Source organism: Rhamphochromis longiceps, linkage group LG18, assembly GCF_057381845.1.
Source record: "Rhamphochromis longiceps isolate RC_006_pf linkage group LG18, R_longiceps_female_GT1.1, whole genome shotgun sequence".
In the NCBI taxonomy this organism is placed as follows: Eukaryota; Metazoa; Chordata; class Actinopteri; order Cichliformes; family Cichlidae; genus Rhamphochromis; species Rhamphochromis longiceps.
In genome coordinates this window covers 4,689,840-4,831,282 of record NC_140574.1, presented here as the reverse complement: position 1 = coordinate 4,831,282, position 141,443 = coordinate 4,689,840, and the positions used below count along the sequence as shown (strand labels likewise).

General features: G+C 41.9%; 14 protein-coding genes and 1 pseudogene across 27 annotated transcripts in view; 3 read left to right on the top strand and 12 right to left on the bottom strand.

Moving 5' to 3' along the window:
• LOC146647530 (uncharacterized) overlaps positions 1-2,493 on the bottom strand; it is a 3,701-nt gene extending 1,208 nt beyond the window's left edge. Inside the window, exons 1-3 of the mRNA XM_085389578.1 lie at positions 2,293-2,493; positions 1,001-1,262; positions 1-298 (exon numbers count right to left, since the gene is read on the bottom strand). The exon at positions 1-298 is cut by the window's left edge and continues 1,208 nt beyond it. Of these exons, the coding sequence (XP_085245704.1) occupies positions 1-298; positions 1,001-1,250 (548 nt within the window). The 5' untranslated portion in view covers positions 1,251-1,262; positions 2,293-2,493. The remainder of the gene's footprint in view (positions 299-1,000; positions 1,263-2,292) is intronic.
• A 1,534-nt stretch (positions 2,494-4,027) lies between these two features.
• On the bottom strand, positions 4,028-25,947 carry LOC146647528 (tripartite motif-containing protein 16-like). Its single transcript, XM_085389565.1, has 2 exons — positions 25,562-25,947; positions 4,028-5,859 (listed from the first exon to the last, which is right to left on the bottom strand). Exon 2 carries the CDS (start codon positions 5,714-5,716, stop codon positions 4,046-4,048), a length of 1,671 nt encoding a protein of 556 aa, XP_085245691.1. The 5' UTR covers positions 5,717-5,859; positions 25,562-25,947; the 3' UTR covers positions 4,028-4,045.
• LOC146647529 (uncharacterized) lies at positions 8,256-9,215 on the top strand (annotated as a pseudogene).
• On the bottom strand, positions 19,182-28,220 carry LOC146647527 (uncharacterized). The gene is made up of 3 exons (XM_085389614.1): positions 28,019-28,220; positions 26,727-26,988; positions 19,182-20,277 (listed from the first exon to the last, which is right to left on the bottom strand). Exons 2-3 carry the CDS (start codon positions 26,974-26,976, stop codon positions 19,433-19,435), a joined length of 1,095 nt encoding a protein of 364 aa, XP_085245740.1. The 5' UTR covers positions 26,977-26,988; positions 28,019-28,220; the 3' UTR covers positions 19,182-19,432.
• A 1,535-nt stretch (positions 28,221-29,755) lies between these two features.
• LOC146647526 (tripartite motif-containing protein 16-like) lies at positions 29,756-32,737 on the bottom strand. Its single transcript, XM_085389560.1, has 2 exons — positions 31,907-32,737; positions 29,756-31,585 (listed from the first exon to the last, which is right to left on the bottom strand). Exon 2 carries the CDS (start codon positions 31,440-31,442, stop codon positions 29,772-29,774), a length of 1,671 nt encoding a protein of 556 aa, XP_085245686.1. The 5' UTR covers positions 31,443-31,585; positions 31,907-32,737; the 3' UTR covers positions 29,756-29,771.
• A 21,005-nt stretch (positions 32,738-53,742) lies between these two features.
• LOC146647525 (uncharacterized) lies at positions 53,743-55,035 on the bottom strand. The gene is made up of 2 exons (XM_085389619.1): positions 54,774-55,035; positions 53,743-54,287 (listed from the first exon to the last, which is right to left on the bottom strand). The coding sequence occupies exons 1-2, from the start codon at positions 55,018-55,020 to the stop codon at positions 53,743-53,745; spliced, it is 792 nt and encodes a 263-aa protein (XP_085245745.1). The 5' UTR covers positions 55,021-55,035.
• A 2,961-nt stretch (positions 55,036-57,996) lies between these two features.
• LOC146647524 (tripartite motif-containing protein 16-like) lies at positions 57,997-60,494 on the bottom strand. 8 transcript variants are annotated; one of them, XM_085389554.1, is made up of 2 exons: positions 59,022-60,494; positions 57,997-58,847 (listed from the first exon to the last, which is right to left on the bottom strand). In XM_085389554.1, exons 1-2 carry the CDS (start codon positions 59,691-59,693, stop codon positions 58,020-58,022), a joined length of 1,500 nt encoding a protein of 499 aa, XP_085245680.1. In that variant the 5' UTR covers positions 59,694-60,494; the 3' UTR covers positions 57,997-58,019. The 8 variants fall into 8 exon arrangements, with proteins under 8 accessions (XP_085245680.1, XP_085245681.1, XP_085245675.1 ...); XM_085389555.1 differs by having other exon boundaries at positions 57,997-58,612; positions 59,147-60,494; XM_085389549.1 differs by having other exon boundaries at positions 57,997-59,119; positions 59,183-60,494.
• A 10,503-nt stretch (positions 60,495-70,997) lies between these two features.
• LOC146647523 (uncharacterized) lies at positions 70,998-76,927 on the bottom strand. The gene is made up of 3 exons (XM_085389618.1): positions 76,806-76,927; positions 75,261-75,535; positions 70,998-74,774 (listed from the first exon to the last, which is right to left on the bottom strand). Exons 2-3 carry the CDS (start codon positions 75,505-75,507, stop codon positions 74,230-74,232), a joined length of 792 nt encoding a protein of 263 aa, XP_085245744.1. The 5' UTR covers positions 75,508-75,535; positions 76,806-76,927; the 3' UTR covers positions 70,998-74,229.
• A 2,591-nt stretch (positions 76,928-79,518) lies between these two features.
• LOC146647522 (tripartite motif-containing protein 16-like) lies at positions 79,519-87,277 on the bottom strand. Its single transcript, XM_085389517.1, has 3 exons — positions 87,037-87,277; positions 81,430-85,017; positions 79,519-80,399 (listed from the first exon to the last, which is right to left on the bottom strand). The coding sequence occupies exons 1-2, from the start codon at positions 87,275-87,277 to the stop codon at positions 83,183-83,185; spliced, it is 2,076 nt and encodes a 691-aa protein (XP_085245643.1). The 3' UTR covers positions 79,519-80,399; positions 81,430-83,182.
• A 3,279-nt stretch (positions 87,278-90,556) lies between these two features.
• Positions 90,557-94,177, bottom strand: LOC146647521 (uncharacterized). Its single transcript, XM_085389613.1, has 3 exons — positions 93,973-94,177; positions 92,681-92,942; positions 90,557-91,978 (listed from the first exon to the last, which is right to left on the bottom strand). The coding sequence occupies exons 2-3, from the start codon at positions 92,928-92,930 to the stop codon at positions 91,134-91,136; spliced, it is 1,095 nt and encodes a 364-aa protein (XP_085245739.1). The 5' UTR covers positions 92,931-92,942; positions 93,973-94,177; the 3' UTR covers positions 90,557-91,133.
• Positions 94,178-95,342: 1,165 nt separating this feature from the next.
• LOC146647520 (tripartite motif-containing protein 16-like) lies at positions 95,343-98,203 on the bottom strand. 2 transcript variants are annotated; one of them, XM_085389545.1, is made up of 2 exons: positions 97,062-98,203; positions 95,343-96,890 (listed from the first exon to the last, which is right to left on the bottom strand). In XM_085389545.1, exons 1-2 carry the CDS (start codon positions 97,400-97,402, stop codon positions 95,726-95,728), a joined length of 1,506 nt encoding a protein of 501 aa, XP_085245671.1. In that variant the 5' UTR covers positions 97,403-98,203; the 3' UTR covers positions 95,343-95,725. The 2 variants fall into 2 exon arrangements, with proteins under 2 accessions (XP_085245671.1, XP_085245670.1); XM_085389544.1 differs by having other exon boundaries at positions 95,343-98,203.
• Positions 98,204-100,982: 2,779 nt separating this feature from the next.
• Positions 100,983-108,407, bottom strand: LOC146647519 (uncharacterized). Its single transcript, XM_085389628.1, has 3 exons — positions 108,201-108,407; positions 106,917-107,170; positions 100,983-104,783 (listed from the first exon to the last, which is right to left on the bottom strand). The coding sequence occupies exons 2-3, from the start codon at positions 107,156-107,158 to the stop codon at positions 104,216-104,218; spliced, it is 810 nt and encodes a 269-aa protein (XP_085245754.1). The 5' UTR covers positions 107,159-107,170; positions 108,201-108,407; the 3' UTR covers positions 100,983-104,215.
• A 466-nt stretch (positions 108,408-108,873) lies between these two features.
• LOC146647518 (tripartite motif-containing protein 16-like) lies at positions 108,874-112,121 on the bottom strand. Of its 6 annotated transcripts, none has more exons than XM_085389540.1 (2): positions 111,166-112,121; positions 108,874-111,084 (listed from the first exon to the last, which is right to left on the bottom strand). In XM_085389540.1, exons 1-2 carry the CDS (start codon positions 111,629-111,631, stop codon positions 109,955-109,957), a joined length of 1,596 nt encoding a protein of 531 aa, XP_085245666.1. In that variant the 5' UTR covers positions 111,632-112,121; the 3' UTR covers positions 108,874-109,954. The 6 variants fall into 6 exon arrangements, with proteins under 6 accessions (XP_085245666.1, XP_085245665.1, XP_085245668.1 ...); XM_085389539.1 differs by having other exon boundaries at positions 108,874-111,119; positions 111,189-112,121; XM_085389542.1 differs by having other exon boundaries at positions 108,874-111,119; positions 111,291-112,121.
• Positions 112,122-114,209: 2,088 nt separating this feature from the next.
• Positions 114,210-117,507, top strand: LOC146647517 (uncharacterized). Its single transcript, XM_085389516.1, has one exon. The coding sequence runs from the start codon at positions 115,232-115,234 to the stop codon at positions 117,437-117,439; it is 2,208 nt and encodes a 735-aa protein (XP_085245642.1). The 5' UTR covers positions 114,210-115,231; the 3' UTR covers positions 117,440-117,507.
• A 4,599-nt stretch (positions 117,508-122,106) lies between these two features.
• Positions 122,107-124,204, top strand: LOC146647516 (uncharacterized). Its single transcript, XM_085389520.1, has one exon. The coding sequence runs from the start codon at positions 122,184-122,186 to the stop codon at positions 123,999-124,001; it is 1,818 nt and encodes a 605-aa protein (XP_085245646.1). The 5' UTR covers positions 122,107-122,183; the 3' UTR covers positions 124,002-124,204.
• Positions 124,205-141,443: the final 17,239 nt, after the last annotated feature.

The window sequence follows — 141,443 nt, the reverse complement described above, 5'->3', positions numbered from 1 at the left end:
TCCACATGCTGGTTTTCTTCCTGTTCCTCAAGCTCTGGTTCAGGAAAGTTAAGAGCAAGGAGCTGGTCATCGTTTGGTTCTGATTCACTGAGGTCACTTTCCTCAAAACTAGAAGTCACCATAAAACTATTGATCTCCTGCTTCAGTACAATCTCCTCCAGCTCCTGACTGGTGCAGAGTTCCTCCTGTTCCTCTTTAATCTGTGGAGGATCTGGGTCCTCCTGGTCCAGACTTGAGTTCCTCTCCTGCTGATTGGCGACAAACTCCTCCTCCTTACAGGCAGTTTGCTGGTGGAGGTCTAAACGAACAATAAAAAAAATGTAATTATAGAAAAACACTTCTGAGAAGATAAAGTTTTAGTTAAAGTCTGTAATGAGGGCATGTTGCTCACATTTGCAGGTGAAATTAAAAGTGTGTAAAAATGAAGTTATTTGTGCACTCTGATGCAAATGAGAACTTGAGTTCTGACATTTTTCAGCAACATTAAGAGTAAAAAAAACCTTTCAAACAAAAAAGAACTCACTTATTACTGACTGACTGATGATCTATTTTGGAGTTGATCTCGAAACTGATCTACATCTTGATATTTTTCAAAATAATCTTCACTATTGGGGGTGGCTGTAGCTCAGGCGGTAGAGCAGATCATCTACTGATCGGTTCGATTCCCGGCTTCACCTAGTCTGCATTTCAAATATCCTTGGGCAAGATACTAACTCCAAGTTGCCTCAAGTTGCTCTTTGATCTGTGGAATGTGTGTCTGAATGTTGGTAGAAAGCACTAAGAAAAATGTGCTTGTGCGAATGGGAGTGAGTGGGTGAATGCACAAGTTTTGTAAAGCGCTTTGAGTGCTCAAGATTGAGTAGAAAAGCGCTATATAAGAACCAGTCCATTTAAAACTCCCTGTCATGTTTTCACGAATACACATTAAATAGATCTGACTGATACAAACTGTAGGTTTAATATTAATGTTAACACTTCAGAAAAGCGATTACAGTTTTACCGCTGGTCTGTAAATCTTTCTCAGGTTTCCAGATGTTATGCAGCTGTCTGAGCCGCTCTTCCCCGCTCCAGACGACGATGCCTTCATCCTCGTGTTTCACTACAAGCTGTTCTCCCTCTTGACTGATGCAGAGTTCCTCCTGTTCCTCTTTGATCTGTGGGGGATCTGTGTCCTCCTGGTCCAGATTGAAGTTCCTCTCCTGCTTCCAGACCTGCTGGCCAGCCAGATCTTCCTCCTCCTTACACTTCATGTTGATGTGGGACTTGAGGAACAAAGTAAAAAGAAAAAGATTAGACAGGTAAAGGTGCAGCCTCAGTCAGCAGGGCTGTACACTGTGAGCATGTTGCTCACATATGTGAGAGAGGTTTGTACAAATGTTTCAGAAGCACCATGTGACTCCCTCTCTTTGTTGGAAAGTCTTATTAATTCACTTTATAACTATTACTTTGAAGATAAATTTCTACCATCACAAAAATATTATGACCTCTTTAAAAACAAACAACGGCAACTACATGACTTAAATTCCATGTTTAGATGAAGGTAATGGTCAATGCCTTTTGACAGGGGAAAAACCTCCACACAGAAGAATCTTACTTGGCTGAATCATAAATTATTCACCATGATTAAAACTGCAGATGAGCAATAATCTGCATTTTATTTTAGCCAAAGAGGAATGTTTCTGTTTGTCTGTGATCTGACTTTTTCTGCTGGGTCCAAATTTCATTTTATCCTGTGTAAGTTTGTTTCTCTTCCTGTTAACTAGCAAAGTCAAAATCACCTTGATTCATTTAACTTTAATTCAATTATAAATGTAATCATTTTATTGAACAATTAATTTCATTTCAATGAAAAACAATTACTTAAAAGAAAGAGATTAAGTTGGAGAGAGACATGTGGCCATCTTTTAGTGAGTTAGACCCTGATTAAGGGCTATTTTTAAAAGTAAAGCCCATCTCTCAAAGTCCCTGCCGGCCTGCCTCCACCTCGGGAAGTCTGTGGGTGCAGACGGAGGTGAGGAGCACCACAGGCGGCAGAGAACTGTCTGTAGCCCCGGAGTGAGGCGTCGTGAACCGAAGCAGACAGCGAACTGTGGCACAGTGCAGAAAACCGAAGCTTTCCCTCCCTGTTTGGTTTTGATGTGTCTCATGAAAGTCTATTGTTAAAAGTTGACCTTTAAAAAAAACGGACGCACTTGTTTGATTAGCTGCTCTCTGATTTTAGCCTGTTAGCTTACAGACTGAGCTCAGATCGTTCCTGTGTTAGTTCATTGAGAACATCACAGTTTTACATACCTGCTGCGTGACTTCATCTCGGGTCTCCGGCTGATATACAGCAGTCTGAGCCAGTGGCGGATCTCATCATCCTGGACGACTGTTTTTAATGTTTTTAACCACGGAGATTTCTTCTGCATCATCAGTCTCTCATTGTTAAACTCTCCCAGAAACTGAAGACAGTTGTGCCATTTCCGCGCTTCTTCTTCTTCTATTGAGTAGACGGCAGACTACACATGTCCAAGGGTAATACTGTCCTCCTCAGGCCATTGGCATCAAGTCAAAGCCTTAAAGTCTGGTACTTTGCGCATGGTCATTTTTTACGAACAGCAGAATCACAAGACAAAGCGTGCCAATGTTTATACTTTTCACTGTGACTGCCAAATAGATGAAAAAGTAGATGTTAAAAAACAACTTATAGTTTTGTCATTGGGCTGGTAGAAAGCTATGAGTTTCTGTCCCTTTGTCTGACCTTAGAGACTTATTTTAAAAGGAAACATTACAATCCTTTAAAGCAAGTATTTTCACCTCTGTTCCCCCCTCTGTACTTAGCTTTTTTGTTGTCATGTCAGTAATTGTCCAGTTGATGGCTCCCTTGGATCACAAGCCTGTCTCATGAGTCCAAGTGAATATATTCTTAATAAACAGCTTTGAAGAATTTGTGACCAACTTTGTTTAATTCGGAACATCATCATCATGAGTCAAACTCACTCTTGGATCTACAAAATATTTAACAAAAACAAACATCACTGAATCATAAGGTATTTGCTCCAACTCTTAGTCCAGAAACACATGAGTGAACTAGATCAGCTGCTCCTCCAGTTCAGCTGTGGATTTATATCATTATTTATATTTGTAAAGTGGATATGCAGTTTTTCAGTACTAATATAAGCATTTTATATCATTGCTTTATTGACAGATGTTTGGTGTTCAAGGTCAGGCATCAGTTTGAAAAAAACAAACAAACACACTGAGTTGAACTTGAACTTCCTACTGACAAAAACTAAAATTGGTGCAAAAATAACCAGAAACATATAAGAAGCATCCTGGAGGTGCTGCAGACAAGATAGGACCAATAACATGTCAACAGGAAATCCTTTTTACTAATTTGTTTATTTCTTTTTAGATTTTTACTCTCCATTTTAAGCCATGATGTTTGCTGATACTGTGTTCCTACTGTTTGTTCTCATTAATAGTTCTGTTTTTAACATTCTGTGCTGAAGCTGGAGGAAATGTTTCTACAGTGTCAGATGATACAGCTCCAAACTAAATAAGTGACTAACTAACGATGCTTTAATACACTTTACTATAAATTATGATATAGTGCACTTTCTTAAAATTTCTTATTGCTCTGTAATTAATTGTTTTCTTTATAAATGTACAAATGAGAATAAAATCTGTGTGATAAAGGAAGGTCTGTAGACTTCTCTGTTAAGATCAGTGAAGAGAAACAACAACATACAAATACCTAAGAAAAATATTCAGTAAACATTTAGAAGATAGAGAAGTTTATGTTGTCATGTGGAGAAATTTTTCAAATAAAAATATCCATAAGCATTGATAGTCTCCATGGCTGAACAGACACAGGAAAGAGCTCCACCTATAAAACGTAAAAACATCAAGACAACATGTTGAAGATGTCGAGGTACTGCCCATAATGTTTGACTGACATCTGATTTATGTGCAGCACATAAATACCACAATAATGATGGAGAGAAACTAAAAGGGAACTAAAATACAGATTTAAACTTACAACAATATGAAAGACTTCAGTCTATTTCACTTTAATCAACTCAGCTGTGTTTCCATAATTATAGTAAACCAACAGTCCAGCATAGAGCGGCTGAGTGAATGTGGTCTGGACTCTGTGGAGGAGAGTCATGGTTTCAGAGACGCTGTAGAAGGACAAAATACCTGCTCTGTGATCCAGGTACACTCCTACTCTGGAGGAACGAGGACCTGAGACACGAGTTTGGATGTTGTTGTACCGAAATGTAAAACTGTTGTTGTCACAATCTAATGACCAAGATTTGTCATTACGTCCAAATTTACATTTAATCCCTTTTCTGCTGATATTCTTGTATGCGACTGCTACATAAACTCCTCCCCCTCTCCACTCCACCTCCCAGTAACAACGTCCAGTCAGACTCTCTCTACTCAGGACCTGAGACCATACAGTGAATCTGTCTGGATGATCAGAATAAGACTGTTGTTGATTCATTAATGTTGCTTTTCTGTTCCCCTCTGATAATAACAGCAGTTTGTACGCTGTGTTTGGATCCAGTGTGATTTCACATGAATATTTTAAGAATCCAGCTCTGGTCTTTGGCTCTGGTCGTGACAGTAAAACATCCACTTCAGTGACTGTCAGTGAGATGTTTGTCCGTTCCTCTCTCAGAATGTCCTGTAGTTTATCTCTGACCTCTGACACAGCTGCTGTCACATCCTCAAAGTAGCTCAGAGGACGGATATTGATGCTGGATGAGTCTGTAGACTCACTGAGTGCTGACAGTGAGGGGTAGTTGTGTAGAAACTGGATGTGATCCTCTGTGTGTGAGAGCTGCTTCAGCTCAGCATCTTTCCTCTTCAGCTCAGTGATCTCCTGCTCCAGCTTCTCCTGAAGCTCTTTGACTCGACTCACTTCAGTTTCCTGCTGGGATCTGATCTGCTGCTTCACATCAGAGCTTCTTTTCTGGATGAGATGGATCAGCTCAGTGAAGATCTTCTCACTGTGCTCCACTGTTTGATCAGCAGACTGATTGATGGCCTCCACCTCCTGTTGAAGCAGCTTCACATCTTTCTCTCTGTCCTGGATTCTCTGCTGGATGTTTTGTCGACTCACCTCCAGCTCTCTCTGCCTCTCAGTCCTTTCTGCTGCAGCTGAGACTGTGTCGTGGCCTTTATGTTCATCCACAGGGCAGAGATAACAGATACTCTGCTGATCAGTACGGCAGAACATCTTCATCACCTCATCATGACGAGAGCAGATGTTCTCCTGGAGCTTCTTGGAGGGCTCCACCAGCTTGTGTTTCTTTAATGGAGCCACATCATAATGAGGCTGAAGGTGTTTCTCACAGTAAGATGCCAGACAGACTAAACAGGACTTGAAGGCTTTCATTTTTCTTCCAGTGCAGACATCACAGGCCACATCTTCAGGTCCAGCATAGCAGTGATCAGCAGGAGCAGCTTGGAGTCCAGTCTTCTTCAGCTGCTCCACTAAAACTGCTAACATGGTGTTTTTCACCAGGACAGGCCTCGCTGTGAAAGTCTGTCTGCACTGAGGGCAGCTGTAGATTTTCTTCTTTTCCTCTTCATCCCAGAAGCTTTCAATACAGTTCATGCAGTAGCTGTGTCCACAGGGAAGAGCCACCGGATTCTTCAGTAGATCCAAACAGATCGAACAAGAGAAGGTTTCTCGGTCCAGCTGAACACTTTTCTGCGCCATTTCACCCAACAGTGTCAGTGACTGTGTGAGTTTCACTTCCTCAGAACTGAAACTGCTCTGATCTAAACAACATAGGTTTCTGTAGCGAATGGGATCTGTCAGCTCTTATACGTCACCACATGTTGGTTGCACCCATCTTCAAACTGCAGATCAGAAGGGGAGGGAACAAGGGAACATGTGGACAGAGAGGAGGTGCTGAGTTAGAGAGCAGGAAGAGGGAGGGTTATCAGACACTAATTCAATCCTGGAACATGTGAGCCTGTGAGTTTTTCATTTAAAAATAGCACTGCTCAGCCTTTAAAGTTGTTAAATAAACTTAACATTTAAAAGACAATCTTTTTATGTAAATTTGTTTAAATTATCATTTTAGTCATTACAGGATATCAAATACTGCAGCTGAACTAAGAAATTGTTGTAGAAAAAAGCAATAAAAGGTCGTTCCCCCTCTGTCCCCTCCTGGTCACCTGTGCCTCAATTTTATGAGATGAGATGGATCAGCTCAGTGAAGATCTTCTCACTGTGCTCACTGTTTTATCAGCAGACTGATTTTATTCCACAACCTAGACATCCACATTACTCACACTCTCATAACACATACATATAGGGCCTTGGGATCGGCCATGTTATACGGTGTCCAGAGGACGGTCTTTGTATTCAACCTCACCTCTGGCGCCGGTGCCCACCTCTCAGTTTTAAATGCATGTAGACATTGAGGGTTCTCAGGAGGGGCCGTGCTGTACAGTACATGTACAGTGTCCATTTGTGTCTGTATCCAGGTTGGATGAGCGCCGAGTATTTGTATATGTGTGCATGAGGGTGGGAATGCATGTTTGGGTCTGTGTGTGCCTATTCGTCTGTGTCTATATGTCAGCTCGGGTCTTACACTCCACCCCCTTGGAACATCTCAGGCCCTCCAAGGTATGGAGGCCTATTTCCCCTCACCACACTCCCTGGTTGATGAACTCAGACATCGGTGCGTTCTTGGTGTCCAGGGCTGGGCGCATAGGTCTGTACCAGCTCACTCCCCGGTACGGCTGCTTGGTGGGGCCTGGTGCCTGTGGCTCGGTCGGGCCCCTTGCGGGGGCGATTCACTCTGGCACAGCTGACTGCCGGCAGAGCCCGCGTGTACGTCACTGCAGCCCCCTCTGGCTTCTGCTCTGTGGCTGTTGGGTGACCCCTCATCTGGGGTTCTCCTCAGCTCTTCCCAGGAAGGTGGCACGGTTGCCCCTCCGGTGGTCCTCTTTGGGCGCTCGCACTCTGGGGGCCTCTGGATGTCTGGGGCCTGGATCTCCTCCATGCCTGCTTCATGCCCTGGGGGACGAGGCTGTGGCTCCCCACACCTTCTAGCAGATCGTTACATGGAGAAGCCTTTTGAATAGACGAGCACTCATCCACACAGGTGTTCACACACACAAGCTACACCTTTCTTGGCTGCTACCTCAAACCACATTATGCGATGTCAATCTTGCGTGCTGCACAATCACATTCAGTATTTAATATTTACTGTTATTTACACTTAGCTAGATTATTGCAATGGTGTTGTGTTATTATGTTGCTCTCTTTTTTGCTTGTTTTCTCTTATTTTCTTCTCTCAACAGGTGACCTGAGAGATATTTTTTAAGTGCCCTTTCTCACTGTCCCTCTTCCCCTTTTCTTTCTTTCTTTCTTTCTTTCTTTCTTTCTTTCTTATCCCCCAGTCATGTCTGTCCTATCTGTAACAGCTGAAAATAAATTAAAATAAATAAATAATAACAAAGGTTGATCAAATAGACCAATATGGCAAGGCCGTGATGGTCCATTTGGTAAATTAAGTTAGTTGGGCATCTTTTTTGGCCTTCAGACAATAATTCTGATGGCTAAAAAACAAGAAAGAAAGAAAGAAAGAAAGAAAGAAAGAAAGAAAGAGAAAAAAGTAATAAAAATGTCTCTAAAACATCTTTTAAGATGAATCTTTTTATGATTGAGTAAAAAAAAAAATGCTAAAATTCGAGTGCAGTGTTGAGTAAAATGGTTTTATTAAAATTTAATTGACCCTTTGAAATTATTTGTTGGAAGTCTTAAATCCCACTGAACAGGGGAAGAGAAAGAGACAGAGACACAAAGATAGCAACACAGAGGTAAATAAACATGGAGACAAGACACTGAGAATAAGACAGAAGGGGAAATGCCCAAAGTCCCATATCTCTGACAAGTTAAGTCACTTTTATTCATAAAAAAAACCCAGAACTTAAATATAATTATAAACCCCACATAAACATAATCATACACTCAACAAAAATATAAACGCAACACCTTTGTTTCTGCTCCGATTTGACATGGGATGGACATAAAGACCTAAAAGTCACTCCAGATACACAATATTACCATCCCTCCCAAACATTGTTCACAAATCAGTCTAAATGTGTGATAGTGAGCACTTCTGCTTTGCTGAGATAATCCATCCCACCTCACAGGTGTGCCACATCAAGATGCTGATCTGACATCATGAGTAGTGCACAGGTGTACCTCAGACTGCCCACAACAAAAGGCCACCCTGGAATGTGCAGTTTTTTGCTTTATTGGGGGTCTGGGGACTCAGAACCGGTCAGTATCTGGTGTGACCACCATTTGCCTCATGCAGTGCAACACATCGTCTTCGCATGGAGTCTATCAGATTGTCAATTGTGGCCTGTGGAATGTTGGTCCACTCCTCTTCAATGGCTGTGCGAGGTTGTTGGATATTAGTGGGAACTGGTACACGCTGTCGTATACGCCGGTCAAGCACATCCAGAACATGCTCAATGGGTGACATGTCCGGTGAGTATGCTGGCCATGCAAGAACTGGGACATTCTCAGCTTCCAAGAACTGTGTACAGATCCTTGCAACATGGGGCCGTGCATTATCTTGCTGGAACATGAGGTGATGTTCATGGATGTATGGCACAACAATGGGCCTCAGGATCTCATCACGGTATCTCTGTACTTTCAGAATGCCATCAATGAAATGCACCCGTGTTCTTCGTCCATAACAGATGCCTGCCCATACCATAACCCCACCACCACCATGGGCCACTCGATCCACAACATTGACATCAGCAAAGCGCTCACCCACACGACGCCACACACGCTGTCTGCCATCTGCCCTGAACAATGTGAACCGAGATTCATCCGTGAAGAGAACACCTCTCCAACGTGCCAGACGCCATCGAATGTGAGCATTTGCCCACACAAGTCTGTTGCGGCGACGAGCTGGAGTCAGGTCAAGACCCCGATGAGGACGGCGAGCATGCAGTTGAGCCTCCCTGAGACGGTTTCTGTCAGTTTGTGCAGAAATTGTTTGGTTATGCACACCAATTGTTCCAGCAGCTGTCTGAGTGGCTGGTCTCAGACGATCTTGGAGGTGAACCTGCTGGATGTGGAGGTCCTGGGCTGGTGTGGTTACACGTGGTCTGCGGTTGTGAGGCCGGTTGGATGTGCTGCCATATTCTCTGAAACGCCTGTGGAGACGGCTTATGGTTGAGGGATGAACATTCAATGCACGGGCGACAGATCTGGTTGACATTCCTGCTGTCAGCATGCCAATTGCACGCTCCCTCAATGCATGTGGCATCTGTGGCATTTTGCTGTGAGATAAAACTGCACATTCCAGGGTGGCCTTTTGTTGTGGGCAGTCTGAGGTACACCTGTGCACTACTCATGATGTCAGATCAGCATCTTGATGTGGCACACCTGTGAGGTGGGATGGATTATCTCAGCAAAGCAGAAGTGCTCACTATCACACATTTAGACTGATTTGTGAACAATGTTTGGGAGGGATGGTAATATTGTGTATCTGGAGTGACTTTTAGGTCTTTATGTCCATCCCATGTCAAATCGGAGCAGGAACAAAGGTGTTGCGTTTATATTTTTGTTGAGTGTAGAACAATTAAAAGTAAAACATACCAAAAACACATCAAATGGAGAGTGAAGCAAATATTATTAGTAATATTAGATTATTCTGTTATTATATGTTACCTTATATATGTAATCAAAGTAGTTGAATTAGAATACTGCTGTAGATCACATTATACCCTTTAATATAGAGTGTGTGAGCTGTATGTAGTTTAGTTCTCATTATACTTTTGAGTTAACAGAACATATTCACATATTAGTTCATTAGATAAATGTGCATCACTCTGTATCCTTGATCTGCTGGGAATGTGTTACACTGTTTTCTTGACATGCTTAATTGTTGAATCATGAAGAGAAGGTTGTAAGCAGGAGACTCTGTGTCTAAAGACAGGGGAGATAGATAGACCACATTCCACACCCCCACCTTACAGAAAGCAGAGAAACAACTGCCGAGGTCATAACTTAGGCGCTGTAACAGAGAAAAAATGTGATGTTTTGGCTTTTACGACTAGCTGGGGGCCACTAGAGACTATAAAAAGCTGAGCAACCCGTCACCATTTTGAGACATGTGCCTGACCCTCTGGTAGCATCTTTCCCGTCCGGACGTTGTAATGCTCTGACTGTTGAATTGTATGGAAATAAATGATTGTTGATTGAGCATTTATACACCGAGTATTGTCCCTCCTTCAGCCCAAAGATTCAAAGAATTGGGAGATTTCAACAACTTGGTGCCGTGTGACCCGGATCTTTGGTGTGCTGAGGAAGTGGGGCGAGGCGAACGGAAGACCGGTCTAACAACAAAAAGGTAAGCACAGCCTGTTGTATTATAAATACCAAATGTGCATATTGGGCTTTCCAAATTAATCTGTTCGCTGAGTCACATGTATTTTCACAGTAAATTTGTCGGTGTCTGGTTTTTGGCGCAAGATACTAACAACATAAGTTGAGGCTGAATTCCAGTGTGTTAAATAAACTGCTTCTACCGAGAAACTAATAAGATACTACGTTGAGCTAGTTGCAGCCACTTTACCTTCCACATTTAATTTAGTCTAATACTGGCTTCTGTAGCAATAATACGTTAGAATTTCTTCTGAAGACGCGGCCATTAGTCCAGTACATTGAAGTCGAGGTTTGTTTATTTTGTTTATGGTGTCAGTGACGTCCTGGCTTTTGCCGGCTATGAAATAGAAGTTGATTTAAGGAAAAGCAGATGCTGGCTTCACGGTGCAGTTGAACGCTGGCAACGCGAGAGCGAAACACGTCCGTAGGTTTGGTTTATGATACGGCCGTGTTCCGGTGGTGCGGCCGTGAAGTGCAGTAGTGGTTGGTGCTAGTTTTAGTACATTGGATAGAGGTTTTGACGGTGGTTTGTGGCGTCAGTCGAGTTTTAAGGGCTGCGGTCATAATACAAAGTAAAAATTTAAGTACATAGCAACACCTGGTTTATGATGTCAGGTATAACTTCGGGGATGCAAGCATCACTTTTATGATGCGACTTTGCCCCGTGGTGGCGGTCATAAGCGCAGAGAAAGGGGTATTTTGGTCTATGGTGCAGTGTGCTTTAAGAAGATCTAATAGTTGAGCTCAGAGGTTTCTGTGTAAAATTCCCGCTGAGGAAAAGTGTTGTGTGTGTGTGTGAAGGCGCGCTCTGAGTGAGAGTGTGTGTGTGAAGCTGCGAGGCGCGCTCTGGGTGCTGTCTTGTGTGTAAAGCGCGCTCTAGGTGTTGTTTTGAGTGTGAGTGAGGCGCGCTCTGAGTGTGTTTTTTGTGTGGAGTGTGAAGCGTGAACACAGTGACAGTGACGGTTGATGTGTTTGATTAGGAGGACATTAGAGCAAATACACATTTTAGGATCAAAGGTTGATGCCTAGTGTACCTGTGGAACATTTGCCCTAGGAGTGGCGACCCTCCTGTTCGTGGACGCGCGGCCAGGACCGGCGGCGTCCGGGTGCCGAGGTGGTGACTTGGGGAGGTGAGGGCCCCCGCATAGCTACGGAAATAACACTGGAACGGCCGTGTAATCACGGGTTCACATTTATTCCGGACTAGAACAAGACACATTTTGCGAACAAACGTTGAGTCTAGATTAGTAAAGAAATATAAAAAGGTTGAATTCCTCGTGTCAGTGGTTGAAATTGTTGTGTGCCTGTCCCCTGACGAGTGTGAAATTAAAATAAAGAGGGAATTTGGAGCCACATAGAGATAGACGGGCATAATTGGGTGTATTACTCTGTGGTGTAATAAAAATAAAAAGGAGAGATAGTAAGAGGTGTGCAGTGGAGAATTATGGAGGAGTAGAGAGAGGAATGTGTTGGGAGACTGGCGTACAGTTTACGCTGTCAAGGTAGGCGGGTTGCCTGCTTATCTGTTTAACAGTGATGAAAATGAAATTAAATAAATCTCTTAGTGTGTTAATACAGGAAGCTGCGGACCTGGACCAACTGCCCCCACAAGCACAGCGGCCGAAGCAAAATTATAGGTAATGGGAACCACACCCAGCACGAATCAGCAGCTGTGAAAAAGACAGCAGCGAGGAGAGAATTAGAGGAGAAATTAAGAGAAGTTTTAACACATAAAATTGGGGCCAACGGACTTGTGGAGGTTGGGAAGGCGTCCGGAGCATCACAACAAAAAGGTGAAACAAAAACACACAAGCAGAGAAATCTGAGAGAAAGGCTCCTTTTAAGGTAACGCCTAGTTTGAGAAAAGATAAAATTAACCTGCTTTTATACAAATGCACATACACGCAATGAAGAAACAGCTTACACTCATGAACACGTGAAGATTTTCCAGCAAGGTTAAAGAAAAATTAACATACTTAAATGATGAAGTCTATACATTACTGACAAAGAAACCCTCTGGGTTGCAGGACAACAATTTAACCAAAAAAAAAAAAAAAAAAGGAACACTGGTCTAACCAACCAGGGAAGACGCAACAAATTTAGTGGTAAAAAGAGTCAAATTGTGACATGTTTTCTGTTGATTGATTAATAAAAGTGATTACTGAATGAAAGAAAGTTCCTTTTTTGGGCTTTTAAACATGATCTTAAGAATTTTAACATATACCGGTGTTGTCCTGTCAACTTGGTGGGTTAGGAGTTGATTATATCGGGAGACAAAAAACAAAAAAAGGGGGAGAGAAGGCTGACACAGGGCCTGGCCCCATTGTCTCCCCTCTGAATAACACAGCCAACACAACAACATTTTCCTGTTCGTTTGTTTTTGTTTTTTGTTTTTTGTTTGTTTTTGTTTTGTTTTGTTTTTGTTTTTTCTATACATATTTAATTACAGGCTGCTTTGCCGGCCCTGAAAGCCGAGGCTGACTGGACTCCTGCTCTCCCCCATACGTGACACTGACCAAATGCTGCAACAGCTGGACCCACAACAACGACCTGAGAATGTCAACAGACCTGCAGGAATGTGATCTCATGCAGCCGAGACGGAGAGCACTAAACCTAAGGCCCGTTTCACTACACGGGGGAAAATTCCCAGACTGCGTCAGCTGACAGAGCTGTGACGAGACGCCCGCCAAGCCCGAATGAAAAGTAAGGCCGAGCGAAAGAATGCTGACCTTGATAACTTTGCATTCACACTGTGCAGGACAGTGATGGACCAACACGGATGATCGGGCGGCAAAAAGGGCGTGACCAAGACAAGAGGAGTAACTGAGGACAGAAGGCACCTCAGAATGGACAAAAACACAGAAGAAGATGCAGGTTTCACCCGCGGTGAACATCGACACTGGAGAAAGGACTGCCCCAATTGGGGTCAGAACCAGGACGGACTGAATTTTGAGCAGCAGCAGCAGCAATGGTCGCAAACAAACTGAAAAGGAGGGGGGCAGGACCCCAGGGCACGCTTCAGGCAGTGGTTTACCCAGAACACCAGAACAGGAAAGTGATGAACACAAACACACACATCTACATGCACTGACTCAGAATGAAGAGAAACAAACACACACACACACACACACACACACACACACACACACACACACACACACACGTCTCCAAACACACAGATTCAGAATGAAGTGAAATACACACATGAACACGTGCACTCGTTGAGTGAGTGAGAAATGACACACACACACATATACACACACACACACACACATTGGAATGCTGATTCACTGAGAAGTGATCCACATACACACACACACACACACACACACACGCTGATGCAATGAAGAATGCTTTGCTTATGCTGATATGCAAAATGCTGCACACAAACATCCCAATGCATAATTTTTATGAGGAGCCATTGATTACTTAGAATGTGTTATATGTCACCTAGAAGGCATTTATGTAGATTTTAGGAATAAGGTCTAAAAAAGTTTGGTTATGAAAACAATGTCTGTGCGTGATGTCTGTTTATGGCTCAAGGCCTTGACTGAATTCTTTGCTGTGCTTCACACAGCCCTGATGAGGAACAGTGGCACAGAGTGAAAATGATGAATTAATAGTGTAAGTTTAGGTCGGAGTACGGCATTTTCTGTGATTGAGTTTTAATTCAAGGAGGAACAAAAGGTGTTACGGCACCTGAGGTTCTCATTCCCACACAATATTGTCCCGGCAGGAAGCAAAATGTTCCTGTGAATTTCTGGTTGATTGTTTGGTTTTGTTTAGCGCTAGCTTGATTTTATCAGTGAGCTTTGGCTTGTGTTCTTTCTCGTAAGCGAGAGAGGGATAGTTTTATGCTTGGACATGTCTGCAACGGGCCCTAGTTTGTGTTATTTTAGTAGTATTTTGTTGGTTATGTCTGTTTTCGTTTTTGTTACAGTGCACTGGAGAAAAAACATCTGAGAGGTGTGATCCACCGGTGGAGATATGGAGATATGGTGATATGTTGATATTTTGTGAGTTTATGATTTAACAATCAGCTCTTTAAACCAGGCCTGAAAGATTGAAATTTAAAGCACTATAAAATATTATTACTGTAAACAGTTGCAAAGTGTGCTTCTCCATGATTGTAATTGGCTTGGGAGAAATTCACTTATAGGGAACACTGAGAAGTTCTGAGTCTAAAAGGATTGCACCGAGTCAATCCGGCCCAAAAAACAACAAGGAATTGTTTTCCTTTAAAATGATGACGTCATCTTGCTGGTGATGGACGCTCGAATAGGTTGCGCGTGAGACTCCATTATCAGCAACATCTGGTATGAATGTGTATGGAGGTATGCATGTGAATGGACTGTGATGGACTGACGACTAAAAGTTTTGACTGACTTGATACTGAGACAATGACTGCACCAACTTTAGGATTAGTAAATGCCAATAAACAATTCACCCAGCCGACAAGAGAAGGGTGGATGCTTCGCTTTGTTTTGTTTTGTTTTTTCAGGAGCAGGAGGATAAGAGAGACTGGAGGAGGAGACTCTAGCTTCACATAAGTATGAACTGCAGACTTAACACTGTGGTTGCTGATTTTGAGTTACCGATGTTTGCATTAAGAAAACTGTGCTATATTAACTGTGTTTTGAGTAAGGTATCATGTTATATTATTGGGAATGCCAAATGCTACAGTGGAGAAGACTTTTGATACCACTCATGACTGGAATATGTTATTATTAACCATAGCAGGCCACTGTAAAAAAGTCAATTAAATTTTATAGAGGAAAATCGCCAAAATTGAACAATACCTATGAATGACTGGCCACATTCAGAATAGAGATATGCAATAATAAACATTGGTCCACGTGATTTAGGTTCTCACTTGAAATAGTAAGTTATTAAATGTAGAATATAATCGACAGGGACATTTGATAGGATGTGGTACTGCAAAAGAACAAGAGCAAAGTAAATAAAGAAAATATTGTGTTTAGTTTGGATAAATTCAAATTAAAATGTACCATTACACTCAGAGGATCAATATGAAATAAAACATATGCAAAATTTGTAGGAAGTACATGACTGATAACTGTTCTGTCCTGAGCGTTTGTTTCTAGAGCACCCACTTGACCACACCAACAGTTTCTCGCCACCGAGGAGGGGTACTTGCAAAAAGAATAAAATAAAAATCTGAGTTTAACAAAACATTTTAAATGTAAATATCAAGATTACCTTTCTTTTTCCATGAAATGTGCTTGTGGGCACGCCAGCCATTTTGAAAAGGTGGGCAAAACAATTGGCAAGGCCACACCCCCACACATGTGATATAATTTTAAAGGTACTGTTGCCCTCTCTAAGAAACATCAGGACTTAGAGGAGTGGCAAGTAGAGTATGCGAGCTACAAGCAAAAACTAAAATGTGTACTACAGTGTGCAAAAATGAAATACTGGGTCATCAGGGGGACATGAGGGACATTTATAAAACTAAAAGTCCCACTAACCTTAAAGTGCACTTGAAAAGCCCACACAAGAAGGTTAACCTAGCTTACCTAGAAGACCTCATCAGGGGGAGCACACTCCCCCTCCTCGAAGAGCTCACCCACTCAACCCGCATCCCCAGAAAACAGCTAACCCCAGATAAGGCAGCGTGATGTATCCCGAGATAACAGGACTGGGACATCCAAATAAAGGTGTGAAACAATCGCCTTCAAAAGGTTATCAATTCACTTCAACCAAAATTAGGACCACTCGGTGCGGCAAGAGTTAATAGTTATTAGTCTCAACACCCAAGGATAACCAGAAGAGCATGACTGATATGATGGAACTGGGATTTTGTTACACTTAATTTTTTGCAAAACACAAATAAAACTAAATTGAAACTAAGGATTTTCAGAAAATAAAAACTAAACTAAACTAGCAAACAATTGGTAAAAACTGATTAAAACTGATGAAAATTGCAAAACTATTACAACCCTGGTCCAGACTAAGATGGTGTTGGACATCTTCGGGGCAGAAAAGGGTTGGTGTGACCAAGGTGTGGTTTGGCTTGTTGTATGTACATTTCAAAATGTTACAGCTCTGGATGGACCAGTTACCAGGGCATGGAAGGATGACAGACTTTATTACATGAGGAGAAGGGACATTTTCGGGATCGAAGATCCTCAGGGATGACAAGGCTGGAGCAACGGTACTCGAGAGAAGAATTTCTGATACTTTCTGAGATATGATGTCACCAACCTTCTCTTTTAATTGTCTAGCTCCAATGAATTGACACATGGGAGTGTGTCAAAAAGGGGGAAGTTGAGTCCGAACATCAAACAATGGTTTTATGAACATCTTATGACGTTATTTCTGTGTTTAATAATTTAGCTATGGTAAAACTTAAGCTTATAATGTGTTAGACTTAGAAAGGGTTCACTAATTTTTGATTTCTTTTACACACACATAGATTATGATTAGAATAAGTCCTGAACATAATATTTTAAACCAAATTTGAATCATTAGAAGAACAATGGATAACAATATTAGATTATCAAGGCTAGGGAGAGAGGTGTTTTGGTTTTCTGTCTCTTGCAGAGAAAGGAAGAGACACCAGACGGGGACCCGGAGATGTGAGGACCCTTCACAGCAGAGACAGATGTAGGGACAGCCGAGACAGCAACTGGGGTCAAGTGTCATGGCGTTTGAGCTCCTTGAGAAGATGGATCCCATAAACACAGCAATAATCATGAAGGGGTTGGTGAAAACCAGGAACACCAGACCAACGAGGTTCAAGAGGCTCTTGGCAAAAAGGGGGACACGGCGGTGACCCCAAAATACACAGATCTTTGTTTGAAATCGGGGCAGAATAATCCCCAGAACTGTGCAATGACTAAAGGGTGGTCTAACCCCGGAGGTCGAAGAAAGAAGCTGAGAATCACCCAACTGGAAGACACTGGTAGCTGCAGCAATAAAAATAAAGGTTAAAAGCTCCTTAGACAGAGGTTCTAGTCTAAGTACATTTGAAAGGTATAAGGTGGCATTAAAATGGGAGTGGAAAACTGGAGCACCAAAATAAAGCTGTGGGAGAATTGGGGAGTGATGGGAGAGTCATCTGTAACTGCTGTTATGGTTGTAAATCTAACTTTGCTTGCATCTGAACTGCGTGAACACAGAGGTCATCCCACATATGGTCCACCCGTTAAAGGGGGACAGAGGGCCTCAGGATCAAGAAGAACTGGACCTTGCGACCCTGGAGTGCATGTTGTAAGTGATCTCTTTCAGACATCAAAAGGGGGAATTATTAGATTATTCTGTTATTATATGTTACCTTATATATGTAATCAAAGTAGTTGAATTAGAATACTGCTGTAGATCACATTATACCCTTTAATATAGAGTGTGTGAGCTGTATGTAGTTTAGTTCTCATTATACTTTTGAGTTAACAGAACATATTCACATATTAGTTCATTAGATAAATGTGCATCACTCTGTATCCTTGATCTGCTGGGAATGTGTTACACTGTTTTCTTGACATGCTTAATTGTTGAATCATGAAGAGAAGGTTGTAAGCAGGAGACTCTGTGTCTAAAGACAGGGGAGATAGATAGACCACATTCCACACCCCCACCTTACAGAAAGCAGAGAAACAACTGCCGAGGTCATAACTTAGGCGCTGTAACAGAGAAAAAATGTGATGTTTTGGCTTTTACGACTAGCTGGGGGCCACCAGAGACTATAAAAAGCTGAGCAACCCGTCACCATTTTGAGACATGTGCCTGACCCTCTGGTAGCATCTCTCCCGTCCGGACGTTGTAATGCTCTGACTGTTGAATTGTATGGAAATAAATGATTGTTGATTGAGCATTGATACACCGAGTATTGTCCTTCCTTCAGCCCAAAGATTCAAAGAATTGGGAGATTTCAACAACATTCTTTACCTTACAATATAAAGCACCTTGAGGCAACTGTTGTTTTTTTGGCACTATATATAAATATAAATGAATTGAACTGGTAGCAACTTTATGAATGAGAAAATGAAAACAAGTGTCAGTCAGCTGGTTCATGTCCAGCAGGTGGGGAGGAATCAGTGAGTCTGTTACTCCAGTTACTTACTGAGAGGTAAAGTTAAAGAAAACGAGTTTCCTTCATCGCACTAAACCTGCCCACTAAACATGACCCTGAATGAACCCATATGTAAAGGACTGTAGGTTTTAAGCAGGCTCAGGTAATGGCAACACAATAGATGAGGAAAGTGGGGGAACTCTGACGACATCTAGTGGACATCTTGAAGATGACGGGTCTGAACAGAGAGCAATGCAGGTCTGTGGAGAAGATTGCAGCACACTGTGAAATATGAACTATGAATAATATCTACATCTGTAATGATGTAATCAAAATAGGCTCCATGTAGTTTAAGTTCTGTTACTGTACTTATGAAGCAAACTGCACACACAGAGTTGGCAAACATTGAGTTTACTTGCATTTAGGCAAAATGATATAAACACTTATCATGAGCCAATATAGCACATTTAACTGCTTTTATTTAGCAGGGATTACACAATACACAAAATAAGTCACAAACATTTTTAATCAAATCTTGCAACATGTTGCTAAGAAGAACCAGGACAACCAGGTCAAAGCCATACTGAAGTATAACCTTCATTAACATAAATCACAAAGAAAACATATTTAAATAAAAATTGTATACTTGTCTTGAACTTTTTTAAAATCTTTATTCCTGTGTATTAAAACTTATTTATTGGCTGATAAAAAGGAATCACATCATGGTTGTTACAAGGAACAAGTGATGAAAAACTCATTTTCATGTTTGTTTTCTTCTATACTGAAGAAGAAATACAAGTTTCTGTGGTAAATATTAAAAGAGCATCCATGTTCAATAAATATTTGTGTCACCTTTAAAGACCAATAAAAAAAATATCAAACTTAGAGAAACATAAAGTCAGGGCTGGAACAAACAACATAGAGTGCCCTTCACTGCTGTGGACAGGAAATGTACCGTGACTTGGAGCATGAGGTCATTTTCTACCTCGGGTGCTGCAGTGATTTGGTTTGTCACTCAGGTGGATCCTTAGATGAAAATTCAGTCCTGATTTCCAACTGAATCTTTCCCCACAGGAGCTACAAATATATGGTTTCTCACCTGTGTGGATCCTTCTGTGACTTTTCATAGTCGACAAGTCTCTAAACTCTTTCCTACAGACGTTGCAAGAATACGCTTTCTCACCGGTGTGGATTCTCAAATGAGTTTCTAGTCCTGATTTCTTACCAAATCTTTTCCCACAGGTGATGCAAAAATATGGCTTCTCGCCTGTGTGGATCCTTACGTGAGTTTCCAATCCTGATTTCCAAATGAATCTTTTCCCACAGGTGCTACAAGAATGTGGCTTCTCACTTGTGTGAACTCTCATGTGTCTCGTCAGGTTGGATTTACACTGAAAAGTTTTTCCACAAGTGTCACAGCTTACAGATTTTTTACTTGTATCAGTTTCACTCCGAGACTTATCTGTTCGGTTTTTGTGACGTCTCCTTTTCTTCAGCTCCGCATTTCTAGTTGATCCCGAGTCCACATGCTGGTTTTCTTCCTGTTCCTCAAGCTCTGGTTCAGGAAAGTTAAGAGCAAGGAGCTGGTCATCGTTTGGTTCTGATTCACTGAGGTCACTTTCCTCAAAACTAGAAGTCACCATAAAACTATTGATCTCCTGCTTCAGTACAATCTCCTCCAGCTCCTGACTGGTGCAGAGTTCCTCCTGTTCCTCTTTAATCTGTGGAGGATCTGGGTCCTCCTGGTCCAGACTTGAGTTCCTCTCCTGCTGATTGGCGACAAACTCCTCCTCCTTACAGGCAGTTTGCTGGTGGAGGTCTAAACGAACAATAAAAAAATGTAATTATAGAAAAACACTTCTGAGAAGATAAAGTTTTAGTTAAAGTCTGTAATGAGGGCATGTTGCTCACATTTGCAGGTGAAATTAAAAGTGTGTAAAAATGAAGTTATTTGTGCACTCTGATGCAAATGAGAACTTGAGTTCTGACATTTTTCAGCAACATTAAGAGTAAAAAAAACCTTTCAAACAAAAAAGAACTCACTTATTACTGACTGACTGATGATCTATTTTGGAGTTGATCTCGAAACTGATCTACATCTTGATATTTTTCAAAATAATCTTCACTATTGGGGGTGGCTGTAGCTCAGGCGGTAGAGCAGATCATCTACTGATCGGTTCGATTCCCGGCTTCACCTAGTCTGCATTTCAAATATCCTTGGGCAAGATACTAACTCCAAGTTGCCTCAAGTTGCTCTTTGATCTGTGGAATGTGTGTCTGAATGTTGGTAGAAAGCACTAAGAAAAATGTGCTTGTGCGAATGGGAGTGAGTGGGTGAATGCACAAGTTTTGTAAAGCGCTTTGAGTGCTCAAGATTGAGTAGAAAAGCGCTATATAAGAACCAGTCCATTTAAAACTCCCTGTCATGTTTTCACGAATACACATTAAATAGATCTGACTTTTTTAAAAATTTTATTCTTTATTACTTTTCCATCAACCAAAAAAAAAAAAAAAAACTGAGTATATAATAATGATTTATGTACATCGTAAATGATTAATGTTAGGAGGACACAGAGATATATTATATATACTCTCCCATGAAAATCATTCATATATTATTTCAGAAAAATATATGCAACCCAAAATAACCCCCCAACAACAAAAGAAAAAAAAAAAAAAGAAAAAAAAAAAGACCCTGAAGCAAAGGTTTACAGATAGTGCTCCAGAGAGAAAAAAAATCAAGCAAGTATAACATTCCAGGGTTTCGGGCTGAAGTTTAATCCAAGGATATCATGTTAGTTAGAGAGGCATCCAGATTAGTGGTTGCAATGATAAGCTGCGTCCTCTTCCGTTTCCAATCCATTTAATTTCACGTCCCTTCTCCTGTCCTTCTATTTAGCAGACCAGCAATCGCAGGTTCCCCAGGTTTTCTTTAGCAGCTGTGACGTTACTTCTCCATACAGGTTAAATAGATAGAATCATTTCTGTACATTATCGATCATTTCCTCACCTTCCAAAAATAACAAAAAATTTCCCCACATTTTTTTGAAGGAAGCATGTTTACCCTTTATCATAGACGTAAGTTTCTCCAGAGCAAGGGTTTTTGACAATGTCGATAACCAAATTCTCACGTGTGGTCTACTAGTGGATCTCCATGATTTGGCTATACTGTATTTCGCCTGTAGCAGGCAGAAGGTTGTGGTTTTTTGGTTAGCTTTGCTCAGCTGGATTTCAGCGGGGAAAATTCCTAGGATGCATAATTTAGGACATGGATCCAATTTGACACTTGTAATATGTGCAATTATTTCTAAAACTTCCTTCCAAAACTTTTGAATTTCTGAGCATTCCCATAGGCAGTGCATCAGTGTGCCCTTTTCCCCACATTTAACACATATGTCCGGAGTTTTGGGGTCAAATTTATTTAATAATGTTGGGGTAATATATGTTCTCATTAACCATTTGTACTGGATTAGTTTAAATTGAGTGTTTATAGATTGTGTTTGAGCTTTCAAGCAAGCTTTTTGCCATTCCTCTGTAGTTATACTACACTCTAAGTCTTGACACCATGCGCGTCTTTCTTTTTCTGAGGATATTTGAGAGCCGTCTCTAAGGTTATTGTAGAAGCGAGAAATTAAACCCTTCTTCAGCTGATGGTTTATTGCTATATCCTCTAATGAGTTTAGGGTGGGCGGTGTTAGGGATTGAGTTTTTGAAATGAAGCTTCTGATTTGAAGAAATTTAAAGAAATGTTTGGTTGGAATGTCAAATTTCTGAGTCAAGCCATTGAAACATATTAAGGTGTCCTTGTCAAATAGATCTGCAACTTTGCACAGGCCTCTGTCGGCCCATATTTTAAAGCCCAAATCTTTCCAACCGGGTTTAAAGGCCTTATTGCCCCAGATAGGTGAGAATTGGGATAGTGCTGGCATTTCATTTTTAAACTCGAGTGCCTCGAACCGCACACGAATAGTATTTTTAACAAAGAGGTTTGATGTATCTTTCATCAGATCTTTATATTTTGCAGAGTACAGATAAGTGCTGAGTGGTAAGGGGGTAGTACTTGACCTTTCTAAATTTACCCAGGGTAGGGTAGTTGTTGAGAACCAGCATGAGGCCGCAGAGAGTTGGGCAGCCCAGTAGTACCATTTGAGGTTTGGAACACAGAGACCTCCTCTGTCATACGGAAGATATAGTAGCGAAAGACGCAGTCTAGCTCGTCTGTTATTCCAAATGAATTTACTGAATATTGTTTTTGTCTTTGTGAAGAAGTCATCTGGAGGGTTGAGAGGAATGACTCGGAAGAGATATAGAAATTTTGGAAGGATGTTCATTTTGAGAATATTTACACGTCCAATCATCGAGATTGGTAGCATAGACCATCTATTGATTAAGCCAACAACAGAGTTGATAGTAGGAGAATAATTTGCGTTAATTTTTGGAGTGATTTTTATACCTAGATAAGTGAGACTGTCTCTGGCAATTTGAAACGTTGTTTGAATAGGTGGTTTAGTTCTTTCAGAATGATTAAAAAAGAGGATGGCCGATTTGGATTCATTAATTTTATAACCGGAGATATTGCCAAAGAAGTTAATTGTTTTAAGTAGCTGAGGAATTGAACTCTTTAATTTAGACAGCATTAAAATAATATCATCTGCAAATAATCCAATTTTAGACTCAATATTATTTGTTCTAATGCCAGAGATGTTTTGGTTGTTCCTTATCGCAATAGCCAGTGGTTCTATTGCTAGGACGAAAAGAAGAGGTGAGAGGGGACAGCCTTGACGTGTACCTCTACCTAGATAGAATGGTCTAGATATAATATTGTTGGTTCTAACTGAGGCTATAGGTTTATTATATAATATTTTAACCCAGGTCATGAAGTAATTGCCAAAGCCGAATTGAGATAGTACCTTATAGAGATAATTATGTTCGACCCTATCGAAAGCTTTTTCTGCGTCTAAGGAAAGCAGAGCCATGTCTAGTTGTTCTGAGTTTGTGTAAAGTACATTCAGTACTCTGCGAATCCCATGCTGCGTTTGTCGGCCTTTTACAAACCCATTTTGGTCATTATCAACAAGAAGATGAAGGTACCGTTCAAGTCTGTTTGCCAGTACTTTGCTTATTATCTTGGCATCAGAGTTTATTAGTGAAATTGGTCTATAAGATTCACATTTTGTAGGCGGTTTCCCAGGCTTAGGGAATACCGTTATAAGTGCATTTCGCAAGGAGGGGGGAAGCTCTTTTGAATCATAGCTTTCCACCAGCATGTCGTACAGAGGGAATATTAATTTATCTTTAAATATTTTGAAAAGGTCTAGTGGAATTCCATCTGGGCCGGGAGTTTTTCCCATTTTTAATTTATCGATTGCATTGGAGAGTTCATTCATCGATAACTGAGAGTCTAATTCGCATCGGGCTTCTTCAGAAAGTAAAGGGGTACTTATTGAGTCAAAGAAGGATTCTAGTGATTCTCGAGTCGTATCTCCTGTTGAAGTATATAGTTGTGAATAGTAGTGTTCAAAGAGTTCACTTATTCTATGAGGATCTGTGATATTTTCGTCTGCAGTTCTAATTTCATTTATTGTTTGTTCGTTCAGTAGCGTTTTTATACGCCATGCCAAAAGTTTTCCTGCCTTTTCCCCTTGGTCATAGTAGGTCTGTCTCAGTCTAAATAGTCCGGCTGAGGCTTTCTCAGTAGTTAATTTATCGTATTTTGCTCTTAATCTTAAAAGTTTTTGTTGGTTTTCTTTAGAGTCATTCAGGTTTATCTCAAGTTCCACTTCTTTTATTTGACCTTCGAGGTCCAACATCTCAGTATAGTTTTTATTTGCTTTGTTTTTGGTGTAGCCTATCATCTGTCCACGAATAAAGACCTTAAAAGCTTCCCATCTTACTGAGGCTGTAGTTTCGGATTTGTTGAAGTAGAAATAGTCATCAATATTTTTGCCTACATATTCCAAAATATTTTGATTGTGCAGCCAGTGTGGTCTTAAACGCCAAATAGGGTTACGTCTAAAAGCTGCTGTGACTGAGAAGTTAAGCGTGGTTATTGAGTGGTCAGATATAAGCACACTTTTATATGAGCAGCTGTTAATTCTGGAGATAAGAAAGTTTGAGATAAGAAAATAATCTATGCGACTGCGGCTATTATGACTGGCTGAGTAGCAAGAATATTCTCTCCCTGTTGGATTTTTTAATCTCCATATATCTTTAAGATTCAATTCAAACATAAAGTGTTGTATGACTTGTCTAGATTTTGGATGGGAAGAGTCTAAGCCTGATGATCTATCAAGCCTGGGCTCTAGGGTACAATTAAAGTCCCCCCCAACAATTATCTCACCGTGAAGGTCTGTAATAGAGAGAAATAGATTATTATAAAAGTTGGAGTCGTCAATATTGGGGCCATATACATTAACTAATATTAAATCTTGATTCAGCACGGAGCATTGTAGAATAATGAATCTCCCTGCGGGGTCCAATATGGTTTTTTTTAATACACATGGGTACTGATTTATGAATGAGTGTTGCCACTCCTCTAGCATGTGTTGAGAAGTGGCTAAAGAAAACCTGACCTGGCCATCTCCTCCTTATCCGGTCAGTTTCATTCACGAGTAAGTGTGTTTCTTGAATGAAGACTATCTTTGGGTGATATTGTTTTATTCTATCCATTACTCTTTTCAGTTTAATATATTTTCTAAGGCCTCTTACATTCCAGGAAATTAGATCAATATTTGAATAACTACTCATACAGTTTGTACCTTTAGTAATCTGGGTTTGACTACATCTCGTCTCTCCTGTCGAGACTCACAAGTTGTTATTTCAAGAGCACTGCACTTTAAAAACAATCTCTTATAAACCAGAAAACAAAAGAAAAAAAAAAAAACAACCCAGAGATCTTCCATCGGTGTAGATCTCAAAACCTTCCCCCCCAAAGTCATAGCGGATTGGTTATGCATCAGATCCGTGTGAAGGAGCTGATAGAGCGTCCTCATGATTGAAGTTACAAACTTAGGTCCGACCGTATTAACTAAAGAAGTGGCCATACAAATGTAACTGAATGAAAAGATTTAGACATAGCATACCTAAGGCCATCTATATCATACCTGTACACCAGCAGCCGTTATATGTCCGGTTTGGAGTTGTTCATCAGAGTTGCATATATTTGATGTAGCGTTTCTGAGTGGGCGTGAAGTTTATCCCTCGTTTTGTTGCCGGACTTTTCGCATGAAATCTTCCACCTCCGCTGGTGTGTGGAAGAGGAGCCTGTTGTCATGGTGGAGAATCCTCATTTTTGCTGGAAAGATCAGTCCGAAGTTTATATGCATTTCACGGAGTTGTTGTTTTACCTGGTTGTATTGTTTCCGTTGTTTCTGGACTTCCGTTGACAGATCAGGAAAAAACATAATGTGATGTCCGTTGTGCGTTATTTTTCCCTTCAGACGTGCCGCTCTCATCACCCTCATCTTGTCTTGATAATTCAAAAATTACATGATGATCACACGGGGTGGGCCATTTGGAGTATTTCGCCCTTGTAGTCTGTGTGCTCGTTCAATGATAGGTGGGGATGGGAGCGCGTCTCGTCCCAAAACATCAATTAAGAAAGTTTGCAAGAATATTGTAATTTCTCCTTGTTCAGTATTCTCAGTCAATCCGACGAGTCTCAGATTAGATCTCCGGCTTCTATTTTCGAGGTCGTCCACCTTTAACTGTAGTTCCTGAATTTTCTTATGAAGGGAAGTCTCTTTACTTACGAGGGAAGAGACGTCGTCTTCAACTTTACTGATGCGAGTTTCTGCGGAGGTGAGCCTCTCCGAAAACACTCCAATCGCCTCTTTTATTTCTTGGTTTGATATTTTAACTTCTTGCAGTTGAGCAGTGAAATGTACTTTCAACGACTGAATTGCGGCCAAAACACTCGCCTCGGTCTGTTGAGCACTAGCACTAGCGCCTTCCATTTTCTCGGTTTCAGGTTCGTTGTTAGGGTCATCGTCTGATCCATCCTTTCCGGCTGTTTTAGGCTTGGACCTATGTTTGGTCGGCATCTTGGTTGTTTAGATCAGAACAGAAGCTTAAGTCGGTGAGGCAGCCGCTAAAAGATTGGATTTTAACCGCTGTTGGGCGTAGGCAAAGGACGTTGAGGTCGGAGCTCGAAGTCTCACTGCCACTCAGGTGGACGCCATAACCAATCTCCCTTAAATAGATCTGACTGATACAAACTGTAGGTTTAATATTAATGTTAACACTTCAGAAAAGCGATTACAGTTTTACCGCTGGTCTGTAAATCTTTCTCAGGTTTCCAGATGTTACGCAGCTGTCTGAGCCGCTCTTCCCCGCTCCAGACGACGATGCCTTCATCCTCGTGTTTCACTACAAGCTGTTCTCCCTCTTGACTGATGCAGAGTTCCTCCTGTTCCTCTTTGATCTGTGGGGGATCTGTGTCCTCCTGGTCCAGATTGAAGTTCCTCTCCTGCTTCCAGACCTGCTGGCCAGCCAGATCTTCCTCCTCCTTACACTTCATGTTGATGTGGGACTTGAGGAACAAAGTAAAAAGAAAAAGATTAGACAGGTAAAGGTGCAGCCTCAGTCAGCAGGGCTGTACACTGTGAGCATGTTGCTCACATATGTGAGAGAGGTTTGTACAAATGTTTCAGAAGCACCATGTGACTCCCTCTCTTTGTTGGAAAGTCTTATTAATTCACTTTATAACTATTACTTTGAAGATAAATTTCTACCATCACAAAAATATTATGACCTCTTTAAAAACAAACAACGGCAACTACATGACTTAAATTCCATGTTTAGATGAAGGTAATGGTCAATGCCTTTTGACAGGGGAAAAACCTCCACACAGAAGAATCTTACTTGGCTGAATCATAAATTATTCACCATGATTAAAACTGCAGATGAGCAATAATCTGCATTTTATTTTAGCCAAAGAGGAATGTTTCTGTTTGTCTGTGATCTGACTTTTTCTGCTGGGTCCAAATTTCATTTTATCCTGTGTAAGTTTGTTTCTCTTCCTGTTAACTAGCAAAGTCAAAATCACCTTGATTCATTTAACTTTAATTCAATTATAAATGTAATCATTTTATTGAACAATTAATTTCATTTCAATGAAAAACAATTACTTAAAAGAAAGAGATTAAGTTGGAGAGAGACATGTGGCCATCTTTTAGTGAGTTAGACCCTGATTAAGGGGTATTTTTAAAAGTAAAGCCCATCTCTCAAAGTCCCTGCCGGCCTGCCTCCACCTCGGGAAGTCTGTGGGTGCAGACGGAGGTGAGGAGCACCACAGGCGGCAGAGAACTGTCTGTAGCCCCGGAGTGAGGCGTCGTGAACCGAAGCAGACAGCGAACTGTGGCACAGTGCAGAAAACCGAAGCTTTCCCTCCCTGTTTGGTTTTGATGTGTCTCATGAAAGTCTATTGTTAAAAGTTTACCTTTAAAAAAAACGGACGCACTTGTTTGATTAGCTGCTCTCTGATTTTAGCCTGTTAGCTTACAGACTGAGCTCAGATCGTTCCTGTGTTAGTTCATTGAGAACATCACAGTTTTACATACCTGCTGCGTGACTTCATCTCGGGTCTCCGGCTGATATACAGCAGTCTGAGCCAGTGGCGGATCTCATCATCCTGGACGACTGTTTTTAATGTTTTTAACCACGGAGATTTCTTCTGCATCATCAGTCTCTCATTGTTAAACTCTCCCAGAAACTGAAGACAGTTGTGCCATTTCCGCGCTTCTTGTTCTTCTATTGAGTAGACGGCAGACTACACATGTCCAAGGGTAATACTGTCCTCCTCAGGCCATTGGCATCAAGTCAAAGCCTTAAAGTCTGGTACTTTGCGCATGGTCATTTTTTACGAACAGCAGAATCACAAGACAAAGCGTGCCAATGTTTATACTTTTCACTGTGACTGCCAAATAGATGAAAAAGTAGATGTTAAAAAACAACTTATAGTTTTGTCATTGGGCTGGTAGAAAGCTATGAGTTTCTGTCCCTTTGTCTGACCTTAGAGACTTATTTTAAAAGGAAACATTACAATCCTTTAAAGCAAGTATTTTCACCTCTGTTCCCCCCTCTGTACTTAGCTTTTTTGTTGTCATGTCAGTAATTGTCCAGTTGATGGCTCCCTTGGATCACAAGCCTGTCTCATGAGTCCAAGTGAATATATTCTTAATAAACAGCTTTGAAGAATTTGTGACCAACTTTGTTTAATTCGGAACATCATCATCATGAGTCAAACTCACTCTTGGATCTACAAAATATTTAACAAAAACAAACATCACTGAATCATAAGGTATTTGCTCCAACTCTTAGTCCAGAAACACATGAGTGAACTAGATCAGCTGCTCCTCCAGTTCAGCTGTGGATTTATATCATTATTTATATTTGTAAAGTGGATATGCAGTTTTTCAGTACTAATATAAGCATTTTATATCATTGCTTTATTGACAGATGTTTGGTGTTCAAGGTCAGGTATCAGTTTGAAAAAAACAAACAAACACACTGAGTTGAACTTGAACTTCCTACTGACAAAAACTAAAATTGGTGCAAAAATAACCAGAAACATATAAGAAGCATCCTGGAGGTGCTGCAGACAAGATAGGACCAATAACATGTCAACAGGAAATCCTTTTTACTAATTTGTTTATTTCTTTTTAGATTTTTACTCTCCATTTTAAGCCATGATGTTTGCTGATACTGTGTTCCTACTGTTTGTTCTCATTAATAGTTCTGTTTTTAACATTCTGTGCTGAAGCTGGAGGAAATGTTTCTACAGTGTCAGATGATACAGCTCCAAACTAAATAAGTGACTAACTAACGATGCTTTAATACACTTTACTATAAATTATGATATAGTGCACTTTCTTAAAATTTCTTATTGCTCTGTAATTAATTGTTTTCTTTATAAATGTACAAATGAGAATAAAATCTGTGTGATAAAGGAAGGTCTGTAGACTTCTCTGTTAAGATCAGTGAAGAGAAACAACAACATACAAATACCTAAGAAAAATATTCAGTAAACATTTAGAAGATAGAGAAGTTTATGTTGTCATGTGGAGAAATTTTTCAAATAAAAATATCCATAAGCATTGATAGTCTCCATGGCTGAACAGACACAGGAAAGAGCTCCACCTATAAAACGTAAAAACATCAAGACAACATGTTGAAGATGTCGAGGTACTGCCCATAATGTTTGACTGACATCTGATTTATGTGCAGCACATAAATACCACAATAATGATGGAGAGAAACTAAAAGGGAACTAAAATACAGATTTAAACTTACAACAATATGAAAGACTTCAGTCTATTTCACTTTAATCAACTCAGCAGTGGCTCCATAATAAAGACTCAGTCCAGCATAGAGCGGCTGAGTGAATGTGGTCTGGACTCTGTGGAGGAGAGTCATGGTTTCAGAGACGCTGTAGAAGGACAAAATACCTGCTCTGTGATCCAGGTACACTCCTACTCTGGAGGAACGAGGACCTGAGACACGAGTTTCAATGTTGTTGTACCAAAATGTAAAACTGTTGTTGATACAATCTAATGACCAAGATTTGTCATTACATCCAAATCCACATTCATCATCTCCTTTTCTGCTGATATTCTTGTATGCGACTGCTACATAAACTCCTCCCCCTCTCCTCTCCACCTCCCAGTAACAACGTCCAGTCAGACTCTCTCTACTCAGGACCTGATACCATACAGTGAATCTGTCTGGATGATCAGAATAAGACTGTTGTTGTTTCATAAATGTTGCTTTTCTGTTCCCCTCTGATAATAACAGCTTTTTGTACGCTGTGTTTGGATCCAGTGTGATTTCACATGAATATTTTAAGAATCCAGCTCTGGTCTTTGGCTCTGGTGGATCTGACAGTAAAACATCCACTTCAGTGACTGTCAGTGAGATGTTTGTCCATTGCTCTCTCAGAATGTCCTGTAGTTTATCTCTGACCTCTGACACAGCTGCTGTCACATCCTCAAAGTAGCTCAGAGGACGGATATTGATGCTGGATGAGTCTGTAGACTCACTGAGTGCTGACAGTGAGGGGTAGTTGTGTAGAAACTGGATGTGATCCTCTGTGTGTGAGAGCTGCTTCAGCTCAGCATCTTTCCTCTTCAGCTCAGTGATCTCCTGCTCCAGCTTCTCCTGAAGCTCTTTGACTCGACTCACTTCAGTTTCCTGCTGGGATCTGATCTGCTGCTTCACATCAGAGCTTCTTTTCTGGATGAGATGGATCAGCTCAGTGAAGATCTTCTCACTGTGCTCCACTGTTTGATCAGCAGACTGATTGATGGCCTCCACCTCCTGTTGAAGCAGCTTCACATCTTTCTCTCTGTCCTGGATTCTCTGCTGGATGTTTTGTCGACTCACCTCCAGCTCTCTCTGCCTCTCAGTCCTTTCTGCTGCAGCTGAGACTGTGTCGTGGCCTTTATGTTCATCCACAGAGCAGAGATAACAGATACTCTGCTGATCAGTACGGCAGAACATCTTCATCACCTCATCATGACGAGAGCAGATCTTCTCCTGGAGCTTCTTGGAGGGCTCCACCAGCTTGTGTTTCTTGAATGTAGGTGAATCATAATGAGGCTGAAGGTGTTTCTCACAGTAAGATGCTAGACAGAATAAACAGGACTTGAAGGCTTTCATTTTTCTTCCAGTGCAGAAATCACAGGCCACATCTTCAGGTCCAGCATAGCAGTGATCAGCAGGAGCAGCTTGGAGTCCAGTCTTCTTCAGCTGCTCCACTAAAACTGCTAACATGGTGTTTTTCACCAGGACAGGCCTCGCTGTGAAAGTCTGTCTGCACTGAGGGCAGCTGTAGATTTTCTTCTTTTCCTCTTCATCCCAGAAGCTTTCAATACAGTTCATGCAGTAGCTGTGTCCACAGGGAAGAGCCACCGGATTCTTCAGTAGATCCAAACAGATCGAACAAGAGAAGGTTTCTCGGTCCAGCTGAACACTTTTCTGCGCCATTTCACCCAACAGTGTCAGTGACTGTGTGAGTTTCACTTCCTCAGAACTGAAACTGCTCTGATCTAAACAACATAGGTTTCTGTAGCGAATGGGATCTGTCAGCTCTTATACGTCACCACATGTTGGTTGCACCCATCTTCAAACTGCAGATCAGAAGGGGAGGGAACAAGGGAACATGTGGACAGAGAGGAGGTGCTGAGTTAGAGAGCAGGAAGAGGGAGGGTTATCAGACACTAATTCAATCCTGGAACATGTGAGCCTGTGAGTTTTTCATTTAAAAATAGCACTGCTCAGCCTTTAAAGTTGTTAAATAAACGTAACATTTAAAAGACAATCTTTTTATGTAAATTTGTTTAAATTATCATTTTAGTCATTACAGGATATCAAATACTGCAGCTGAACTAAGAAATTGTTGTAGAAAAAAGCAATAAAAGGTCGTTCCCCCTCTGTCCCCTCCTGGTCACCTGTGCCTCAATTTTATGAGATGAGATGGATCAGCTCAGTGAAGATCTTCTCACTGTGCTCACTGTTTTATCAGCAGACTGATTTTATTCCACAACCTAGACATCCACATTACTCACACTCTCATAACACATACATATAGGGCCTTGGGATCGGGCATGTTATACGGTGTCCAGAGGACAGTCTTTGTATTCAACCTCACCTCTGGCGCCGGTGCCCACCTCTCAGTTTTAAATGCATGTAGACATTGAGGGTTCTCAGGAGGGGCCGTGCTGTACAGTACATGTACAGTGTCCATTTGTGTCTGTATCCAGGTTGGATGAGCGCCGAGTATTTGTATATGTGTGCATGAGGGTGGGAATGCATGTTTAGGTCTGTGTGCGCCTATTCGTCTGTGTCTATATGTCAGCTCGGGTCTTACACTCCACCCCCTTGGAACATCTCAGGCCCTCCAAGGTATGGAGGCTTATTTCCCCTCACCACACTCCCTGCTGGTGGCTGATGCCCTCAGACATCGGTGCGTTCTTGGTGTCCAGGGCTGGACGCTCAGGTCTGTACCAGCTCACTCCCCGGTACGGCTGCTTGGTGGGGCCTGGTGCCTGTGGCTCGGTCGGGCCCCTTGCGGGGGCTCGATTCACTCTGGCACAGCTGACTGCCGGCAGAGCCCGCGTGTACGTCACTGCCGCCCCCTCTGGCTTCTGCTCTGTGGCTGTTGGGTGACCCCTCATCTGGGGTTCTCCTCAGCTCTTCCCAGGAAGGTGGCACGGTTGCCCCTCCGGTGGTCCTCTTTGGGCGCTCGCACTCTGGGGGCCTCTGGATGTCTGGGGCCTGGATCTCCTCCATGCCTGCTTCATGCCCTGGGGGACGAGGCTGTGGCTCCCCACACCTTCTAGCAGATCGTTACATGGAGAAGCCTTTTGAATAGACGAGCACTCATCCACACAGGTGTTCACACACACAAGCTACACCTTTCTTGGCTGCTACCTCAAACCACATTATGCGATGTCAATCTTGCGTGCTGCACAATCACATTCAGTATTTAATATTTACTGTTATTTACACTTAGCTAGATTATTGCAATGGTGTTGTGTTTAGAGATGGACCGATCCGATATTACGTATCGGTATCGGTCCGATACTGACCTAAATTACTGGATCGGATATCGGAGAAAAATAAAAAATGTAATCCGATCCATTAAATATCACGAAAGCACCTCGCAAAACTTGCAACACGCCGTAACTCACCTCAGAACGTTAGCACGTCGGAGCAGTATGCATCACGTGATAGAGCGGCTGTGGCATGCGGGACCTGTCGGTGGTCTGGATAGCATTTGGAGCTTCGCTAGCAACCCGGCATTTCATCTCCCATAAAGTTATCCCCGAGAGAAGTAAAGCAAGTGTGTAAGTCCATCTCTGAATGTTTGTAAAGCATTCCTGCGTTAAGCTTAACAAGCGACTGCCTCTTCTTGCTGTTACTTCAATCATGAAACTGCTTAATGATCAGCTGATCGGCTTTTCTGTCGCGAGTCCGTCTCTCTTGTTTGTTTTTGGCCCACTTTGCACCAGAAAGAGGAAACCAGCGGCTGAACAACAGCAGAACGTTTAAGCTTGATAAGCTGTTGTTAGAATTTATTTAATATTACTTTCTACTCGAGGATCTTTTTCTACGTAGCTGACGCTGGTAACTGTGCAGGGGCGGATCTTGCAAAGTTTAGCCAGGGGGGCCGATAGGGCATGAACAGGGAAAAGGGGGCACAAAGACATACTTTTCTTTCTTATTCTCATTTAAAATGTCGAGCTTTTAATAAATAATTATCTGACACCCAAAGTTTTAATTTGATGTAAAATGAATAGAAGTCAATTACTGTATATAGTGACTATTACGTCTAATATATATACCCTAGTAAACTATAGTACTTTTTCCTTTGGGAAGGTACCATCTGTGCAGTCTGCAATTTTGTTGAAGAAAGATGTTGAATCTATTTAATATTTCTTGAAAAATAATTGATTTCTGTGCATTTTTTTTCACACTGCATCAAATTAAGGTTGATTACGTCGATTAAGCATCATGAGGTGGAGCGTGAGGGGTGGTTCCCTATTTTTTATTTATTTATTTTTGTTGTTGCTGGGAGTTGGAACCCTATTAGTTAGGTTGCTTAATATTTACGCTAAGTACTCTTTAAAATACCAGAATAGGGAGGATGGTGTAGGTTTAAGTTTATTAGATTTATCAGTATTGCTGAACTATGAAATATTTTTTTTTTGCATACAGGTATAACAGAATAGCTTTAGTGCAGGGCTCTAGAGTGCGACCAATTTGGTCGCAAATGCGACCAAATTTTTCAGTGGTGCGACTAAAAATAAATATTTGGTCGCACAGGTGCGACCAACTGTTCCGGTAACAAAAAAAAAATCTCTGTAACTCTCCGTGTGGTCAACAACAGACACACATTATGCCCCTATCGTGGACTAAACCAATCAGAGATAGTCAGGGGCGGGACCTCTCTGATTGGCCGTGGTCCAGTTGAAAGTGCAGGTGGAAGAGAGAGGTGAGTAGCTTGAATAAAGCGATATCAATTCATTAACGGATTCCACACAAAGACCTAAACACGGAGCGGACCCAACACATCAGAATCAGCTTCGTCTTTCTCGGCTTTCTCACCCGACGGCCTGAACACGGACACGCTGTCGGAGCTTAGCGATTCTTCGGGTCCGCGCTGTGTTTACGTCTTTTTGCGCTGATTCTGAGCTGCAGGTTTTGCCTCTCTCCAACCAAAATTCACCGAGCCTGCAGCAAAAGAAGCAGCAAACTGCGCTTCACATTTGATCAATGTCGTCATGAATTCCCTCTGACTTTTGCTGTTTTGCTTCCACCACGATAAAAATCACACTTCCTGCACAGCTCTCTCTCTCTCTGTACTTCAGGAACAGTTTCCCGTCTCAAATCTGTTTTCTGCATTATTCATTCGCTTATTACCCACCAGTCTACCGTTGTTTACAGCGCTTTTTCTTTTTTCACTTAAATGACCTCGGACAAGAAAGCCTAATTTCTGCTGTTCAATACTGAAGAAATTTAAATTTCTTAAAATTATGCAAAATTGCAGAATATTTTTAAGGTTATCTGCTATAAAAAGCCAGACCAGGAAAATCTCCTTCATGTTTTCCTGTGTTTTATTCTCAGTTACTTTCACACAAAGGCATCTGCTGTGATTTTCACAATTCTGATGAAGTCTCATGTGTATCAGTACTGATAAATGATCAGAATTATAATATTTCTGACTGTCTGAGGCTAAATTGAATCAAATCAGGACTTTGAGAACCGGAATTGAATGGATTATAGAAATCAGTGATGATACTCAGCCCTAGTGAGCAACCTAGGCCTGAGAGAAGTGGATGTACTGTAGCTGTGGGTAATAAGAAAAGATGAAAAGAACTATTGATAACTTTTTTGTTAAGTTAAGGCCTGATCTGTCTGAAATTCATAGCCAGTGCTCTGACACGGTGCCATCAATATTTGAATGCTGAAAAAGCACAGTGTATCCAGAAAACACATTATATGCTGCAATAAATGCACTGCCCAAGTGTCCCCTCTCCCCACGGCCTTTCAGCAGCAGACAGCAGCAAACAGGTCGTCAGAGGAGGCCAAGATGATGATTAAGTTTTTAACATTTTCTACAATATTGACAAAGCACTTTAAGCACAAGTTTGTTAGTTAATAATTTAGAAATTAATATTGTCTGTATGGACTTCCCCCCCCCAAAGAAAGTGCACATGTAAAACTGCGGTGTTAAGCGATGCGGTTGAAAAATTTGAGTGCGCCTAACTTTTGTGCCGGTACGCCTAAATTTTTAAAGTTAGGCGTACCGGTGCGCCCATGTCAAAAAGTTAGTCTAGAGCCCTGCTTTAGTGTAGTTGTTGTTTTAAACTTGAGTATGAACTTATACAAAATGCAGCAAGATATTTAAAAAAAACAGTTTTGTTGATTAAAAAACACTATATCGGATTCATATTGGTATCGGCAGATATCCAAATTTATGATATCGGTATCGGACATAAAAAAGTGGTATCGTGCCATCTCTAGTTGTGTTATTATGTTGCTCTCTTTTTTTGCTTGTTTTCTCTTATTTTCTTCTCTCAACAGGTGACCTGGGAGATATTTTTTAAGTGCCCTTTCTCACTGTCCCTCTTCCCCTTTTCTTTCTTTCTTCCTTCCTATCCCCCAGTCATGTCTGTCCTATCTGTAACAACTGAAAATAAATTAAAATAAATAAATAATAACAAAGGTTGATCAAATGGACCAATATGGCAAGGCCGTGATGGTCCATTTGGTAAATTAAGTTAGTTGGGCATCTTTTTTGGCCTTCAGACAATAATTCTGATGGCTAAAAAACGAAACGGGACAACAACAAGAAAAGAAAGAAAGAAAGAAAAAAGTAATAAAAATGTATCTAAAACATATTTTAAGATGAATCTTTTTATGACTGAGTAAAAAAAAAAGCTAAAATTCGAGTGCAGTGTTGAGTAAAATGGTTTTATTAAAATTTAATTGACCCTTTGAAATTATTTGTTGGAAGTCTTAAATCCCACTGAACAGGGGAAGAGAAAGAGACAGAGACACAAAGATAGCAACACAGAGGTAAATAAACATGGAGACAAGACACTGAGAATAAGACAGAAGGGGAAATGCCCAAAGTCTCATATCTCTGACAAGTTAAGTCACTTTTATTCATAAAAAAACCCAGAACTTAAATATAATTATAAACCACACATAAACATAATCATAGAACAATTAAAAGTAAAACATACCAAAAACACATCAAATGGAGAGTGAAGCAAATATTATTAATAACAACAAATGCACATATTAATAATATAAACCAAAATCCTTCAATAAAAAGGCTACAAACAGAAACAACAATTTGAAACAGCAATAAGAAAACAGTGAAAGTGACTACAGATATAGACCTTCCTAGGGAGGCCTGAAGTGCAAACATACCCTCTACACTCCCTTCATAAAACAGGGGACCATGATTACCACCATAGTTGGCCGGTCTGAAGGCACTGACCTCAACTTCCATACAATGTTTGAGCAGGACAACCAGGACAGACCCACAACATACAGAGCCTTAAGTGACCGCAGGCAAATCTCATCCACCCCACCACCACAGTGATGGGCAAGTCTCCCTGCCCACTGTACAAAATGTGCTTCACAGACGTTGTTTCATGTTGTAAAGATTGTGCCTTAAAAAAATAGCCACAAGAAGTTTTAAAGAAATCTTTATTTCACTTTTAAGACACATAACCAACACCAACATACGAATCAACAGGATGAGCACATGCTGAAATTCAGTCTTCATGAAAATCAAGATTAAATCACAAAATGTTTGGTCTCATGTGTGTTTCTTTCCAGCTTTGACTCTGTGGAGTAAAACCTCTCCACTAAACAAAAAAATAAAACATCTCAGCAACTTTTTTGTCACCTCCACAGCTCAACACGATACAAATATCACATCAAATGAATGTAAATACGTGTTTCATCTTCATTACAGGTTTTAATGGAATATGCAACAAACAGAATTAGGGCTGTGACATATCATATGATCTGCAATAATACTGGTATAAATGTTTACAAAAAAGTGTGTTTAGAGGAACATCATGTGTTTGCATTCACCCCAATGAGTCAACCCCAGTCATGTCTCACAGCCAGAGCCATATGTCGGGCTCCAGTCACAGTTTGGTAGCTGAATGTTCGCAAAATATGCAAGAAAACTTTTCCCACTGAAAGTGAAAAAAGCAAACCTGTTACAACACTTTAAGCAAAAACACACTTGAGTACAACCGGGCTGTGAAGGCACGTGAGCAGGAGATACTAGCAGCAGTGATGTGCGACCCAAAGGTAAACAAATGATTCAACCATGCATCACTGGAGCACTCGCGAGTTACATTTCATATAACAGCAAGAGCAGTCAGTGGATGGAAATTACTGATGTGCTACACGGTGGAAAAGCAGGAGGTTAAAAAGCTCGACCCAAGATGAAACAAACCAGGTAGAATTTCTTTTCCTTATATGACAGAATTGTGCAGGCTCCGCATTACAAGGTTATTTTGGATATTAAGCTAGAGTGTAAGCACTTGTAATACACTTTTCTTAAAACTTCCAGGAAAAACACCCCTGAGGATACTTATGTGCTCATATTTCATGTATGCCGTGTCACTAACATTGCACTATAATGTTGTTCATAGAGTATTTAAAGGTAGAATGGGAGGCAGAGCCTTCAGCTTTTAAGATTAGACTTAAAACTTTCCTTGTTGCAGATGGGGGTCCCTCCCTGAGCCTGGTTCTGCTGGAGGTTTCTTCCTGTTAAAAAGGAGTTTTTCCTTCCCACTGTCGCCAAAACGCTTGCTAATAGGGGGTCATATGACTGTTTGGGTTTTCTCTGTTTTCATTGTATTATTGTTGGGTCTTTACCTTACAATATCAAGCACCTTGAGGTGGCCACATTTTCACACTTTGAATTAGCTAAGCTGTCATCAGTGACAGCAGCTCACTGGAAGAGAAAGATGGAAAATCCATCATTTACTTACACATATAAATGCTGCTGCCTGCCGAGCTGATAAAATGTACATTATTTTTTTTAAATGTAAGTTTCTTGAAATATTATTTTGAGGCTATATCTCCCACCCCTACATACAATAAACAATACAGAGTTTTTTAAGGAAGGAGGTCATCTGATCTGCTCTGATCTGGCTTCTCAGTGGACTGCTTCATCTGACAGTTCTCCCACTTTTAACTAGTGTGAATCCTCATGTGTCTTTGTAACTGTATCCTCTGAATGAAGCTTTTCCCACAGGTGCTACATGAATGAGGCTTCTCACCTGTGTGAATTCTCATGTGAGTTTTCAAGTTTATCATCTGACTGAATCCCCTCCCACAGGTGCCGCAGGAGTGCAGCTTCTTGCCTGTGTGGCTTCTCTGGTGTCTCTTGTTAGATTATAATATTATTTTATGCCATGTTATACCCCTAATTAAAGATTGTGAATTATTATGTAGTTTTAGTTTGCATTATTCTCCTGAATTAGAAGAAGCTGATAACTATTGCATTAGTTAAACTGATTTGCATTACATTAAACTGCTGACTTGTTGTGAATGAATGATATTGTTTTATGATGCATTATACTGCTGAGTTATAAGAAATCTAATTTGTCTGAGTAGAAGAGAACAGAGTGTGCTGGAGTTTTCTGCCCCATTTCAGCAGGAGCAGATAAACAGGGAGCCAAGGTCGTAGCTTAGGCGCTGTGTGAGAGAAAGCATGTGAATGTTTAGGCTTTGTATGATAAGGTGGAGGCACCAGAGGCTATAAAAGTTTGAGCAATGCTCCACCATTTTGAGATTTTGAGGCTGTCTGCATCAGTGTCCATCTCCCACGTGTGTGATCATTAAATCATCGTTTGACTCAACCTGACCGGACCAGTGTTGTTATTGTGGTTTTTCTCTTGTCTCCATCCCCAATATTTTGAACCTTAACATTTTGGGGGCTCGTCCTGTGGTATTGGGGTGGAATTTAAAAGTTTGGACGGTCCGAGGTTGTCGAACGGACAGGCATGAGCCAGTGGTCTGATTTGAGTGGACAAAAGCCGGCTTATCTAAAGGTAAGGCACTACCTGTTGAATTATTTCCAAAATGTGCCAAATTGGATATGACTAAATTAAAGTCTACTCACTGAAATTACTGGTAGAGTGTCTGTTTTGATTTTGATGAGAATCACCGTGTGTTATGCAGTTAAAGTTGCTTAAGAGTATTTAATGAAGTTGAAGAAATATGAAACTGTTCCCAGAAGTAACAGAGAATGTTGGGTTTGAGTCCCTGGATACTGAGCTGAAGGCTCAGGTAGTTTGGTAGGGAAATTAGGACAGAAACTGTTCCCAGAAGTAACAGAGACTGTTTAATTGGTCGTAAAAAAGTTATCTTTCTTCGGTGAGACCTGTTATGGTAAAATTTCTCAAAATCGGTTAGGTGAAAATTGTTATAGGACGGCACTGGAAGATGCTAAGAAGCACATAGCCCGGGGGTTACGCCCCCTCCTGGTCGTGGACGCGCGGCTTTGACCTGTCGGCGAACAGGGTTAGTTCAGTTTGGCTTATCTGTGGGGTACAGGGCATCCTGAAATAAGCTAGGAGTTACCGAGTCTCCTCACCGTTTTAAACGGTGTCATGTGCTTGTTTGGATACTGTTAAATTGAGTTAGGGATTTAGAAGTTAGGTCAGAAACTGTTCCCAGAAGTAACAGATACTGTTTGATTGACTACAAAAAAGTGAGACTTTCTTCGGTGAGACCCGTTATTTTAAATTTGTCGAAATTTGTTAGGTGCTGAATCTGTCAGGCCTGTCAGTGATTGTAAATATAAGACGTCTTTGTAATATAAAATAATAGAGTTTTGCCTGAGCTTTGTGTGAGACTCTGTGTGACGTGCAGCTGCAGCGCTGCGAGCTATTTTTAGACGGTGTGTGAACATGCAAATGAGCGGTGACACGCACAGAGGACTTTTGTTGCTGTTTAGCGTGTTTTTGAGTTTTATAATTTTGATTTGCAAACAATGATACATGCCTGTAATTAAAACGCTGATTTTGCTGATTATGATACTACAAATAAGGTTTTGAATGACTAGGGTGTGAATGATGTTGGGTTTTAAAGCTGAAACTCAGAGAGGAGTGTGTTGGGAGACTGGCATGTAGTCTGCAGTGCAAAGGTGGGCGTCTTGCCTGCTAGTCTATTTAACAGTGATGAAAATGATATTAAATAAATCTCTCAGTGTGTTGATACAGGTGGCTATGGGGCTGGACCAACTGCCCCCACAAGCACGGCGGCCGAAGCAAAATTATAGTAATGGAAACCAAACTCAGCAATAATCAGCAGCTGTGGAAAAGACAGCAGCTAGCAGAGAATTAAAGGAGAAATTAAGAGAAGTTTTACACATAAAATTGCGACCAACAGACTTGTGGAGGTTGGGAAGGCGCCTGGAGCATCACAACAAAAAGGTGAAATAAAAACACACACAAGCAGAGAAATGTGAGAGAGAGGCACGTGCTAGAGAAATGCCTCGTTTGAGAAAAAACGTTAAATTAGCCCATGTACAAACGCACATACACGCAATGAAGAAACAGCTTACACCCATGAACATGTGAAGATTTTCCAGCAACTTTAAAGCAGTGAAGCTTAACATACACCCGCCGTTACACAATAAAGTTTATCCACTACTAACAAATAAACCCTCTGGGTTGCAGGACAACAACTTAACTTCAAAAAAAAAAAAAAAAAAAAAATCACAACCAGTGATAACACGACAAATTTAGTGGTTAATAAAAGTCAAATTGTGACATGTTTTCTTCTGATTGATTAATACAAGTGAGTACTGAATGAAAGAAAATTCCATTTTTGTGCTTTAAACATGATCTTAAGAATTTTAACATGTACCTGTGTTGTCCTGTCAGCTTGGTGGGTTATGAGAGGATTATATGGTGAGAAAAAACAAAAAAAGGGGGAGAGAAGGCTGACACAGGGCCTGGTCCCGTTGTTTTTCCCCTCTCTGAGTAACACAGCCAATACAACATGATTTTCCTGTTCGTTTGTTTTTGTTTTTGTTTTGTTTTGTTTTTTCTCTTTATGCTTGATTACAGGCTGCTTTGTCGGCCCGGAAAAGCCGAGGCTGACCCTGGACTCCTGCTCTCCCCTCTACCATAGTTGCTCTCTCCTTTACCATCTTCGATGTGACTCTGACCAAATGCTAAAGCAGCTGAACCCGCAACAACAACTTGAAAATGTCAACAGTGCTGCAGGAAAACGATCTCAGGCAGCAGAGACGGAGAGAGTTAAATCCAAGGCCCGTTTCACTACACGGGGAGATTTCCGTCAGCGTCTTTTCTTTCTGAGAAGACTGAGAAAGGCCCGGCTCCCACCACCGATTCTGACCACCTTATATAAAGGAATTATTGAGAGCATCCTGAGCAGCTATATCACTGTCTGGTTCGGGAACAGCACCATGCCGGACAGACAAGCTCTACAGAGGGTTGTGCAATCAGCTGAGCGCACCATCCGCTCCGAGCACCCTGACCTGCACTCAATCTACAGCAGGCGGTGCTGGACCAAGACCAGGAAGATCGTGAAAGACCTCAGCCATCCCAACAACAGACTGTTCTCTCTGTTGCTGTGTACGTGACAAATAAACATCTGGATTTGGAAAACGAGGCACTCGCAAAGCCACCAGCATTGTGCCTGATCGGACACACCCCTCTCACACACTCTTCACACTCTTGCCATATGGAAAAAGACAGCTTCAGCTGACAGAGCTGTGACGAGACGCCCATTAAGCCCAGATGAAAAGTGAGGCCGAGCAAAACCATGCTGACCTTAACCACTCTGCATTAAAACTGTGCAGGACAGTGACGGACCAACAATGACCATCGGGCAGCAAAAAGGGCGTGCCAGAGACAGGAGGAGTAACTGAGGTCAGGAGGCACCTCAGAATGGACAAAACACCAGGAGAAAATAAGCTGAAGGCACAGGTGTCGGGGCTCGGCCAGGAGCTGACCTCTGAGAAGAGCCGAACAGCAGAGCCGCAAAAGGCCGTGGAGCAAAGCAAGGAAAACATCAATGGACTTTAATCTGATTTCTACGGAAAAGACTCTGAGGTTTCTGCCCTCAATAAGACCTCGAGGCATCAGAGCAGAAACTGAGCATGGCCCAGGAGGAGCTAGCTGAAAATCGAACCCATCAGGCTTGGAGTCCAAGACACCGGACTTGAAATCAGGCCGGAGCATCCTGGAGCTAGATGAGCAGTGTGATTTGTCCGGTCTGCTATGGAGCAAACGTTAGGGGGATGGCTTCCTGTCGCCTCTGCCGTCCTCCGATCGTTCAGCGTCCTGGGCTGCCCAGCTCCGGACTGAACGCTCGGGCCGAGACACCCAAACAACCATGGACTCCATTCCCCTGGAATGGGACCACGACTACGACCTGAGCCGTGGGCTTGAGAGTGCAAGCAGGGATCCCAGAGAGCCTTGAGGCCTGTGTTAAACTAACAGAACAAAGATTGAGGTCTTCCACTGGGGAGGTGGAAGCTGCAGACTCTCCTATACACCTTCTGGATGTCAGCCGTTCCACCTGCAAATAAACGGACAGCAGTCGCACTTCTGCAAGCAACAAACGGACATCCAGACAATTGAGCTGCGTATCAAAACCCTGAAGGAAGACCGAAGCAAAAGGGTCAAGTTAAGGAGGAGCGAAATAAGGAGAAGATGCTGGACACTGGAGAAAAGGACTGCCTCAATTGGGGCCAGAACCAGTATGGACAGAACTCTGAGCAGCAGCACCAATGGATGCAAACAGACTGAAAAGGAGGAGGGCAGGACCCAGGGCACGCTTCAGGCCGTGGTTTACCCAGAACACTACAACAGGAAAGTGATGAACACAAACACCCACACAAACACACACATCTACATGCACCGACTCAGAGTGAAAAGAAACATACATATGAACATATGCACTCGTTGATTGAGGGAGAAATGACACACACACACACACAAATTAAAATGTTGATTCAATGAACTGAGAAGTGATCCACACACACGCTGATGCAATGAAGAATGCTTTACTAACAAATGCTGCACACAAACATCCAAATACGGAGTTGGTTACAACAGCAAGAACTGATTGATTATTTATTGCTTAAATGTATTTCATGCCACGCAGAGGGCATTTGTGTAGATTTAGAGGACATGGTCTGAAGCACTTTGATAATGAAAACAATGTCTGTGCGTGATGTCTGTTTATGGCTCAAAGCCTCCACTGAATTGTTTACTGTGCTTCACACAGTCTAACAAGGAGCAGTGGTACAGAGCGAAAATGATGAATGAATGGTGTGAGTTTTATTTCGAAGAGATTATGAAAAGGTTGTGTTGATTCAACTTAGTTGTTTACGTTTTTGCCAAAGTAAAGAGTTGGTGTGTAACTAGTGTCCACTATTGAGTCAAGTAAATCCAACATGTTTTGTTGGTGCAAAAAGGAGTTTTGGTTGATCTTTGGGTTTTGTTTGATACTAGGTTGATTCTATCAGTGAGGTTTGGATTGTTTTCTTTCTCTGAGAGAGAAAAGGATGGTTTTATGCTTGGGCATGTTTGTAATGGGCCCCAGTATCTGTTATTATATGAGTGTTTAATTGGTTACGTCTGTGTTTGCTTTCGTTACAGTGCACTGAGATAAGAACATCTGAGAGGTGTGATCCACCGGTGGTGATATTTTGGTATTTTGTGAGCTCCTGATTTAACAAATCGGCTCCTTAATCCAGGCCTGAGAGAGTGAATTTTAAAGTGTTATAAAATATTCTTATTGAAAACAGTCGCGAAGTATTTTTCTCCATGATTATAATGAGCTTGGGAGAAAATTCACTTATATGGGACACTGATCCTGAAGCCTAAAAGGATTGCAGCGAGTCAATCCAGTCCAAAGAAGGAAAAACAAACAAGGAGCTGTTTCCTTTAAAATGATGACGTCATCTTGCTGGTGATGGAGCCTCGAATAGGTTGCGCGTGAGACTCCATTATCAGCAATATCTGGTATGAATGTGTGTGGATGTATGCATGTGACTGGACTGTGACGGACTGACGACTAAAAGTTTTAACTGACTTGGTACTGAGACAAAAACGGTGCCGACTTTAGGATTATTAAATGTCCACAGACAATTCACCCAGCCTGTAAAAGAAGGGTGGATGTTTTGTTTTGCTTTGTTTTGTCTGCAAGAACAGAAGAATGACAGAGACTAAAGAGCTGTAGCTTCACAGCAGTGTGAACTGCAGACTGAACCCTTTGGTTGCTAATTTTGAGCTACTGATGTTTGCATTAAGGAAATTGTGTTTTAGTAGCTGTGTTTTAATTAAGGTATTACATTATATTGTTGGGAATATTAAATGCTAAAGTGAAGAAAAGGTTTGATCCCACTCATGACTGAGCATGTTATTATTAACCATAGTGGGTCAATGTAGAGAGTGAATTAATTTTAGAGAAATAAAGAAAAAACAAACAAAAAACCCTCCACCGAGGTCTATGAATAAGAGGGGAATGATAGACAGCCACACTCAAAATGGAGATATGTAATGATAAACACTGGTCCCCGTCTTTTGGGCGCTTTCTTGAAGTAGTCAACATTTTAAAAGTAAGATAAAATAACAGGGGCATGTGCTGAGGGGTGGTGCTGCACAAGAACAAGAGTAAAATAAAGAAAATATTGTTTTTAGTTTTGAGAAGTGCAAATTAAAATGTACCATTATACTCAGAGGATCAATATGAAGCTTGATATTTGTTAATTTTGAATGAAGTACATGACTGGTGACTGTTCTGTCCTGAGCTTTTGTTTTTACAGCACCCGCTTGATCACACCAACGGTTTCTCGCCACCGAAGAGGGGTACTTGCAAAAAAAAAAATAAAGAACGGGGAGGAATATCATCAAAACTGGAAACAGGTAATCCCCAAAGGGGGTGATAATGCCATAACTTTCACTATGGTCAAATTCTCAAAATTTGACCCTCAAAAATTCTTCAAACATTTAGACACAAAGTGGAGATTTAGATAAATATAATGTCGTAAACCACATAAGCATGAAGTATTTGATTCAATAAGATGGTGAAAAAACAAGCAGCAAAAGGTTGATCATGTTAATGGTGTTTATTCAAGGGTGCAGAGGAGATTATTATTATTAAAGACAACAAATGAAATAACGAAAAGTAGAAGTGGAAAAAATTTGCGTTAACGGTAATAAAATCAAAACAAAAAGGAATACTAACTAAAACTGTACTGAATGTTCACAAAACTAACTAAAATTAACTGGATTTATAGCAAAATGTGTTTGGTTGCATTGATGTGTGCGTGCCCTGCTGTAGTGAAATTAAGGTAGTACGTTAGTCGAGTCGTCTGTGTTGCTGCTCCGTCCACGCGCAGAATCAGGTCAGGAAAAGTCGGGAGACAGCGCCAGAATAGAATTGAGGATGATTTTAATATGACTGTTTTGTAGACATAACAAGAGTCTTGTAGTGGAGAGGGACGTAATGTCCTCCTGAGACCCAGAGAATAAGAAAAAACAGGGAGAAAATATTTTCGTTTTTTCTTTTTTTTCTTTTTTCTTTTAAATGAATCAAGTGTTATTAAAATAACAATCTCATAAGATGAAGATCAGGGACCAACCCAGAAGTCACTGACACTTCACTAGCTGTAAACTATTGGTTTAGGAATAAGTGATGGCACTGAACTTTCTATTTCACAAAAGTCAATTTATTTAGGATATCTGAGGAAGTACTGATTTTATTTGGAGACACAAAGGAACATTTGGCACTTCCCTCATCTCACATCTGTTTCATTGTTGTACCCAATCATTCTACAACTGAAATGCCTTGGACTGCTAACCATTTCAGGCAAGTGGAGTGAACCATATTTTGCTAGACTCTCATCAGATTGGGGCTTCCTTTTATTGATCTTTGGAGAGAAGTCTTCATTACTGGTATTATTCAGGTCTTGTTCACATGTTTGTCCCAGGTTTCTCAGCCAAGAGGAGCTTAAACCCCAGATACTGTGAGTTCTTTTCACACATTGAGATCACTGATAACTCTCAGCAACGACGTGATCTTGTAGAAACAATTAGGTGTTATGGATTCAACTATAATTGCGACTCTTATTTTTTACTTTACTGGAAAAGATTTCTGCATTTTACCCATATTTTATTTTTAACTCAAAATCAAAATTCCAGATTCTACTACATGTTGGTTTTGCACCAGATAGGATGACAGATTTCAGGTGGCCCTGTGTCTTTCTCTATTACATCTGCCACTGCATCTCGATAATCTTTGTGTGGCTTTTAGTGGGTCCTGACCCTCTCATATTTTGAAAAATCTATGTTTGAATCTCCCTTAATAATTGTGTTAAGAATTCTCTCTGCCTTGGTCAAAAGTTGGGTATTAGGAAAAAGTGAAATAAATATAAATATAAAGTCCCAATGTGTAGAGCACACATTAATAAAGTAGTCATGTTCCCTGTGAAAGTAAATGAGCCTAATTCTTAAAGACCCCTGAAATTATTTACTAGATGTTTATTTTTTGAATAAAATAAGAATCTGAGTTTAACAAAACATTTTAAATGTAAATATCAAGCTTACCTTTCTCTCTTCCATAAAATGTGCTTGTGGGCACGCCAGCCATTTTGAAAAGGTGGGAAAAACAATTGGCAAGGCCACACCCCCACACATGTGACATAATTTTAAAGGTACTGTTGTCCTCTCTAAGAAACATCAGGACTTAGAGGAGTGGCAAGTAGAGTATGCGAGCTACAAGCAAAAAACTAAATGTGTACTACAGTGCGCAAAAAATGAATTACTGGGTCATCAGGGGGTCTTGAGGGACATTTATAAAAAAAAAAAAAAATAAATCCCACTAACCTTAAAGTGCACTTGAAAAGCTCACACAAGAAGGTTAACCTAGCTTACCTAGAAGACCTCATCAGGGGGAGCACACTCCCCCTCTTTGAAGAGCTCACCCACTCAACCCGCATCCCCAGAAAACAGCTAACCCCAGATAAGGCAGCGTGATGGATCCCGAGACAACAGGACTGGGACATCTAAATAAAGGTGTGAAACAATCGCCTTCAAAAGGTTATCAATTCACTTCAACCAAAATTAGGAACACTCGGTGCGGCAAGAATTAATAGCTATTAGTCTCAACACCCAAGGATAAGCAGAAGAGCATGATTGATATGATGGAACTGAGATTTTGTTACACTTAACTTTTGCAAAACACAAATAAAACTAAATTGAAACTAAGGATTTTCAGAAAATAAAAACTAGACTAAACTAGCAAAGAATTGGTAAAAACTAATTACAACTGGCAAAAAATTGAAAATCTGGAGTCGAAACTAAATAAAAAATAAAACCTAATGAAAATGGCGAAACGTTTAAAACCCTGGTGCAGAGATTGGCAAATCTGACCAGGAACGTTATAAAATGGATTGTCAGAACAGTCAGCGTTAAAGCCACATTTGACAGTCCATACTAGGATGGCATTGGACATCTTGGGGGTGGAAAGGGGTTGGTGTGACCAAGGTGTGGTTTGGCTTGTCGTATGTATATTTGAGATCATATGGCTCTGGATGGACCAGTTACCAGGGCATGGAAGGAGGACAGACTCATTAAAGGAGGAGAAGGCATTTCCTGGGATTGGAGATCCTCTGGGTGAGTGGTTGATTAAAAGCATGCATAAAATAGAAGTTATCTGTTGTTATTGATTGGTAATAGATTGATAATTGGCCACATTTACAGCTGTATTGACTTGTTGTGGACGTAGTCGACTTCAGGTTTAAACACTCTCATTAACAGGTTGAAAATAGTGACATTAAAGGAAGAGTATGCAGCGCCACCCTGTCAGACGCCAGTGATGGTGGAGCTCACTGATGAATCAGGTGAGCTGGATTCATGGCTGATTCAAAACTAAGATCCCCCTGCTGTGGTCAGTAAGGGGAGAAAAGGGGGAAATAAAATCAAGAATTAGAGAGGCATTTATAAACGTTTAGGTGTCAAGTGAAACGGGACAAAAGGGGGTGTTTTACTGTTATTTTAATCTCAGCATTATTATTGTATGAGAATCATGCAACAAGCATTGCATCGATGATCATTTATTGAAGCTTTTGACCTTATACTAACATCTGTGTTCCTGTGATTGTTATAACCTCTGATGAATCTTCTATTTACAGGTGTTAGGATAATGATATAATTTTTCATTGCAGGTGTAACCATGATCATTTTCATACATATTGCAACTTGTTGCTCATTGTAGAGTTGTGCTCAAGTTAATAAGGGTTAAAAGCTACAGTCAGCCTGAATGTCTGACTGATCTATTGAGGGGAAAGGCTTCGAGCATAGAAGGCCACACGCGCTTACATAACATTGATATCATGTTATTCTTTGTGATCTTTTCTTCAATTATGTCTTTAAGGTTAGTTTAAATAGTGGCAGTTAATTAAACGACATTTATTAAAATATTAAATACCTGAGTCAGAACGTTACACGCGGATCACCTTAAGAGTCTGGGAAACTTTGTAGCTGCCTAACTTTTTTTTTTTTGAATGTTCTAGCTCCGTTGATTTGACACATTGGAATGTGTCAAAAAAGGGGGGGAAGGTTGAGCTTTAACATCAAACAAGGATTATTTGAACAATTTATAACTTCATTTGTGTCTTTAATAATTTAGGAATGGTAAAGCTTAAGCTAATAGCGGTCCGAGAAGACGGACCTTTTAGAGAATCAGTGAAAAAGCATAAACTATCACTTTCATGTTTAATCATTACTCATTGAAATGAACTGAATAGCGTTTAGAAGATTTGTTAATTTCTTTGTCTTTTGTTAAAAAGAGGGGTTTCAATAATTTTCAGACACACCTTGCAAATGTGCTTATAACGAGTTGGCACTTGGCCTTTTGAAGGTCAGAAGCTTCGTTCGGCGTGACTGTCCGGACTGATAAAGTGTAAGAAATGCCTTGAGTGCGGAGGGCTAAATGCAAACACGCTTACACACACATAAGATATGATTAGAATAAGTCCCTGGGACATTCTGAATGTTTTAGACCAATTTTGAATCACTAGAAGGTCAGTAGATAACAACATTAGATTATTAGGGTTAGGAAGAGAGGTGTTTTGGTTTTCTGTCTCTTACAGAGAAAGGAACAGACACCAGACGAGGCCACAGAGATACGAGGGTTCTTCGCAGCAGAGACAGATACAGTGACTGCAGAGACACCAACTGGGTCCAAGGGTCATGGCGTTTGGGCTCCAGCTAGTCACTTCAAAAGGATGAATCCCATAAATACAGCAATAACCATGAAGGGGTTGACGGAAATCCGGAAACACCAGACCAACGAGGTTCGAGAGGCTCTTGGGCAAAAGGGGGACGCCTTCCTGTTCTTTTCTGGAGGATACACGGGAGACACAGGACCCGAGGATACACAGATCGTTGTTTGAAATAGGGGCAGAATAATCCCCTGATCTGTGTCACGACTGAAGGGTTGTCTAACCCCTGAGGTTGAAGTAAGAAGAACAGAGGATCACGCAACTGGACGACACTGGTAGCTGCAGCAATAAAATAAAGGTTAAGAGCTCTTCGGACAGAGGTTCTAGTCTACGTCTGAATGGTATAAGGGAACACCAAATAAAGCTGTGGGAGAACAGGGGAGTGTCATCTGGACCTGCTATCCTTGTAGTAATAGTTTGTCTTGCACCTGACTTGCGCAAACACAGAGGTCATCTTACATATGGTTTGCCCGTCAGGGGGACAAAGGACCTCAGGAGTGAGAAGAGATGAACCCGGCCACACTGGGCTACAGGGTGTTTGTGAGGTCATTATTCTAATGACCTCATCAGGGGGAATTGTTAGATTATAATATTATTTTATGCCATGTTATACCCCTAATTAAAGATTGTGAATTATTATGTAGTTTTAGTTTGCATTATTCTCCTGAATTAGAAGAAGCTGATAACTATTGCATTAGTTAAACTGATTTGCATTACATTAAACTGCTGACTTGTTGTGAATGAATGATATTGTTTTATGATGCATTATACTGCTGAGTTATAAGAAATCTAATTTGTCTGAGTAGAAGAGAACAGAGTGTGCTGGAGTTTTCTGCCCCATTTCAGCAGGAGCAGATAAACAGGGAGCCAAGGTCGTAGCTTAGGTGCTGTGTGAGAGAAAGCATGTGAATGTTTAGGCTTTGTATGATAAGGTGGAGGCACCAGAGGCTATAAAAGTTTGAGCAATGCTCCACCATTTTGAGATTTTGAGGCTGTCTGCATCAGTGTGCATCTCCCACGCGTGTGATCATTAAAATCATCGTTTGACTCAACCCGGCCGGACCAGTGTTGTTATTGTGGTTTTTCTCTTGTCTCCATCCCCAATATTTTGAACCTTAACAAGGAACATCATGTGTTTGCATTCACCCCAATGAGTCAACCCCAGTCATGTCTCACAGCCAGAGCCATATGTCGGGCTCCAGTCACAGTTTGGTAGCTGAATGTTCGCAAAATATGCAAGAAAACTTTTCCCACTGAAAGTGAAAAAAGCAAACCTGTTACAACACTTTAAGCAAAAACACACTTGAGTACAACCGGGCTGTGAAGGCACGTGAGCAGGAGATACTAGCAGCAGTGATGTGCGACCCAAAGGTAAACAAATGATTCAACCATGCATCACTGGAGCACTCGCGAGTTACATTTCATATAACAGCAAGAGCAGTCAGTGGATGGAAATTACTGATGTGCTACACGGTGGAAAAGCAGGAGGTTAAAAAGCTCGACCCAAGATGAAACAAACCAGGTAGAATTTCTTTTCCTTATATGCAGAGGTGGAAAGAGTACTAAAATATTTTACTCAAGTAAAAGTACTATTACTTTGCTGAAATTTTACTCAAGTACAAGTAAAATTACCTGTCTAAAAATGTACTCAAGTAAAAGTAAAAAGTAGCTCATTTAAAATGTACTCAGAGTAAAAGTTACATAGTTACTTTTCTGTCAGCAGGAGGACAGCCGCTTCTGAGTAGTGCAAAAAAGGACAGTGGGATATAAATCTCAAAGTAGTTCTTTTTTAGTGAAAAGAAAAACTTTACAAATTAAAGTGCAGTGGCAGTTAAACTGCAAGTCTATACATGAAAATGGATAATGGTCACCAAACCAATCAACCAAACCAAACCGTCAGGTATCACAGTGTTTTCAATACAAAACCATATCATTCTTTCACATGAGAATGTGTTCTAAACTGTCAAATAAGAGAACAAGTACTGAACTGAACGGCAGCTGCTTTAAAAATGTTTTTTAATTTTTTAAACTTGGCCCTGCCCTACTGTACCTCTAGATTAAAGTTCCTTTGTATCCATCCTAGAGTGTTACTCTCTGAACTTCCTGTTAATTTTGAGGAGCAGTTGATTTTCAGAGTTAGTAGAGTTCATCCTTGCTCACTTTGCAGTGAACAGTAGTCCAGCACAGCTAAAGAGACGCTCGAAGGCAGCTGAGGCAGGCAGGCCAGTGTTAAGTTTGAGAGAAAGTTTTTTGATGTCCCTAATAAGACATCAATGCATTACATAGCTACCGCTGGTAAATTATACCAATATACCTCGTGGGGTTTTTTTTATTGGACAGTAACAGGCTAGTTAACGGGAGGTTGCAAGTGCTAATTAACAAGTAACAGAAGTCAGCTGTCTTTGACTAATCTAAGGTAAGTGAGCGCTCTGTTATTCTTTTGCCTGCAGTGTGAACATATGTGGGTTAAGTAAGAAAGTAGCCGCTTCTGTCTTTAATTTAACTATTTTTTAAAATAAATTCTTATTATTAACAAACAGGAAAAACGTAGGTAAACACATTTTCTTTTGGCAATTTACCAACCCAGTAAAAAAAATGTAAGTTGCGTGGACAACAACGTGCCCGATTACAGCAAGTTGCTAGTACCAACCAACGTTATCTGTGTTCTTCACAGATGTCTTAACTTAATGTGATTAATTTGAACACAGCCTTTTTGCTACCATAACGGTACGAGTTGTATTTAACTTACCTCCACATGCTTGCGCAGGTTTGATGTGGAATTTTTAAAAGCTGCTAACTCGGTCTCTCTGGGCAAACACAGCTTACACTGCATAATAAAGCTGTTGCCTTTCTTGCACTTGAAGCCGAAATGGTCCCTTAAATACGGCCAGGGGTTCACATCCGTTTCTTCGAGTTCAGGGTCAGCAGAATTCGACGGGGCTTCTTTTTTCACTGGATCCATAACACCGATGTCAGACTCCATCTTTAACGTGACCTTAGCGCCAATTTGTTCTACTACCCATCATTCCCTGCAGTATTTCCGAAGCGCAATGGTTTTTTTAATTTACTCAGTAACGGGTGTGATTGAAAACGTAGCGAACTACAATACTTTTTAAAAAATATACTTAAGTAAAAGTAAAATTACAGACTTGAAAAATGACTTTAAAAAGTACAAATACACAAAAAAACTACTCAATTACAGTAACGCAAGTAAATGTAATTCGTTACTTTCCACCTCTGCTTATATGACAGAATTGTGCAGGCTCCGCATTACAAGGTTATTTTGGATATTAAGCTAGAGTGTAAGCACTTGTAATACACTTTTCTTAAAACTTCCAGGAAAAACACCCCTGAGGATACTTATGTGCTCATATTTCATGTATGCCGTGTCACTAACATTGCACTATAATGTTGTTCATAGAGTATTTAAAGGTAGAATGGGAGGCAGAGCCTTCAGCTTTTAAGATTAGACTTAAAACTTTCCTTGTTGCAGATGGGGGTCCCTCCCTGAGCCTGGTTCTGCTGGAGGTTTCTTCCTGTTAAAAAGGAGTTTTTCCTTCCCACTGTCGCCAAAACGCTTGCTAATAGGGGGTCATATGACTGTTTGGGTTTTCTCTGTTTTCATTGTATTATTGTTGGGTCTTTACCTTACAATATCAAGCACCTTGAGGTGGCCACATTTTCACACTTTGAATTAGCTAAGCTGTCATCAGTGACAGCAGCTCACTGGAAGAGAAAGATGGAAAATCCATCATTTACTTACACATATAAATGCTGCTGCCTGCCGAGCTGATAAAATGTACATTATTTTTTTTAAATGTAAGTTTCTTGAAATATTATTTTGAGGCTATATCTCCCACCCCTACATACAATAAACAATACAGAGTTTTTTAATGAAGGAGGTCATCTGATCTGCTCTGATCTGGATTCTCAGTGGACTGCTTCATCTGACAGTTCTCCCACTTTTAACTAGTGTGAATCCTCATGTGTCTTTGTAACTGTATCCTCTGAATGAAGCTTTTCACCTGTGTGGATTCTCATGTGAGTTTTCAAGTTTATCATCAGGCTGAATCTTTTTCCGCAGGTGCTGCAAGAATGTGGCTTCTCACCTGTGTGAACCCTCATATGTCTCGTTAGTTTGGATCTGTACTCAAAGGTTTTTCCACAAATCTCACATTTCACAAACTTTTTACTTGTGTCAGTTTTACGCTGACTCTCTGACACAGGAAAGTTGTCTTGCTGATCTCTGCTCTCTGGTTCAGGAGAGCTGGAAGAAAGGAGATGTTCACTGTCCAGCTCTGGCTCACTTTCCTCATAAGTAGGAGCCACCATGAAGATAATAATGCCTTCAGTCTCCTGCTTCACTACAAGCTGATCTACGTCCTGACTGGTGCAAGGTTCCTCCTCTTCCTCTTTTATCTGTGGAAGCTCCGGATCCTCCTGGTCGAGGCTGAAGTTTCTCTCCTGGTCCCCAAAAACCAGTTCCTCCTCACATTCATGCTGTTGTGGGAAAGCTGAGGTGACAAATGGACAAAATTACTTGTCTTAGATAAATATAGAAGTATAACAAGAATGACTACTCGGCAGTGGTGTCTACAGCTGTCCATTTCCAACTCTACAACAGAGTTTAATCAAAATATCATCAGAAATATCATCATATCATTTACCCAGACCTGGAAACTGTTAAAATAAGATTTCATGCACTCACTTCTAACACGTTAGTAAATTTCTATGCACCAATCACAGTTTGTCCACCAATTACTGTTGGAAAGATGTTTATGTAAATGATAAGACAAACATCAGACAGAAGGGGAAATTTAAAAGTAGGATTAAAATATGGGGATAAAAAGCAGCGAAGCTCTCAGAAAACCTCGACTAACAATCAGCTGAGTTTATTTAAACACTGGCCTTGAAGAACTCTGATGTGTTTCCAAAATATCTTTATTGAATGAATTAAAGTCATATTAATTTTTAGGTAAGACCATTACGGTTTTACATACCCCTGCTGTGTAAGTTCATTTCAGGTTTCCAGATGTTATCCAGCTGTCTGAGCTGCTCTTCTTCAGTCCAGATGAGGCCTTCATCCTCCTGTTTGAGTACAATCTTTTCTACGTCATCGCTGATGCAGAGTTCCTCCTCTTCCTCTTTGATCTGTGGAGGATCTGGGCCCTCCTGGTCCAGACTGGAGTTCCTCTCCTGGCTGGAGACCTGCTGGTCATACAGGCCCTCCTCTTCCTCACACTTCATGTTAGGGGGAGATCTTGAGGAACAAAGGGTCACTGAGGAAAAAGGTTAATAATGTGATGACAGGAAAACACATCTGAGCAAATATAGTCCACTCTGAGCATGTCCTCATATGTGAGTGAAATTTAAACTGTACAAACGTGAACAATGAAAGTGTAAGTTACTCTCGAGCTCTGATACTCTTATTAGGAAAGTTCAGAGTACAAATCATTCAGGTAGCTGCTGCCAGCTTCACGCTGCAAGTAAATGTTTGTCATTGTTGTAGATTAAACTGAAAATCTCACAGTGCCATAGCAGATAAGTACCAGTCAGGTTTCACAGCCAGTCATTGCACAGAATCAACCCAACTAAAGTCATCAGTGATCTGAAGATTATTAGGGACTCAGAGTTTCAGTCTTAGTTCTATTTGATCTCATTGCTGCCTTTGATACTGTTGATCATGACATTTTAAATCAAAGGTTTCATCATTTAGTTGGTTTAACTGGACAGTTCTCAATTGGCTCTCGACCTTTGACCCAGTTAAACCTCTCAGGTCATCAGGTTCAGATCTGTTAACTGTTCCCAAAATCAGATGTAAGTGTGCTAAGAGTGTGTTCAGTTACTGTGCTCCTGTTCTTTGGAGCATGCAGCCATAGTTTGCCTGCTGTGGCTGCATTCAAAACTAACAACTATGTTTCCATGCTTTGTGAATAACACTGACATCTGTGAGATTTGAGCTGATTTAGTTCGAGTTAAGACTGTTTATTAGAACATTACAAAGTTATTTTAAAAACTTCATCATTTTCTTGAACCCAAATATAATTCAGTTGAAAAATATACATTTTAACATGAGGTGAGGATGGTGGGGGAGGCACGATGGTCTTGTAGGGTTAGACCCTGATTAAGGGGTATTTTTGAAAGTAAAGCCCATCTCTCAAAGTCCCTGCCGGCCTGCCTCCACCTCGGGAAGTCTGTGGGTGCAGACGGAGGTGAGGAGCACCACAGGCGGCAGAGAACTGTCTGTAGCCCCGGAGTGAGGCGTCGTGAACCGAAGCAGACAGCGAACTGTGGCACAGTGCAGAAAACCGAAGCTTTCCCTCCCTGTTTGGTTTTGATGTGTCTCATGAAAGTCTATTGTTAAAAGTTTACCTTTAAAAAAAACGGACGCACTTGTTTGATTAGCTGCTCTCTGATTTTAGCCTGTTAGCTTACAGACTGAGCTCAGATCGTTCCTGTGTTAGTTCATTGAGAACATCACAGTTTTACATACCTGCTGCGTGACTTCATCTCGGGTCTCCGGCTGATATACAGCAGTCTGAGCCAGTGGCGGATCTCATCATCCTGGACGACTGTTTTTAATGTTTTTAACCACGGAGATTTCTTCTGCATCATCAGTCTCTCATTGTTAAACTCTCCCAGAAACTGAAGACAGTTGTGCCATTTCCGCGCTTCTTCTTCTTCTATTGAGTAGACGGCAGACTACACATGTCCAAGGGTAATACTGTCCTCCTCAGGCCATTGGCATCAAGTCAAAGCCTTAAAGTCTGGTACTTTGCGCATGGTCATTTTTTACGAACAGCAGAATCACAAGACAAAGCGTGCCAATGTTTATACTTTTCACTGTGACTGCCAAATAGATGAAAAAGTCGATGTTAAAAAACAACTTATAGTTTTGTCATTGGGCTGGTAGAAAGCTATGAGTTTCTGTCCCTTTGTCTGACCTTAGAGACTTATTTTAAAAGGAAACATTACAATCCTTTAAAGCAAGTATTTTCACCTCTGTTCCCCCCTCTGTACTTAGCTTTTTTGTTGTCATGTCAGTAATTGTCCAGTTGATGGCTCCCTTGGATCACAAGCCTGTCTCATGAGTCCAAGTGAATATATTCTTAATAAACAGCTTTGAAGAATTTGTGACCAACTTTGTTTAATTCGGAACATCATCATCATGAGTCAAACTCACTCTTGGATCTACAAAATATTTAACAAAAACAAACATCACTGAATCATAAGGTATTTGCTCCAACTCTTAGTCCAGAAACACATGAGTGAACTAGATCAGCTGCTCCTCCAGTTCAGCTGTGGATTTATATCATTATTTATATTTGTAAAGTGGATATGCAGTTTTTCAGTACTAATATAAGCATTTTATATCATTGCTTTATTGACAGATGTTTGGTGTTCAAGGTCAGGCATCAGTTTGAAAAAAACAAACAAACACACTGAGTTGAACTTGAACTTCCTACTGACAAAAACTAAAATTGGTGCAAAAATAACCAGAAACATATAAGAAGCATCCTGGAGGTGCTGCAGACAAGATAGGACCAATAACATGTCAACAGGAAATCCTTTTTACTAATTTGTTTATTTCTTTTTAGATTTTTACTCTCCATTTTAAGCCATGATGTTTGCTGATACTGTGTTCCTACTGTTTGTTCTCATTAATAGTTCTGTTTTTAACATTCTGTGCTGAAGCTGGAGGAAATGTTTCTACAGTGTCAGATGATACAGCTCCAAACTAAATAAGTGACTAACTAACGATGCTTTAATACACTTTACTATAAATTATGATATAGTGCACTTTCTTAAAATTTCTTATTGCTCTGTAATTAATTGTTTTCTTTATAAATGTACAAATGAGAATAAAATCTGTGTGATAAAGGAAGGTCTGTAGACTTCTCTGTTAAGATCAGTGAAGAGAAACAACAACATACAAATACCTAAGAAAAATATTCAGTAAACATTTAGAAGATAGAGAAGTTTATGTTGTCATGTGGAGAAATTTTTCAAATAAAAATATCCATAAGCATTGATAGTCTCCATGGCTGAACAGACACAGGAAAGAGCTCCACCTATAAAACGTAAAAACATCAAGACAACATGTTGAAGATGTCGAGGTACTGCCCATAATGTCTGACTGACATCTGATTTATGTGCAGCACATAAATACCACAATAATGATGGAGAGAAACTAAAAGGGAACTAAAATACAGATTTAAACTTACAACAATATGAAAGACTTCAGTCTATTTCACTTTAATCAACTCAGCAGTGTCTCCATAACCATAGTAAAACATCAGTCCAGCATAGAGCGGCTGAGTGAATGTGGTCTGGACTCTGTGGAGGAGAGTCATGGTTTCAGAGACGCTGTAGAAGGACAAAATACCTGCTCTGTGATCCAGGTACACTCCTACTCTGGAGGAACGAGGACCTGAGACAGGAGTTTCAATGTTGTTGTACCGAAATGTAAAACTGTTGTTGTTACAATCTAATGACCAAGATTTGTCATTATGTCCAAATTCAGATTCACGCCATCCTTTTCTGCTGATATTCTTGTATGCGACTGCTACACAAACTTCTCTCCCTCTCCACTCCACCTCCCAGTAACAACGTCCAGTCAGACTCTCTCTACTCAGGACCTGATACCACCAAGTGAATCTGTCTGGATGATCAGAATAAGACCTTTGTTGTTTCATTAATGTTGCTTTTCTGTTCTCCTCTGATAATAACAGCCATGTGTTTGCTGTGTTTGGATCCAGTGTGATTTCACATGAATATTTTAAGAATCCAGCTCTGGTCTTTGGCTCTGGTTGTGACAGTAAAACATCCACTTCAGTGACTGTCAGTGAGATGTTTGTCCGTTCCTCTCTCAGAATGTTCTGTAGTTTATCTCTGACCTCTGACACAGCTGCTGTCACATCCTCAAAGTAGCTCAGAGGACGGATATTGATGCTGGATGAGTCTGTAGACTCACTGAGTGCTGACAGTGAGGGGTAGTTGTGTAGAAACTGGATGTGATCCTCTGTGTGTGAGAGCTGCTTCAGCTCAGCATCTTTCCTCTTCAGCTCAGTGATCTCCTGCTCCAGCTTCTCCTGAAGCTCTTTGACTCGACTCACTTCAGTTTCCTGCTGGGATCTGATCTGCTGCTTCACATCAGAGCTTCTTTTCTGGATGAGATGGATCAGCTCAGTGAAGATCTTCTCACTGTGCTCCACTGTTTGATCAGCAGACTGCTTGATGGCCTCCACCTCCTGTTGAAGCAGCTTCACATCTTTCTCTCTGTCCTGGATTCTCTGCTGGATGTTTTGTCGACTCACCTCCAGCTCTCTCTGCCTCTCAGTCCTTTCTGCTGCAGCTGAGACTGTGTCGTGGCCTTTATGTTCATCCACAGAGCAGAGATAACAGATACTCTGCTGATCAGTACGGCAGAACATCTTCATCACCTCATCATGACGAGAGCAGATGTTCTCCTGGAGCTTCTTGGAGGGCTCCACCAGCTTGTGTTTCTTGAATGTAGGTGAATCATAATGAGTCTGAAGGTGTTTCTCACAGTAAGATGCCAGACAGAATAAACAGGACTTGAAGGCTTTGATTTTTCTTCCAGTGCAGACATCACAGGCCACATCTTCAGGTCCAGCATAGCAGTGATCAGCAGGAGCAGCTTGGAGTCCAGTCTTCTTCAGCTCCTCCACTAAAACTGCTAACATGCTGTTTTTCACCAGGACAGGCCTCGGTGTGAAAGTCTGTCTGCACTGAGGGCAGCTGTAGATTTTCTTCTTTTCCTCTTCATCCCAGAAGCTTTCAATACAGTTCATGCAGTAGCTGTGTCCACAGGGAATAGTCACCGGATTCTTCAGTAGATCCAAACAGATCGAACAAGAGAAGGTTTCTCGGTCCAGCTGAACACTTTTCTGTGCCATTTCACCCAACAGTGTCAGTGACTGTGTGAGTTTCACTTCCTCAGAACTGAAACTGCTCTGATCTAAACAACATAGGTTTCTGTAGCGAATGGGATCTGTCAGCTCTTATACGTCACCACATGTTGGTTGCACCCATCTTCAAACTGCAGATCAGAAGGGGAGGGAACAAGGGAACATGTGGACAGAGAGGAGGTGCTGAGTTAGAGAGCAGGAAGAGGGAGGGTTATCAGACACTAATTCAATCCTGGAACATGTGAGCCTGTGAGTTTTTCATTTAAAAATAGCACTGCTCAGCCTTTAAAGTTGTTAAATAAACGTAACATTTAAAAGACAATCTTTTTATGTAAATTAGTTTAAATTATCATTTTAGTCATTACAGGATATCAAATACTGCAGCTGAACTAAGAAATTGTTGTAGAAAAAAGCAATAAAAGGTCGTTCCCCCTCTGTCCCCTCCTGGTCACCTGTGCCTCAATTTTATGAGATGAGATGGATCAGCTCAGTGAAGATCTTCTCACTGTGCTCACTGTTTTATCAGCAGACTGATTTTATTCCACAACCTAGACATCCACATTACTCACACTCTCATAACACATACATATAGGGCCTTGGGATCGGGCATGTTATACGGTGTCCAGAGGACAGTCTTTGTATTCAACCTCACCTCTGGCGCCGGTGCCCACCTCTCAGTTTTAAATGCATGTAGACATTGAGGGTTCTCAGGAGGGGCCGTGCTGTACAGTACATGTACAGTGTCCATTTGTGTCTGTATCCAGGTTGGATGAGCGCCGAGTATTTGTATATGTGTGTGTAACAGGGCAGCCCTTAGCGGCTGGAAACACAGTGAGACAGACCAAGGCAAGTGTAGTGGAACAAAGTATTTATTTGCTCTATGGCTCTCCTTACAACAATTAACTTGTCGAGCTTCTTCACAGCACAAAAAATCCATCCTCTAATGACAACTGGCAGCCTTAAATATGTTCAGCTGTCACAGACTTAACCATTATTCCACTCTCAGGTAAATTCTTAAATCCCAACCTTCCACCACAGTATACAATATATCAATAAGAATAAATAAATACATAAATACATCTTCACATTTACATATTAATAAATATTTCACACTTTAATGTTACACCAAACCCAATATTATAAAAACCCAGAAACCCAAGCACAAAAAGATTCACCACACTCTCTTTAAATGGTGTCTGGACCCCCGGGGAAACATTTGCCCAAACACCTTGAAGAGGACACAGGCAAGAAAGGTGAGTAATCATTAACTTACAAACACTTATTTGCACCACTTTTATCCCTAGATTTCACACACACATTTGCCTTAGTTTTCCTTCTTGGTAAACCTTAATCACAATCTCAATCACCATTCTTCTCTCCTGACAGACAACCACCACATTCCTTGACGAGGAGCAGCTGTGCAGGATCTGAAATAAGGCTACCAACTGATTTTAAAATTCCCAATAAATAGACAATAAATATTTAAACTGCTTGTGTGCAAATCCATGCTTAAAGTGCAATGCTCATAAAGTGCTTGATAAGGTGCTTTTAATAAAGTGAAAGGTGTGCTCTAAAGTGCTATACATATAATATAAATAAATGCAGTAAGGGAGTCCTCTTCCTTACATTTCCTCCTCCCTCTCTTAAGCGCGAAGTGCTTCAGTCCTCTGTCATCCTAGATAAACAATCAGCAACCACATTTGACTTCCCTGGCCTATACTGGACCGTAAAGTCATAAGGCTGCAGAGACAGGTACCATCCTGCAATGCGGGCATTCGCATCCCTCATGCGGTTCAACCACTGGAGGGCACGATGATCAGTCTCCAGAGTGAAGTGACGTCCCAGAAGATAATACCTCAAGGCCTCAATAGCCCATTTCACGGCCAAGCACTCTTTCTCCACCGTCGAGTACCTCGTCTCCCTGTCGAGTAGTTTCCGACTCAGAAACACCACAGGCCTTCTTTCACCATCCACCTCTTGCTGAAGGACAGCACCAAGGCCAACTCCCGAAGCATCAGTTTGCAAGATGAATGGCTTGTTGAAGTCTGGACTGTGTAGAACTGGATGTGTGCAAACTGCTTCCTTGAGGTCTCTGAATGCTCGCTCACAGTCTTCCGTCCAACGCACTTTGTTAGGGGCTGAGCCTTTTGTGAGGTTATTAAGTACAGTGGATCGCTCTGCAAAAGAAGGTATGAATTTCCGGTACCAGCCTACTAGACCCAGAAAACCTCTCACCTTCCTTTTTGTTGTCGGAACTGGGAAGGACTGAATTGCTTCAATCTTTCCAACCTGTGGCTTTATCTTCCCAGAGCCAACTACAAAGCCCAAGTACTCCACTTCTCTCTTGGCTATGGAGCACTTCTTGGGATTGATAGTCAGTCCAGCCATTCTGATGGAGTGTAGCACCTTCTGTAGGTGAATGACATGCTCTTCCCAGGACTGGCTGTACACCACCACGTCATCCAGATATGCTGCAGAGAATGCTGACACATCTCTCTTTTTTTTTTTTTTTTTAATAAATAGGACAGGGGGAATGAATGAGAGAAAGAGGGGGAGAGAAAGAAAGAAAACCAAAGGGGAGAAGAGACGGTGAGAAGGGGGGGGAAGAGAGAGAGAAAAAAAAAAAAAAAAGAACTCCTGGGTCACCTGTATGGAGAAAAAAAAAACAAACAAACAAAAAAAACAAACAGAGGAGACAGCAAACAACAAAGAGCAACATAATAATAGAGAAAACAAAGCACCATCACAATAAACTAGCTAGCCATAGATATCAATATTTACTAAATAATAAACGATATTGTGCAGCACGCAAGATAGACAGCGCACAGTGTGCTTTGAGGTAGCAGCCAAGAAAGCTTTAGTCCGCGTCTGTGAATACCCATGTGTGCATACCTGTGTGGATCAGCATGCTTGCATTCCAAAGGTTTCTCCATGTAATGATCTGCTAGGGAGTGTGGGGGGGCCACAGCCCCGTCCTCCAGGGTGTGAAGCGGGTATGGAGGAGATCAAAACTCCAGACATCCAGAGGCCCCCAGAACACAAGAGACCATGGAAGACCAACAGAGGGGCAGCCGCGCCACTATTCCAGAAAGAGCTGAGGAGAGTCCCAGATGAGGGCTCGCCCAGCAGCCGCGGAGCAGAAGTCAGGGGGAGTTGCAGTGACGCGCCCGTGAGCTCCGCCGGCCCCCAGCTGCGCCTGAGTGACCGAGCCCCAGGCCGAGAGGCCGGGGGCACCCCACCTCCAAAGGGGGCCCGAGCGAGCCCCAGGCCCCAGGCCCCGACAAGCGGCCGCCAAGGAGTGAGCCGGTGTGTACCCGGACGCCCACCCCCAGACACAAAGAACCACCAACACACCGACACCTGAGGGAGTCCGCCACCGGCAGGGGAAGTGGTGGTGGGTGGAGATAGGCCTCCAAACCTTGGAGGGCCTGAGGTGTCCCCAGAGAGGTGGCGTCTGATACCCAACCTGACATATAGACACAGACATACAGGCACACACAGACACAAACATCCATTCCCCCCCTCATGCTCTCATATGCACTCACTCCACACTCAACCAACGTGGAGACAGACATAAAGAGACGCTGTACACACAATCACACTCCCCAAGCGTACTCTACAAACCGGGTCTAGGTACCCTTGCCCCTGGAGGGGGGAATTGCACCCAGACCCAGGTGGTGTTACCCTTTTCCCTGCGGTGGGGAGAGGCAGACCACCCCGACTCCGCAGCAGCAGGGAGGCCCCACACCCCAGACCGCAGTCGGACGGCCAACTCCTCCTACTAGCCCTCCCGCTCCAGCAGGCCGCAGAGAATGGGGGTGAGAGAAGACTCCAAACCTCCCTCCACCCGCTCATTGTAGTGTTGATGCATATGTGTTCTAAGGTGCAATTAAAACCCAGGAGGGCATGGAGCTACCTGCCATGGAGCAGCAGGTAAGCGCATAGTCCCTCCTGCTAGCCCTCAATGACTAAGTGTATTTAAAATTGAGAGGTGGGCAACGACGTCAGGGGTGAGGTATACACCCTGATGGTAAATTGGACTCCGTGATTGTGCCCACCCCCAAGATCCTATATGTATGTGTAATGAGAGTGTGAATAATGTGAATGTCTAAGTTGTGGGATAAAATTGAGGCAGAGGCAGCCAGAAGGGGACAGGGGGGGGGGGGGGGGTAGCCTCCTCTGCACCCTGGTGACATACCCCTACTCCAAGGCCCTGCATGTGTGGGTGGTTGTGGAGGAGCGGGAAGAGGGAGGCAGCTGGAGATGGGGAGGGAAGGAAGGGAGGGGCAGGTAACCCCTCCCTGGGGCCAGCTCCCCCGCTGACCCCAGTAGGCACTCCCACCCTCCGCGACCCGCCAGGGAAGGGGGGCCCAGGCCCATCAGACCGGGGCCCAGTGCAGTAGCGCCCTCCGGCTCCACAGAGCCCTGGACAGTCCACCCAACCCCACCACAGAGAAAACTGCACCCACCCCACCATCCACACATCTTCCAGACTACATAAGACGGTAAACGCCCAGGCTGAGATCTTCCTCCACCTCTCCTGTATCTCCCCCTCCCGCAGAGAGTTCCTGAAGAGAAGAAAGCTCCTGCAAGATGTGACCATCCCCCCCACCAGATGAAGAGCCCCCCAGGCGGCTCGACGCACCGGCGGCACCCTGCTCCAGGGCCGGGCCCCCATGCACCCACCCGCCCACAACCCCGGCAACACACCAACCAGGACCCAAGCCCCCGAGGCCCGGCCCGGGCCCCAGCCCAGAGACGGAGCGCCCCCAGAACCTCACGCCCATCCCGGACCCACCCAGGGGCAGCCAGGTTGCCAGGTCAGTAACCCACGTCCGTGCTGACACATCTCTCAGTACATGGTCCATTAATCGCTGGAATGTCGCTGGTGCACCTTGAAGCCCAAATGGCATGACTTTAAATTGGTACATACCAAAAGGAGTTTTGAAGGCTGTCAGCTCTCGCTTCTGGTGCCAAAGCCACTTGCCAGTATCCTTTACACAAATCAAGTGTTGTAATGTACGTTGCTGATCCAACTCTCTCCAGCAGGTCATCCACCCTGGGCATTGGGTAGGGATCAAACTTGGATACTGCATTCAAATATCTGAAATCAATACAGAATCTCAGGGTGTCATCTTTCTTTGGTACCAAAACAATTGGGCTGCACCACTCACTACTTGACACCTCAATGATTCCCAGGTCCAACATCAGTTTTATTTCTTTCTGCAGCACTGGCACCAACCGTTCAGGAATTCTGTAACTCTTTTGTCAAACGGGTGCATCCTCCTTCACCCGTATCTTATGCTGAACCAGTGATGTGAAGCCTGGTGTTTCTCGAAAGAGCTGTGGGTCCACGAGTGGTTTTATATCAGCCTGCTCAGTAGGAGACAAATGAGAGAGGTCAACTGAAGCACAAACTTGAATGTTAGTTGGAAAGAACTTCTCAGTCACCTCCTCATCCTTAACTGAACGCACCAGTAACTGATAGACCGGCTCTTGTCGGCTGTGGAATTCCTTCAACAAGTTCACGTGAAATGTCTGATATTTTTTAACTCTTTCTGGCATATTCAGCTCATAAGTGACTTTACTCACTTGTCTGACGATCTCGTATGGTCCATGCCATTTTGTCAGCAACTTGTTATCGCTGGTGGGAAGCAATAACAGTACTTTCTGACCTGGAAGGAAGACCCTATCCCTGGCCTTCTGATCATACCAAGTCTTGTGAAGTTTTTGTGCAGCTTTCATGTTGTCTTGCATCAATGATGCCATTTTCTCCAACCTCTCTCTCATGGTGATGACGTAGGCTGCGATGTTTTCGCCCTCTGCTTTGGATTCCTCCCAGCAGTCCTTAAGCAGATCCAGGGGGCCTCTCACTTGGCGACCGTATAAAAGTTCAAAAGGCGAGAAGCCAGTGGAAACCTGCGGGACCTCCCGGTAGGCGAACAGAAGGTATGGCAGCCATTGATCCCAATCAGCACCTGTGTCAGAGACAAACTTTCGCAGCATACTTTTGAGAGTCTGGTTGTATCTCTCCACTAGCCCGTCCGTTTGGGGGTGATACGGGGTGGTCTTAAGTCCCTTTATCCCTAACAGCTTATAAACCTGCTGCAACAACTTGGATAGAAAGTTCGTTCCACAGTCCGTCAGAATTTCTCTTGGTATGCCTACCCTAGAGAAAAGCTGCAGAAGACAATTAGCAATGTGACGAGCTTTAATTGATCTGAGTGGGAAGGCCTCAGGAAACCGTGTTGCATAGTCACATATGACTAATATGTAGCGATGACCTGTGGAGCTCCTCTCTAAAGGGCCCACAATATCCATGCCTAGCCTCTCAAATGGTGTTTCAATAATTGGCAGTGGTTGCAACTGGGCTCGCGCTACTCCTTTGCCTGAGGTCAACTGACATTTTTCACAGGAACGGCAAAACTCAGAAACTTGGACATACATCCCTGGCCAAACAAAACGGCTGCTGATCCTATTCAGTGTTTTGTGAAAAGCCATATGACCTGCCCATGGAATTGAATGACCCAAATCCGTAACTTTGTCTCTGAACTGTTGTGGGAGTGCCACAGCTTCGCACTTCCCCTTTCTCTGGTACAAGATGCCTCCTTTAATCAAGTAAACAGTGTCTGCAAGACAGCTTACCTGACCTTGACTAGCCCCCTCTACCTCTGTTACCTTCTCAAACCAGGGTTTTAGAGTAGGGTCGCTTCTTTGGAGTGCACCTAAATCTGAGGGAACATCAAACTCAAGTTGGTTATTTGGCTTAGGGAACAATGCTGTACCTTTTTCCCCTGAGCCTTTGAACTTTTCTCTTCTTTTCTGAGCCCTAGACTTCCTAATCTTCCCTGGCTCCGTTTCGAGAGACTCCTCAAAAAGGGCAGTTCTTGCATCCTTTCCTTTGCACTTTGTGCTCTTGTGACTACATGACAGGGTTTAAATGGTTCAACTGTCATATCTAGAGGAAGTGAGCTTCCAGATTCATCACCTAAGCCTTGAATGTCTTTCTCAGCACTCACTTGAGGGTCATAATCTGACTGGTGTATTAGATCAAAAAGAGTGGGGATGTCATTACCAAGTATCACTGAATATGGCAAACTGGGAACAACAGCTACCACTAACAAGTAGGTTTGACCTCCTACTGTCAGGTAAACCTCAGCAGTGGGGTACCTGTGTTCGTCTCCATGCACACAACTTATTGTAGCCCCAACCCCACTTAGCTTTTCTCCTGAAATTATGCTAGAGTGTACAAGAGTCTGAAAGCACCCAGAGTCAAGCAAAGCTTCCTCTTTACGCCCATTAATTAAAACAGGGACAGTACAAGCTTCCTTTCCTACCGGCTCTGTGGCTGGTCTTGGAACTGCACATAAAAGAGATGGTTTTGACTTAAGGGCAGGGCAAAATTGTTGTGTATGGCCAAAGTTATGACAGTGATAACATTTAATATCCTGAACTGAAGACTTAAAGGATTTCTTCACATTGTGAGGTCTATGGGAAGGGAGCTGCCTAGAACTAGAAAGATTTCTAGCCTGAACTTGACCAGAACCCTGTTCACCCCCAATGGACTTACTTGGTTGGGCGTAGTGGGTCTCCCGGCTGAAGTAGGTGCTCTTGCTTCCTTTTCTGGCTGAAGTGAAAACCTCTGCGAGGCTAGCTGCTTCCTTTGCAGTCTTCGGGTCATGCTCACGTATCCAAATCTCCAGCTCTGGATTAACCATTCTCAAAAACTGCTCCAGAATTATCTGCTCAGATATTTCTTCTACAGTTGATTTTTCAGGTTTAATCCATCTTGAAAACAGGTCTTTCAATCTTACATAAAGTTCACGTGGCGTCTCACCTGGCTCAACTTTCAGAGATCTGAAGCGGCGTCTGTAGGTGTCAGCAGTGATCTCATATTTTGCCAGAATTGCCTCTTTCACCTTATCATAATTCTCAGAGTCTGTTAAATCCATAAGAATGTAGGCTGTGCGGGCTCTACCTGTCAACAGGGGAACCAGACGAATAGCCCACTCATCTCTGGGCCATCGACACACGTTTGCCATTCTTTCAAACGTAGTCAGAAAATGTTCAATGTCATCTTCTGGTGACAGAGGGAAAAGTTTTGGTTCAATTAAAGACCTGGACCCACTGGCCACTGGAATGTCTTCACCATTGAATCCAAGTTCTTGTTCTTCAGATGTTGTAGGGGGCGCTGGCGCCTCTGGTGGGTCAGGCTTATCAGTTACAGCGTTAACTTGTAGCTGGATTTGCTGAAATTGATGCTGCATGCCTTTCCACCTTTGCTCCTGACGTGACAAATCCTTCTCCCACTTTTGGTCTCTGGCTGCTTGAGACCGCATAAGAGATTTCACCCTGTTAACTCCTCCAATTTGTCCTCAGGGCTTGTTGCTGCCATGGCCTCTAGCTCAGATGAAGCTCCAACTCCTTCATCAGGCTGCTCCTCTTGGCCTGGCTTTCTTCCACCTCTTGTCATCATCTTCTCACTGTGGCATGAGTGACACACTTCTGACACCACTTGTAACAGGGCAGCCCTTAGCGGCTGGAAACACAGTGAGACAGACCAAGGCAAGTGTAGTGGAACAAAGTACTTATTTGCTCTATGGCTCTCCTTACAACAATTAACTTGTCGAGCTTCTTCACAGCACAAAAAATCCATCCTCTAATGACAACTGGCAGCCTTAAATATGTTCAGCTGTCACAGACTTAACCATTATTCCACTCTCAGGTAAATTCTTAAATCCCAACCTTCCACCACAGTATACAATATATCAATAAGAATAAATAAATACATAAATACATCTTCACATTTACATATTAATAAATATTTCACACTTTATTGTTACACCAAACCCAATATTATAAAAACCCAGAAACCCAAGCACAAAAAGATTCACCACACTCTCTTTACCAATGGTCTCTCCCGGAACCTTTAAATGGTGTCTGGACCCCCGGGGAAACATTTGCCCAAACACCTTGAAGAGGACACAGGCAAGAAAGGTGAGTAATCATTAACTTACAAACACTTATTTGCACCACTTTTATCCCTAGATTTCACACACACATTTGCCTTAGTTTTCCTTATTGGTAAACCTTAATCACAATCTCAATCACCATTCTTCTCTCCTGACAGACAACCACCACATTCCTTGACGAGGAGCAGCTGTGCAGGATCTGAAATAAGGCTAACAACTGATTTTAAAATTCCCAATAAATAGACAATAAATATTTAAACTGCTTGTGTGCAAATCCATGCTTAAAGTGCAATGCTCATAAAGTGCTTGATAAGGTGCTTTTAATAAAGTGAAAGGTGTGCTCTAAAGTGCTATACATATAATATAAATAAATGCAGTAAGGGAGTCCTCTTCCTTACAGTGTGCATGAGGGTGGGAATGCATGTTTAGGTCTGTGTGCGCCTATTCGTCTGTGTCTATATGTCAGCTCGGGTCTTACACTCCACCCCCTTGGAACATCTCAGGCCCTCCAAGGTATGGAGGCTTATTTCCCCTCACCACACTCCCTGCTGGTGGCTGATGCCCTCAGACATCGGTGCGTTCTTGGTGTCCAGGGCTGGACGCTCAGGTCTGTACCAGCTCACTGCTGGTACGGCTGCTTGGTGGGGCCTGGTGCCTGTGGCTCGGTCGGGCCCCTTGCGGGGGCTCGATTCACTCTGGCACAGCTGACTGCCGGCAGAGCCCGCGTGTACGTCACTGCAGCCCCCTCTGGCTTCTGCTCTGTGGCTGTTGGGTGACCCCTCATCTGGGGTTCTCCTCAGCTCTTCCCAGGAAGGTGGCACGGTTGCCCCTCCGGTGGTCCTCTTTGGGCGCTTGCACTCTGGGGGCCTCTGGATGTCTGGGGCCTGGATCTCCTCCATGCCTGCTTCATGCCCTGGGGGACGGGGCTGTGGCTCCCCACACCAGCAGATCGTTACATGGAGAAGCCTTTTGAATAGACGAGCACTCATCCACACAGGTGTTCACACACACAAGCTACACCTTTCTTGGCTGCTACCTCAAACCACATTGTGCGATGTCAATCTTGCGTGCTGCACAATCACATTCAGTATTTAATATTTACTGTTATTTACACTTAGCTAGATTATTGCAATGGTGTTGTGTTATTATGTTGCTCTCTTTTTTGCTTGTTTTCTCTTATTTTCTTCTCTCAACAGGTGACCTGGGAGATATTTTTTAAGTGCCCTTTCTCACTGTCCCTCTTCCCCTTTTCTTCCTTCCTTCCTTCCTTCCTTCCTATCCCCCAGTCATGTCTGTCCTATCTGTAACAACTGAAAATAAATTAAAATAAATAAATAATAACAAAGGTTGATCAAATGGACCAATATGGCAAGGCCGTGATGGTCCATTTGGTAAATTAAGTTAGTTGGGCATCTTTTTTGGCCTTCAGACAATAATTCTGATGGCTAAAAAACGAAACGGGACAACAACAAGAAAAGAAAGAAAGAAAAAAGTAATAAAAATGTCTCTAAAACATATTTTAAGATGAATCTTTTTATGACTGAGTAAAAAAAAAATGCTAAAATTCGAGTGCAGTGTTGAGTAAAATGGTTTTATTAAAATTTAATTGACCCTTTGAAATTATTTGTTGGAAGTCTTAAATCCCACTGAACAGGGGAAGAGAAAGAGACAGAGACACAAAGATAGCAACACAGAGGTAAATAAACATGGAGACAAGACACTGAGAATAAGACAGAAGGGGAAATGCCCAAAGTCTCATATCTCTGACAAGTTAAGTCACTTTTATTCATAAAAAACCCAGAACTTAAATATAATTATAAACCCCACATAAACATAATCATAGAACAATTAAAAGTAAAACATACCAAAAACACATCAAATGGAGAGTGAAGCAAATATTATTAATAACAACAAATGCACATATTAATAATATAAAGCAAAATCCTTCAATAAAAAGGCTACAAACAGAAACAACAATTTGAAACAGCAATAAGAAAACAGTGAAAGTGACTACAGATATAGACCTTCCTAGGGAGGCCTGAAGTGCAAACATACCCTCTACACTCCCTTCATAAAACAGGGGACCATGATTACCACCATAGTTGGCCGGTCTGAAGGCACTGACCTCAACTTCCATACAATGTTTGAGCAGGACAACCAGGACAGACCCACAACATACAGAGCCTTAAGTGACCGCAGGCAAATCTCATCCACCCCACCACCACAGTGATGGGCAAGTCTCCCTGCCCACTGTACAAAATGTGCTTCACAGACGTTGTTTCATGTTGTAAAGATTGTGCCTTAAAAAAATAGCCACAAGAAGTTTTAAAGAAATCTTTATTTCACTTTTAAGACACATAACCAACACCAACATACGAATCAACAGGATGAGCACATGCTGAAATTCAGTCTTCATGAAAATCAAGATTAAATCACAAAATGTTTGGTCTCATGTGTGTTTCTTTCCAGCTTTGACTCTGTGGAGTAAAACCTCTCCACTAAACAAAAAAATAAAACATCTCAGCAACTTTTTTGTCACCTCCACAGCTCAACACGATACAAATATCACATCAAATGAATGTAAATACGTGTTTCATCTTCATTACAGGTTTTAATGGAATATGCAACAAACAGAATTAGGGCTGTGACATATCATATGATCTGCAATAATACTGGTATAAATGTTTACAAAAAAGTGTGTTTAGAGGAACATCATGTGTTTGCATTCACCCCAATGAGTCAACCCCAGTCATGTCTCACAGCCAGAGCCATATGTCGGGCTCCAGTCACAGTTTGGTAGCTGAATGTTCGCAAAATATGCAAGAAAACTTTTCCCACTGAAAGTGAAAAAAGCAAACCTGTTACAACACTTTAAGCAAAAACACACTTGAGTACAACCGGGCTGTGAAGGCACGTGAGCAGGAGATACTAGCAGCAGTGATGTGCGACCCAAAGGTAAACAAATGATTCAACCATGCATCACTGGAGCACTCGCGAGTTACATTTCATATAACAGCAAGAGCAGTCAGTGGATGGAAATTACTGATGTGCTACACGGTGGAAAAGCAGGAGGTTAAAAAGCTCGACCCAAGATGAAACAAACCAGGTAGAATTTCTTTTCCTTATATGCAGAGGTGGAAAGAGTACTAAAATATTTTACTCAAGTAAAAGTACTATTACTTTGCTGAAATTTTACTCAAGTACAAGTAAAATTACCTGTCTAAAAATGTACTCAAGTAAAAGTAAAAAGTAGCTCATTTAAAATGTACTCAGAGTAAAAGTTACATAGTTACTTTTCTGTCAGCAGGAGGACAGCCGCTTCTGAGTAGTGCAAAAAAGGACAGTGGGATATAAATCTCAAAGTAGTTCTTTTTTAGTGAAAAGAAAAACTTTACAAATTAAAGTGCAGTGGCAGTTAAACTGCAAGTCTATACATGAAAATGGATAATGGTCACCAAACCAATCAACCAAACCAAACCGTCAGGTATCACAGTGTTTTCAATACAAAACCATATCATTCTTTCACATGAGAATGTGTTCTAAACTGTCAAATAAGAGAACAAGTACTGAACTGAACGGCAGCTGCTTTAAAAATGTTTTTTAATTTTTTAAACTTGGCCCTGCCCTACTGTACCTCTAGATTAAAGTTCCTTTGTATCCATCCTAGAGTGTTACTCTCTGAACTTCCTGTTAATTTTGAGGAGCAGTTGATTTTCAGAGTTAGTAGAGTTCATCCTTGCTCACTTTGCAGTGAACAGTAGTCCAGCACAGCTAAAGAGACGCTCGAAGGCAGCTGAGGCAGGCAGGCCAGTGTTAAGTTTGAGAGAAAGTTTTTTGATGTCCCTAATAAGACATCAATGCATTACATAGCTACCGCTGGTAAATTATACCAATATACCTCGTGGGTTTTTTTTATTGGACAGTAACAGGCTAGTTAACGGGAGGTTGCAAGTGCTAATTAACAAGTAACAGAAGTCAGCTGTCTTTGACTAATCTAAGGTAAGTGAGCGCTCTGTTATTCTTTTGCCTGCAGTGTGAACATATGTGGGTTAAGTAAGAAAGTAGCCGCTTCTGTCTTTAATTTAACTATTTTTTTAAATAAATTCTTATTATTAACAAACAGGAAAAACGTAGGTAAACACATTTTCTTTTGGCAATTTACCAACCCAGTAAAAAAAATGTAAGTTGCGTGGACAACAACGTGCCCGATTACAGCAAGTTGCTAGTACCAACCAACGTTATCTGTGTTCTTCACAGATGTCTTAACTTAATGTGATTAATTTGAACACAGCCTTTTTGCTACCATAACGGTACGAGTTGTATTTAACTTACCTCCACATGCTTGCGCAGGTTTGATGTGGAATTTTTAAAAGCTGCTAACTCGGTCTCTCTGGGCAAACACAGCTTACACTGCATAATAAAGCTGTTGCCTTTCTTGCACTTGAAGCCGAAATGGTCCCTTAAATACGGCCAGGGGTTCACATCCGTTTCTTCGAGTTCAGGGTCAGCAGAATTCGACGGGGCTTCTTTTTTCACTGGATCCATAACACCGATGTCAGACTCCATCTTTAACGTGACCTTAGCGCCAATTTGTTCTACTACCCATCATTCCCTGCAGTATTTCCGAAGTGCAATGGTTTTTTTAATTTACTCAGTAACGGGTGTGATTGAAAACGTAGCGAACTACAATACTTTTTAAAAAATATACTTAAGTAAAAGTAAAATTACAGACTTGAAAAATGACTTTAAAAAGTACAAATACACAAAAAAACTACTCAATTACAGTAACGCAAGTAAATGTAATTCGTTACTTTCCACCTCTGCTTATATGACAGAATTGTGCAGGCTCCGCATTACAAGGTTATTTTGGATATTAAGCTAGAGTGTAAGCACTTGTAATACACTTTTCTTAAAACTTCCAGGAAAAACACCCCTGAGGATACTTATGTGCTCATATTTCATGTATGCCGTGTCACTAACATTGCACTATAATGTTGTTCATAGAGTATTTAAAGGTAGAATGGGAGGCAGAGCCTTCAGCTTTTAAGATTAGACTTAAAACTTTCCTTGTTGCAGATGGGGGTCCCTCCCTGAGCCTGGTTCTGCTGGAGGTTTCTTCCTGTTAAAAAGGAGTTTTTCCTTCCCACTGTCGCCAAAACGCTTGCTAATAGGGGGTCATATGACTGTTTGGGTTTTCTCTGTTTTCATTGTATTATTGTTGGGTCTTTACCTTACAATATCAAGCACCTTGAGGTGGCCACATTTTCACACTTTGAATTAGCTAAGCTGTCATCAGTGACAGCAGCTCACTGGAAGAGAAAGATGGAAAATCCATCATTTACTTACACATATAAATGCTGCTGCCTGCCGAGCTGATAAAATGTACATTATTTTTTTTAAATGTAAGTTTCTCGAAATATTATTTTGAGGCTATATCTCCCACCCCTACATACAATAAACAATACAGAGTTTTTTAAGGAAGGAGGTCATCTGATCTGCTCTGATCTGGCTTCTCAGTGGACTGCTTCATCTGACAGTTCTCCCACTTTTAACTAGTGTGAATCCTCATGTGTCTTTGTAACTGTATCCTCTGAATGAAGCTTTTCACCTGTGTGGATTCTCATGTGAGTTTTCAAGTTTATCATCAGGCTGAATCTTTTTCCGCAGGTGCTGCAAGAATGTGGCTTCTCACCTGTGTGAACCCTCATATGTCTCGTTAGTTTGGATCTGTACTCAAAGGTTTTTCCACAAATCTCACATTTCACAAACTTTTTACTTGTGTCAGTTTTACGCTGACTCTCTGACACAGGAAAGTTGTCTTGCTGATCTCTGCTCTCTGGTTCAGGAGAGCTGGAAGAAAGGAGATGTTCACTGTCCAGCTCTGGCTCACTTTCCTCATAAGTAGGAGCCACCATGAAGATAATAATGCCTTCAGTCTCCTGCTTCACTACAAGCTGATCTACGTCCTGACTGGTGCAAGGTTCCTCCTCTTCCTCTTTTATCTGTGGAAGCTCCGGATCCTCCTGGTCGAGGCTGAAGTTTCTCTCCTGGTCCCCAAAAACCAGTTCCTCCTCACATTCATGCTGTTGTGGGAAAGCTGAGGTGACAAATGGACAAAATTACTTGTCTTAGATAAATATAGAAGTATAACAAGAATGACTACTCGGCAGTGGTGTCTACAGCTGTCCATTTCCAACTCTACAACAGAGTTTAATCAAAATATCATCAGAAATATCATCATATCATTTACCCAGACCTGGAAACTGTTAAAATAAGATTTCATGCACTCACTTCTAACACGTTAGTAAATTTCTATGCACCAATCACAGTTTGTCCACCAATTACTGTTGGAAAGATGTTTATGTAAATGATAAGACAAACATCAGACAGAAGGGGAAATTTAAAAGTAGGATTAAAATATGGGGATAAAAAGCAGCGAAGCTCTCAGAAAACCTCGACTAACAATCAGCTGAGTTTATTTAAACACTGGCCTTGAAGAACTCTGATGTGTTTACAAAATATCTTTATTGAATGAATTAAAGTCATATTAATTTTTAGGTAAGACCATTACGGTTTTACATACCCCTGCTGTGTAAGTTCATTTCAGGTTTCCAGATGTTATCCAGCTGTCTGAGCTGCTCTTCTTCAGTCCAGATGAGGCCTTCATCCTCCTGTTTGAGTACAATCTTTTCTACGTCATCGCTGATGCAGAGTTCCTCCTCTTCCTCTTTGATCTGTGGAGGATCTGGGCCCTCCTGGTCCAGACTGGAGTTCCTCTCCTGGTTGGAGACCTGCTGGTCATACAGGCCCTCCTCTTCCTCACACTTCATGTTAGGGGGAGATCTTGAGGAAGGGTCACTGAGGAAAAAGGTTAATAATGTGATGACAGGAAAACACATCTGAGCAAATATAGTCCACTCTGAGCATGTCCTCATATGGGAGTGAAATTTACAACTAACTGTACAAATGTGAAAAATGAAAGTGTAAGTTACTCTCGAGCTCTGATACTCTTATTAGGAAAGTTCAGAGTACAAATCATTCAGGTAGCTGCTGCCAGCTTCACGCTGCAAGTAAATGTTTGTCATTGTTGTAGATTAAACTGAAAATCTCACAGTGCCATAGCAGATAAGTACCAGTCAGGTTTCACAGCCAGTCATTGCACAGAATCAACCCAACTAAAGTCATCAGTGATCTGAAGATTATTAGGGACTCAGAGTTTCAGTCTTAGTTCTATTTGATCTCATTGCTGCCTTTGATACTGTTGATCATGACATTTTAAATCAAAGGTTTCATCATTTAGTTGGTTTAACTGGACAGTTCTCAATTGGCTCTCGACCTTTGACCCAGTTAAACCTCTCAGGTCATCAGGTTCAGATCTGTTAACTGTTCCCAAAATCAGATGTAAGTGTGCTAAGAGTGTGTTCAGTTACTGTGCTCCTGTTCTTTGGAGCATGCAGCCATAGTTTGCCTGCTGTGGCTGCATTCAAAACTAACAACTATGTTTCCATGCTTTGTGAATAACACTGACATCTGTGAGATTTGAGCTGATTTAGTTCGAGTTAAGACTGTTTATTAGAACATTACAAAGTTATTTTAAAAACTTCATCATTTTCTTGAACCCAAATATAATTCAGTTGAAAAATATACATTTTAAAATGAGGTGAGGATGGTGGGGGAGGCACGATGGTCTTGTAGGGTTAGACCCTGATTAAGGGGTATTTTTGAAAGTAAAGCCCATCTCTCAAAGTCCCTGCCGGCCTGCCTCCACCTCGGGAAGCCTGTGGGTGCAGACGGAGGTGAGGAGCACCACAGGCGGCAGAGGACTGTCTGTAGCCCCGGAGTGAGGGTCAGAGAGCCGAAGCAGACAGCGAACTGTGGCACAGTGCAGAAAACCGAAGCTTTCCCTCCCTGCCTCCTTTATCTTAATCTTCTAAATAAATCTTCTATAAAGGCACTTTCTCTCGGTCTCAAGGTTTGTTTAATGCTAAAAGTTCACCGTAAAAAAGAGACGCACTTGTGTGATTAGCCGCTCCCTGATTTCAGTATGTTAGCCTACAAGCTGAGCTCTGATCAGGTCCTACATGAGTTGTATTCTTGTGTTAGTCCACTGAGACCATCGCAGTTTTACCTGTTATGCGTAACTTTATCTCGGGTTTCCGGCTGATATCCAGCAGTCTCTGCTGAAGGTTGATCTCATACTGGACGATCAGACGTTCTGTTAACCTCAGAGCAGATTTCTTCTGCAGCAGTCAGCCGGTCTCTCCACTATTGCTTCTAAACGAACAATAAAAAAAATGTAATTATAGAAAAACACTTCTGAGAAGATAAAGTTTTAGTTAGATAGAACGTTGGACCAGGTGTACACCAACATGGCGAATGCGTACAGAGCCCAGGCTTATCCCCACCTGGGTCTGTCAGACCATCTCTCCCTTCTGCTACACCCAATATACACACAAAAGATCAAGAGCACTGGGATTACAACCAAAACCGTGAGAACATGGCCGCAGGACGCTATTCCGATGCTTCAGGACTGTTTCCACTGCACAGACTGGGATGTATTCAAGGTGCAGGACACTGACAATCATGTCGCATTGGACAGTTACACCTCCACTGTCTTGGACTACATCTGTTTCTGTGTGGACAATGTAACAACTTGGAAACGATTCCGTGTGTTCCCTAATAATCCACCCTGGATGACACACGGAGTTCAACAACTTATTCGAACAAGGAACAACGCTTTCAAATCCGGGGACCAGGAGGCATACAGTGCTGCCAGGGCCAACCTGAGAAGAGGCATCAAGACTGCCAAGCAGCAGCACAGGAGGCGTATCGAGGCCAGGTTTGAGAACAACACAAACCCAAGGCAGGTCTGGGAGGGCATCAGGGCTATCACGGACTACAAAAGAAGAACACCATCACCCTCAGCCGACAGTTCTACTCTGGCTGAGGATCTAAATCTCTTTTATGCCCGTTTTGACAGGGAGAACACCGACCCTGTCCTGTCCCCTCTCCCCTCAACCGACCCTGCTCCGGTCCTGAGCACTCATGAGCTGAGGCGTGTGTTCCGGAGCATTAACACCAGGAAGGCGGCCGGGCCGGATGGAGTGCTGGGCCGGGTGCTAAAAGACTGTGCTGCGGACCTGGCGGACGTCTTCACCTCTATATATAACACCTCGTTGTCCTGTTCACTGGTACCATCCTGTTTCAAAGCAGCAACCATCGTTCCCATCCCAAAACAGTCAAATGTCACATGTCTGAACGATTTCAGACCTGTGGCACTCACCCCCATTCCCGCCAAATGCCTGGAGAGACTGGTCATTAAACACATCAGAGCTGCTTTTCCACCATCCCTGGACTCGCACCAGTTTGCATACAGGGAGAACCGGTCAACCGAGGATGCGATCGCCACAGTGCTGCACACATTACTGAAGCACTTGGAACACAGGAACACCTATGCACGGCTCCTCTTTGTAGACTACAGCTCGGCTTTTAATACCATCCGGCCATACAAACTCCGTCCCAAACTCCACCAACTGGGACTTAACTCCTCTCTGTGCAACTGGATTGTGGACTTCCTCACTAACCGTAGACAGAGTGTCAGAGTGGGTAAGAACACCTCTTCCACCCTTGTGGTCAACACCGGTGCCCCTCAGGGGTGTGTTCTGAGCCCTCTGCTATACACTCTCTTCACCCATGACTGTATTTCCTCCTGCGCGTCCAATCTCATTGTTAAGTTTGCAGATGACACTACAGTGCTCGGACTTATATCCAACAATGATGAGACAAACTATAGGACAGAGGTGCAACAACTAGAGTCATGGTGCCACGACAATAACTTGGTCTTAAACACCAAAAAGACCAAGGAGATCATTGTAGATTTCCGGAAGAGGGGCCATAACAACCATCTGCCTCTCTTCATTGGCAGTGAGGCGGTGGAGAGGGTGAGCAGTTTTAAATTCTTGGGGGTAACTGTGACCGAGGACCTGTCCTGGGGCAACCATATCACCTCAGTTGTACGGAAGGCCCAACAGCGCCTCTACTACCTGAGGAGACTGCGGAGCGCACACATTCCCAGATCTCTGATGTTGAACTTCTACAACTGTGCCATCAGCAGCGTTCTGACGTATGGATTTCTAGTGTGGTTCCCCAGCTGCACCAAGGCTGATCAGCAAGCACTCCAGCGGGTGGTGAAAGAAGCTGGCAGAATTATTGGAACAAGTCTGCCAGAGATCAGTAATATCTTCCCCACTCGCTGTCTGAGGAGGGTGCACAGTATCCTGCGGGACCAACATCACCCTGCGCGCCACCTTTTCCATCTGCTGCCCTCAGGGAGAAGGTACAGGTCTATACAGGCCAGAACATCCAGACTGGCCAACAGCCTGTATCCACAGGCTGTGAGGCTCCTGAACTCTCTGCCCCCCTCTCACGGACAATAACCATATCCAACTTCTTAATAGCAATGAACTGGTCTGCATTGGTGCATCATATCTTTATTCTCTTCCCCCTCCTGCCCCCCCCCCCCCCCCCTTTCTTAAATAGATAACTATCATATCTGATATCATATCTCACAGTACAATAATATTGAATGGGTTGCATTGTTGTATTTTGTCATGTTTCTCAGGTCTTTGTCTGAATTTCTACGAACATTATTGCTAAGGATTGTCTTATTGCATTGGAGTCACACTGGGTTAAATATGTACACTTGGGTTTTAAGGGGTATTTATTATTTTCTTCTTTTTTTTGGGTTGTATGGAAGCCCCAAACGCAATTTCATTGTTCTTGACAATGACAATAAATAAATAAATACTAAATACTAAATACTAAAGTCTGTCATGAGGGCATGTTGCTCACATTTGCAGGTGAAATTAAAAGTGTGTAAAAATGAAGTTATTTGTGCACTCTGATGCAAATGAGAACTTGAGTTCTGACATTTTTCAGCAACATTAAGAGTAAAAAAAACCTTTCAAACAAAAAAGAACTCACTTATTACTGACTGACTGATGATCTATTTTGGAGTTGATCTCGAAACTGATCTACATCTTGATATTTTTCAAAATAATCTTCACTATTGGGGGTGGCTGTAGCTCAGGCGGTAGAGCAGATCATCTACTGATCGGTTCGATTCCCGGCTTCACCTAGTCTGCATTTCAAATATCCTTGGGCAAGATACTAACTCCAAGTTGCCTCAAGTTGCTCTTTGATCTGTGGAATGTGTGTCTGAATGTTGGTAGAAAGCACTAAGAAAAATGTGCTTGTGCGAATGGGAGTGAGTGGGTGAATGCACAAGTTTTGTAAAGCGCTTTGAGTGCTCAAGATTGAGTAGAAAAGCGCTATATAAGAACCAGTCCATTTAAAACTCCCTGTCATGTTTTCACGAATACACATTAAATAGATCTGACTGATACAAACTGTAGGTTTAATATTAATGTTAACACTTCAGAAAAGCGATTACAGTTTTACCGCTGGTCTGTAAATCTTTCTCAGGTTTCCAGATGTTATGCAGCTGTCTGAGCCGCTCTTCCCCGCTCCAGACGACGATGCCTTCATCCTCGTGTTTCACTACAAGCTGTTCTCCCTCTTGACTGATGCAGAGTTCCTCCTGTTCCTCTTTGATCTGTGGGGGATCTGTGTCCTCCTGGTCCAGATTGAAGTTCCTCTCCTGCTTCCAGACCTGCTGGCCAGCCAGATCTTCCTCCTCCTTACACTTCATGTTGATGTGGGACTTGAGGAACAAAGTAAAAAGAAAAAGATTAGACAGGTAAAGGTGCAGCCTCAGTCAGCAGGGCTGTACACTGTGAGCATGTTGCTCACATATGTGAGAGAGGTTTGTACAAATGTTTCAGAAGCACCATGTGACTCCCTCTCTTTGTTGGAAAGTCTTATTAATTCACTTTATAACTATTACTTTGAAGATAAATTTCTACCATCACAAAAATATTATGACCTCTTTAAAAACAAACAACGGCAACTACATGACTTAAATTCCATGTTTAGATGAAGGTAATGGTCAATGCCTTTTGACAGGGGAAAAACCTCCACACAGAAGAATCTTACTTGGCTGAATCATAAATTATTCACCATGATTAAAACTGCAGATGAGCAATAATCTGCATTTTATTTTAGCCAAAGAGGAATGTTTCTGTTTGTCTGTGATCTGACTTTTTCTGCTGGGTCCAAATTTCATTTTATCCTGTGTAAGTTTGTTTCTCTTCCTGTTAACTAGCAAAGTCAAAATCACCTTGATTAATTTAACTTTAATTCAATTATAAATGTAATCATTTTATTGAACAATTAATTTCATTTCAATGAAAAACAATTACTTAAAAGAAAGAGATTAAGTTGGAGAGAGACATGTGGCCATCTTTTAGTGAGTTAGACCCTGATTAAGGGCTATTTTTAAAAGTAAAGCCCATCTCTCAAAGTCCCTGCCGGCCTGCCTCCACCTCGGGAAGTCTGTGGGTGCAGACGGAGGTGAGGAGCACCACAGGCGGCAGAGAACTGTCTGTAGCCCCGGAGTGAGGCGTCGTGAACCGAAGCAGACAGCGAACTGTGGCACAGTGCAGAAAACCGAAGCTTTCCCTCCCTGTTTGGTTTTGATGTGTCTCATGAAAGTCTATTGTTAAAAGTTTACCTTTAAAAAAAACGGACGCACTTGTTTGATTAGCTGCTCTCTGATTTTAGCCTGTTAGCTTACAGACTGAGCTCAGATCGTTCCTGTGTTAGTTCATTGAGAACATCACAGTTTTACATACCTGCTGCGTGACTTCATCTCGGGTCTCCGGCTGATATACAGCAGTCTGAGCCAGTGGCGGATCTCATCATCCTGGACGACTGTTTTTAATGTTTTTAACCACGGAGATTTCTTCTGCATCATCAGTCTCTCATTGTTAAACTCTCCCAGAAACTGAAGACAGTTGTGCCATTTCCGCGCTTCTTCTTCTTCTATTGAGTAGACGGCAGACTACACATGTCCAAGGGTAATACTGTCCTCCTCAGGCCATTGGCATCAAGTCAAAGCCTTAAAGTCTGGTACTTTGCGCATGGTCATTTTTTACGAACAGCAGAATCACAAGACAAAGCGTGCCAATGTTTATACTTTTCACTGTGACTGCCAAATAGATGAAAAAGTAGATGTTAAAAAACAACTTATAGTTTTGTCATTGGGCTGGTAGAAAGCTATGAGTTTCTGTCCCTTTGTCTGACCTTAGAGACTTATTTTAAAAGGAAACATTACAATCCTTTAAAGCAAGTATTTTCACCTCTGTTCCCCCCTCTGTACTTAGCTTTTTTGTTGTCATGTCAGTAATTGTCCAGTTGATGGCTCCCTTGGATCACAAGCCTGTCTCATGAGTCCAAGTGAATATATTCTTAATAAACAGCTTTGAAGAATTTGTGACCAACTTTGTTTAATTCGGAACATCATCATCATGAGTCAAACTCACTCTTGGATCTACAAAATATTTAACAAAAACAAACATCACTGAATCATAAGGTATTTGCTCCAACTCTTAGTCCAGAAACACATGAGTGAACTAGATCAGCTGCTCCTCCAGTTCAGCTGTGGATTTATATCATTATTTATATTTGTAAAGTGGATATGCAGTTTTTCAGTACTAATATAAGCATTTTATATCATTGCTTTATTGACAGATGTTTGGTGTTCAAGGTCAGGTATCAGTTTGAAAAAAACAAACAAACACACTGAGTTGAACTTGAACTTCCTACTGACAAAAACTAAAATTGGTGCAAAAATAACCAGAAACATATAAGAAGCATCCTGGAGGTGCTGCAGACAAGATAGGACCAATAACATGTCAACAGGAAATCCTTTTTACTAATTTGTTTATTTCTTTTTAGATTTTTACTCTCCATTTTAAGCCATGATGTTTGCTGATACTGTGTTCCTACTGTTTGTTCTCATTAATAGTTCTGTTTTTAACATTCTGTGCTGAAGCTGGAGGAAATGTTTCTACAGTGTCAGATGATACAGCTCCAAACTAAATAAGTGACTAACTAACGATGCTTTAATACACTTTACTATAAATTATGATATAGTGCACTTTCTTAAAATTTCTTATTGCTCTGTAATTAATTGTTTTCTTTATAAATGTACAAATGAGAATAAAATCTGTGTGATAAAGGAAGGTCTGTAGACTTCTCTGTTAAGATCAGTGAAGAGAAACAACAACATACAAATACCTAAGAAAAATATTCAGTAAACATTTAGAAGATAGAGAAGTTTATGTTGTCATGTGGAGAAATTTTTCAAATAAAAATATCCATAAGCATTGATAGTCTCCATGGCTGAACAGACACAGGAAAGAGCTCCACCTATAAAACGTAAAAACATCAAGACAACATGTTGAAGATGTCGAGGTACTGCCCATAATGTTTGACTGACATCTGATTTATGTGCAGCACATAAATACCACAATAATGATGGAGAGAAACTAAAAGGGAACTAAAATACAGATTTAAACTTACAACAATATGAAAGACTTCAGTCTATTTCACTTTAATCAACTCAGCAGTGGCTCCATAATTATAGTAAAGCCTCAGTCCAGCATAGAGCGGCTGAGTGAATGTGGTCTGGACTCTGTGGAGGAGAGTCATGGTTTCAGAGACGCTGTAGAAGGACAAAATACCTGCTCTGTGATCCAGGTACACTCCTACTCTGGAGGAACGAGGACCTGAGACAGGAGTTTGGATGTTGTTGTACCAAAATGTAAAACTGTTGTTGTAACAATATAATGACCAAGATTTGTCATTATATCCAAATAAACATTCATCATATCCACATTCATAACCCCCTCCTTTTCTGCTGATATTCTTGTATGCGACTGCTACATAAACTCCTCCCCCTCTCCACTCCACCTCCCAGTAACAACGTCCAGTCAGACTCTCTCGACTCAGGACCTGCCACGGTCCAGTGAATCTGTCTGGATGATCAGAATAAGACTGTTGTTGAATCACTGCTTGCGCTTTTCTGTTCCCCTCTGATAATAACAGCCGTTTGTGTGCTGTGTTTGGATCCAGTGTGATTTCACATGAATATTTTAAGAATCCAGCTCTGGTCTTTGGCTCTGGTTGTGACAGTGAAACATCCACTTCAGTGACTGTCAGTGAGATGTTTGTCCGTTCCTCTCTCAGAATGTCCTGTAGTTTATCTCTGACCTCTGACACAGCTGCTGTCACATCCTCAAAGTAGCTCAGAGGACGGATATTGATGCTGGATGAGTCTGTAGACTCACTGAGTGCTGACAGTGAGGGGTAGTTGTGTAGAAACTGGATGTGATCCTCTGTGTGTGAGAGCTGCTTCAGCTCAGCATCTTTCCTCTTCAGCTCAGTGATCTCCTGCTCCAGCTTCTCCTGAAGCTCTTTGACTCGACTCACTTCAGTTTCCTGCTGGGATCTGATCTGCTGCTTCACATCAGAGCTTCTTTTCTGGATGAGATGGATCAGCTCAGTGAAGATCTTCTCACTGTGCTCCACTGTTTGATCAGCAGACTGATTGATGGCCTCCACCTCCTGTTGAAGCAGCTTCACATCTTTCTCTCTGTCCTGGATTCTCTGCTGGATGTTTTGTCGACTCACCTCCAGCTCTCTCTGCCTCTCAGTCCTTTCTGCTGCAGCTGAGACTGTGTCGTGGCCTTTATGTTCATCCACAGAGCAGAGATAACAGATACTCTGCTGATCAGTACGGCAGAACATCTTCATCACCTCATCATGACGAGAGCAGATCTTCTCCTGGAGCTTCTTGGAGGGCTCCACCAGCTTGTGTTTCTTTAACTGGGCTGCTACATAATGAGGCTGAAGGTGTTTCTCACAGTAAGAGACCAAACACACAAAACAGGACTTGAAGGCTTTCATTTTTCTTCCAGTGCAGACATCACAGGCCACATCTTCAGGTCCAGCATAGCAGTGATCAGCAGGAGCAGCTTGGAGTCCAGTCTTCTTCAGCTCCTCCACTAAAACTGCTAACATGGTGCTTTTCACCAGGACAGGCCTCGCTGTGAAAGTCTGTCTGCACTGAGGGCAGCTGTAGATTTTCTTCTTTTCCTCTTCATCCCAGAAGCTTTCAATACACTTCATGCAGTAGCTGTGTCCACAGGGAAGAGTCACCGGATCCTTCAGTAGATCCAAACAGATCGAACAAGAGAAGGTTTCTCGGTCCAGCTGAACTCCTTTCTGCGCCATTTCTCCTCTCAGTGTCAGTGATTGTGTAAGTTTCACTTCCTTATTATAGAAACTGGTCTGATCTGAACAACAAGTGTTGCTGCTGTGAATGGGGCCTGCCAGCTCTAACACATGTTGGTTACACCCATCTTCATAATGTAGATCTAAAGGGGAGGGAACACAGAACGATATGGACAGACAGGAGGTGCTGAGCTAGAGAGCAGGAAGAAGAGGAAGGGTTTTCATGCTGCGATTCATTCCAGAAAGCAGGAAGAGGCTCTGTGTTTAATTGTTTTTCTGTTCAAACCTTTAACTAAATAATATAAATGTCAATAACTGGATGCCTCTCTATTCTTTTTGTTAATCTGCTAAATGAATAGTTTGTTTCTTTTAACAATTCAAATAGCAGAAATGAACAGCTGACAGCTTGTCAGACTCAGACTGTAAACCATAGAGACAGTTTATATATACATTTAGTCAGGGCAGTGCAGAGATGTTTAAAGGGGCGGGTGCTCACAGTTAAAAAGGGCACATAGAAGCAGGCTGAAGAACAACAACCCACATTCATCAAGAATCTAATATGGAATCACATCACACTACATCACTGTCATCAGGTGGGCACAATGCAAAGCAAACGTAGCCCATTTTTTACCTGATGGGTACAATGTTGCTGTTTGGGGGGTTGCTTCTGCTCTTGCTGCTGATAGTGCTGGAGGGCAGGGCTGTGTTGATCTGAGACTGTAGAGATTAAACAGTCCACAGGAGAGAGGGTAGCTGATTAAACAAGTGTTATGAGATAATAATAAAACGCAAAGATTGGTCACGGCGCTTGGAACCATAAGGCAACAAAACTGGGAAATAAACTAAGCTCTGCCTGTGAATCACTCTTTGCCTCTCTTCTTCCTTCCATCTCCTCATCTCATCTATCACATTCCACTTGCTGTCCATCTGAGAACGAGGCACAGTTTGCTATTGAATTCATCTATTATTTAATTATACATTTTAACAACTCTTGCACCTAATCCATAATAAAGCAATGATAGAAAAATGTTATAGAACAAAAACTTTGTGTTTATTATGTCTGTGAAGGTTCTCAGTCATCCAGGTCATCGTAGTCAAATCAGCTTGCAAAGAAAAGCGTCGGGACTTGTTTAAGTTGCTTGAAGACTGTTGAAATCTCCCAATTCTTTGAATCTTTGGGCTGAAGGAAGGACAATACTCGGTGTATAAATGCTCAATCAACAATCATTTATTTCCATACAATTCAACAGTCAGAGCATTACAACGTCCGGACGGGAGAGATGCCTGCAGAGGTTCGACAGCATGTCTCAAAATGGTAGCAACTTTCACAGACTTTTATAGCTAGTCACAGCCCCCCTCTTTGTCATAAAAGCTGCATCTTCACATGTTTTTCTAATTCTTAGCGAGCCTGGCTCCTGACCTTGCCTCCCTGTCTTTCTGTGTGAAGCAGGAAGGGGGGTAAGGAATGTGGTTTTATCTCTTCTGCCCAGACACCTAGTCTCCCTCTTACAGCCTTCTTCACATGATTCAGCAATAAAACATCTCAAGAAAACAGTGTCAGACATTCACAGCTGATCAAGGATACAGAGTAATGCACACTTTGTCTAATGAACTACAAATGATTATGTTTCTTTTATTCAAGAGTATAATAGAGACTAAACTACATACATAGCACACCATTAGAACTAAAGGATAATATATGGCCTACAGCTGTTAAGCTAATTTACTACATTGACTACTGGTCATAAAATGGCATATGTTTAACTACTAGTCTCAACAAGACTTTTCACCTCTCATCACCTCTCATCCGAGAAGCTTCTTCAGTTCTAAGATCAAATGGTGGGGAGTCCCAGATTTAAAACTAGTGGGAGTATCCCCCCACAGAGGGACAAAAGGACCCCCTGATGATCCTCTAATCGCCTGAGCCAAGGTATGAAAGCCAAGGTGGCTTGCCTGTTCCATTTGCCCATTAGTTTGAGATGGAAAGCGGATGGTAAGCTGACTTGAGCCCCTAGTTCCTTGCAAAACTCTCTCCAAACCCAGAACGTGAACACATGCTGTGTAAGAATCTGGCTGGTGTTCAGAGCTGATGGGAGCTTAGGCAGAGCAATGAAATGCACAGCTTTGGAGAACCGATCGATGATGGTCAGAATAACTGTTACCTGAGGATGGTGGGAGACCAGTGATGAAGTCCAGTGCGATATGAGACCAGGGGCATCTAGGAACGGGCGAAGGAGGCCAGCAGGAGGTGAAACCTAAACTGGAAAAAACTAACACAACACAGAACTGAAACCTAAAATGGAGATGCAGGGAGACGACACAGAATGATGCAGGAAAAAACACAGATGAACCGGCGAGGAGCACACGAGGACACATAGTATAAATACACACAGGGGGAGACATGGAATGGCAAAGACACAGCTGATCCTAATTGACTACATGAGACAGGGGAAATGTGAACACTAGGTTTAGTTTAAACTAAACTTTAGGAACAAAAAAGTAAGAATCAACAGAATTAAACAAAGAACCAACAGCACAGGAAAGTTTAATCTTCATGAAAAACACATGCAGTGACTTCAACGTCCACAATAACACAATGTGTTTGGGCTTATGTGTGTCAGTTTCCAGCTTTAATCTTATGTAACAAGACCTCTTTATAGGTCAATAGAGGAATGAAGTCATTGTTGAACTACAGCTTGTGTGTGTGTCACCTCCACAACCTACAACAATAAAATATGATCTTTGAGTAGTGATATGGGAGTAAAATATACCATACTGATGTGAATAGGAGGTCATCTTTTCCCTCGGCTGTTAGGGTACCTGGGCCGTTGACCCAGTGTTTTGTGTTTGTGGTTTTTTGAGTCTTGTTTAATCATTATTCTGTTCTCTGTGTATCTTATGTTTCCTAGTTATCTGAATCAGAATACTTTATTAATCCTTCAGGATTAATAAAGTATTCTGATTTACTTTATTAAATCAGAATTCAAGGGCTTACGCTCTTGAATTTATTCAGTATTTGTTGTTTAGGTTGTCTTGGTTAGTATTTGGTCCCGTTCATGTCTTTGTCTCGTGTCTTCTCTCGTCCCTTGCTCTCTGTCCTTTTTGCTCTGCTGCAAACAGAAGCAGAGAAAACTGGAGCTTCTGGTCTTGGCCAGATCTCTTTTGAAAAAGACATTTTAAAGTCAATGAGACTTTTTACCAGATAAATAAATAAAGAACATTGTAGCGACTTCCACAGTCGCTACAGGCCGGGGATGGAGCCTGCCTATTTGCCTGACGCGCTGTCAAAGTTACGCAATAATGCGAGAGATGGAATTGTTTGCTCGTTTAATTAAAGTGCTTTGAGAGTTTACAGAGTAGTATCATCGGCTCCTGATTCAAACTCTTACAACATCACAGGCTCTAATATAACGAAGCGAAACATGTAGTGCAGCGGTCAACAAAAACTACGGCTACCCAGCCCTCCTCTCTGTCAAAATCAAAACCCGTGAATGACAGAGTGACAACGCCCATTTATGTCACCGCTAGCACCCACGTGACTCCCATAACAACCAAACAAATAAAAACCCAGTGATCATCAAAATTCAATACATTCAATTATGGCTCCTACAAATATAAAAGTCTTCTACTTTATGATGGAAATGTTCTTTCTGGCTCAAAATGACATCATTTATCTGAATCTGTAGAAGAAGAAACAATCTCGGAAAGTCACTTTACTCTGTGTCTCACTGGATGTTCAAAGTTTTTAACAAAAGAGAAAAAGAGAAGCATTCTTTGATTTTAGTCTGTTAGCCCACAAGCTGAGTCCTGCATGAGTCAGTGTTATTTCACTGACACCATCACAGTTTTACACACCTGTTCTGTATGACTTTGTCTCAGGTTTGCGGTGATATCCAGCACTCTGAGCTGATGGCAGATCTGGTCAGTCCACAGTAGCTTCAACCACTAAATTATCTCTAACACATCACCAAACCAAAGTCTTCCTGCTAAGAGTACATCAAAGGTGAAAAGCGAGCCTAGAATGTCATCATTTCTGCTCTCCTCTTTCTTCTTCTTCTTCTTCTGGACCGCACACATCTGTCGCTGCCCTACTCAGGTCGATCTAATGAAAATCAGCCAGAAATAATAATCAGAAATCCAAATGTAGAATTTATAGTTCCCCATTGATGCAATTTGGTTATTAAATTTAAGAAGCAGTCTGTAATGCTCACCCCAGCATAGTTGAAGCAGATCATCAAAGCATGCTGAACACTTTCTACCATTCCACATGTGCATTTTCTATCCAGGTACTCAACAGCACCAAACCATAATTGTGAATCCATGGCTTTGATCTGGTGAAAATCACCCTACCCCTACTGTTCATCTTTACACACAACAGATGGTGTTTCTGTATCTTAATATATGACTGAATGAAAAGTAATGACAACCGTTATTTTCAATCTTCCATTGCTTCTACCTGTTGTTTCTCTGTATTATTGTTGGATCTTTACCTTCGAATAAAGTGCCTTCAATATAAACTGCCTCGAGGTAACTTGTTGTAATTTGGTGTTTTATTAAGAAAATTGAACTATTGTGGCAGAAAAGTTGGATGCAAACCAAGACTAAAAGTCCTCAGGCAGGAGTCATAGCTGGGCTTTAGCATCTGGGTCACCCACTTTACCCAGGGAGCTAAACCAGCATCTCCAACAGGTGATTTGTTTGTCTGGCAGTTTCAGGCTGGGAAAGCTTGTTAAACTTTAACAAAACATTATTTGGCACCAACGTGAATGATTTGGGTCATGTTTATCACGTCTGAGTCAGGGAGCAAAGGTCACCTCCTTTATGCAGGATTTCACCTTATGCCAACAGGGGGAAAAAATCACGAGTTCTTAAACAAGCTGTAGGTCATGTTACTACACACATTTCAATATGTAAGCATTTCATCATGTTTTAGAGCCTCAGAGTTATTTCAGCCTCATCTTCACATATTTTCACAAATATTCACATTATCTCCGAGATCCAGTTGTGAAATTTTTTCCCTCAGTGTAACCGATTGCAACACAACAAATGACTGACCAGTGATTAGTGTTTTACAGTGATTACGACAGACAGCCTGTTTCTGCCACTGCTGCCAAGCATTTGCTCTTTTCAGCTTGTTCAATTGTGGAGGTTTTTACATTCTTTACCTTACAATATAAAGCACCTTGAGGCAACTGTTGTTTTTTTGGCACTATATAAATATAAATGAATTGAACTGGTAGCAACTTTATGAATGAGAAAATGAAAACAAGTGTCAGTCAGCTGGTTCATGTCCAGCAGGTGGGGAGGAATCAGTGAGTCTGTTACTCCAGTTACTTACTCAGAGGTAAAGTTAAAGAAAACGAGTTTCCTTCATCGCACTAAACCTGCCCACTAAACATGACCCTGAATGAACCCATATGTAAAGGACTGTAGGTTTTAAGCAGGCTCACGTAATGGCAACACAATAGATGAGGAAAGTGGGGGAACTCTGACGACATCTAGTGGACATCTTGAAGATGACGGGTCTGAACAGAGAGCAATGCAGGTCTGTGGAGAAGATTGCAGCACACTGTGAAATATGAACTATGAATAATATCTACATCTGTAATGATGTAATCAAAATAGGCTCCATGTAGTTTAAGTTCTGTTACTGTACTTATGAAGCAAACTGCACACACAGAGTTGGCAAACATTGAGTTTACTTGCATTTAGGCAAAATGATATAAACACTTATCATGAGCCAATATAGCACATTTAACTGCTTTTATTTAGCAGGGATTACACAATACACAAAATTAGTCACAAAAAATTTAATCAAATCTTGCAACATGTTGCTAAGAAGAACCAGGACAACCAGGTCAAAGCCATACTGAAGTATAACCTTCATTAACATAAATCACAAAGAAAACATATTTAAATAAAAATTGTATACTTGTCTTGAACTTTTTTAAATCTTTAGTCCTGTGTATCAAAACTTATTTATTGGCTGATAAAAAGGAATCACATCATGGTTGTTACAAGGAACAAGTGATGAAAAACTCATTTTCATGTTTGTTTTCTTCTATACTGAAGAAGAAATACAAGTTTCTGTGGTAAATATTAAAAGAGCATCCATGTTCAATAAATATTTGTGTCACCTTTAAAGACCAATAAAAAAAATATCAAACTTAGAGAAACATAAAGTCAGGGCTGGAACAAACAACATAGAGTGCCCTTCACTGCTGTGGACAGGAAATGTACCGTGACTTGGAGCATGAGGTCATTTTCTACCTCGGGTGCTGCAGTGATTTGGTTTGTCACTCAGGTGGATCCTTAGATGAAAATTCAGTCCTGATTTCCAACTGAATCTTTCCCCACAGGAGCTACAAATATATGGTTTCTCACCTGTGTGGATCCTTCTGTGACTTTTCATAGTCGACAAGTCTCTAAACTCTTTCCTACAGACGTTGCAAGAATACGCTTTCTCACCGGTGTGGATTCTCAAATGAGTTTCTAGTCCTGATTTCTTACCAAATCTTTTCCCACAGGTGATGCAAAAATATGGCTTCTCGCCTGTGTGGATCCTTACGTGAGTTTCCAATCCTGATTTCCAAATGAATCTTTTCCCACAGGTGCTACAAGAATGTGGCTTCTCACTTGTGTGAACTCTCATGTGTCTCGTCAGGTTGGATTTACACTGAAAAGTTTTTCCACAAGTGTCACAGCTTACAGATTTTTTACTTGTATCAGTTTCACTCCGAGACTTATCTGTTCGGTTTTTGTGACGTCTCCTTTTCTTCAGCTCCGCATTTCTAGTTGATCCCGAGTCCACATGCTGGTTTTCTTCCTGTTCCTCAAGCTCTGGTTCAGGAAAGTTAAGAGCAAGGAGCTGGTCATCGTTTGGTTCTGATTCACTGAGGTCACTTTCCTCAAAACTAGAAGTCACCATAAAACTATTGATCTCCTGCTTCAGTACAATCTCCTCCAGCTCCTGACTGGTGCAGAGTTCCTCCTGTTCCTCTTTAATCTGTGGAGGATCTGGGTCCTCCTGGTCCAGACTTGAGTTCCTCTCCTGCTGATTGGCGACAAACTCCTCCTCCTTACAGGCAGTTTGCTGGTGGAGGTCTAAACGAACAATAAAAAAAATGTAATTATAGAAAAACACTTCTGAGAAGATAAAGTTTTAGTTAAAGTCTGTAATGAGGGCATGTTGCTCACATTTGCAGGTGAAATTAAAAGTGTGTAAAAATGAAGTTATTTGTGCACTCTGATGCAAATGAGAACTTGAGTTCTGACATTTTTCAGCAACATTAAGAGTAAAAAAAACCTTTCAAACAAAAAAGAACTCACTTATTACTGACTGACTGATGATCTATTTTGGAGTTGATCTCGAAACTGATCTACATCTTGATATTTTTCAAAATAATCTTCACTATTGGGGGTGGCTGTAGCTCAGGCGGTAGAGCAGATCATCTACTGATCGGTTCGATTCCCGGCTTCACCTAGTCTGCATTTCAAATATCCTTGGGCAAGATACTAACTCCAAGTTGCCTCAAGTTGCTCTTTGATCTGTGGAATGTGTGTCTGAATGTTGGTAGAAAGCACTAAGAAAAATGTGCTTGTGCGAATGGGAGTGAGTGGGTGAATGCACAAGTTTTGTAAAGCGCTTTGAGTGCTCAAGATTGAGTAGAAAAGCGCTATATAAGAACCAGTCCATTTAAAACTCCCTGTCATGTTTTCACGAATACACATTAAATAGATCTGACTGATACAAACTGTAGGTTTAATATTAATGTTAACACTTCAGAAAAGCGATTACAGTTTTACCGCTGGTCTGTAAATCTTTCTCAGGTTTCCAGATGTTATGCAGCTGTCTGAGCCGCTCTTCCCCGCTCCAGACGACGATGCCTTCATCCTCGTGTTTCACTACAAGCTGTTCTCCCTCTTGACTGATGCAGAGTTCCTCCTGTTCCTCTTTGATCTGTGGGGGATCTGTGTCCTCCTGGTCCAGATTGAAGTTCCTCTCCTGCTTCCAGACCTGCTGGCCAGCCAGATCTTCCTCCTCCTTACACTTCATGTTGATGTGGGACTTGAGGAACAAAGTAAAAAGAAAAAGATTAGACAGGTAAAGGTGCAGCCTCAGTCAGCAGGGCTGTACACTGTGAGCATGTTGCTCACATATGTGAGAGAGGTTTGTACAAATGTTTCAGAAGCACCATGTGACTCCCTCTCTTTGTTGGAAAGTCTTATTAATTCACTTTATAACTATTACTTTGAAGATAAATTTCTACCATCACAAAAATATTATGACCTCTTTAAAAACAAACAACGGCAACTACATGACTTAAATTCCATGTTTAGATGAAGGTAATGGTCAATGCCTTTTGACAGGGGAAAAACCTCCACACAGAAGAATCTTACTTGGCTGAATCATAAATTATTCACCATGATTAAAACTGCAGATGAGCAATAATCTGCATTTTATTTTAGCCAAAGAGGAATGTTTCTGTTTGTCTGTGATCTGACTTTTTCTGCTGGGTCCAAATTTCATTTTATCCTGTGTAAGTTTGTTTCTCTTCCTGTTAACTAGCAAAGTCAAAATCACCTTGATTAATTTAACTTTAATTCAATTATAAATGTAATCATTTTATTGAACAATTAATTTCATTTCAATGAAAAACAATTACTTAAAAGAAAGAGATTAAGTTGGAGAGAGACATGTGGCCATCTTTTAGTGAGTTAGACCCTGATTAAGGGGTATTTTTAAAAGTAAAGCCCATCTCTCAAAGTCCCTGCCGGCCTGCCTCCACCTCGGGAAGTCTGTGGGTGCAGACGGAGGTGAGGAGCACCACAGGCGGCAGAGAACTGTCTGTAGCCCCGGAGTGAGGCGTCGTGAACCGAAGCAGACAGCGAACTGTGGCACAGTGCAGAAAACCGAAGCTTTCCCTCCCTGTTTGGTTTTGATGTGTCTCATGAAAGTCTATTGTTAAAAGTTTACCTTTAAAAAAAACGGACGCACTTGTTTGATTAGCTGCTCTCTGATTTTAGCCTGTTAGCTTACAGACTGAGCTCAGATCGTTCCTGTGTTAGTTCATTGAGAACATCACAGTTTTACATACCTGCTGCGTGACTTCATCTCGGGTCTCCGGCTGATATACAGCAGTCTGAGCCAGTGGCGGATCTCATCATCCTGGACGACTGTTTTTAATGTTTTTAACCACGGAGATTTCTTCTGCATCATCAGTCTCTCATTGTTAAACTCTCCCAGAAACTGAAGACAGTTGTGCCATTTCCGCGCTTCTTCTTCTTCTATTGAGTAGACGGCAGACTACACATGTCCAAGGGTAATACTGTCCTCCTCAGGCCATTGGCATCAAGTCAAAGCCTTAAAGTCTGGTACTTTGCGCATGGTCATTTTTTACGAACAGCAGAATCACAAGACAAAGCGTGCCAATGTTTATACTTTTCACTGTGACTGCCAAATAGATGAAAAAGTAGATGTTAAAAAACAACTTATAGTTTTGTCATTGGGCTGGTAGAAAGCTATGAGTTTCTGTCCCTTTGTCTGACCTTAGAGACTTATTTTAAAAGGAAACATTACAATCCTTTAAAGCAAGTATTTTCACCTCTGTTCCCCCCTCTGTACTTAGCTTTTTTGTTGTCATGTCAGTAATTGTCCAGTTGATGGCTCCCTTGGATCACAAGCCTGTCTCATGAGTCCAAGTGAATATATTCTTAATAAACAGCTTTGAAGAATTTGTGACCAACTTTGTTTAATTCGGAACATCATCATCATGAGTCAAACTCACTCTTGGATCTACAAAATATTTAACAAAAACAAACATCACTGAATCATAAGGTATTTGCTCCAACTCTTAGTCCAGAAACACATGAGTGAACTAGATCAGCTGCTCCTCCAGTTCAGCTGTGGATTTATATCATTATTTATATTTGTAAAGTGGATATGCAGTTTTTCAGTACTAATATAAGCATTTTATATCATTGCTTTATTGACAGATGTTTGGTGTTCAAGGTCAGGCATCAGTTTGAAAAAAACAAACAAACACACTGAGTTGAACTTGAACTTCCTACTGACAAAAACTAAAATTGGTGCAAAAATAACCAGAAACATATAAGAAGCATCCTGGAGGTGCTGCAGACAAGATAGGACCAATAACATGTCAACAGGAAATCCTTTTTACTAATTTGTTTATTTCTTTTTAGATTTTTACTCTCCATTTTAAGCCATGATGTTTGCTGATACTGTGTTCCTACTGTTTGTTCTCATTAATAGTTCTGTTTTTAACATTCTGTGCTGAAGCTGGAGGAAATGTTTCTACAGTGTCAGATGATACAGCTCCAAACTAAATAAGTGACTAACTAACGATGCTTTAACACACTTTACTATAAATTATGATATAGTGCACTTTCTTAAAATTTCTTATTGCTCTGTAATTAATTGTTTTCTTTATAAATGTACAAATGAGAATAAAATCTGTGTGATAAAGGAAGGTCTGTAGACTTCTCTGTTAAGATCAGTGAAGAGAAACAACAACATACAAATACCTAAGAAAAATATTCAGTAAACATTTAGAAGATAGAGAAGTTTATGTTGTCATGTGGAGAAATTTTTCAAATAAAAATATCCATAAGCATTGATAGTCTCCATGGCTGAACAGACACAGGAAAGAGCTCCACCTATAAAACGTAAAAACATCAAGACAACATGTTGAAGATGTCGAGGTACTGCCCATAATGTTTGACTGACATCTGATTTATGTGCAGCACATAAATACCACAATAATGATGGAGAGAAACTAAAAGGGAACTAAAATACAGATTTAAACTTACAACAATATGAAAGACTTCAGTCTATTTCACTTTAATCAACTCAGCAGTGTCTCCATAATTACAGTAAAGCCTCAGTCCAGCATAGAGCGGCTGAGTGAATGTGGTCTGGACTCTGTGGAGGAGAGTCATGGTTTCAGAGACGCTGTAGAAGGACAAAATACCTGCTCTGTGATCCAGGTACACTCCTACTCTGGAGGAACGAGGACCTGAGACAGGAGTGTGGATGTTGTTGTACCAAAATGTAAAACTGTTGTTGTAACAATATAATGACCAAGATTTGTCATTCCATCCAAAAACACATTCATTACCACCTCCTTTTCTGCTGATATTCTTGTATGCGACTGCTACATCAACTTCTTCCCCTCTCCACTCCACCTCCCAGTAACAACGTTCAGTCAGACTCTCTCTACTCAGGACCTGAAGACACCAAGTGAATCTGTCTGGATGATCAGAATAAGACTGTTGTTGCTTCATAAATGTTGCTTTTCTGTTCCCCTCTGATAATAACAGCCATGTGTTTGCTGTGTTTGGATCCAGTGTGATTTCACATGAATATTTTAAGAATCCAGCTCTGGTCTTTGGCTCTGGTTGTGACAGTGAAACATCCACTTCAGTGACTGTCAGTGAGATGTTTGTCCGTTCCTCTCTCAGAATGTCCTGTAGTTTATCTCTGACCTCTGACACAGCTGCTGTCACATCCTCAAAGTAGCTCAGAGGACGGATATTGATGCTGGATGAGTCTGTAGACTCACTGAGTGCTGACAGTGAGGGGTAGTTGTGTAGAAACTGGATGTGATCCTCTGTGTGTGAGAGCTGCTTCAGCTCAGCATCTTTCCTCTTCAGCTCAGTGATCTCCTGCTCCAGCTTCTCCTGAAGCTCTTTGACTCGACTCACTTCAGTTTCCTGCTGGGATCTGATCTGCTGCTTCACATCAGAGCTTCTTTTCTGGATGAGATGGATCAGCTCAGTGAAGATCTTCTCACTGTGCTCCACTGTTTGATCAGCAGACTGATTGATGGCCTCCACCTCCTGTTGAAGCAGCTTCACATCTTTCTCTCTGTCCTGGATTCTCTGCTGGATGTTTTGTCCACTCACCTCCAGCTCTCTCTGCCTCTCAGTCCTTTCTGCTGCAGCTGAGACTGTGTCGTGGCCTTTATGTTCATCCACAGAGCAGAGATAACAGATACTCTGCTGATCAGTACGGCAGAACATCTTCATCACCTCATCATGACGAGAGCAGATGTTCTCCTGGAGCTTCTTGGAGGGCTCCACCAGCTTGTGTTTGTCAAATGCAGGACATTCATAATGAAGCTTAACATGTTTCTCACAGTAAGAGACCAAACACACCAGACAGGACTTGAAGGCTTTCATTTTTCTTCCAGTGCAGACATCACAGGCCACATCTTCAGGTCCAGCATAGCAGTGATCAGCAGGAGCAGCTTGGAGTCCAGTCTTCTTCAGCTGCTCCACTAAAACTGCTAACATGGTGCTTTTCACCAGGACAGGCCTCGCTGTGAAAGTCTGTCTGCACTGAGGGCAGCTGTAGATTTTCTTCTTTTCCTCTTCATCCCAGAAGCTTTCAATACAGTTCATGCAGTAGCTGTGTCCACAGGGAATAGTCACCGGATTCTTCAGTAGATCCAAACAGATCGAACAAGAGAAAGTTTCTCGGTCCAGCTGAACACTTTTCTGCGCCATTTCACCCAACAGTGTCAGTGACTGTGTGAGTTTCACTTCCTCAGAACTGAAACTGCTCTGATCTAAACAACATAGGTTTCTGTAGCGAATGGGATCTGTCAGCTCTTATACGTCACCACATGTTGGTTGCACCCATCTTCAAACTGCAGATCAGAAGGGGAGGGAACAAGGGAACATGTGGACAGAGAGGAGGTGCTGAGTTAGAGAGCAGGAAGAGGGAGGGTTATCAGACACTAATTCAATCCTGGAACATGTGAGCCTGTGAGTTTTTCATTTAAAAATAGCACTGCTCAGCCTTTAAAGTTGTTAAATAAACTTAACATTTAAAAGACAATCTTTTTATGTAAATTAGTTTAAATTATCATTTTAGTCATTACAGGATATCAAATACTGCAGCTGAACTAAGAAATTGTTGTAGAAAAAAGCAATAAAAGGTCGTTCCCCCTCTGTCCCCTCCTGGTCACCTGTGCCTCAATTTTATGAGATGAGATGGATCAGCTCAGTGAAGATCTTCTCACTGTGCTCACTGTTTTATCAGCAGACTGATTTTATTCCACAACCTAGACATCCACATTACTCACACTCTCATAACACATACATATAGGGCCTTGGGATCGGGCATGTTATACGGTGTCCAGAGGACAGTCTTTGTATTCAACCTCACCTCTGGCGCCGGTGCCCACCTCTCAGTTTTAAATGCATGTAGACATTGAGGGTTCTCAGGAGGGGCCGTGCTGTACAGTACATGTACAGTGTCCATTTGTGTCTGTATCCAGGTTGGATGAGCGCCGAGTATTTGTATATGTGTGTGTAACAGGGCAGCCCTTAGCGGCTGGAAACACAGTGAGACAGACCAAGGCAAGTGTAGTGGAACAAAGTATTTATTTGCTCTATGGCTCTCCTTACAACAATTAACTTGTCGAGCTTCTTCACAGCACAAAAAATCCATCCTCTAATGACAACTGGCAGCCTTAAATATGTTCAGCTGTCACAGACTTAACCATTATTCCACTCTCAGGTAAATTCTTAAATCCCAACCTTCCACCACAGTATACAATATATCAATAAGAATAAATAAATACATAAATACATCTTCACATTTACATATTAATAAATATTTCACACTTTATTGTTACACCAAACCCAATATTATAAAAACCCAGAAACCCAAGCACAAAAAGATTCACCACACTCTCTTTACCAATGGTCTCTCCCGGAACCTTTAAATGGTGTCTGGACCCCCGGGGAAACATTTGCCCAAACACCTTGAAGAGGACACAGGCAAGAAAGGTGAGTAATCATTAACTTACAAACACTTATTTGCACCACTTTTATCCCTAGATTTCACACACACATTGGCCTTAGTTTTCCTTATTGGTAAACCTTAATCACAATCTCAATCACCATTCTTCTCTCCTGACAGACAACCACCACATTCCTTGACGAGGAGCAGCTGTGCAGGATCTGAAATAAGGCTACCAACTGATTTTAAAATTCCCAATAAATAGACAATAAATATTTAAACTGCTTGTGTGCAAATCCATGCTTAAAGTGCAATGCTCATAAAGTGCTTGATAAGGTGCTTTTAATAAAGTGAAAGGTGTGCTCTAAAGTGCTATACATATAATATAAATAAATGCAGTAAGGGAGTCCTCTTCCTTACAGTGTGCATGAGGGTGGGAATGCATGTTTAGGTCTGTGTGCGCCTATTCGTCTGTGTCTATATGTCAGCTCGGGTCTTACACTCCACCCCCTTGGAACATCTCAGGCCCTCCAAGGTATGGAGGCTTATTTCCCCTCACCACACTCCCTGCTGGTGGCTGATGCCCTCAGACATCGGTGCGTTCTTGGTGTCCAGGGCTGGACGCTCAGGTCTGTACCAGCTCACTCCCCGGTACGGCTGCTTGGTGGGGCCTGGTGCCTGTGGCTCGGTCGGGCCCCTTGCGGGGGCTCGATTCACTCTGGCACAGCTGACTGCCTGCAGAGCCCGCGTGTACGTCACTGCAGCCCCCTCTGGCTTCTGCTCTGTGGCTGTTGGGTGACCCCTCATCTGGGGTTCTCCTCAGCTCTTCCCAGGAAGGTGGCACGGTTGCCCCTCCGGTGGTCCTCTTTGGGCGCTCGCACTCTGGGGGCCTCTGGATGTCTGGGGCCTGGATCTCCTCCATGCCCTGGGGGACGGGGCTGTGGCTCCCCACACCAGCAGATCGTTACATGGAGAAGCCTTTTGAATAGACGAGCACTCATCCACACAGGTGTTCACACACACAAGCTACACCTTTCTTGGCTGCTACCTCAAACCACATTATGCGATGTCAATCTTGCGTGCTGCACAATCACATTCAGTATTTAATATTTACTGTTATTTACACTTAGCTAGATTATTGCAATGGTGTTGTGTTATTATGTTGCTCTCTTTTTTGCTTGTTTTCTCTTATTTTCTTCTCTCAACAGGTGACCTGGGAGATATTTTTTAAGTGCCCTTTCTCACTGTCCCTCTTCCCCTTTTCTTCCTTCCTTCCTTCCTTCCTTCCTTCCTATCCCCCAGTCATGTCTGTCCTATCTGTAACAACTGAAAATAAATTAAAATAAATAAATAACAAAGGTTGATCAAATGGACCAATATGGCAAGGCCGTGATGGTCCATTTGGTAAATTAAGTTAGTTGGGCATCTTTTTTGGCCTTCAGACAATAATTCTGATGGCTAAAAAACGAAACGGGACAACAACAAGAAAAGAAAGAAAGAAAGAAAAAAGTAATAAAAATGTATCTAAAACATCTTTTAAGATGAATCTTTTTATGACTGAGTAAAAAAAAATGCTAAAATTCGAGTGCAGTGTTGAGTAAAATGGTTTTATTAAAATTTAATTGACCCTTTGAAATTATTTGTTGGAAGTCTTAAATCCCACTGAACAGGGGAAGAGAAAGAGACAGAGACACAAAGATAGCAACACAGAGGTAAATAAACATGGAGACAAGACACTGAGAATAAGACAGAAGGGGAAATGCCCAAAGTCTCATATCTCTGACAAGTTAAGTCACTTTTATTCATAAAAAAACCCAGAACTTAAATATAATTATAAACCACACATAAACATAATCATAGAACAATTAAAAGTAAAACAAACCAAAAACACATCAAATGGAGAGTGAAGCAAATATTATTAATAACAACAAATGCACATATTAATAATATAAACCAAAATCCTTCAATAAAAAGGCTACAAACAGAAACAACAATTTGAAACAGCAATAAGAAAACAGTGAAAGTGACTACAGATATAGACCTTCCTAGGGAGGCCTGAAGTGCAAACATACCCTCTACACTCCCTTCATAAAACAGGGGACCATGATTACCACCATAGTTGGCCGGTCTGAAGGCACTGACCTCAACTTCCATACAATGTTTGAGCAGGACAACCAGGACAGACCCACAACATACAGAGCCTTAAGTGACCGCAGGCAAATCTCATCCACCCCACCACCACAGTGATGGGCAAGTCTCCCTGCCCACTGTACAAAATGTGCTTCACAGACGTTGTTTCATGTTGTAAAGATTGTGCCTTAAAAAAATAGCCACAAGAAGTTTTAAAGAAATCTTTATTTCACTTTTAAGACACATAACCAACACCAACATACGAATCAACAGGATGAGCACATGCTGAAATTCAGTCTTCATGAAAATCAAGATTAAATCACAAAATGTTTGGTCTCATGTGTGTTTCTTTCCAGCTTTGACTCTGTGGAGTAAAACCTCTCCACTAAACAAAAAAATAAAACATCTCAGCAACTTTTTTGTCACCTCCACAGCTCAACACGATACAAATATCACATCAAATGAATGTAAATACGTGTTTCATCTTCATTACAGGTTTTAATGGAATATGCAACAAACAGAATTAGGGCTGTGACATATCATATGATCTGCAATAATACTGGTATAAATGTTTACAAAAAAGTGTGTTTAGAGGAACATCATGTGTTTGCATTCACCCCAATGAGTCAACCCCAGTCATGTCTCACAGCCAGAGCCATATGTCGGGCTCCAGTCACAGTTTGGTAGCTGAATGTTCGCAAAATATGCAAGAAAACTTTTCCCACTGAAAGTGAAAAAAGCAAACCTGTTACAACACTTTAAGCAAAAACACACTTGAGTACAACCGGGCTGTGAAGGCACGTGAGCAGGAGATACTAGCAGCAGTGATGTGCGACCCAAAGGTAAACAAATGATTCAACCATGCATCACTGGAGCACTCGCGAGTTACATTTCATATAACAGCAAGAGCAGTCAGTGGATGGAAATTACTGATGTGCTACACGGTGGAAAAGCAGGAGGTTAAAAAGCTCGACCCAAGATGAAACAAACCAGGTAGAATTTCTTTTCCTTATATGCAGAGGTGGAAAGAGTACTAAAATATTTTACTCAAGTAAAAGTACTATTACTTTGCTGAAATTTTACTCAAGTACAAGTAAAATTACCTGTCTAAAAATGTACTCAAGTAAAAGTAAAAAGTAGCTCATTTAAAATGTACTCAGAGTAAAAGTTACATAGTTACTTTTCTGTCAGCAGGAGGACAGCCGCTTCTGAGTAGTGCAAAAAAGGACAGTGGGATATAAATCTCAAAGTAGTTCTTTTTTAGTGAAAAGAAAAACTTTACAAATTAAAGTGCAGTGGCAGTTAAACTGCAAGTCTATACATGAAAATGGATAATGGTCACCAAACCAATCAACCAAACCAAACCGTCAGGTATCACAGTGTTTTCAATACAAAACCATATCATTCTTTCACATGAGAATGTGTTCTAAACTGTCAAATAAGAGAACAAGTACTGAACTGAACGGCAGCTGCTTTAAAAATGTTTTTGAATTTTTTAAACTTGGCCCTGCCCTACTGTACCTCTAGATTAAAGTTCCTTTGTATCCATCCTAGAGTGTTACTCTCTGAACTTCCTGTTAATTTTGAGGAGCAGTTGATTTTCAGAGTTAGTAGAGTTCATCCTTGCTCACTTTGCAGTGAACAGTAGTCCAGCACAGCTAAAGAGACGCTCGAAGGCAGCTGAGGCAGGCAGGCCAGTGTTAAGTTTGAGAGAAAGTTTTTTGATGTCCCTAATAAGACATCAATGCATTACATAGCTACCGCTGGTAAATTATACCAATATACCTCGTGGGGTTTTTTTTATTGGACAGTAACAGGCTAGTTAACGGGAGGTTGCAAGTGCTAATTAACAAGTAACAGAAGTCAGCTGTCTTTGACTAATCTAAGGTAAGTGAGCGCTCTGTTATTCTTTTGCCTGCAGTGTGAACATATGTGGGTTAAGTAAGAAAGTAGCCGCTTCTGTCTTTAATTTAACTATTTTTTTAAATAAATTCTTATTATTAACAAACAGGAAAAACGTAGGTAAACACATTTTCTTTTGGCAATTTACCAACCCAGTAAAAAAAATGTAAGTTGCGTGGACAACAACGTGCCCGATTACAGCAAGTTGCTAGTACCAACCAACGTTATCTGTGTTCTTCACAGATGTCTTAACTTAATGTGATTAATTTGAACACAGCCTTTTTGCTACCATAACGGTACGAGTTGTATTTAACTTACCTCCACATGCTTGCGCAGGTTTGATGTGGAATTTTTAAAAGCTGCTAACTCGGTCTCTCTGGGCAAACACAGCTTACACTGCATAATAAAGCTGTTGCCTTTCTTGCACTTGAAGCCGAAATGGTCCCTTAAATACGGCCAGGGGTTCACATCCGTTTCTTCGAGTTCAGGGTCAGCAGAATTCGACGGGGCTTCTTTTTTCACTGGATCCATAACACCGATGTCAGACTCCATCTTTAACGTGACCTTAGCGCCAATTTGTTCTACTACCCATCATTCCCTGCAGTATTTCCGAAGTGCAATGGTTTTTTTAATTTACTCAGTAACGGGTGTGATTGAAAACGTAGCGAACTACAATACTTTTTAAAAAATATACTTAAGTAAAAGTAAAATTACAGACTTGAAAAATGACTTTAAAAAGTACAAATACACAAAAAAACTACTCAATTACAGTAACGCAAGTAAATGTAATTCGTTACTTTCCACCTCTGCTTATATGACAGAATTGTGCAGGCTCCGCATTACAAGGTTATTTTGGATATTAAGCTAGAGTGTAAGCACTTGTAATACACTTTTCTTAAAACTTCCAGGAAAAACACCCCTGAGGATACTTATGTGCTCATATTTCATGTATGCCGTGTCACTAACATTGCACTATAATGTTGTTCATAGAGTATTTAAAGGTAGAATGGGAGGCAGAGCCTTCAGCTTTTAAGATTAGACTTAAAACTTTCCTTGTTGCAGATGGGGGTCCCTCCCTGAGCCTGGTTCTGCTGGAGGTTTCTTCCTGTTAAAAAGGAGTTTTTCCTTCCCACTGTCGCCAAAACGCTTGCTAATAGGGGGTCATATGACTGTTTGGGTTTTCTCTGTTTTCATTGTATTATTGTTGGGTCTTTACCTTACAATATCAAGCACCTTGAGGTGGCCACATTTTCACACTTTGAATTAGCTAAGCTGTCATCAGTGACAGCAGCTCACTGGAAGAGAAAGATGGAAAATCCATCATTTACTTACACATATAAATGCTGCTGCCTGCCGAGCTGATAAAATGTACATTATTTTTTTTAAATGTAAGTTTCTTGAAATATTATTTTGAGGCTATATCTCCCACCCCTACATACAATAAACAATACAGAGTTTTTTAAGGAAGGAGGTCATCTGATCTGCTCTGATCTGGCTTCTCAGTGGACTGCTTCATCTGACAGTTCTCCCACTTTTAACTAGTGTGAATCCTCATGTGTCTTTGTAACTGTATCCTCTGAATGAAGCTTTTCACCTGTGTGGATTCTCATGTGAGTTTTCAAGTTTATCATCAGGCTGAATCTTTTTCCGCAGGTGCTGCAAGAATGTGGCTTCTCACCTGTGTGAACCCTCATATGTCTCGTTAGTTTGGATCTGTACTCAAAGGTTTTTCCACAAATCTCACATTTCACAAACTTTTTACTTGTGTCAGTTTTACGCTGACTCTCTGACACAGGAAAGTTGTCTTGCTGATCTCTGCTCTCTGGTTCAGGAGAGCTGGAAGAAAGGAGACGTTCACTGTCCAGCTCTGGCTCACTTTCCTCATAAGTAGGAGCCACCATGAAGATAATAATGCCTTCAGTCTCCTGCTTCACTACAAGCTGATCTACGTCCTGACTGGTGCAAGGTTCCTCCTCTTCCTCTTTGATCTGTGGAGGATCTGGGCCCTCCTGGTCCAGACTGGAGTTCCTCTCCTGGTTGGAGACCTGCTGGTCATACAGGCCCTCCTCTTCCTCACACTTCATGTTAGGGGGAGATCTTGAGGAACAAAGGGTCACTGAGGAAAAAGGTTAATAATGTGATGACAGGAAAACACATCTGAGCAAATATAGTCCACTCTGAGCATGTCCTCATATGTGAGTGAAATTTAAACTGTACAAATGTGAAAAATGAAAGTGTAAGTTACTCTCGAGCTCTGATACTCTTATTAGGAAAGTTCAGAGTACAAATCATTCAGGTAGCTGCTGCCAGCTTCACGCTGCAAGTAAATGTTTGTCATTGTTGTAGATTAAACTGAAAATCTCACAGTGCCATAGCAGATAAGTACCAGTCAGGTTTCACAGCCAGTCATTGCACAGAATCAACCCAACTAAAGTCATCAGTGATCTGAAGATTATTAGGGACTCAGAGTTTCAGTCTTAGTTCTATTTGATCTCATTGCTGCCTTTGATACTGTTGATCATGACATTTTAAATCAAAGGTTTCATCATTTAGTTGGTTTAACTGGACAGTTCTCAATTGGCTCTCGACCTTTGACCCAGTTAAACCTCTCAGGTCATCAGGTTCAGATCTGTTAACTGTTCCCAAAATCAGATGTAAGTGTGCTAAGAGTGTGTTCAGTTACTGTGCTCCTGTTCTTTGGAGCATGCAGCCATAGTTTGCCTGCTGTGGCTGCATTCAAAACTAACAACTATGTTTCCATGCTTTGTGAATAACACTGACATCTGTGAGATTTGAGCTGATTTAGTTCGAGTTAAGACTGTTTATTAGAACATTACAAAGTTATTTTAAAAACTTCATCATTTTCTTGAACCCAAATATAATTCAGTTGAAAAATATACATTTTAACATGAGGTGAGGATGGTGGGGGAGGCACGATGGTCTTGTAGGGAGTTAGACCCTGATTAAGGGGTATTTTTGAAAGTAAAGCCCATCTCTCAAAGTCCCTGCCGGCCTGCCTCCACCTCGGGAAGCCTGTGGGTGCAGACGGAGGTGAGGAGCACCACAGGCGGCAGAGGACTGTCTGTAGCCCCGGAGTGAGGGTCAGAGAGCCGAAGCAGACAGCGAACTGTGGCACAGTGCAGAAAACAGAAGCTTTCCCTCCCTGCCTCCTTTATCTTAATCTTCTAAATAAATCTTCTATAAAGGCACTTTCTCTCGGTCTCAAGGTTTGTTTAATGCTAAAAGTTTACCGTAAAAAAGAGACGCACTTGTGTGATTAGCCGCTCCCTGATTTCAGTATGTTAGCCTACAAGCTGAGCTCTGATCAGGTCCTACATGAGTTGTATTCTTGTGTTAGTCCACTGAGACCATCGCAGTTTTACCTGTTATGCGTAACTTTATCTCGGGTTTCCGGCTGATATCCAGCAGTCTCTGCTGAAGGTTGATCTCATACTGGACGATCAGACGTTCTGTTAACCTCAGAGCAGATTTCTTCTGCAGCAGTCAGCCGGTCTCTCCACTATTGCTTCTAAACGAACAATAAAAAAAATGTAATTATAGAAAAACACTTCTGAGAAGATAAAGTTTTAGTTAAAGTCTGTAATGAGGGCATGTTGCTCACATTTGCAGGTGAAATTAAAAGTGTGTAAAAATGAAGTTATTTGTGCACTCTGATGCAAATGAGAACTTGAGTTCTGACATTTTTCAGCAACATTAAGAGTAAAAAAAACCTTTCAAACAAAAAAGAACTCACTTATTACTGACTGACTGATGATCTATTTTGGAGTTGATCTCGAAACTGATCTACATCTTGATATTTTTCAAAATAATCTTCACTATTGGGGGTGGCTGTAGCTCAGGCGGTAGAGCAGATCATCTACTGATCGGTTCGATTCCCGGCTTCACCTAGTCTGCATTTCAAATATCCTTGGGCAAGATACTAACTCCAAGTTGCCTCAAGTTGCTCTTTGATCTGTGGAATGTGTGTCTGAATGTTGGTAGAAAGCACTAAGAAAAATGTGCTTGTGCGAATGGGAGTGAGTGGGTGAATGCACAAGTTTTGTAAAGCGCTTTGAGTGCTCAAGATTGAGTAGAAAAGCGCTATATAAGAACCAGTCCATTTAAAACTCCCTGTCATGTTTTCACGAATACACATTAAATAGATCTGACTGATACAAACTGTAGGTTTAATATTAATGTTAACACTTCAGAAAAGCGATTACAGTTTTACCGCTGGTCTGTAAATCTTTCTCAGGTTTCCAGATGTTACGCAGCTGTCTGAGCCGCTCTTCCCCGCTCCAGACGACGATGCCTTCATCCTCGTGTTTCACTACAAGCTGTTCTCCCTCTTGACTGATGCAGAGTTCCTCCTGTTCCTCTTTGATCTGTGGGGGATCTGTGTCCTCCTGGTCCAGATTGAAGTTCCTCTCCTGCTTCCAGACCTGCTGGCCAGCCAGATCTTCCTCCTCCTTACACTTCATGTTGATGTGGGACTTGAGGAACAAAGTAAAAAGAAAAAGATTAGACAGGTAAAGGTGCAGCCTCAGTCAGCAGGGCTGTACACTGTGAGCATGTTGCTCACATATGTGAGAGAGGTTTGTACAAATGTTTCAGAAGCACCATGTGACTCCCTCTCTTTGTTGGAAAGTCTTATTAATTCACTTTATAACTATTACTTTGAAGATAAATTTCTACCATCACAAAAATATTATGACCTCTTTAAAAACAAACAACGGCAACTACATGACTTAAATTCCATGTTTAGATGAAGGTAATGGTCAATGCCTTTTGACAGGGGAAAAACCTCCACACAGAAGAATCTTACTTGGCTGAATCATAAATTATTCACCATGATTAAAACTGCAGATGAGCAATAATCTGCATTTTATTTTAGCCAAAGAGGAATGTTTCTGTTTGTCTGTGATCTGACTTTTTCTGCTGGGTCCAAATTTCATTTTATCCTGTGTAAGTTTGTTTCTCTTCCTGTTAACTAGCAAAGTCAAAATCACCTTGATTCATTTAACTTTAATTCAATTATAAATGTAATCATTTTATTGAACAATTAATTTCATTTCAATGAAAAACAATTACTTAAAAGAAAGAGATTAAGTTGGAGAGAGACATGTGGCCATCTTTTAGTGAGTTAGACCCTGATTAAGGGGTATTTTTAAAAGTAAAGCCCATCTCTCAAAGTCCCTGCCGGCCTGCCTCCACCTCGGGAAGTCTGTGGGTGCAGACGGAGGTGAGGAGCACCACAGGCGGCAGAGAACTGTCTGTAGCCCCGGAGTGAGGCGTCGTGAACCGAAGCAGACAGCGAACTGTGGCACAGTGCAGAAAACCGAAGCTTTCCCTCCCTGTTTGGTTTTGATGTGTCTCATGAAAGTCTATTGTTAAAAGTTGACCTTTAAAAAAAACGGACGCACTTGTTTGATTAGCTGCTCTCTGATTTTAGCCTGTTAGCTTACAGACTGAGCTCAGATCGTTCCTGTGTTAGTTCATTGAGAACATCACAGTTTTACATACCTGCTGCGTGACTTCATCTCGGGTCTCCGGCTGATATACAGCAGTCTGAGCCAGTGGCGGATCTCATCATCCTGGACGACTGTTTTTAATGTTTTTAACCACGGAGATTTCTTCTGCATCATCAGTCTCTCATTGTTAAACTCTCCCAGAAACTGAAGACAGTTGTGCCATTTCCGCGCTTCTTGTTCTTCTATTGAGTAGACGGCAGACTACACGTCCAAGGGTAATACTGTCCTCCTCAGGCCATTGGCATCAAGTCAAAGCCTTAAAGTCTGGTACTTTGCGCATGGTCATTTTTTACGAACAGCAGAATCACAAGACAAAGCGTGCCAATGTTTATACTTTTCACTGTGACTGCCAAATAGATGAAAAAGTAGATGTTAAAAAACAACTTATAGTTTTGTCATTGGGCTGGTAGAAAGCTATGAGTTTCTGTCCCTTTGTCTGACCTTAGAGACTTATTTTAAAAGGAAACATTACAATCCTTTAAAGCAAGTATTTTCACCTCTGTTCCCCCCTCTGTACTTAGCTTTTTTGTTGTCATGTCAGTAATTGTCCAGTTGATGGCTCCCTTGGATCACAAGCCTGTCTCATGAGTCCAAGTGAATATATTCTTAATAAACAGCTTTGAAGAATTTGTGACCAACTTTGTTTAATTCGGAACATCATCATCATCATGAGTCAAACTCACTCTTGGATCTACAAAATATTTAACAAAAACAAACATCACTGAATCATAAGGTATTTGCTCCAACTCTTAGTCCAGAAACACATGAGTGAACTAGATCAGCTGCTCCTCCAGTTCAGCTGTGGATTTATATCATTATTTATATTTGTAAAGTGGATATGCAGTTTTTCAGTACTAATATAAGCATTTTATATCATTGCTTTATTGACAGATGTTTGGTGTTCAAGGTCAGGCATCAGTTTGAAAAAAACAAACAAACACACTGAGTTGAACTTGAACTTCCTACTGACAAAAACTAAAATTGGTGCAAAAATAACCAGAAACATATAAGAAGCATCCTGGAGGTGCTGCAGACAAGATAGGACCAATAACATGTCAACAGGAAATCCTTTTTACTAATTTGTTTATTTCTTTTTAGATTTTTACTCTCCATTTTAAGCCATGATGTTTGCTGATACTGTGTTCCTACTGTTTGTTCTCATTAATAGTTCTGTTTTTAACATTCTGTGCTGAAGCTGGAGGAAATGTTTCTACAGTGTCAGATGATACAGCTCCAAACTAAATAAGTGACTAACTAACGATGCTTTAATACACTTTACTATAAATTATGATATAGTGCACTTTCTTAAAATTTCTTATTGCTCTGTAATTAATTGTTTTCTTTATAAATGTACAAATGAGAATAAAATCTGTGTGATAAAGGAAGGTCTGTAGACTTCTCTGTTAAGATCAGTGAAGAGAAACAACAACATACAAATACCTAAGAAAAATATTCAGTAAACATTTAGAAGATAGAGAAGTTTATGTTGTCATGTGGAGAAATTTTTCAAATAAAAATATCCATAAGCATTGATAGTCTCCATGGCTGAACAGACACAGGAAAGAGCTCCACCTATAAAACGTAAAAACATCAAGACAACATGTTGAAGATGTCGAGGTACTGCCCATAATGTTTGACTGACATCTGATTTATGTGCAGCACATAAATACCACAATAATGATGGAGAGAAACTAAAAGGGAACTAAAATACAGATTTAAACTTACAACAATATGAAAGACTTCAGTCTATTTCACTTTAATCAACTCAGCAGTGGCTCCATAATCATAGTAAAATATCAGTCCAGCATAGAGCGGCTGAGTGAATGTGGTCTGGACTCTGTGGAGGAGAGTCATGGTTTCAGAGACGCTGTAGAAGGACAAAATACCTGCTCTGTGATCCAGGTACACTCCTACTCTGGAGGAACGAGGACCTGAGACAGGAGTTTCAATGTTGTTGTACCGAAATGTAAAACTGTTATTGTTACAATATAATGACCAAGATTTGTCATTACGTCCAAAAACACATTCATTACCATATCCTTTTCTGCTGATATTCTTGTATGCGACTGCTACATCAACTCCTCCCCCTCTCCACTCCACCTCCCAGTAACAACGTCCAGTCAGACTCTCTCTACTCAGGACCTGCAACCATCCAGTGAATCTGTCTGGATGATCAGAATAAGACTGTTGTTGTTCCATTAATGTTGCTTTTCTGTTCCCCTCTGATAATAACAGCTGTTTGTGTGCTGTGTTTGGATCCAGTGTGATTTCACATGAATATTTTAAGAATCCAGCTCTGGTCTTTGGCTCTGGTTGTGACAGTAAAACATCCACTTCAGTGACTGTCAGTGAGATGTTTGTCCGTTCCTCTCTCAGAATGTCCTGTAGTTTATCTCTGACCTCTGACACAGCTGCTGTCACATCCTCAAAGTAGCTCAGAGGACGGATATTGATGCTGGATGAGTCTGTAGACTCACTGAGTGCTGACAGTGAGGGGTAGTTGTGTAGAAACTGGATGTGATCCTCTGTGTGTGAGAGCTGCTTCAGCTCAGCATCTTTCCTCTTCAGCTCAGTGATCTCCTGCTCCAGCTTCTCCTGAAGCTCTTTGACTCGACTCACTTCAGTTTCCTGCTGGGATCTGATCTGCTGCTTCACATCAGAGCTTCTTTTCTGGATGAGATGGATCAGCTCAGTGAAGATCTTCTCACTGTGCTCCACTGTTTGATCAGCAGACTGATTGATGGCCTCCACCTCCTGTTGAAGCAGCTTCACATCTTTCTCTCTGTCCTGGATTCTCTGCTGGATGTTTTGTCGACTCACCTCCAGCTCTCTCTGCCTCTCAGTCCTTTCTGCTGCAGCTGAGACTGTGTCGTGGCCTTTATGTTCATCCACAGAGCAGAGATAACAGATACTCTGCTGATCAGTACGGCAGAACATCTTCATCACCTCATCATGACGAGAGCAGATGTTCTCCTGGAGCTTCTTGGAGGGCTCCACCAGCTTGTGTTTCTTTAATTGAACCACATCATAATGAGTCTGAAGGTGTTTCTCACAGTAAGATGCCAGACAGACTAAACAGGACTTGAAGGCTTTCATTTTTCTTCCAGTGCAGACATCACAGGCCACATCTTCAGGTCCAGCATAGCAGTGATCAGCAGGAGCAGCTTGGAGTCCAGTCTTCTTCAGCTGCTCCACTAAAACTGCTAACATGGTGTTTTTCTCCAGGACAGGCCTCGCTGTGAAAGTCCTCCGGCACTGAGGGCAGCTGTAGATTTTCTTCTTTTCCTCTTCATCCCAGAAGCTTTCAATACAGTTCATGCAGTAGCTGTGTCCACAGGGAAGAGCCACCGGATTCTTCAGTAGATCCAAACAGATCGAACAAGAGAAGGTTTCTCGGTCCAGCTGAACACTTTTCTGCGCCATTTCACCCAACAGTGTCAGTGACTGTGTGAGTTTCACTTCCTCAGAACTGAAACTGCTCTGATCTAAACAACATAGGTTTCTGTAGCGAATGGGATCTGTCAGCTCTTATACGTCACCACATGTTGGTTGCACCCATCTTCAAACTGCAGATCAGAAGGGGAGGGAACAAGGGAACATGTGGACAGAGAGGAGGTGCTGAGTTAGAGAGCAGGAAGAGGGAGGGTTATCAGACACTAATTCAATCCTGGAACATGTGAGCCTGTGAGTTTTTCATTTAAAAATAGCACTGCTCAGCCTTTAAAGTTGTTAAATAAACTTAACATTTAAAAGACAATCTTTTTATGTAAATTAGTTTAAATTATCATTTTAGTCATTACAGGATATCAAATACTGCAGCTGAACTAAGAAATTGTTGTAGAAAAAAGCAATAAAAGGTCGTTCCCCCTCTGTCCCCTCCTGGTCACCTGTGCCTCAATTTTATGAGATGAGATGGATCAGCTCAGTGAAGATCTTCTCACTGTGCTCACTGTTTTATCAACAGACTGATTTTATTCCACAACCTAGACATCCACATTACTCACACTCTCATAACACATACATATAGGGCCTTGGGATCGGGCATGTTATACGGTGTCCAGAGGACGGTCTTTGTATTCAACCTCACCTCTGGCGCTGGTGCCTATGGAGCGCCAGGACTGCCATAATGAATTAATTAAATACACCATTAAATAATGAATTAAATGTGGCAATAATTAATTAAAATTGGAATTAATTAATTAAATAAATAGTTATGACACATGTAATTAATTAATTATTGACACGTTTAATTAATTATTTATGTATTTCACATTTTAATTAATTATTCCATCCATCCATCCATCCATTCGCTTCCGCTTATCCTTTTCAGGGTCGCGGGGGGCGCTGGAGCCTATCCCAGCTGTCATAGGGCGAGAGGCGGGGTACACCCTGGACAGGTCGCCAGTCTGTCGCAGGGCCAACACACATTTAATTAATTAATTATTGACACATTTAATTAATTATTTAATGATATATTTATTTATTTCATTTTGGCAGTCCTGGCGCCTGGCTCATCTTGAAATAATTTTATCTGTCAGCCTCACCCATCAAACTCAGGGGGCGGGGTTAACGCTGATCAAGTCAAAACCATTGCTTAGGCCTGGTGGCCATTGTTTCTAGCACACAACAACCGGCATGTGGAAGCTAACAGAACTGAACTTTGAAAAACCCTGTTTGTGTGTCACCAAATACCGTTTTAATATTTTTTTAGCCGAGAATGTAGTGGTTTAATCTTCATGTGTCTGGTCGGTTTGTCAAGATACAGCCTCTTTGCAAAAGTGCTTCGATGATTTCGGAGACGTCTGCCCAGTCTCACGGCAAAGCGTGGGATAGACCCGCTCGCCTCGCAAGCAATCCCACCGACAAAGCGCAGGCCCCGGTACACAGCTGTAGTAACCCCCGCTGACTTCTTTTACTGAGGTTATATTTATCGGTGTTTTATTTCCTGATGTTCTTATGTGTCCTACGTGTTTCAGTCGCCAATTCTGAATTATAACTAACATTAAAAACATGTTTAAGGAGGAGAGAGAGCAAATAAATCTGTTTAACATCTGATCTTTGGGTTTTTGTTCAGTAATCAGCGTGACCTGTGTATAAACGCATAAAAGAGATAACGTTGGTGTTTCTGTCATGTAGTATATGCTGCCCTCACGACACGTGACCATGTGAAGCTAGACAGCTAGCGAACAAAATAGAGGAGATCTTCCACACAAGGCTTGCCTTTCTTGCTTTTAATGAAGATCCTTTAAAGCCTTATCTCTCTCAAGGCTTCTCCTTGCTATTTCTCATTTGTAACTGAAACATACAGAAAATGAAAATAAATTGCTAGCTAATACACATCTTAATGACAACTTACTGATTAGCCTAGCTTAACACGTGCGTTACATTAGCATCACAGTTCACTCCATGTAAACACATATAAAAGTTATCTCTGAACATATTATGAAGAAAATATAATCTGATCAAACATTATTCAGCTTTAAATATTGTTCAGCTTTAAAGTTACTGTGCAACTGTGTAATAAAAATGTGCTCACGACTTTGGCCTTGAGAGCGATAAGAAGCGATCGCCTCATCCTGCAGGTGCAAGATATCTGCAAGCGAAGAGACTAGAACACCCAAGGCCGATTTCCTTTTATGGAGTTGTTTTTCTGCTAATGCAGCACTTTCCTCACAACCCCCTCCTGTAAGTTTTAGAGAATATATACCCATCCTCACAGCAAATATTAGGAATCTCCTGATGTGAGCTGTGTTGAGAGGTTGTCTCTGTCTCAATAAAAGTTCACTGATTCCCCATCTGCTGCAGGTGTCCGGTTGTCTTCATTCTCCGCCAGCCTGGTTAAGTCAATTCCTCCTTAACATCTAAAAGAACCTATTTAATGAAGGAAGACGGGTTCACTTTGTGTTTAATATTATTCTATTGCTGTTGTTGTTTTTTTTATATCCTTCAATTGGCGTCACGAAACAGGATCCGCTCCAGGTCAACTGGAACGGATGGGAGGACTTCGGCCGTGGTCTGAGTGAACGGAGTTTGGACAAAAGCTGTGTGCACACAAAAACAAGGTAAGCAGACCTTTTATTTCTGCTATATTGAACATTATAAAAATACTTAGTGTCCAAACTCCTAGTAATTCATAACCAAAATTGTCTGGCTTACTTAAGGCTTGTTGAGAATCAGACAAGTGAATAAGAGATAAGTGAATAAGAAATAAGTGAATAAGTGAATAAAGATAAGAGTGAACTGAGGTCTGACCACGGTTGCAGCCGACGGGTTGCTTTCCGGTGTCGGATACATACCTCAGTGCAGGTCTGGGACCTTGAAAGGGTTTATTAGTAACGCCTTTCTAAACAAATTAAAAGGTTAAAGGCCTTGAGAATATTTTTTAGTAATATTCTCTAAACTACAGAAGGGTTAGGAAGGCCCAGAGGACTTTATTAGAAAAGATCCTCTAAAACTTAAAAAGGAGAAGTACTGGTTGGAGTCCAAAGGAGGGGTCCCTTTGATCAATAGGAGAAAACGGATCTCTTCTTAAAACCCCGATGATTTTAGTGTTTTAAATGTTTTGATGTTCTGTTTGATATTGGACACACATAAATACACGCTGAATGCTTGCTGTGGAACACTGGGCAGGACAGTTTGGTTCTCCGTTGTTCACAGATTACACAATTAAAGGAACTAGGTTCCTCTTTTGGTTAAAATAATACACCACACATAGAATTTTTTTTTTACACATTTATTACATACATAAGGAGGGTAATGAGTGACTGCAGGTAATGTATGAAGTGTGAATGAGACGTGTGAACAAGGTGACAACCAACTAGCACCCCTATCAGGAAGCTCTAGGCAAGGTTACCCGCCAGACTCCGGTTTGGTAGAAGCTTGGTAACACCTGAAGGGATATTTCAGTGCTGACTCACCTTTAAAGCAGCGCCCCAGCTGTTAGTGCCTAACAGAGGCAGAAACCCAGCTGGCCCAAATTCTCCTTTAAAATCAATAAAAGAACACTCCTCCATTGACAGTAAAATGGATGGAGAATTAGATCGAGAAACTAATGATGATGGTTGGGGTCCCGGTGTTATTCTTAGCACATTGGGAGAACAATTAACATGTGTTGAGACAGTCATCAACTCCACACACCAGCCTAAAGAAGCAAAAAAGCAGAAAGAGTCATTGAGGAAAACAGCTGAAAGGTTAATGAAAGAAAAGGGAAAGAACGAGGGGAGTAGTGGTAATTGGGGAATAATTTGGCAGAATAAGGCTATGCAGGCAAAAGAGAAAGAGGAAGAAGCCAACTCAGCAGCAGCAGGTGCAGGTGTGATGAGCGGGGTGAGACACAGAAAGGAAGCAGATAAGCACGCAGGCCGCAAAGCTAAATTTAATCACTGGGTGTGTTTATGGGAAACTGCAAAACCACACATGAAGAAAAATAGGTCTCAGCCACCTCCCTATTCTGCCTCAACTCCTCCCTCAGCAGGCATATATCCGGTACTTAATATCTCTGGTGGAATAATGACTATTGGAGAAGAACCGCCCGTAGCTCCAACTCCCATAGATACCAAGCATTTTTGCCCAGGAAGCTCCTCTCTGTCGGCGACATCCTCAGCTAGTAGTAGAGCCCCCTCTTCTATGTCCCATTGTTTTGGAACCGGATCTGAGGGCCTAACTGACCCATTTGCGAGCGCACCATTTGCGGTTCGAATGAACAGACAGGAACCCACTGAACAACAATTAACTGATCTAGAAGCAGCATTACGCAGCTGCTTAAATGAACATAGGTCAGTGGTCCAGGTGAATAATCGTGTTGCGTCAGCCCCTCTTTCCCGGTCCAACCCCTTTGCCAGCACTCCTGTCGCTGTTAAAGGAGATCTGACCGCTACTGCAAAAACTGAGCCTGGCACTTCACCAAATGTCACAGTTACCATGTCTTTGGTGGGCCGTCAGGATCCGGAAACACAGATGAGTTTAGCCCACGTTTTTGCTGACACTGCTAACCCACCAGGCGGGGAAGAAACTGAGGATACTGATGATGAACTCAGTAACCTTAACAATACACCCCTCTCTACCTCTCCCAGTTTAGGATATCAGACTAGATCTAAGGGCCCTGTGCCTCAGCCTCCAGGCATGTTTCCCCTGGTCCAGACTAAAGCGCAACGTACACCAGTGTATCAACCTTATTCATTCGGAGATGTCCAGGCCCTAGTGGACAAACTCCCTGACATAATGGAGGGAGGGAATGCCTGGTTGGCTGGTTTGGATAAATACACAGCTGGACAGGACCTCGCACTGGGAGATTTTAGAGCTATTATAACTAGGTGCACATCCCGATCTCAGGCAGCGGACCTGGAACAAAATGCGGGTACTACCATGCATGAGAACGAGGTGCCACTAATGCAGGCCTTGAGGTTTATTGGACCGGCCCTGCGCAAACAATTCCCACCCAAAAATCAAGGCACCTTACAGAAATTTAAATGGGAGGGAAAGCAAAATCCCACCCATTATCTAAATCAGGCTGTTGAAGACTGGGTGAACCATACAGGTCATCACCCCAGTAGGACTTGTTCACAGAGCATGTGGTTTAGAAGGGCGGTGCTGAGGGGCATTCCGGAGTCAGTAAGCCAGAAAATGGAGGATAATCCTGATTTGCAGGACTGTGACTTTGCAATCTGGAAGAAACATTTGATTTTTAATCTTAACAAAGTGCAGATTAAGTCTGATGATAAAGCGGAGAGCGTCGAAGATTTACAGTTGCAACTGTTGAAGGTTCAGCTGCAGAAAGCTAAAAACGACCTGGGTGGAAAAGGTGACAAGCCTAAAAAGCAGCTTGTGGCCGCTGCGGCTCCCCCTCCTGGTCCAGTTGCCCCTGATTTGTATCCGAACCCATGGCCAACTGATCCACAGCCCCCCCAGTATGGTGCTTATCACTCCCCGGCCCCTTATGGGCAGAGAGGTTCCCCATTTGGAGGAAACAGAGGTGGTTTCAGGGGAAGGGGTCAGATGGGAGGTGGTAGGGGAGGCCAGATGTATGTTTGTTTCCGGTGTGGACAACCTGGACACTGGGCTAAAGCGTGCCCTTTGAACCCGGCTGCTGGAAGAGGCAGGGGAGCCCGTGGTGGGCCCTATCAGCATCCTGGCCACAGAGGTGGACCTCATGGTGCTTTAGTTGAAGTGCCCCCGGCCCCACAGATGCCTGTGATGGGGTGGGAGTACTACGAGGGTGGTCCCCAGCTATAGGACACCCCACAGACTGCCCAGGACGGTGAAGGGACAACGGCGGACCCTATGCTGTCCATAACTGTAGATAGAAGAAGAAGCAGCTTTTTAGTGGACACTGGAGCTACGTACTCCACCATTAAGGATGTTGCTCGTGAAAGACTTACTGACAGAGTGATTACAGTGGTGGGCATATCTGGGGAACCTAAAACTCTGCCTTACACCGTGCCCCTCCCCACAACGGTTGGAGATCAGACTTTGTTACACAGCTATGTTTGTTCAAAACAGGCGCCTGTGAATTTACTGGGAAGAGACTTGTTGATTAAATTAGGAGCTACAATACTCTGCTCTTCACAAGGCCTAACTGTGACTCTCCCTACTGGGGTTGTGCTTCCCTGTTCTAATGGGCCAGAGGGAGGTGGTCAGTTTCTGCTGCAACCCTCCTCCTGTTTGGCGGACTCTGCTGACATCTACTGGGCATTATTGGAAGTTGAAACACCTGCTGAACCAGGAGTTTGGACTGCTTTTCAGCAATGGCGGCCGTGGCTCTCACTCCTGCATCCTTATGTCCCTCCCCCTGACCCACCTCATGTTACACTGTTTTATGACAGGCATGACACCACCTGGTACCAGCACATGTTCCAAGAGCAGTGTGAGGGGCGGGCTTGGTCTCTGAACATGTCGTGCATTTTTGCGGCACCGGAGGGAGTGGCAGCAGCGGTTACTTTTACAACAGATCAATTACAGTGGTACATGATGTCTGATGAGGCAGCTCCCCATGTGTCACTGGCCTTACATCCTGGACACCAGGCTAAGGAGCTGGGTGGAATGGTTAAACGTTCCCTTGCGGCCACTGACTGGACACCTACAAAACTCCCACAGGTTTTGTTTTCTCCATCTACCAAGACATACCAAATTTTAAATGATTGCTTTAATTCCTCAACACTGCAACATAGAGTGGTCAGCGGGTCACATGGCAGAGAACACACAGACCACTGTGATGCTGCGCCTTTACTCGACTCTCTTCCAGATTGTTTGTGGTCCCATGGACCCACAGATGTAGGTTTAGTTGATGTGGAGCCAGTCTCTTTTCAACTGTCATCTGCTACCCCTTTGTGGCAGCCTCAGTACCCACACAGACCGGAGGCTGAGGCTGGGATTGCAGAAACAATTTCTGGTTTGGTCACTGCCGGTGTCCTGGAGCCCTCCTGCTCTAAGTGGAACACGCCCATCCTACCTGTTGAGAAAAAAGGCACGGGGAAGTTCAGAATGGCACATGATTTGAGAAGGATTAATGCCTTACTTGGCACTCCTACTTTGCCTGTGCCTAATCCTTATGTTGCCTTGACCAACCTCCCACCATCTCATGCCTGGTTCACCTGCATTGACTTGGCTAATGCCTTTTTCTGCCTCCCACTTCGTGAGTCACTGCGTGACATTTTCTCATTTACATTTAGAGGCCGACAATGGCGTTACACTCGCTTACCACAGGGATTTGCCCTCTCCCCAGGACTGTTTAATCAGTGTTTGAAAGAACTTTTACAAACCTGCCCACTACCATCTGACTGTATGTTAATACAATATGTGGATGACCTTTTGCTGTCTGCCCCCACGGCTGACATCTGTTTGGAGGCCACCAGAGTGGTACTTCACCACCTGGCCAACACAGGTTTTAAAGTGAGCAAAAACAAACTACAGATTGCAAGAAAACAGGTTTCTTTTCTAGGCCGCATGGTCTCACAGTCCGGTATTTCCTTGTCCCCAGAACACAGGAACTCCATTTTGCACCATCCAAAACCTCTAACTGTGAAAGACATGTTGTCATTTTTGGGCCTGACTGGTTACAGCAGGACCTATGTCCCAGACTATGTTGGCCTTACTTCCCCTTTGCGCGCTTTGGTAAATGAACAAGGCATGAGAAACCTCTCTGCTCCCCTCTCATGGACTACAGAAACAGAACAGGCGTTTATAAAGTTAAAACAACAGCTTTCTGTCGCCTCTGACCTTGCTGTGCCAGATTATGCTTTGCCTTTTCATCTTGATGTTTCTGGAACTGGAACCCATATCAATGGTATCCTGTTCCAGAAAAAAGGGGGAGAGAGAAAAGTGTTGACATATGTAAGCGTAATGCTTGACAACACTGAAAAACGCCACCCACCGTGCACACAACACGTTTCTGGACTTGCAAAAATCATTCAGAAAACAGCACACATAGTGATGAACCACCCACTAAAAATTTTGACATCACACAGTGTGGTGGCCTACGTCTCCTCACAGGCCTTCACACTCACTTCACTCAGGCAGAGACGCCTCAGTACCATTTTGGAAGCACCACACATCACCTACTCACATGAAGGCATAAACATGGCTGATCACATGGGATCGGGGGAACCACATATGTGTGAAGAGGTTGTGCAGGTACAGGAGAAAATCAGGCCAGATTTGCAGGCAGAACCGCTAATGGATGCAGAAAAAGATTGGTTCACAGATGGATGTTGTTTCAGAACTGAAAGTGGAATGTTGAAGGCTGCATGGGCAATAGTGGAACAGACAGACATGAGATGGAAAACAGTGAAAGCAGAGCAGTTGACAGGACAACAGTCTGCACAGAGAGCTGAACTGAGAGCGGTGATTGAAGCCTTAAGGATGGGAAAGGGACAGAAAGTGAATATATACAGTGATTCAGCTTATGCTGTGGGAGCAGTGCATGTGGAGCTCAAGCAGTGGCTAAGAGCTGGTTTTTTGACAGCCAGCGGAAAGCCTATTAAACATGAGATAGAAATGAGGGAATTAGCGGAAGCACTGTTGTTACCTGTTAAGGTGGCAGTGGTAAAATGCAAAGGACACAGTGCCGGATTGGACTTAGTGGCATTAGGTAACAAACAGGCCGACTTAGTAGCGAAGCAGACAGCTGGTTACTTACCCTCCCTGATTATGGTAATGGACCCAGAAGCCACACCCCCTCCAGAAAGACCACCCATACAACTAGGCCTAGCCACAATCAGAGAGTTACAGGACAAAGCCAGCCCCCAGGAAAAATCATTATGGGTAACAAGAGGGGCCACAAAAACAGATGTGTGGCGTGGCCCAGATGGAAGGCCCATTCTACCGCCAGGGGTCAGACAGACAGCAATGGAAGAGGCACATGGAGTGGGGCATGTGGGACCTGCACAAATGATGAGGAACTTAGCCGCCTGGTGGCACCCTTATCTAAAAGACATGACAAAATACATGGTTAAAACCTGTAAGGAGTGCAACCAATTTGGAATCAAGCCCGCCTTCAAGCCAATAGCAGGGTACTTCCCCATCCCACTTTGCCCAGGGAAAGAAATAATCATTGATTACACAGACATGGTGGACAGAGTAGGTAGTTACAGGTACCTGCTGGTGGCTGTGGATGCATTTTCAGGTTGGCCAGAAGCCTGGCCGACAGCAAGTGAAAACAGTGGAACTGTGGTGAAGTGTCTGATTAATCATTATATACCACAGCATGGGTTTCCCGAGGTCATAAGGTCGGACAATGGTTCACATTTCAGGAACCACGATCTGCAGAGGGTTGAAGCCGCATTAGGTTTGAAACATAAGTTTGGCTCAGTTTACCACCCCCAGTCCCAGGGGAAAGTGGAAAGGATGAATCAAACTCTAAAAACTAAATTGGCTAAAATCTGTGCACAGACCAAATTAGATTGGGTTAAGGCATTGCCTCTTGCATTAATGTCCATAAGATGCTCAGTAAATCAAACCTCTGGTTACACTCCATTTGAGTTGGAGCATGGCAGGCCTTTTCCTGGCCCCTCCTCTCGCCTGTTAATGTCGGATGAAGCTGATTCAGACCTCGATCCGAGGACATATTATAACATGCTCCGCAGTTTTGTTGCCCAGTATTCCTCACAGGTCGCTGAAAGAAACCAGCAAGAGCTGAAAGAGGCGGCTACACCTGGAATGGACTACGTCCTCCTGAAAGTCACAAAGAGAAAGTGGGCTGAGCCTCGCTGGACAGGCCCTTACCGCATAACAGAGCGGACCTCCCACGCTGTCAGGCTCGAAGGGAAAGGTGACACCTGGTTTCATTACACACAGTGCGCTGCTGCCACCGAACCAGGAAGAACCTTGAGAGAGGTGCAGAAGGACCTGTCAGAAGGAGCTGCAACAGCATCACCAACCACTTGAGGGAGCCAAAACTCAACCTACAAGCCGGCTGGTTACAAAAGGGGGTGTTCTTCATACTGAACTAAACATTTTTATTTTTCTATTTTTAACATCTTTTATGACTTTGCTTTTATATTGGCTTGAGTTTTTAAGATTTACATTTTACATTGCAATAGTTTTAACCGCTGAAAGCTCATTTAAAGTTGTGTCACTGATACTTTTTGTTGCTCTTTAACTCCTAGAACACGCCCTTGGCGAGGTGGGGGGAACTGGACCACCTTTCTGTGCCCCATCATCCTCTATTAGAAGACATCCAAGCTAAGTAAACATGTCTTGGCCCTTTCCCCCTGAAATGACAGGCAGGCAAAGATGTTGCGTCTTTGTTTGCTTCCTGGCCCTGGGTCTCATTCCCATTGGCATAATCCTGATCTGTGAAGGGCCCCCGACACTTCTGACACCTTCAAGTTCAAAAGCTTCGCCCCCTTCTGACAGTCCCAATCTGACAAATGTAGCCCCTAGGGTCTTGCCCACCACTTCCTCTCCAGTTTTGCCCACGCCCGATCGAGTTAGAAAGAAACGAGACACGGTTACCTCCTGTACCCCAAGTACGACTAGAATGATTACTCTCTGTGTCCCCAACAATAAAAGTTGGGTAGTTGAAATAGATTTCGCTAGCTTCCCAGTCACTCCCGTCACCAAAGACCAAGGGGGGGATCTTTTTAACCTTGCAGTACATCTCTCCTCCTCAGTGTGGTATATAACCCTGGGAGGTTGGCATCAGTGGAAGTGGTCCAGTTTAGTGTCAGAAACGGACCTCGATTGGTCCAAGCACTCTAGGGGTCAGGCTTTGCACTGGAGAAACCAAAATATGCTCAGAATAGCAAAAAAACCGGATCTTTCAGGCTTAATTTTTACCCTAAAGGATCTGGCCTTGACCTCCTGTCAACAATTTATACTTGCCCCTTGGACTGATCGCACCGCCCTGTATTGGCAAATGGAAATATGCCCTAGCGTTGGTGCAGTTCCAAGCTCTGTAGTTAAAGATGATAACCCCACCTTTAATGGCCCTCCGGTGACATATACAAACGGGGGGAGAAACGGCCGAATACGCATTGTAGACACAAATAAAATGTCTAAAGATGACCTCTTCCAAATTCTAACCGGTATTTCTGGAGCAACAAACAACTGGTTACTACTAGCTGAACAAGCTGCTGACAAGACGGCTTCCGACTGCATAGTTTGTATGGGAGCCCGCCCCACTTTAAGAGTTGTACCGGCGCCAGTCAATAGTGCATGCCTCCTGCATCTTATGAACAATACAAAACGAGGTCATTGCTCATATCTGGAAAACCACTTTCCTAAAACTCAACGCTCGGTCTCTAATAAACCACCTTTCTTTTCTTCAGATGTAGCTGTGAACAATTTCACTTGTATTAACCTGACTGGCAATGCAGTAAAACTAGGTAGCTTGAACTCTTCTTGGTGCACTGAGAGGACGGTTATGAAACCAAACTTCCGACCTACGGCTAGGGCTGATTTGTGGTGGTGGTGTGGCAATAACAAGTTATATGATGGTTTCCCTCGGGATGCGTCAGGTCTTTGCGCTCTCATAACTCTTATTTTACCTGTTTTAGTCACTCCAGTAGATCTCTCTATAGAAGTACACGAAGTTGGCCTCCCATCCTCCTCTGAACGCCGCTCTAAACGTTCTCTAATCCCAGGTTCAGCTCATAATCCAACCTATATTGATGCTGTAGGTATACCCCGTGGGGTCCCCGATGAATATAAACTGCGAGACCAGGTTAAAGCAGGATGGGCCTCGATACTTTGGATGGTTGAAATAAATGCGAATGTAGACAGAATTAACTACATTCACTTTAATGTGCAACTGTTGGCTAATTACACTCGAGATGGTTTTGAAGCTGTGCATGCACAGTTATCTGCCACTTCCCTAATGGCTTTCCAAAACAGGGTCGCAACGGATTTTCTCCTCGCAGAAAACGGCGGAGTCTGCAGCCTTTTTGGTCAGGAGTGCTGTACCTATATCCCCAATAACACAGCTCCTGATGGTTCCCTCACTAAAGCTATTACTGGTCTCACAGCTCTTACTGTTAAAATGAAGGAACACTCGGGCGTTGATACTGCCATGTGGGACTCTTGGCTTAACATGTTTGGCAAATATAAGGCCCTTGTAGCTTCCATCCTAGTTTCCATCTCAGTTTTTGTTGCTATCCTAGTCACCTGCGGTTGCTGTTGTATTCCATGCATTCGATCCCTCTTCCAGAGACTGATTGTTACAGCTCTCACTCCTGAGGATAAGGATCTCGCCCGGCAGATGCCTTTATTGGCTAGTCAACTTCCCACCTCCTCGCCAACGGATGATGAAAACTCTGATCGTGAGGGTGACGACCATTATCGTCTTTCTCTTGTTTAAATTCTTCTAAAATGGTTGTTTCTCTGTGGTGTTTTGTATTAGGTTTGTTATTAATTGTTTCCCTCACCCACTTCCTCTTGAAGGATATATCTGGTTGAACTGTGTCTGGTCGGGTTGTGAGGGTTAAGCGATGTTCTCAGGGTCTCCGGACTTAAGCCTGAGCGAATGTGTACTCCCACCACTGGATATAAATTGTTTTTTTTCCACACCCCTTCCTCACGTTTTACCATATTCACTTTTGAATGTCCTTAGCAGTTACCGTTCTGGGTTTATTTTACGGTTGATTTATTCTTTCACATTTTCACGTTTATATCTTTCATTATTATAGTATACTCTGTACTCTCCACATTTTTATCATTACTTGTGCTTTTTGGTTGCTGAGTTACAGGAACTGTTAATTTTGTGTCACTACCCTGGTTGCACTGACTCGTTGTATTCCTTGTGTGCAGGACAGCTGTTACTGCTTTCGTCGGGAACCGAGACTGCTTGCAGCCGACCCCTGGGCAGGGTGGTGCCTGGACTCTTTTCTCCTCATCTGCAATGACAGATAAAGACAAATGATAAGACCCGAGGAGTTTTTCGAGCCAGGCTTCGACACGTCTCTGTGTTCCTTTGAATGTTACTTATTTTTGTGTGTTGACCCATTTAAGATGGGTCAAAAGGGGGATTTGAAGAAAATATAATCTGATCAAACATTATTCAGCTTTAAATATTGTTCAGCTTTAAAGTTACTGTGCAACTGTGTAATAAAAATGTGCTCACGACTTTGGCCTTGAGAGCGATAAGAAGCGATCGCCTCATCCTGCAGGTGCAAGATATCTGCAAGCGAAGAGACTAGAACACCCAAGGCCGATTTCCTTTTATGGAGTTGTTTTTCTGCTAATGCAGCACTTTCCTCACAACCCCCTCCTGTAAGTTTTAGAGAATATATACCCATCCTCATGTCACCCTTTTTAACTGAGTAGTCCAAAATCAGTCAAATCCACAGTAATCTGTCGTACAAAGTCAAGGAAAAAAACAATATTTGAGAATCTACTCTTGTTGGGTTCAGTTAGGATCGTAAGGAGACTGGCAGTGGTAACTCAACTTAAAGAAGGAATATCCCTCCACTCAGAATGAGACACTGACAACAACTTAAAGGGAGAAAAGTGATTTGAGTGTATTCAACATTTAAATGGACCAAAACATAGACATGAACAAAACATTTAAACCATTTCAAACATGTAAATCTCAACAATGTACAATATATCACTTAAAGTGTCCATAAATGTATCAGGTAGGCTGTCCATTTCAGTTCAGTGCACTTAGTATTCAGTGTTCTTAGTAAGTGTTAATTGTCTTTAGTCACAGTTTTTGCTTTTTTTTTTTGTGTTAAGTGGAATCAGATCTGACCCAAAAAAAAAGAAAAAAAGTAACAACATAAAGTGTCCTGAGATCTCAGAAAAAAAAACGTTAATCCAAAAAAAATTGCAAATCGTTGTATCCTACCACCCTCCAAGGAAACAGGTGGCCTTCAGATTGAGAACGTCCTTTCTAGGCACCTCCAGTGGCATCCAGTCCTTAGATGGCACCGCTCGGGCCTTGCAGCAGATTTCTACTACATAAAAAAAACCAGCCTGCACACAGCGTGCAGTGCAATCACTCACTTGTAAAATAAAACATGTGTTTCTCTAGTGTTATCCCTTTTGTTCCCCCTCACACATCACACACCTATACAGTTCTTATTGGCCAATAACAATTTATCAACAACAAAAATACATTTCACTGCAAATCATGAAGCATGAAAAGTGTCTCCGTGGTGTGTTAGCTAAAACTTCACATGTAAGCGCATTAGCCCAGGGAGCACATGTGGGTACGCTAGCATACTTTCCACAGGCTAACACAGCTAAGCAATCGTTAGCAGGTTCTAAGACAAACATCACATTTCCGACAAGCATAGTATCCTGACTGGTTTTATGCTCAGAAACTGGACTATGAATCACAACTGAAACTGCAACTGTGAGACTCACCAGGATATTCTTCATAAAAACATTAATTCCGTAGTGCAACACGTTACAGGACTGAATATCCACACAGCTTTGCGCATCTAGCTCCGTGCAGGCGGATGCAGTGAAAGAAAGTCACCACGCACGCGCTATGGTGCATTCACGGTACATGGGGAAAACTCAGCATTTAACAAAACAGTAACACTTCAAATTAGAATAAAAACAGAATACAATTGGCAATAAAATAACCATGGGTTACACTCTCCCCCTCTAAACGGCATGAGTCCCTTCATGCATCATAGACCAACTGGGGCCTGGTAAAGGTGACATGACAGTTTTGGAGAATGCAACGCCTAAGGTTTGGAAAAAGGAGCTAATAGCCAAGGTCAGTGGCTCTCCTAACTCATCATAAGTGAATTTCTGAGGTGGGCGTCTTTCTCTGTCAGAGCGCCTCAACCTCACTGGTTCTGTAGCACCAGCATCAGTACTAACAGCATCATCATTAATGACTGCAGGCTCTGGTGGAGTGAGATCTGCATCAGTCATGGTAGGTGTCAAGTTGGGTTCGGGAATGTCAATCACAACATGGTCTGAAGACCTCGCATCGGAAGGAACATAGTCCACATGACTTGTGTTAGAGACTTCAGGTTGTGTCAAGGTAGGTTTTCCAATATCAGGTAAGGACGTTTCCGGTACAGCAGTGTCAGGGGATGATACAGGGGGATGACTGTCCAATTGCTGTTGGGCTTTAGGATGAGCTGACTCAGTTTGAATGTAAGGGCCTTTTGTGATGATTTGTGGATTCCATGTGCCAAAACATAATTCCTCTTCATCACTCATCTCATCCTCATCACTGTACTCTCCTCCATTATCCTTGTCGTTGCCTTTTGTGCAGTTTGGTTTACTCCTGGTCCTCATTTTCCTTTGATTCACATTTTGAGAGTCCGATCCAACCTGATCTTCAACAGGTAAGAACCCGCAAGGGAGAAGCAAATCCCTGTGCAATGTACGCTGGGGGCCGTCTCCGTTTTCCGGTTTGACAACATACACTGGGCTGTCTTTGACCCGTTTGACAACAATGTGAATATTTTGTTCCCAACGGTTAGCAAGTTTGTGCTTCCCTCTAACATTCACGTTCCTTACTAAAACTCTGTCACCTGGAAACAGTTCTGCAGCTTTGATCTTTTTATCAAACCTCATTTTATTCTTCTCACCCATCTTTTGTGAATGTTCGCTGGCAAGGGTGTAACTCTCTTGGAGGTTTTGGCGAAGGCCTTTAACATAGTCAGAGTAAGACTTTGGACTGGTTTTGTCCGGGTAAGTACCAAGGACAAGATCAATAGGCAACCTCGGCTGTCTGCCGAACATAAGTTCGTATGGACAGTACCCTGTTGTGTCATTTCGTGTACAGTTGTAGGCATGTGTTAATGGCCTAACAAAGTCTCTCCAATGGTACTTGTCTTTGTCCTCCAGTGTGCCTAACATGTCTAAGAGAGTCCTATTGTACCTTTCCACCGGGTTTCCTCGTGGATGATAGGGCGTTGTGCGAATTTTGCTTGTCCCAATCAATGTGCAGAGCTCTTTAACAAGCTTAGATTCAAAATCTCTGCCTTGGTCACTAAGCAGACGGCTAGGGATACCATAGGGGATGATAAGGTGATCCCAAAGAGCCCTGGCTATTGTCTTAGCCTTTTGATCTTTTGTCGGGACCGCAACTGCAAATTTTGTGAAATGGTCCGTCAATACTAACACATTTCTGGTGTCTCGACTATCGGGCTCAATACACAAGTAATCAATGCACACTAGCTCAAGAGGGTAAGTTGCCTGGATATTCTGTAGTAGAGCAGCCTTTTGGGGAAGGGCCTTCCTCATGAGACAACGTGAGCATTTCTTACACTTCTCTTCAATAGACTGAGCCATTCGTGGCCAGTAGAACCTTGCCCGAGCGAGATGTAAGGCACGCTCAACCCCGAGGTGACCAACCTCGTCATGTACACCTTTCAGGGCTCTGTCGCGGTACTTTTGGGGCAGTACTAACTGGTACACAAGGGAATCTCTGTCATTGAATTTCCTGTAAAGCACGCCATTACTGAGCTCGAATTTGTTCCATTGTTTCAGAAGGAGTTTAACATCTGACGATTCAAGATTTGCTTCTTTGGGGCTGGGTTTCAAGCCTCTTCTCAACAGGGCTATAACACGAGCGAGAGAAGGATCATCCTTTTGTGCAGCGCACCAATCAGCATCTGTCATTGAGGGTAAGATGTCTTCTCCATAAGCCTCAGTGACTGAGCTGGGGTCAATAGCAAGACTCTCGACAACTGAGAGGGTTTCTGAATGGCATGACACTGAGTGACGCTGACACAAGGCAGAAAACGTTTCATGGTCAAGATTGTTTTGCATGTTAATGAGACGTTCTTTCATATCATCAATGCGAGCTTTTTCTTTGACAAATGCTTCATCTTCATGAGGAGGCTCTTGGGGCCGCCGTGACAACCCATCAGCATCTTTGTTTGCTTGACCTGCCCTGTACTTAATATTGAAATTGTAAGTAGACAAGGCAGCCAGCCACCTGTGTCCTGCCGCATCTAATTTTGCAGTTGTCAAAACATAAGTTAGCGGGTTATTGTCGGTCAGGACTGTGAAGCTAGAACCGTAAAGGTAGTCATTGAACTTTTCACACACAGCCCACTTGAGGGCTAAGAATTCAAGTTTGTGTGTGGGATAGTTCTGTTCACTCTTAGAAAGCCCCCTGCTAGCGTAAGCAACTGCTCTCAGCCTCCCCTCTTGCTCCTGATAGAGCGCAGCTCCCAACCCATCCCGACAAGCATCCGTGTGCAATACATAGGGGAGTTGAGGGTTGGCAAAAGCAAGAATTGGTGCAGAAGTCAGCTTTTCGATTATTGTTCGGAAGGAGGTTTCACACTCATGAGTCCATTGTTCCCCGAGAGGCTGAGTGGGACTGTAAGAAAGTCTGGGTGGTTCTCTCTTGTAAATCTTGCCTCTCTTCTTCGGTGGCCGGTAGCCGGCAGTGAGACGATTCAACGGTTTGGCTATCTTGGAGTACCCTTCAACGAAACGTCTATAGTATCCAGCGAAGCCTAAAAAACATTTAAGCTCTTTGAAATTGGATGGGCGCGGCCAACATTTCAGAGCAGAGATCTTTTCAGGATCGGTGTGGACTCCGTGAGCATCCACAACATGCCCTAAATACTTCACAGATGTTTTGAAGAAGTGGCATTTTTCTGGGGATAATTTAAGACCGTAGTCTCTCAAGCGACTAAGAACTTTCATTAGCCTGGATTCGTGCTCTTCCAATGTGTCTGAGAACACAATCAGGTCGTCTAAAAAGACAAGCACTTCGGTGAGGTGGAGATCACCCACACACTTCTCCATCAGGCGTTGGAAGGTGCTTGGGGCATTTGTAACACCCTGTGGCATCCTATTAAATTCATAGAAGCCAAGAGGACACACAAAAGCTGTCTTAGGCTTGTCCTCCTCGGCTACCTCCACCTGATAGTAACCGGACTTAAGGTCCATGACCGAAAACCATTTAGCTCCACTCAGAGCTGTGAATGTCTCCTCAATATTTGGCAGGGCATATGCATCTCGAATAGTTCTTAGATTTAGTCTACGGTAATCTATGCATAGCCTTATCGAGCCATTCTTTTTCCTTACCAATACAATTGGTGAGGCGAAAGGACTTTGTGACTCTCGAATGATGCCCGCATCCAGTAATTCTCTTAGATGTTGTTTGACAGCTTCTCTGTCACTTGGGTGTATGGGCCTTGGCCGCTCTTTGAAAGGCGTTTCATTGTTCAATTTGATTTGGTGCTTCACAGCTGTGGTGTGGCCATGGGACATGTCATCGAGAGCAAAAACTTCAGGGATGGATCTCAGTTTTCCCAGAATTCGCTCTTTCCATTGCTCTGGGATGGGAGAATCATCAAGGTTGAATGTGAGGTTGTCACTGTCTGGTTCATTTTGACTTGGAGGATTCCGAGTTTGACTCGATGCTAGTGGGGAAACGTGTTGGGCTGCACAAGCTTGAGCGACAATGCTATTTGACTGCAACGTAACAGCATGTTCACTAACATTGTGTACAATGACAGGCACTTTACTGCTGGAATTAAAAGGAATGTCTACTAAAGCCGATTCAAGAAGCAATCCACCTGGTAACTTGTATTGCTCATGCGGCTCAAGGACAAAACTTGTGTTCCGGTTGTTCTTTCTTAACCTCACATTTCCCATTAGGCATTGTTTGTGTCTTGCAGGGATTGTCACTGCCCCTTTGCTATGCAACATGACAGGGCAGGAATGAGTATCATTTCTTTGTACTTGGGCAACATGTTGAAGGATCGTTGCAAACTGCTTAGAGTGTAGCTTACGAATGAACTTGGGACCATCTTGATGTACTAACTGTCCATAAACCCGTAAAAGCACATTTGTCCCTATCAACAGCGGAATTCTACTGTTAAAGTGACACTCAGGAACAACAAGGGCCAAAACAGCTAATTGTTGTTCTTTGCCTGCAATATTTTCGGGAAATGTAATGCAAGTCTGAACATATCCCAAGTATGGCACGTTTTGCCCTCCTGCTCCTTCAATTTCAAGAAGAGCATGTATTGGCTGGATGGGAAGGTGGGAAAGGTGCATCTTGTGAAAAGACTCAGAAATGGTCGTAACCTGTGAGCCTGAGTCCATTATGGATTCACAGGGTACCCCGTCAACAAGTACTGAGGCTGCACAGCGTGGGCCTATGAGGCCTTGAGGGAAGAGGAAGTTGGGATCTAGGCTGTCTATGGGATGAATGGGTTCTGTGATTTGCACTTCAGGACCACAAGCTAATGTCTCGGGACTGGGGGAATCAAGGGTTTCAGCTCCTGGGTGTCCCACAACAGGAGCTGCCACTAGTTTAAAGCAAACGGGGCTGTGGCCTGTCGTGCAGCAAAATCAGCCTGTTTCTTTCTCAACTCTGCATGCTTTTCTCGGACAAGTGTAGGATTAGCGTCATTTGTGCAGCTTACTGCAATATGATTGTCTTCCCCACACTTAAAGCAAAACCATGCCCTAGGTGTGCCAGGAACTTTAGCAAATGTCTGTGAGTTTCTGGTGTTGACAGCTAGAGAATTTTTGGGCTCATATTTCTCAGGTTTGGTTGAATGTCTTTGGCTTTGGACAAGCATTTGGACTTGTTTGGTCAACTCGGCTATTTGACTTTCAAGCTTGGCAGTTTCATTTGGTTTTGGGTTCACAGATTTGGATTTAGTGCTTAAAAGAGGTTCAGTACTTGGGGTGGTGCTCCTTGGCCTTTGAGTTAAAGTTAACTGTTCAACTTGCTTTGTGAGTTCATTGACTTTTTGTTCGAGTTTCACAGCTTCACTGTCGGTTGGAGTAGGAGTCGCAAGTGGCGCTTGGCCAAAGGTGGGCATACTAAAAACTGAGTGTGCATGTGCAGCAGCTTTTGTTGCACCCAAATGTTTCTTCATGCGGTCCAACTTGGCGAAACGACGCTCTTCCTCAGTCCTTAACATGAGGAGAAGCTCCGAAAATGAGGGTGGAAAGCTCTTTTTTGCTTCAAGCTGGAGACTTACTATCAAGCTTTGGTCCCAGCAACCTCTAATGAATTGCTTAAGAAGCAGTTCATTTACATTTGTAGGAGGGGCTCCCCCTCTAGAAATGACTCGTGTGAGAAGGCTGTGAAGACGGTTCAAGAAGGCAGATGGGTTTTCTCCGCTGTTTTGATTCGAGCCAAGAAAGGCAGTGTAAAGCTCTTCACCGTCCTCAACAACTCCAAAGGCTGAATCAAGCTGAGTGACATAAGTGCTTGGTGTCGCAGTGACCCCCAGAGGCTTTACAATTTCAGATGCAGGGCTAAGTAAGCTCTCAAGTATCTTCCTCACTTTGAGGGCATCAGTCAGAAAAGGGTCACTGAGTAGAAGATCGACTTGGGTACGCCATGTCTCATAGTCGACTTCACCGTTGGGCCGTGGAAGTCGGCCTGAGAAGGTACGTATCTTAGCATGAGCAAGGGGTGCGTGACTTGGCTCATTACGAATAACATGTTCAACCACTACTTTCTGAATATGCGAAGGGTTGTAGATGCTCTCGTCTACATGTACTGGACCAGCAAAAGTGTCAGTATGTGGGCTGAAAGCACTTGTGGGTTCTACGGGTTCACTTGAATCAGTATTGGGAATGATGTCAGCTGTCGTATTAACGTTATGGTCAACGGGTGACTGTGTCTCAGTCTGGGGGGTAGGGCTGGCCTGCAACTCGCCTTGGAAAATACTGAGGAAGCCTGCCCTCCCACTGCCCCCCATAAACTCAAGTTCCTTCAGGTATCTACGGGCCACTTCCTTGCCCATTTCTTCTTGGGTGATATCTCTGATGGTTTTGGAAACCCATTTCACTGTAGGGTCTACAGGGCTGACAACTTCCCCTAAGGTGGAAGGGTCTATCTTTAAGATAGCCTGTTCAGACTCATACACTATAAGTGTTCTGCCTTCGGGCTGATGTGGCTCATCAGGGACCCTGACAATGTTAGAGATCTTACCATTGACTTCAAAAACATTAGTTATATCATGTTCACTACGATGTCTTTCAATACCTGTAATAAGCAGGGTTTTCTGGCTATCAACTCTAAAGCGTTCACAAAGGTCAAGTGCCATTTTCGAAAATAAAAGTATCACTCAGTGTGTCATATGAGTTGGAGGTAAAACCACTATGCCAATCTCCTGGCTGGCTCGCCACTATTTGTCACCCTTTTTAACTGAGTAGTCCAAAATCAGTCAAATCCACAGTAATCTGTCGTACAAAGTCAAGGAAAAAAACAATATTTGAGAATCTACTCTTGTTGGGTTCAGTTAGGATCGTAAGGAGACTGGCAGTGGTAACTCAACTTAAAGAAGGAATATCCCTCCACTCAGAATGAGACACTGACAACAACTTAAAGGGAGAAAAGTGATTTGAGTGTATTCAACATTTAAATGGACCAAAACATAGACATGAACAAAACATTTAAACCATTTCAAACATGTAAATCTCAACAATGTACAATATATCACTTAAAGTGTCCATAAATGTATCAGGTAGGCTGTCCATTTCAGTTCAGTGCACTTAGTATTCAGTGTTCTTAGTAAGTGTTAATTGTCTTTAGTCACAGTTTTTGCTTTTTTTTTTTGTGTTAAGTGGAATCAGATCTGACCCAAAAAAAAAGAAAAAAAGTAACAACATAAAGTGTCCTGAGATCTCAGAAAAAAAAACGTTAATCCAAAAAAATTGCAAATCGTTGTATCCTACCACCCTCCAAGGAAACAGGCGGCCTTCAGATTGAGAACGTCCTTTCTAGGCACCTCCAGTGGCATCCAGTCCTTAGATGGCACCGCTCGGGCCTTGCAGCAGATTTCTACTACATAAAAAAAACCAGCCTGCACACAGCGTGCAGTGCAATCACTCACTTGTAAAATAAAACATGTGTTTCTCTAGTGTTATCCCTTTTGTTCCCCCTCACACATCACACACCTATACAGTTCTTATTGGCCAATAACAATTTATCAACAACAAAAATACATTTCACTGCAAATCATGAAGCATGAAAAGTGTCTCCGTGGTGTGTTAGCTAAAACTTCACATGTAAGCGCATTAGCCCAGGGAGCACATGTGGGTACGCTAGCATACTTTCCACAGGCTAACACAGCTAAGCAATCGTTAGCAGGTTCTAAGACAAACATCACATTTCCGACAAGCATAGTATCCTGACTGGTTTTATGCTCAGAAACTGGACTATGAATCACAACTGAAACTGCAACTGTGAGACTCACCAGGATATTCTTCATAAAAACATTAATTCCGTAGTGCAACACGTTACAGGACTGAATATCCACACAGCTTTGCGCATCTAGCTCCGTGCAGGCGGATGCAGTGAAAGAAAGTCACCACGCACGCGCTATGGTGCATTCACGGTACATGGGGAAAACTCAGCATTTAACAAAACAGTAACACTTCAAATTAGAATAAAAACAGAATACAATTGGCAATAAAATAACCATGGGTTACACTCACAGCAAATATTAGGAATCTCCTGATGTGAGCTGTGTTGAGAGGTTGTCTCTGTCTCAATAAAAGTTCACTGATTCCCCATCTGCTGCAGGTGTCCGGTTGTCTTCATTCTCCGCCAGCCTGGTTAAGTCAATTCCTCCTTAACATCTAAAAGAACCTATTTAATGAAGGAAGACGGGTTCACTTTGTGTTTAATATTATTCTATTGCTGTTGTTGTTTTTTTTATATCCTTCAATTAATACTGACAAAGACGAACGTTTCCCAAGGTACAAGCGTGTAGGGCACTCTTAGCGTGTACATGAACTCGTTCACTCTTTTAATACTGCCGAAACACTTTTCACGGCATTAACGGAGAAAATACGTCAAAGATATGTTAATGATCAGAGCGCTCCCTCGCTCCCATTTCCGCACATACAATACAAAGATCGCTTGTGATAACGATGTCTCACTCTGAGCAAATTACAAACCCATACATTTTAACTGTTTTTAGCATGAATCACTTATAATATTTCTTAACTTTGAACTTATTTATCACTTTGCTTATGTAACTTAATCAGACTATGCACTAACTACTGACTTTTGACCAAAAGGCATAACATAGTAACTGCTGGCTTTAACTGTACAAAGGTTGTTCGACACTATGAAACACATACAGACTTCATGATGTTCGGCTAATATTTTTATTGTGAATATTAATCATGAGGGTAAACGGCCCTGTACACCACGGAGCGAGGTCAGCATATCCACGATATGCAGAGTTTCCCAGCTGACTGCCAACTATTCCAGAGACGTGAAAATATACAGCATAAAGAAAAGTGTAAGAGACCCAGCAGCAGATTAGAATAACAGTTATACATTTAATAAATCACCAAATGAATCCAAGAAACGAGCAAACCTGTTCCGACAATTTGAGTTTGTGTTCCCTCAGCTGCAGACTCGCTGCTGTTTAAATGTTTGAAAAGGAAGATTAGATATAAACAAACGTCAAACGTAGACTCATTCTGCCTTCACATTTGATATGAGGCCACACAGTAAAAAACTGTCAATTTTACACTTAGAGAGTTGATTTTAACTCTGTTTCAGATAACATTTGGTCCCACTCAAAATTAGGGTAAAATTTACTCTATGGCCAGTGTTAACTTTTTAGTGTTAATTCTACTCAGTTTAGTGTCAAAATTAACAACAAAATGTGTAAAAATATTTAACACTGAGGGTTATTCACACTGTTTAGAGTAATATGATTTCACTTTATAGAGTTATTTTTAGTCCAAGTTCACTCTAATGTGTAATAATGTTTCATTTTCATTATTTTTTCATATTTATCATATGATGCTATATTTCTAAATGGCTGTGATCTATCCTATATTATGAAAATAACTACAAACATACAGGTTACAGTAACAGCATTTATTAGCATAACAAACTCTTACAAATGACAGTAAGTAATGACAGTTGTCATTCACTCCATACGACAATTGTATGTCAAAAGGCCTGGGATAATGCAGGCTGTCAACATGAAAGACAACTAAATCTTGCTTTGTCCTGGTCAACTCATAAGCATGGAAATGTTCTTGAAAGGCTACTGTACATAATGGCAAAATGAGAAGTACCAGTTTCTCATGTATTATCAGAACTGACTCAATCTGGTAAAACACAGGCATTTCAGACACTACTTTGCCACAAATAACCAAATGCGGGCGGTAAACAATACCATTCTGTTTAGCCCAGTTCACTTTCATAACTTGAACTCTATTGGGCAGTTGCATTGCTATTGCAATTCCAGAACCTCCTTTTACCATATCTAAAGACACCATTTTTCCTGGACCAATGTCTAACCGACTAAAGGTTGTTGAAGATTGCCAAATGTATGCCATATAATTCTGGTGTTTTTTTGGCCAGCGTTTTGGTGATATTTTTGAATGATTTGAGCAGTTTCTTGAAAAAATTGTGCTTACCTTCATAGCGCATGCACCAACTATGAAGTACAGGCCCTATTTTTTGGATGCAGCGAGGATAATGGATAAGAAAATGGTGCTTTGGTAAAAGTTTTTTCTGGGGATACAACATCTTGAACAGTTTGTGGTGTTCCACAATCAAATGTTTTAAATATACACACATACCTTGAGATAACATAGGAGAAAATACAATGTTAACTATCTGTAGTAATAAAAGTAGTAGGCCCCGATGTTGGTCAGTAGAGGTTACCAAATCTCCAAACATGAGGGGAACATTCCTCAGTAAGCACCATGTCTGAATAGCATTCAGTCCCAGATCATTAGACTCTCCACCTAAATTCACAGCTACTGGCCTATTGTTTTTCTCCATGAATCCATAATCAAAACTTTGTATTCTCAAATTCACTTCTCCCAATGTAAGATGTTGTTCTTTTAAATACAAAAACAATAACTTCAGTTTGTACTGGGCCACTCCTTCCAAAACATCATGCATCACATCAACTGAGAAGTTCTCAGTTGTGTGAAAATATGTCAGTGAATTCAATAAGCATGAACTCTTTACACCAAAAACATAAGGAAGCAATGGATTATTAGACATTTCCTGACAGTGAGCAGTGTGGTTGTCTTTGGTGCGCAACACTATTTTGGGGGAATCTTCAGAGAATTCTGTTTGAAAGTCATCTTTATCAGCTAAACAAAACCTGCAACAGTACCTTGCACTGAAAGACTCCACCAGACCAAACAAGCTATGTAAGCCTAAATTATCACCAGTGACCTGTACCACACTACCACGAACATAACCACCGAATAGTGGAATCTCAATACCATCGCTCTCTAACACTTTAATGTCTCGAACAATAGGAACAAGAATTTCACTAAAACCATAACGTTTCAGATCTTGTGCATGAAATAAGGCACAAAGGTGTATGTTGGCCAAAAAAGAATTCCATTTGGGAGAGAAGTTTCTTAAGGTAAAATATACTGCACCCAACTTGTGAATACCTCGCTTGGAACCAAGAGGATTTGCAACCTCAAAGTCATCATAGAACATTTGGATCTGAACTGTGTGCTTTTCTGTTGAAAAAAAGAGGGCGTGTCTTCAATAGAGATCCATCACAAATATCTCTGCGTCTTGAATCACAAGTGTCTGATTTTTTCAACATTTCTCCAACATGCTGACTCTTAAATATTGATTCCAATGTTGATAAAACTGGAACATACATGAATTTATCTTGAACAACTGCCTGATCATATGTTCCAGTCTTTTTATTTCGCCTTGTGTCAAATCTTGAGCCAATTACACATTCAACTGGTTCTACAGTTTCCCACTTGTCTGATAAATATTTTGACCTCTTGTACTCAGAATTAAGAACTGAGAAAGGATTCTCTAACTCATCAAAACATGCTTCAACTTTCTTGCACATTTCTGTTTCTCTTTCATTACTAAATACATGCTTAATGACTGTTTCTTTAGCATGTTGTTGGATATCTTGAACAATCTCTTCCATGGAATTCACTACAGAATTCACTACACTTTGGCCTACACCTGCTGCCTTTAGATCAGAAATAACAGCTGCACAACTATTTACAAGGTCTGCTGAAGATAATTCCGACTCAGCCTCTAAATCAGGGGTGTCAAACTCAAATACACAGTGGGCCAATATTCAAAACTGGAACAAAGTCGCGGGCTAACATTAATATTTATTGAAAAAAAAAAATCTTCCTCTAGATATAAGAATGAATCTTTTTTTATGGACTCAAACAAGTTTTGCTGAAAACCTGAATATGGAACAAGCAAAGCTTAATACTAAACAATATATATATTAACTGTATAATACCAGTAGGCCAGCTCTAATAGTAATTTGGTATGGCTTCGCGGGCCAAATGTAATCAGGCTGCGGGCCAAATCTGGCCCGCGGGCCAGAGTTTGACACCTATGCTCTAAATGTTCAGGCACCACATCAACATTAGCAGTAGTACTTGTGTCCGTAACACTTTGAACTGCAAATTAGACTAACAATGTTCACTACCCACAGCTTTTGCCTCATAGTTTATATGGCATGGCCTTTTAGGTGGTCTTCCTTCAGTGGTTGCTGCTTCTTCAGGAGGTTCACACATTGTGAAGTTTAGAATGATTGTATCATCCGATGGAGAAGATGATGATGACAGAGATACACCTGTGCATTAAGGAACATGACCAAAGCAGAAGCATTAAATTTAACTGTTAATGCTTCAATCTCAACCTTTAAATTTCATATAAACATATACGTATGTGAGTGATTACCAAGTTCTTCATTGCTCAGCATGACTCGGAAGGTTACAGGTGACCCCTTCACTATTTCTTCAAACACCTCTGCGTCTACTTCTGTGTCAGACTGGTCAAACACCTTCATATCTAGCTGTCTGCCTTCTGGTATGTTAAATTTTAGGCACACTGAAGTAAGGTAAGAGAAAAGAAATGTTACAGAAATTGTTAAAAAAAAAAAAAAAGGCCATGCATTTTCTTATCAAATGGTAGAGTAAGGCTATGTCTTCACAAAATATTGATGAGATGAAGCTTAAGAATATAGGTAATTCTCATTCATTGTTGAAGTAGAAACAATTATCAACTTAGGTAGTTGACTTAGAATATAATTAAGCTTGTTTATTGACCAGGTAAACGTTGTTATCTTGTTTTATCCTGATATTCTAACCTTCTTTCATGAAAGCATCAAATGTCAGGGCCCTATTTCAGGAAGCCGGTTTAGAAAACTCAGAGTGAAAAACGATACTCAGGGTTGAGTAACCCCGAACTGTCCAACTCGGAATATTCGGTTTCAGAACGGCTGATAACAATTAGTTCAATCAACGCGGAGTTGCTTTAACCCCAAGTCAAGCGCGCGCACGAGGATACATAAAGCCCTGATTAGTGGAGCACAGATTAAGCGAGTCACCATGGAGACGGAGGGAAATAAGGCGCGGTCAATGTATTTTACAGCGCTTGAGGCCGAAATTCTGATGGCAGCATATGCCGATAACATGCAAATTTTGCGGAAAAAAAGTAACACAGCCTCAGCTGCAAAACAAAGGGAGCATGCATGGCAAAACATAGCCGACAGAGTCAATGCGTGAGTGTTACTTTAAACATTGATCTAGGGATTTCCACCCATTTAACACGTTATTTTATTTTATTTTTTATTTTATACATTTTATTTTGTGACGTGATGTGAGCGCAGGTGCAACCCAACAGGCCCCAAACGTTCCTGGCAGCAAGTAAAAATGAAATATAAAAATATAGTCCAAACAGGTAAGGTGTAATTGTATTATGAGCCATAGTGCTTGGTCTGTTTGTCCCATGTAAATCAATTGCAGTTAGAGGCTACATTAATTTTCCTTCTGTAAGCACTTATTGAAATTATCTGAGCACATTACAAGTACATATTTGCTTACTCTGTATGCTCAAATGTGACCCCGTTATAGCCAACAGAAAAAAAGCAGAGGCCTGAAAAACAGGTGGGGGTCCTCCACCACCACCACTCACAGAGGCTGAGCAGTTGGCCCTCAGCCAAAACAGTGGGCGCCCTGTGGCTGAAGGCATCTCTGCGGGGACATCCTCTGAGTCAATAACCCCGCAAGACACAAGTGCCTACATAAGAGGTAAATTCAAAATAATACATGATGTGCATACATCCTTTCTTCACAGTCACCTTTGCAGTGCTACTCATTCATTTGATAAACTCTTTACCATAATGAATTATTTTGTAGTGAAGTTATTTTCCTACTGATTTTGCCTTCCCTCAGTCTTGGTTGTCTTTGAGAGCATAATGACAATGAAGTGTAAGGTGATTGGTATGTTTGTTAATTGCCATTTGGTCCCTTGTAAGTTATAAGTGACCTGTATAAACCTCATATTCTATCAGTTGATGGTGATGGTGTACTGCATCTGGTGCAGCCTCCTGTTGAGCCAGACCAACATGCAGTTGTGAGTACTCTTAATACTCCACAGATTATATGAGTTTACAGTAGAACAGCAATGTTGTTAATTTCTTTACTACAGGAAAATAATGAAGAAACATTGACAGCTGTTACAGAGGAGGAAGCAACAGAGACACTTTATGAGGTTTACATCTTACAATGGAAAATATAACAATTGAATAAAATGTGGTACTATAATAAAACCATGGACTTTCTATGTCTCTAACAGAGTGATGATGGAAATGAAGAGGAAGAGGGTCCAGCCACGTCTCCAACAAACCTTTCCTCAGTAAGATGTTCAGCACTGATTTACAACCAACCTAAGTAGGCATGTACTATGAATGTCAATGCTATTTTCTGTGTTTCAATAGCTCCCTGTAAAGCAGCTGTACAAGACCCATTTGATCAAGAAAATAAAAAAATGTGACTTGGAAATGGAACACTTCAAGCAGCAGCTCCAAAAGACCAAGATTGAGATTTTACTGCTAGAACATCAGTTAAGGGTGGGTGAAGTGGTCAGAGATGGACGAATTATTTCAGTGTTATATACTTATACATAATAATATACTTATTAATACTTTGTGTACAGGAAATACAGGCGACCAATAAAGCCAGTTGAACAAAAAATCTGTTTATTCTTCTTTCAACATGTTGAGATGATGGGTCAAAGGAAATGATTGTGACATATGGTGTCTCTGACTGCGCTTCCATCTTGTATGTCCGTGGGAGGGTCAGGATGTTCATGGTTTGGATCACTGCTGATGTTTGGTTCAGAAGGACAGTGTTCTCCTCTAATTGTGGCAATGTTGTGAAGAATCACACATGCCACAATAATGTCACATGCCCTTTCTGGGGTGACCCTGAGTCTTTGAAGGCACTGGAACCGGGCCTTAAGCATTCCGATAGTCATTTCAACTCTGGCTCTTGTCCTGCAATGAGCCAGATTATATCGCTGCTGTGGGCCCGGTTCAGGGTCAGGGTAAGCGGTAAGCAAATAGGGTAAACATGGATACCCCCTATCACCAAGCAAGTAGCCAGTGAACTCTCCTAAGACAGAAGGATACACTTCAGTTCAAATGTCCCTGTAGCAATTGGTCTTTATATATTTTAAAGTATTTTCAACTCACCATGTCCAAATTTTGTGCTCAGTGTACATTCACAAAAAATTCGTGAGTCATGAACAGAGCCTGGCCACTTGGCTTCCACATTTGTGATAATGTTGGCAGCATCACATATGATCTTCACAGTGCAGAGAACACAAATTAGCATCCATTACTATAATGAAATAATTTGTTAGTTTGAAATGCTACAGGGAACTATGTACCTGTACATTAATGCTGTGGAAAGACTTCCTGTTCACATAGTCTCCTTCATTTACTGAAGGAGCAATGATTGGAATGTGAGTGCCATCTGTACAGCCAATCACGCCTGGGAACCCTGAAAATAAATGTAAAATTTAAGTAGTAGTTCAAGTATCACCACATCATGA

Bases quoted from the DNA above. Each gene is read 5' to 3' on its own strand.
- LOC146647521 (XM_085389613.1), bottom strand. From the start codon at position 92,930: ATGAAGTGTAAGGAGGAGGAAGATCTGGCTGGCCAGCAGGTCTGGAAG. The intron at 91,979-92,680 runs GTAAAACTGTAA...TTGTTCGTTTAG, and splicing joins GAAAGATTTACAGACCAGCG to ACCTCCACCAGCAAACTGCC.
- LOC146647527 (XM_085389614.1), bottom strand. From the start codon at position 26,976: ATGAAGTGTAAGGAGGAGGAAGATCTGGCTGGCCAGCAGGTCTGGAAG. The intron at 20,278-26,726 runs GTAAAACTGTAA...TTGTTCGTTTAG, and splicing joins GAAAGATTTACAGACCAGCG to ACCTCCACCAGCAAACTGCC.
- LOC146647526 (XM_085389560.1), bottom strand. From the start codon at position 31,442: ATGGCGCAGAAAAGTGTTCAGCTGGACCGAGAAACCTTCTCTTGTTCG.
- LOC146647522 (XM_085389517.1), bottom strand. From the start codon at position 87,277: ATGTCTCCCCCTGTGTGTATTTATACTATGTGTCCTCGTGTGCTCCTC. The intron at 85,018-87,036 runs GTAACAGTTATT...CCTCCCCTTTAG, and splicing joins TGGTCTCCCACCATCCTCAG to ATCTACATTATGAAGATGGG.
- LOC146647523 (XM_085389618.1), bottom strand. From the start codon at position 75,507: ATGAAGTGTGAGGAAGAGGAGGGCCTGTATGACCAGCAGGTCTCCAAC. The intron at 74,775-75,260 runs GTATGTAAAACC...TTGTCACCTCAG, and splicing joins AATGAACTTACACAGCAGGG to CTTTCCCACAACAGCATGAA.
- LOC146647525 (XM_085389619.1), bottom strand. From the start codon at position 55,020: ATGAAGTGTGAGGAAGAGGAGGGCCTGTATGACCAGCAGGTCTCCAGC. The intron at 54,288-54,773 runs GTATGTAAAACC...TTGTCACCTCAG, and splicing joins AATGAACTTACACAGCAGGG to CTTTCCCACAACAGCATGAA.
- LOC146647519 (XM_085389628.1), bottom strand. From the start codon at position 107,158: ATGAAGTGTAAGGAGGAGGAAGATCTGGCTGGCCAGCAGGTCTGGAAG. The intron at 104,784-106,916 runs GACCAGCGGTAA...AGTGACCCTTTG, and splicing joins AAACCTGAGAAAGATTTACA to TTCCTCAAGATCTCCCCCTA.
- LOC146647518 (XM_085389538.1), bottom strand. From the start codon at position 111,631: ATGGCGCAGAAAAGTGTTCAGCTGGACCGAGAAACCTTCTCTTGTTCG.
- LOC146647528 (XM_085389565.1), bottom strand. From the start codon at position 5,716: ATGGCGCAGAAAAGTGTTCAGCTGGACCGAGAAACCTTCTCTTGTTCG.
- LOC146647517 (XM_085389516.1), top strand. From the start codon at position 115,232: ATGGATGGAGAATTAGATCGAGAAACTAATGATGATGGTTGGGGTCCC.
- LOC146647524 (XM_085389548.1), bottom strand. From the start codon at position 59,693: ATGGCACAGAAAAGTGTTCAGCTGGACCGAGAAACCTTCTCTTGTTCG.
- LOC146647520 (XM_085389544.1), bottom strand. From the start codon at position 97,402: ATGGCGCAGAAAAGTGTTCAGCTGGACCGAGAAACTTTCTCTTGTTCG.
- LOC146647516 (XM_085389520.1), top strand. From the start codon at position 122,184: ATGATTACTCTCTGTGTCCCCAACAATAAAAGTTGGGTAGTTGAAATA.